General features: G+C 40.2%; 2 protein-coding genes across 11 annotated transcripts; one reads left to right on the top strand and one right to left on the bottom strand.

Annotated features, from left to right (window-relative positions):
* The first annotated feature begins 24,836 nt into the window (after positions 1–24,836).
* Positions 24,837–63,211, top strand: SETD9 (SET domain containing 9). Of its 5 annotated transcripts, XM_043975335.1 has the most exons (7): positions 24,837–24,964; positions 28,470–28,837; positions 31,107–31,230; positions 33,947–34,062; positions 46,987–47,092; positions 47,501–47,541; positions 50,713–50,842. In XM_043975335.1, the coding sequence occupies exons 1-6, from the start codon at positions 24,864–24,866 to the stop codon at positions 47,520–47,522; spliced, it is 837 nt and encodes a 278-aa protein (XP_043831270.1). In that variant the 5' UTR covers positions 24,837–24,863; the 3' UTR covers positions 47,523–47,541; positions 50,713–50,842. The 5 variants fall into 5 exon arrangements, with proteins under 5 accessions (XP_043831270.1, XP_043831267.1, XP_043831269.1 ...); XM_043975332.1 differs by lacking the exon at positions 47,501–47,541 and having other exon boundaries at positions 46,987–47,118; positions 50,713–51,326; XM_043975334.1 differs by lacking the exon at positions 47,501–47,541 and having other exon boundaries at positions 50,713–51,325.
* MIER3 (MIER family member 3) lies at positions 62,521–93,765 on the bottom strand. Of its 6 annotated transcripts, XM_043975331.1 has the most exons (14): positions 92,678–92,693; positions 91,535–91,559; positions 91,279–91,321; positions 88,335–88,480; positions 82,324–82,458; positions 80,447–80,567; positions 79,521–79,606; positions 79,270–79,342; positions 75,797–75,948; positions 74,563–74,644; positions 72,250–72,344; positions 66,949–67,076; positions 66,684–66,826; positions 62,521–66,580 (listed from the first exon to the last, which is right to left on the bottom strand). In XM_043975331.1, the coding sequence occupies exons 4-14, from the start codon at positions 88,431–88,433 to the stop codon at positions 66,123–66,125; spliced, it is 1,572 nt and encodes a 523-aa protein (XP_043831266.1). In that variant the 5' UTR covers positions 88,434–88,480; positions 91,279–91,321; positions 91,535–91,559; positions 92,678–92,693; the 3' UTR covers positions 62,521–66,122. The 6 variants fall into 6 exon arrangements, with proteins under 6 accessions (XP_043831266.1, XP_043831265.1, XP_043831262.1 ...); XM_043975330.1 differs by lacking the exons at positions 91,279–91,321; positions 92,678–92,693 and adding an exon at positions 93,671–93,765; XM_043975327.1 differs by lacking the exon at positions 92,678–92,693 and adding an exon at positions 93,671–93,757 and having other exon boundaries at positions 91,279–91,559.
* Positions 93,766–144,179: the final 50,414 nt, after the last annotated feature.

The following is a 144,179-nucleotide window of genomic DNA, read 5'->3' as shown; positions in this document are numbered from 1 at the left end:
AAGGAGCTCTTCATTGCATTTCAGGGCTGTTTCCAGACTATGCTAGTTAGGGCCACCTCCCAGTTCACTTTCAAGCTTCTCTTTTATTTTGGAATTAAACTAAAAATTAGACAATTGTCATGATTTTCTTTCCTTTCCTTTGTCCTTTTCAAAACAAAGTATTGATGCTTTCAAAAATAATGGGGGGGGCAGCTAGGTGGCGCAGTGGATAGAGTACCGGCCCTGGAGTGAGGAGGACCTGAGTTCAAATATGGCCTCAGCCACTTGACACTTACTAGCTGTGTGACCCTGGACAAGTCACTTGACCCTCATTGCCCCTCCCCGCAAAAAAATATTAGTAGAAGACAGGCTTTAAAAGGGCAGCTAGGTGGTGCAGTGGATAGAGCACTGGCCTTGGATTCAGGAGGACCTGAGTTCAAATCTGGCCTCAGACACTTAACACTTACTAGCTGTGTGACCCTGGGCAAGTCACTTAACCCCCATTGCCCTACAAGAAAGAAAGAAAGAAAGAAAGAAAGAAAGAAAGAAAGAAAGAAAGAAAGAAAGAAAGAAAGAAAGAAAGAAAGAAAGAAAGAAAGAAAGAAAGAAAGGAAGGAAGGAAGGAAGGAAGGAAGGAAGGAAGGAAGGAAGGAAGGAAGAAAGAAAGAAAGAAAGAAAGAAAGAAAGAAAGAAAGAAAGAAAGAAAGAAAGAAAGAAAGAAAGAAAGAAAGAAAGAAAGAAAGAAAGAAAGAAAGAAAGAAAGAAAGAAAGAGAAAGAAAGAAAGAAATATGCCATTGGGGATTAGAGGTGAACCAAGAATATATTGTCCCACTCACTAAATCACACTGGAGGGGGGGGGCAGCTAGGTGGAGCAGTGGATAAAGCACCAGCCCTGGATTCAGGAAGACCTGAGTTCAAATCTGACCTCAGACACTTGATACTCACTAGTTCTGTGACCCTGGGCAAGTCATATAACCCCCATTACCCCGCCCCCCCCCAAAAAATCACATCAAGCAAATGAGGCACACAGAAACATGAGCTATTTCTTCTACACAGTCACTGCAATGCCCCAGGCTCTCTGAATTCTAAGATACACAGCACACATCAACACAGATATCATTAGAGCATTTGTCAATCAGGAGATACACAGGCACAGTTTGGAGCTGTCTGCCCTGGCCCAGGCAACATGAGCAAAAAATGCTGGGTATAGACTTCTTAGAGAGTATTTTTGGTGGGGACCTATGAACTCATTGGCGCAGGGAACCCCAAATACAGGAACTCCCTTCCCTGATACAGATCATCCACTTTTTGGTAATTATAGTTTCCTTAAGCTGTTGAGGGCACTGGGAATTTAAATCATTTAGTGTCAGAAGCCAAACTTGAATCCAAGTCCTCCTGTCTTTGAAGTCTCTCTATCCCTTATTCCATTCTACCTCTTTGTCTCTGATGTGCTTTCCCTGAGCTATCTGACACATGGTCATAACCCAGCCCTGTGGCTATCAGAACCTCTCTTTGCCACTTTACAGTTCCCTAATCTCCATGAGGAGGCCAAACTTAGCTAGTCTTATCTACCACCACCAGGATCCCAACAGCTCTCTTTTCTGAGAAGCCACCAACTTATACCAACACTTAACATAGTGCCTGGCACTTAACAGGCACATCCCATCTGGGAAGGGCCAATATTTAGCAGGAAAAGCCCCAAATAAGGTCCCCCCCAAACCTTAACTCCTTTATAACCACTTTCCACCTGGTGCCTCTTCACCCCTTTTTACCTCAAAGGTCCCCTCTTGGCTTCGAGTATGCACTGAATAAACTCGATGACTTGCTTTAACTATACGTTGCCTCTGTGGTTCATTTTGTACCAGTGCCAGAGTCAGCTACTAAGACACCCACAGGAATCCCCCATACCCCTAGCCAATTCTCCTCTACATCAGGAAATGGCCTAGCCATGAACCATTGACAAGGACTCAACTTACACCTCTTCCAACCCCTTCTATTGCCAGCAAGGACTGAGGACAAGAGTCTCATGATTTGGCTGACTCATTTGGAAGGGGCCACACCTGGCCCACTCTAAAGTGCCAGATGCTACTGAGGTCAGAAGGAGAAACCTCTCTCCATTGGCAGTTTTTGAAGGACCTCCCCTTTTGGGGGAGGAAAATTAGATGCTCGCTCACTGAGGGGAGTCTGAGTCTCTTCTGGAATTCTCTCTCTTCCTCCCTCTTCTTCCCTTCCAGTGGCTCGAGCAGCAGCAGTCCAGTCATTCAAGCCTGGTTGTAAGCTGTGCTTTCCATTGAAGCTACAAGCTCCAGGTGGCGAGTTACTCTGCTCCTTTGAATAGACTTAGGTTAGAGCTAGGAGGATTATCCATATTTCTTTTTCCCTATTCCCTTATCTTAGATTTTTATTAATTTCACCTTTGCTTTTTATCTTATTCCTAATTAATAAAATCTGATCCGTTTGTGGAAAAGAGGCTGCAAGGCTCCTCTCTTATTGACCTGGGAGAAATATCTAAAAAGGCAGTTCAGAGGGGAGGGAACTTTGAACCTAGAAGTCCCTCATTATTTCTGGGACCCCAATATTTCAGCGAGCTACCCAATTAACTCTCCAGATATTAAATTTGGCCCTTACACCCCAAATGGAGAGAAACCCAACGCTCACAATCCATGATCCTCTCTCACCCTTGACAGAAAAACAAAGTTCCAAAGCCCTGCCAAACCAATGCTGACCCTCCAGCAGTTCCCCAGAATGTCCTGGGCCTATCAATATTGCTAGGACTGGGGCTAACCTCCCCACAGTTGTATCCATTTCCTATGATTCCTCTTAGGAATTACATAGAGCAAGGTTTGGGAGAATAACCCATGACCCAAGGAGACAAATTTTCTCTTTCTCTATCACCAGTACTTAGCAAAGTGCCTGGCACATAGCAGCCATTTAATAAATGCATTACTGATTGAATGATATTCAGACTGGCACTAGAGACTCCCTCTGAACTTCCTGTCCTTCAGTTCCCCTCCCCCCAATCTCATTAGCAGAGGTGAGAGGAGTAGAACCCTCTCATTTTTTATCAAGAGCCTCAGAAATCTATCAATCCATTTATAGAACCATGTAGCAGCCTAATATCACAAGGCTTAACTCATCATCAGAAGAGAAGAAAATGAGGGTGGAGCCAAGATGGTGGAGAGGAAGCAGCAAGCTGCCTGAGCTCTCCTTCTGTTCCCTCAAAAAGAACATTAAATCAAGCCTCTGGACATATTCTGAAACTATCGAACCTGCAAAGAGACAGAGAGACACAGTCTTCCAACCAGAGATAATTTAGAAGACTTCAGGAAAAGGTCAGTCTGACTTGGGCAAAAGGGAGGCCCAGCGCAGGGCAGCAAACCAGCGCCAAGGGGGTTGGGGCAAGTCAGCAGGAGCTGCAGGCCACAGCCAAATAACTGAGGCCCCTGGAACCTGGCGCAAAAATCTGGTGGCCAAGAAGGACAGTGGAAAAACCTACCTGCATCGGCCGAGAGGGCCACGAACGGGTCAGGCAGGATCGGGCGCCAGGATCAGACGCCTGGCCGAGCTCTCAGACAGGAAGTGCAGGGGGGCGAACTGCACAAACTATAAAGGCCTCAGAGTAAAAAGTCGGTCACACAGCACCTATATCCCTGCACAAGAAGCCCAAAACAGGGACCCTGGTGCCCCCAGAGCAGACCTCAACTTAAAAAATAAATAAATAAACTGCAATAATGAGTAAGAAGCAAAAAAGAGCCCTCTCCATTGAGAGCTTCTGTATCAATAGGGAAGAAGCCAACGCAAACTCAGATGAGGACAATACCCTCAAATTACCTACATCTGAAGCCTCATGAGGGAAGGTGAATTGGTCTCAAGAACAAAAAGCCTTCCTGGAAGAGCTCAAAAAGGATTTTAAAAATCAATTGAGAGAGGTAGAATAAAAAATGGGGAGAGAAATGAAAGCAAAACAAGAAAATTATGAAAAAAGAATCAGCAGCTTGGAAAAGGAAGCACAAAAATTGACTGGCCAAATGGAAAAAAAAAGAGCTTAATTTCACTGAAGAAAACAATGCCTTAAAAATTAAAATTGGTCATTTGGATGATAAGGAATCCATGAGACACCAGGAATCAGTCAAGCAGAATCAAAAGAATGAAAAAATAGAAGAAAATGGGAAATACCTCATTGGAAAGACAACTGATCTAGAAAACAGATCGAGGAGAGACAATTTGAGAATCATTGGTCTGCCTGAAAGCCATGACCAGAAAAAGAATCTAGACACCATATTCCAGGAAATTATTAAGGAGAACTGCCCTGATATCATAGAATCAGAGGATAAAAGCATCATTGAAAGAATCCACTGATCACCTCCTGAAAGAGACCCCAAAAGGAAAACTCCAAGGAATATTGTAGCCAAATTCCAGAATTATCAGGTGAAGGAGAAAATACTCCAAGCAGCCAGAAAGAAGCAATTTAAATATCATGGAGCCACAGTCAGGATTGCTCAGGACCTGGCAGCTTCAACATTAAAGGACTGCAAGGCTTGGAATATGATATTCCGGAAGGCAAAGGAGCTTGGATTGCAGCCAAGAATCTATTACCCGGCAAAAATGTGCATTTCTCTTTCAGGGGAAAAGATGAACATTTAATGACATTGGAGACTTTCAATCTTTCCTGACGAAAAGACCAGAACTGAATAGAAAATTCGATCTTAACATACAAGACTCAAGAGAAGTTTAAAAAGGTAAACAGAGGGGAAAAAAAAAAAAGCTTACTCAATTAGGTTAAACTGTTTATATCCCTACATGGGAAGATAATACTCCTAACTCTTAAGAACTGTAAATGTATTTGGGCAGAGAGAAGGACTTTACACAGAGGGTATAAATATAAATTGTCTTTGATGTGATGATACAAAAAAAATTAAGGGGTTAAAAAGGGAGTCTAAGGGGAGGAAAGGAAAGGGGAGGTGGAATGGGATGAATTATATCATATGAAGAGGTGAAAAAAAAACCTATTACAATAGAGGGAAAGAAAGGAGGGGTGAACATTGCTTCAACCCTATTCTCATTAGATTTGATTCAAAGAGGGAATAACATATATGTTCATTGGGATAAAGAAACTTAGCACATTCTTTAGGGAAGCAAAAGGGGAAGGGAAAGGGGGGACTGATAGAAGGGAAGACAAAAGCAAGGGAGAAAAGGGTAAAGAAAGGAGAGGAGGGTGATAAAAAGGGAGGGCAGATTGGGGGAGGCAGGGATAAGAAGTAAAACGTCGGTGAGGAGGAATAGGGTGAAAGAAGGGGGGGAAGGTACAAAGGGGGTAAATAAAATGGAGGGGAATAGACAGTAATAATAACTGTGAATGTGAATGGTATGAACTCTGCTATAAAACAGAAGCGAATTGTAGAGTAGATTAAAAACCAGAATCCTACAATATGCTGTTTACAAGAAACATATCTGAAGCAGAGAGATACACACAGAGTAAAGGTAAAAGGCTGGAGCAGAATATATTATGCTTCAGCTAAAGTAAAAAAAGCAGGAGTAGCAATCCTTATCTCAGACAAAGCACAGGCAAAAATAGATCTCATTAAAAGAGATAAGGAAGGAAATTACATCTTGCTAAAAGGTACTATAGATAATGAAATAATATCATGATTAAATATGTATGTGCCAAGTGGTATAGCATCCAAGTTCTTAGAGGAGAAGTTAAATGAGTTACAAGAGGAATTAGACAGTAATACTATACTAGTGGGGGATCTGAATCTCCCCCTCTCAGAATTAGATAAATCTAGCCAAAAAATAAATAAGAAAGAAGTGAAAGAGGTGAATAGATTACTAGAAAAGTTAGACATGATAGATAGATGTCTGGAGAAAATTGAATGGGGATAGAAAATAATATACCTTTTTCTCAGCAGTACATGGCACATTTTCAAAAATTGACCATGTATTAGGGCACAAAAACATCATAGCCAAATGTAGAAAGGCAGAAATAGTAAATGCATCCTTCTCAGATCATGATGCAATAAAAATTACATGTAAGAAAGAGCCAGGGAAAAGTAGAATGAAAATCAATTGGAAACTAAATAATATCATTCTAAAGAATGAATGGGCCAAACAACAAATTATAGAAACAATCAATAACTATATGCAAGAGGATGACAATAATGAGACAACATATCAAAATCTATGGGATGCAGCCAAAGCAGTGCTTAGGGGAAAATTTATAGCTCTAAATGCTTACATGAATAAAAAAGAGAAAGAGGAGATTAATGAATTGGGCGTGCAACTTAAAAAGCTAGAAAAAGAACAAATTAGAAATCCCCAATTAGATACTAAACTAGAGATCCTGAAAATTAAAGGAGAAATGAATAAGACTGAAAGCAAAAAACCTATAGAATTAATCAATAAAACCAAGAGCTGGTTTTATGAGAAAACCAATAAAATAGATAAAATATTGGTTAATTTGATTTTAAAAAAGAAAGAAGAAAACCAAATCACCAGTATCAAAACTGAAAAGGGTGATGTTACCACCAATGAAGTGGAAATTAAATCAATAATTAGGAATTATTTTGCCCAACTGTATGCCAATAAATTTGACAATCTAAATGAAATGGATGAATATCTACAAAAATACAAACTGCCCAGGTTAACTGAAGAGGAAATAAAATCCTTAAATAAACCCATATTAGAAAAAGAAATTGAACAAGCCATTAATGAACTCCCTAAGAAAAAATCCCCAGGGCCAGATGGGTTTACAGGTGAATTTTACCAAACATTCAGAGAACAATTAATTCCAATATTATACGAATTATTTGGAAAAAATAGGTGAAGGAGTTCTACCAAATTCGTTTTATGACACAAATATGGTGGTGATACCAAAACCAGGCAAAGCAAAAACAGAGAAAGAAAATTATGGACCAATTTCCCTAATGAATATTGATGCTAAAATCTTAAATAAGATATTAGCAAGATTACAGCAAGTGATCACCAGGATAATACACTATGACCAGGTGGGATTTATATTAGGAAAACTATTAACATAATCAACCACATCAATAAGAAAACCAACCAAAATCATATGATTATCTCAATAGATGAAGAGAAAGCTTTTGACAAAATACAGCACACATTCCTAATAAAAACACTAGAGAGTTTAGAAATAGGTGGAGCTTTCCTTAAAATAATAAACAGTATCTACCTAAAGCCATCAGCAAGTATTATATGCAATGGAGATAAATTAGAGGCCTTCCCAATAAGATCAGGACTGAAACAGGGATGTCCATTATCACCCCTATTATTTAATATTGTCCTAGAAATGTTAGCTTTAGCAATCAGAGAAGAGAAAGGAATTAAAGGAATTAGAATAGGCAAGGAGGAAACAAAACTATCACTCTTTGCATATGATATGATGGTATACTTAGAGAATCCTAGAGAATCAACTCAAAAATTACTTGAAACAATTAACAACTTTAGCAAAGTAGCAGGATATAAAATAAATCCACAGAAATCATCAGCATTTCTATACATGACCAACAAAGTCCAGCAGCAGAGATAGAAAGAGAAATTCCATTTAAAGTAACAGTAGATAATATAAAATACTTGGGAGTCTACTTGCTAAGACAAACCCAGGAACTCTATGAACACAACTACCAAACACTCTTCACACAAATCAAATCAGATCTAAATAATTGGAAAGATATCAATTGCTCATGGATAGGTAGAGCTAATATAATAAAAATGACAATACTGCCTAAATTAATTTACTTATTCAGTGCCATACCAATCAGACTACCTAAAAATTATTTTATAGAGCTAGAAAAAATAATAACAAAATTCATCTGGAAAAACAAAAAATCAAGAATATCCAGGGAAATAATGAAAAAAAAATTCAAAGAAAGGTGGGTTAGCGGTACCAAACCTGGAGCTTTACTATAAAGCGGCAGTCATCAAAACTATCTGGTACTGGCTAAAAAATAGAGTGGTAGATCAATGGAATAGGCTAAGCACAGGAAATGCAGTAGTAAATGACACTAGTAATGTAGTGTTTGATAAACCCAAAGACTCCAGCTTCTGGGATAGGAACTCGGTATTTGACAAAAACTGCTGGGAAAACTGGAAGATAGTATGGCAGAAATTAGGCATAGACCAACATCTTACACCTTATACTAAAATAAGGTCAAAATGGATACACGATTTAGACATAAGAGGTGATACCATAGGTAAATTAGGAGAGAAAGGAATAGTCTACCTATCAGATCTTTGGAAAGGAAAACAGTTTATGACCAAACAAGAGATAGAGTATATTATAAAATGCAAAATGGATGATTTTGATTACATTAAATTAAAAAATTTTTGTACAAACAGAAGCAATGCATCCAAAATTAGAAGGGAGGCAGAAAGCTGGGAAACAATTTTTGAGGCCAGTACTTCTGATAAAGGCCTCATCTCTAAAATATATAGGGAACTAAATCAAATTTATAAGAATCCCAGTCATTCCCAAATTGAGAAATGGTCAAAGGATATGAACAGGCAGTTTTCTGATGAAGAAACCAAAGCTATCTATTCCCATATGAAAAAATGCTCTAAATCACTATTGATTAGAGAGATGCAAATTAAAACAACTCTGAGGTACCACCTGACACCTATCAGATTGGCTAAAATGACAAAAAAGGAAAATAATAAATGTTGGAGAAGCTGTGGGAAAATTGGAACACTAATCCATTGTTGGTGGAGCTGTGAATTGATCCAACCATTCTGGAGAGCGATTTGGAATTATGCCCAAAGGGCGATAAAGCTGTGCATACCCTTTGACCCAGCAATACCACTTTTGGGTCTTTTTCCCAAAGAAATCATGGAAAGGGGAAAGGGACCAACATGTACAAAAATATTTATAGCTACTCTTTATGTGGTGGCAAGGAATTGGAAGTTGAGGGGATGCCCATCCATTGGAGAATGGCTGGACAAGTCGTGGTATATGAATACAATGGAATACTATTGTGCTGTAAGAAACGATGAACAGGAGGAGTTCAGAGAAACCTGGAGGGTCTTGCGTGGGCTGATGATGAGTGAGATGAGCAGAACCAGAAGAACATTGTACACAGTATCATCAACATTGAGTGTTGATCTACTGTGATGGACTATATTCTTCTCACCAATGCAATGGTACAGAAGAGTTCCAGGGAACTCATGATAGAAGAGGATCTCCAAATCCAAGAAAAAAAAAAACTGTGGAGTATAGATGCTGAATGAACCATACTATTTCTTTTGTTTTTAGTGCTGTTGTTTTTTCTATTTTGAGGTTTTTCATCATTGCTCTGATTTTTCTCTTATAACATGACTAATGCAGAAATAGGATTAATGTTATAAAACCTATATCAGATTACCTGCTGTCTAGGAGAGGGAGGGAGAAAAATCTGAAATTGGAAAGCTTGTATAAACAAAAGTTGAGAACTATTTTTACATGTAATGGGAAAAAATAAATAAATAAATAAATAAAAGAAGAGAAGAAAATGCCTTGGTGCTCAGGTTTCAGTCTAGGAAGAAACGGTAGGGCAAAACTTGGACACACATATTATTTCAAGTTGGGAAACAAACAAAAACAAATTTAATCTGGAAAATAATCTTTGAGCACTGGTCCTGGAGTCAGGAGGACCTGATTTCAAATCCTGCCTCAGATACTCACTTAGCTGTGTGATCCTGGGCAAGTCACTTAACCCAGATTGCCTCCAAAAACAAACAAACCAAAAAAAGAAAGTCTTTGGCAAAAAGATGGACAAATGGTCCAGCCTGGGTCCATGTCTCCCCTACAAATAGGAATGCTTGCTCCATTTTATCTTTTTCTACATTAGTTGTTATTTCACTTTCTTAGTTTATAGAAACTGCTCAATTTCTTCAATATCAAAAGTTGTAAGTTTTTCTTTTCCCTCCAGATGCCTTTAAGTTCAAAGTTTAAAATTAAATTAAAATTATTAAATTTTAAAATTTAACTACATGGTGAATTAAAATACTGGAAGAGATAATTTGGAACCAAATGATCTGAACTCAGATCCCAGATTTGTTATTACCTGTGTAACTTCTCCCTTGGTAAAATGAAGACCCTAGGATTCTAGATTTAGAGCTAGAAAGGACCTGAGACACCACTGATTCCAACTCCCTCCTCTTACCAATGAGGGAAACTAAGGCAGAATGAGGCTAATTGACATGCTTCAGGGTCACATAGCTAAGAAATATTTGAGGTGAGAAATAAAACACAGCTTTCCTGACTCCAAATCTGATGCTCTGAAATATATGGCTCCACTGGTCCCTAGTCTTAATTGAAATTAAATGATTTTCAATGAATAATCATGTATTTTCTTGATTCCTGCTCCCCCCCCCAAAAAAAAAAAAGTAAAAAGAAAAACAAACTCCTTGGAACAAATAAACATAGTCAGGCAAAGCAAACCACCATATTGGTCATATCCAAAAATGTGGGCTCCATATTGCATATGTAGTCCATCATCTCACTGTCAGGAAATAACATTCTTTATCATTGATACTTTCCTCATAAGATGTCGGTGTTTCAGAATTGTTCAGTTTTGTGTTTTTAAAGTATAAATTGTTATTGCCTGTCAATTCTCAATCTATGTTATTTAAGTCCTTCACATTTTTAAAATAAGCTATAATTTTATTTCACTAAAAAGGAACTTGGCCAAATGATATGGTATGGATATAATTGACTTTTATAAATATAAATATCCTGGTTTCAAAACTCAGATGGATATGTGACGTTCTCATTTTGGATACTCTTTCCACCAAGGCCATCATAAGTCATCCTTACCCTCCACAGAAGTCCTACTCCCAATGCCTCATGGTGGCCAGAGGTGATCTGGACTTTCAAAGACTCTGTTCTACTCAATAATGACAGTTCATATTTAAATAAGAAGGTTCTCAAGCTGTTTTGCATAAATCATCTCATTTGAGAAAGCTCAAGCTCTGGGAGGTCCTACCAATCTAGAGAAAATTCTCACCAGCTACAATTATCCCCAAAAGATTTGCTATGGAGCAACTAATGATTTTGACCTTGGAATGAATCCTTAGCCCCTTAATCTATTTCAAAGGACTGATCAGGAACAAATGACTTCCACTATCCCTTTGGAATTTTGTCTTCTATTTGAGTGGCATATTTAGAAATAAGTTGTTGGGTGGCTCTAGGGGGAAAGGTACTTAATGTGGGAATTTTTTGATAATTGAATTTCAATATAATTGTTTTATTTATGATTCTATACATTTTCTGCATGTAAAAACATTACTCTAAGAAATGATCCATAGATTTCACCAGACTGCCAAAGGGGTCCATGACACACCCACAAAAGGTTATGAGCCCCTAGTCTAGGGGATTCTATGAGGGTTAATATAGCCAATCTTCAGTTATCCACAGATCTCAGGAGCTATCACAGGGCTGACCACATTCAGGCAGGGTTTGCTGAAGTCAATTGAGACGTGGTGAGAAATGACTTGCCAGGTCATTCATTTGCCAAGATTGGAGCCCCCTGCTCTTCCACTGTACTTCACTGCCTATTGTAATTCCTGTTTTTACTGAGTTAATTAAAACTTTGCCATAAATCCAAAAATGTTTCCCACAAGATGTTAGTGAAGAAAATGGAGGGAGAAAGGGGTTTAAAATAAGGAGAAAAGGGGGGGAAGAGACATTTATTAGCATTTGTTAAGGCACTGTGCTAAGTGGTTTATAAATATTGTCTTGTTTGAGCTTCACAACAGCCTTGGGAGGTGAACGCTATTATGATACCCATTTTAAGGTTGGGAAAGCTGAGGCAGAAGTTAAATAACATGCCCAAAGTCACACAGCTAGTAAGTGTCTGAGGTTAGATTTGAACTCAAGTGATCCAGACTGCAAGCCCAGCACTTTATCCACTGTGCCATAACTCTGAAGAGATGTTCTTATCACTGGCATGATTGACAGTTCCATTATGTGATGCAACAGACAAGGAAGACAGCTCTATTGCCCCCTTCTCTTTCAGACAGAGCATTTGACTGTTTTACAAAAGAAAAAAAAAGTTAAGAGGTAAGGCTGAAAGCAAGTGGTTGTTTTTATTAGAAAGGTAGTGAGGAGTAGAGGAGTTAGATGTGTAGAAGAAACAACAGACACTGAAAACATGGTAATCTCTCAGCTCTCCGAAAAGTAGACTAGCCAGCAGGGAGCTAGCGCCCCCTGCTGCTGCTCTTGTTGTTATTCTTTTAAAAAGCAATTGACAAAGTAATAGACCAAAATATTTATAGAAGCACCTTTTTACTGTATGTATGTGAGCTAGGAACAGGGAACAAAGTAGATACCATCTATAAGAGAACAGTTGAACATGCTGTGCCTATATGTAATGAGACACTGAATATGATGGATACAGAGAAATGCGGGAAGACATGAACTGGTGCAGAATAAAATAAGAAACAGGAAAACAATATGCACAAGGAATGCAACAATGTAAATGGAAAAGAAACAATCAGAAAGCAGCTGAGTGCTATCTAATTATAATGATCAGGCTGGAGGGGCAGCTAGGTGGCGAAGTGGATTGAGCACCAGCTCTGGATTCAGGAGGACCTGAGTTCAAATATGACCTCAGACACTTAACACTTACTAGCTGTGTGACCCTGGGCAAGTCACTTAACCCCAATTGCCTCACCAATAATAATAATAATAATAATCCGGTTGGGTTCTGGATGAGAAATGAAAAGATTCACTTCCCTCCCTTCGTTAGGGTTAAGAGTATGGAGCACTACATATACTATTAGACTCAGTTTGTGTTAGTTTTGAAGAACTGAAATTTTTTTCTCTTTCTTTTTAATTCTTTATTACAAAGCATGGCCCTCTGAGTCGGGGAGGGTTATATTTGGACATGAAAGTGATATAAAAGCAAAAATATGAATAGAAATTAAAGAAGAAAAGAAATAATAAGAGCATTTACATTATATTAAGGAAAATAGCATGTGTGCATTCACACACATATATATGTGTATGTATGTGTGTGTGTGTGTGTATACACATATATATTCTTTACTAGATCTGTGACTTCAATGGCATCCAGACTCCCAATTCCCTCTATCAGTCAGGCACTTTAAAAGCATTTATTAAGCACTTACTGTGTACCAGCCATGGTGCTAAGTGACAGACATTCAACACCAAAAGTGAAACAGCCTCTCCCCACAAAGAACTTATGTTCTAATGGGGGAAGCTACATATGTTAAGTATATGCCTGATAGAATACAAAGTAGTTTTGGAAGGAAATATACTAATATCTAGGGGGATCAGGAAAGCTTTAGCTGGCTCTCAAGGGAAACCAGAGATTCTGAGAAGCATGAGTGAGGTAAGAGCACAGTCCAGGCAGGCAGGAGTGAAAGCCATCTCCTTTGGTATCATCCCTTCCTTCTGATACCTTGTGAATCAGTCTTTCAACACCCCGTGGTGACATCTGAGCAAAGATCTCCTTTATGTCTATTTGGTCGAAACTTTTCCTGTCTTTGTTCTTTTTCATCCCATTTCTGCCTCCTCCATATGCCCATCTGGGAACATGATGTTTTAGTCCAAGCTGGTGGCTCTACTGTCCTTGATGGCATCCACATAGGACTGAGGGCTGGTTTGGATTTCTCTTAGTTTCGTGAATGCCATGGCCAAAGAATCAATTACCAAGACCAGTCATAACTTTAGAATATTGAAAGAACACACCTCCCATTTCTTGGCAGAGGCTGGTGGACTGGAGGTATAGAATGAGACATATTCTCAGACATAGCAAACATATTGATTTGTTTTGCCAGACTATATTTATTTATTATAAGGGAGGACTCTATTTGGAAGAAGGGGAAGTTGTTGGGTAGTGATAGTGATTTTAAAAAAGGAGAAAAAAATTTTAATACAACATTTAACAATTCATAGAGGAGAGGAAGGTGGTCAGAAGGGGACATTGACAGGCATGGTAGTTTTGTTACTGCCAGGGTAACTTAATATGCATTCTTTATAAACCCAAACTGTATGTAACAGAAGTTCAGTTTCATATACAGAAATTCTTGTTCCTCTTTTTATATTGAAATGCTTGTGGGTTTTTCTTTTAGTTTATAATTTTAAAAATTTTAAATTAACAAAACAAAACACACATAAAAAAGGGCTGACCACAGAGTAGTCAGCCTACTGGTGACAACCCTCTCTATACTTAACTAAACTGTTGACAGGACCATACTTGAAGCCTTTTCAACCTGATAGAAGGGGAAGGGAAGGGAACGAACATTTATTACGTACCTACTATGGGCCACAAACTCTTTGCAAATATTATTATCTTATTTGATCCTCAAAACAACCTTACCTTCTTTATAGGTAATACCTAAGGTGGTTAGTAGTCTTCATAATTGTCCAGAATTCTGTTTTGTCCAATCAGAAGACTGCTACATTTTTTTTCTTTTTTAAAATTCTGGGGTTTTTTTCAGGGCAATGAGGGTTAAGTGACTTGCCCAGGGTCACACAGCTAGTAAGTGTCAAGTGTCTGAGGCCAAATTTGAACTCAGGTCCTCCTGAATCCAGGGCAGGTGCTCTATCCACTGCACCACCTAGCTGTCCCCATTCGTTTTTAAAAATCAACAAGAATATAACTTCTTTCTCTCCCATTCCAAACCCCTCCCCCAAAAGAAAAAAAACCTTGTTAAAAGCATGTATAGTCAAGCAATTGCCCCATCAACTATATCCAAAAATATATATATCCCATTTTTGCACTCTGAGTGAGGTCTTTACCTCATATAGTGTTTCATCACAAGTCTTGAACAGAGTTCCTAATTCTTTCAAAGTTGTGTGTCTTTACTATTTTGTTGTCACTGTATAAATGTTCTATTCACTTTGATAGGTTGTCTTTTCAAGAAAGAAATAAGAATTCTCCAGTGGGTAAGATTTAGCAAATATGCAATATTTCAGGTGGTTCCACCAGAGGGAAGTTACACAAGGAAGAGATGACAGCATCTGGTAGCTTTCTGTTTGGGACCTGTCCAGGCTGCTTCTTTCTGTCCCTCAGCCCTTCTCTCCTACAGTGCCACCTGCTAGTGATACTTGGCAAAGAACAACACTGGCTTGAAGAGGTGAAATAATTACAGTGGTTGGCAGTTCTTAATTTTTAAAAATTCTTACAGTCCTGGGGCAGCTAGGTGGCGCAGTGGCACTTAACCCCAATTGCCCCACCAAAAAACAAAAATTCTTACAGTCCTGTTTCTTTCCCCACCCACCCGCCCAAAGCAGATAGCGTTTACTAAAAACAAAATAGGAAAGTAAACAACATAAAATCAAATGTTCCTGTACCCATTCCCAAAATGATTTCTTCTTTCCTATATCTGTCTCTTTGGAGAGGAAGTGATAATTTCTGCTGCTGCACCCATATAACGGCACATCACTCCAAGAGGAGTGATGATCAAATGTTCGTTCATAGCAACAACATTATGGGGCGCACGGATAAAGAGTACTGGTTTAACCAACCTGCTTTCTGGTCCACTAGCCTCATGCCTCCTGGCCGAGGTCTTTCTGTCAGCTTGCCTTTATTATTCACAGTAGGTGCTGAGATCAGAGGCAGAGGCAGAGGCAGAGGCAGAGAGAGGAGACAGAGAATGGGGAGGGAGGGGGGGGGAGAGAGAGAGAGAGAGAGAGAGAGAGAGAGAGAGAGAGAGAGAGAGAGAGAGAGAGAGAGAGAGAGAGAGAGAGAGAGAGAGAGAGAGAGAGAGAGAGAGAGAGAGAGAGAACTTTCTGCTGGCCTCGTATACATCCCGTACTTTTTTGTGGCCTTTGTGTAATGAAAGGGAATGTCCAGGAGATGGCAGCCGAGTCAATTGTTTCCACGCTATAACTGTAGCTCTTAAAATATCAGAAAGTCCTAGGATCACAGATATAGGACTGGAAGAGGAAATGATTGTCTAGTCCAAAGCTTCTTAAACTGTGGGTCAAGTAACAATGGGGGGGGGGTCGCGAAAAATTTGGCAACAGTAAAAGGTAATATATACCTATATGCCCAGGGTCATATAAAAATTTCTTGTGAAAAGGGGTGGAGAGTGGGAAAAGTTTAAGAAGTCCTGCTCTAGTCCAACCTCCACCCCCACTTTTTTTTTTTTAGTGAGGCAATTGGGGTTAAGCGACTTGCCCAGGGTCACACAGCTAGTAAGTGTTAAGTGTCTGAGGCCGGATTTGAACTCAGGTACTACTGATTCCAGGGCCAGTGCTCTATCCACTGCTCCACCTAGCTGCCCCACCCCCACTTTTTTTAACAAAGAAATTGAGTCCCAGAGAGATTCATGGGCTTGTCTAGAATGACCAGTGTAGTTGGTGCCAGAGTCTGGATTCAAACCTGGGTCTCCTGACTCCAAATCAAATTAATTAATCAAGAAGGATTTGTAAAGCATCTGTTATGTGCCAGGTATTGTACTGGGGATCCAAAGACAAAACAAGAGGCGATCCCTGTTCTCAAGAAGTTTACATTCTATCAGAGGAGACAAGGCACATATGTAAGTAAAAATATAAGGTGGTTATGGAGAGTCAGAGGGCACCAGCTGTGGGAGGCTGGGGTGTAGGGTAGTGAGAAAATGGGTAGTTGTCTCCTCTCAATGACCATACTCCTCCTGACCTGTTTGTAGGCCAAAGGTCTCAGATCCCCTCCTCCCCCTCAAGCTAACAAAATCACATGGTTCAAGGAGCCCTGGTCTCAATAAGGTCCATTCTGGAATTGTGTCCATAAAAGGAAGTATAAGGTCCTCTCCTGAGTTATGCCCATACAAGGAAGAGAGGTGGGAATACTTCGTTCCAATTAGCTAGTGTTTGCGTGTAGATTGTAACCCTTGAGTAATTGGACCAATGATGAAAAAAGGGAGGGTGCATTTACATTAGGGACTAGGGTATAAAACAGGGCCTGTGAGCCCTCTTTCTTTGCACCCACTAGCTGTACACTAGGGTGCCTCCTTCTCATGAGAAGGAAATAAAAGAGTCTTTGTCACATCACTGTTGAGTTCCTGAGAATTATTGAGAAGATGATTAATTTTCCCTCACAAGGGTATAGATAAGAAAAGACTTTTTAAAGAAGGTGATGCCTGGGGTGCTTCTTGAAGGAAAAGAGGGATTCTACTGGGTGTGGGGAGAAGGTGTTCCAGGCATGATGGATAACCAGTACAAAAGCATGGGGTCAGAAGAGGGAGTGTCATGTGAGCCACAAAGAGAAGGCCAATTTGGCTGGAAAGAAGAGTCCAAGAAGGAGAAAAATGTATAAAAAGCTTGGAAAGATGGGTTGGGGCCAAGTCATGAAGGGCTTGCAAAGGCAAACAAAGGAGCTTGGTTTTGTTTTTTTCTCTTAGAAAAAATAGGAAGCCACCGGAATTGATTAGGGGAGTGCTATGATTATCAGACCAGAGTTTAAGGAAATAACTCTGGCAGATGTGTCAGAGGATACACTAGAATTCAGAGACCCTGGAGGTGACAGAGAAACAAATCCTAACCCATCTCCCTTTTGTTCCCCCACAAAACTACTCAGAGCTAAAAGGAATGTGACAGATCTTTAAGACCCTTTATTTTACAGATAAGGATACCGAGGCCTAAAGAAACAAAATAACATGCCCAAGTTTTTATAGATAGAACTAGGATTTGAAGTCAGGTCCTCCAATACCAAAGCCAGAATTTTTTTTTCTTTTTTTCTAGTTTTTCATCCTGATTCTTTTTTCCCTATTAAATGGTAAGTTCCTTAGAACATAGGATCATAGGTTTAGAAGGGACAGAGAGTGACTATAGAAGTCCGGTCCCCTCACTTTACAAATGATTCACTTGCTTTGGGTCACAGAGGTCCCAAGTAGCAGAGCCTGGATTATAAAACCATGGCTCGTGGATTTACATAGAGAAGGCATGTGATAAATGTTTGTAGAGTTAAATATCAGTCACATCTATGACACTATCAAGGTCCAGATGCCACACCTATTCAAAGAACCCTTAAGTTGTAGAACTTTGGGAGTGGCCTAGAGCTAAGGACCAGGGCCTACAATTTTGAATTGCCTTTCCTCTCTTCTGGCTTCCAGAATGAGAGGTGTTGAATGCAGACCTAAAAAGGGTCTATCTGACTTTGATCCCATCTGACCCCATTATTGGAGCAGAGCCAACCTGGTTTCCCCTTTGCTGCACTGGGAGCTGGAGCATGCTGTTCTGACCATGTCTCCCAGCCTCCTCTATGGACTTTTGGTTGTTATGCAAAACAACTTACATAACAGCTTCTTGAGCCTGTGCTTTCCACGAGACTCTGTCCCGGGTGAAACACGTCTAAGCCTGTTCCCCTCTGCCCCTCTTGGGCACTCCTGTACCCTGATGTTGAGTGGAGGCCCCAGATGGCAATTTCCTTGCCCAGAAGACACTGGTCTTCTTTATTGCAGGTTGACAGGGGGCTTGGGCAAATGAGCAAAACTGAAGTTTCCCCAAAGAAAGTCTTGTCTATAGGCACACAGCTCTCACAAGGTACAGTTTTGAAAGCCTGGATGCCAGCATTTCTCTACTTCTATAAACAGGTGATTTCCATCATCATAAGTTCTCATGGCAAATTGTAGCCTAGGAAGTATTCTGCTCTTGTTTGTCCTTTGCAATGGAAGAGGACCGTGGCATCGGGTGATGTCATGACTTGCAATGAATTGGATTTAAGTGAGGGAGGGTGTGCAAGGTCACCAACCTCACTCTTTCCCCCAGAGCCATCTGGGTCCAGTGGCAAGATGGAAATCAGGATGACTGGAGATGGCCCCAGATGTTTAAGGCAATTAGGGTTAAGTGACTTGCCCAGGGTCACACAGCTAGTAAGTGTCTGAGGGCAGATTTGAACTAAGGTCCTCTTGATTCCAGGGCCAGTGCTCTATCCAGCTCTATCCATTAAAAGGAAGTCTTTTAATTATCTCAGAATCTACTCATATGGACTTACCCCCATTGCAAATCACAGTCTCTCACCTTTGCCACTGACTAGCTTCTCCAGAGTGTTTCTTTGCATTTCTTTGGGCTTGAGTTTCCTCCTCTTTCATTGAATATATCTGAGATCCCTCTAAATCTGATTTTATGATTTTTTTTCTTGTCAAGATGAAAGAGCCAGGAAGCTCTCCCACACCATGTGTCCCCTTTACTTCCCTCCCTTCTATCTTGGCTCAGTAGTTAGCCATTTCAACAAGGGATTATCCACCACCAGTGAATCTTGCCCCTTTGACTTCTGATGTTCCCACTTTATAAATTCCCAATCTTTGATCATCCCTAGCTTCTGCTTTCTCTCTCCTTATTCTTGTACTACAAAGAACTTCTGGAAGTCCCAAAATGGCACTGACTAAATTAAATATGAATTTATTTTGTGAGAATTTGAGTGACGCCCCCTGCTGGAGAGATACTGTAGGAAAGCTTCACCATGAGGAGAAGGCGTCTGAGAGCAAGCTATGTGGCTTGGAAGGTCAATTCCTTGGTGTCAGGAAGTAACGCTTGCTAGTGGGTACTGTTGATCAAAGCTACCAGCCAATTAGCTTGGAGGTGTGTGTGTGTGTGTGTGTGTGTGTGTGTGTGTGTGTGTGTGTGTGTGTGTGTGTATGTATGTGTATATATGTGTATATGGACGGGCTGTTTCCGGTGAGATAGGAGGCTTCTGGGATGAAGAAGGGGCAAGGGCTCTCTCTCTTTTTCGCCAGGGACCTCAGGCGGAGTGGAGTTGGAAATGCTGGCTCCCTTAGATAGATGAAGGCAACCTTGGCCTCTTTCTCTCTCCTCACCAAATTCTTATGCTCCTTAATAAATGCTTAAAAGTCTAAACTTTTGCTAAAGCTTCTAATTTATTGGCGACCACTCAGATTTTTAGACAGTATAGCTAGAATTTTAGCCACTTTACAGACAGCAATTATTCAATTTCACTTAAACTCTACTCAGGGCAGGTTGATAGACTAGATAGGATAGAGGGCTGGGTCTAAAGTCAGGAAGACTCATCTCCCTGAGTTCAAACCTGGCCTCAGATACTTACTAGCTCTGTGATCCTGGGCAAGTCAATTCACCCTGTTTGCCTCAGTTTCTTTATAAAACGAGCTGGAGAAGGAAATGGCAAACCACTCCAGCATCTTTGCCAAAAAAAAGACCAAAACAAAAAAACCAAATAGGATGATAAAGAGTTGGACACAACTGAAAAATAACTCAACAGAAACAACAACAAAAACTCTACTGACCTCTCACTGAGGCAGGTTAATCCTTTCATTAATTTCCAATTCACTCTTACTAGCTAGCCATTGTTCTAGATCTTTCTTTTCATACTTCCTGTTTATACTCCTCTTCAGCAGGAGACTTCATCTTTCAGTTAGTAGGGATGATTCAGTCCATTTGCCCTAAGCGTTTGGCATACCCTTATGTCACCTCTGTACCCCCAAACCTCTGGGTACCCTCACTTAAGCTTGTCTCTTACACCATAGCAGGTGCTAATGCAATCCTTCATGAGGAAGAGGCAAGGAAGCCTACTGTAGGATACTCTGTAATAGAAGGGTCTTGTAGAGTTTGGGGGCATGTGCAGACCCTGTAATTGGCTCCAGTCTCTGTTAAGCAGGTTGCTCCTCAGGGCCAGAAACTCACCAGACCAGCTGATTCTTCTCCCAGCTTCAGTGGACTCTTTCAGAGCTCAAAGGGTCATAATTGTCTATTCTATCTAAAGAAAAAAACAAACAAAATAAACAGAAGGAGATAGGGCCCATTTTCCCTTACTTTATCCAGAGGCTCACGGCAATCCTTTTTACCAGGAAAAACACCCAACAACCCCAAAAGGGGCCTATCAATCCAAAAAGGAGTGGAACAACCTTTTTTTTTATATGTGAACTCAGTTCTGGTTCCATCATTAATCCTTCTAGCTGGAAAGCCAATTAGAAAACTCCTTGTCACCACACAGCACAAGTCCTTTAGTCACTCATGGCTATAATGGATTGGACTGAAACCGGACAGGGAATATTTTGTATGATCTAAGGAATAAGCTTAACTAGATCAGTTCTCCATTACACATACAAGACATATCCACGCCCAAGGAAAATAATCTCAGAGGAAATATCATTAACTCCTGGGGGATCTAGAAAGGTTTCCTACATAGACAGAATTTAAGGTGAGTCTTGAAGGAAGCCAGGGAAACTGAGGCAGAGCATTCCAGGCATGGGAAACATTCAGTGAAAGGCACAGAGACAGGTAATAATGTCTGAGGGGTAGCAAATGGACTACTACAGCTGGATCATAGAGTGTAAGGACCAGAAAGGTAGGAAGGGGTCAAATTGTGAAGAGCTTTACATGCCAATCTGATAGTGGTTACACTCTATCCAACCTTTATTGTGTCGAGAAGACTTGAATTCAAATCTGACCTCAAATACTTACTAGCTGTGTGACGCTGGCCAAGTCACTTAATCTCTGCCTGCTTCAGTTTCCTCTACTGTAAAAAGGGGAATGTCATAGGGTTGTTGTGAGCATCAAATGAGATATTTGTAAAGTGCTCAGCATAGTGCCTGATGCTTAATAAGCACTTAATAAATGCTTATTCCCTTTCCCACACAGTCTACTTTATGTTTGATGCTGTAATTAATAGGGAGATAATGAAGTTTATTAAGTAGGGGGATGATGTGGACAGGCCTTTGCTTTAGGAAAGTCAGTGTGAGGAATGACGAAGTGGGAAGAAATGAATTAGAATGGAGGTTCTCAACATAGGGTCTATGAATAAAAAATATATATTTTGCTGTTTTTCAGTACAATTGGTTTCTTTTGTCATCCTGTGTACTTTATGCATTTAAAAACATCATTCTGAAAAGGGGTCCATAGTTTTCGCCAGACTGCCAGAAAGGGCCCATGGCACAAAATAAAGGTTAAGGACCCTTTCTGTTGCTATTGCAATAGTCCAGGTGAGGGAGGCCTACAATAGGGTGGTAGCAATACAAGAGATGTTGTGAAGTTAGAAATGACAAGACATGACAAGAGACTGGATAAGTGGGGAGAGCAAGAGTGAGGAGTCAAGGATAAAACCAAGGTGGGCAGTCTGAGTGATTGGGAGAATGGCAGTGCCCTCCAAGGTACATAATAGGAAAACTTAAAGTAGGAGGGTTTGGAAAGCTTTAAACACCAGAGGACTTTGTATTTTAGAGACAGTCAACCAGTCAGCCAACAAACATTTATTCAGCACCTATTATATGCCAGGTGCTGTGCCAAGCTCTAGGGATACAGATGGTTCTTGCCTCAGTGAGCTCACAAAACATATTTGTCACGAGGGAAATGGGTGGTGGGGAGCCTTAGGTATTCCTCTTTAAAGAATTACACCCCCTAGCACGCAAATCCAATTAGAATAAAATAATCTTTTAGTTAGGCACCAGAGAAAGGAGACCAAGAGATGAGTCAAGGACTTCTCTCAAAGGGAGATGGTACAGAGACATTCTCTGAGATACCTATCTCCTGGAACAGGAGAAAGGCAAAAGCCTTTATAGATGGGAGATGGGGTGAACGGATGAAGTAACCCCCTGACAATGGAAAGTTCCCTTTGGGGGGCAGAGTGGTGGTCCTGACTTGTGGAGTTATCTCTGTCCCCTAGCACTAATCAAGCAGCAGCCACACCTAATGGACTTATCTCCCTTACTTCTCAAGGTTGTTCATCCTTCAGTTTAGCTGGCCAGTTTAAACTTTAATAGTCCCAAATGTAAGTTTCTTGAACTTGTTTTCATTTTTGTCTTGGTAACTCACAGTACCTAGGACAATTCCCTGCATATAATAGGTACTTACTTATTGGACTTATTTATTGTTAAAATGAAGGGCTTGATGGGGGCGGCTAGGTGGTGCAGTGGATAAAGCACCGGCCCTGGAGTCAGGAGTACCTGAGTTCAAATCCGGCCTCAGACACTTGACACTTACTAGCTGTGTGACCCTGGGCAAGTCACTTAACCCCCATTGCCCCGCAAAAAAAAAAAAATGAAGGGCTTGAAGTCTGACAGTCTAAGAAATGAAGCTCTTACATGAGCTTCTCTTCTGGTTGGGGTGAGGTAGGGTGGAGAGGCTCAGGTCTAGGAAGAGGAGACTGAGGAAAAGGATACTAAATTAAGGTGGAAATTAAAATCAGCTGAACAGAGAGCCCCAGGTTTTATCACAGAATTCTTACCTTTACCCTTATTTCACTCAATCCAAGGAGCATTCTTTTAAAAGGTCGTGACAGATAACTTCAATTCAGAAATTATGCACTTTTTTCCTCAATTAGATTTTTTTTTTTTTTAGTGAGGCAATTGGGGCCAAGTGACTTGCCCAGGGTCACACAGCTAGTAAGTGTTAAGTGTCTGAGGCCGGACCTGAACTCAGGTACTCCTGACTCCAGGGCCGGTGCTCTATCCACTGCACCACCCAGCTGCCCCCCTCAATTAGATTTTAACATTAAATGCTTTGCATTGTGCAAATAGGAAATCTTAGCAATGACTTGTAGTTAAATAACAGTAGTCTTAAGGCAAGTCAGAATTTTAGAGCTGGGAATCATTCTATCTGATCCTCTCATTTAATAGTTGAGGGAACTGAAGTCTAGAGAGGGTGATGGACTTTGCCAGAAATTAGCTGTTATATCTTGTGCGAGTCACTTAGCTTTCTGGGCTTCAGTTTCTTCATCCGTGAAAGGAGAGGATTGGACTAAATTGGTCTCTGAGGTGCCTTCCTATGTTAACTTCTATTATATATAATAGATGTGGGGTTGAATTGAGACGCTCCTTAAGGGCAGGAGACCAAATGTTATCTATTGAATTTGACTTTATCTTTCTATCTCCTCCCGCAAATGACAGAGAGCCTTGCTCGGCATAAAAAGCACGGGATTTGAATTTTAGAAGATCTGAATTCCAGTCCTAGCTAAGTCCTACTTGCTTACTTGCTACAGTGGTCCTTTGGGGCAGATCATTTCTTCTCTTTAAGTCTAAAAAATGGGAGAGGGGCGCGGTTGGATTAGATTCTTCCTAAAATCCCTTTCAGCTCTAAATCGAAATTCCTAAGCATACTAGGTCCTGAATAAATATTTGCTAGATAAAAGAATAAATGAACATATATCTATAGCTATAGCTATATTTATCTATACATAGATATAGATATATCTATCTATAGCTATAGAAGAGGAAAGGAAAAAAGTAGGGAATTCAATTCGACATTTATGTGCAAAAAAAGAAAAACAAAAACCCCACTCCTACTAATCTCGAGATACAAAGACTTGTTCACAAGTAAATATGAAAGACATACAATGTAATAGAAAGTGCTGATAAATGAAAGGAAAAGGAAAGGACTCATTTTATCTCCTGGGTGGAACCAGATTGATGCTTTGGAGGAAGCTAGGGATTTTAGGAGGCAGAGGGGAGAAAGGAGACTATTCTGGACTGCCAGAATAGGTCAGTACGTGTCACTTGTGCAGCGATTCAGAGGACGGAGGTGGAAGGTTGGGTTTTGAGGAGAGTGGGGGGGAGGGTTGGGGGGGGGTAACCACAGATAGCAAGCATTTTCACTGGGACGGAGAGAGAGGGAAGGGAAATAACATTAAGCAAGACTGCGGAAGGGATCTGACTTAGGGACCGAAGTAAGGAAAAGAAGACTGATGGGAAGTGTAGGGGAGAAAAGAAATTGCTGGACACACCGTAAAGGAGCTGAGGGCGGGGAGGGGGAGGAGGAGCTGAGGATGGTCCTGGGGGCGGGGCGGGGGAGTCCGGGATAGTCCCAGAAGGAGAAGGAGGAGCCAGGGATAAGGCTCCAGGAGGAGGAAGAGGAGTGAGGAGGAGAAGGGGAAGGAGTAGGAAGAAGAGCCAGGGATAGTCCTGGGGGAGGAGGGAGAGAAGGAGGAGGAGCCCGGGAGGCGGAGGGAGGAGGGGCTTCGATGGGTGCTCCATGTTGTTCCGCACGCTGCTCCGGGTCCTGCGGCAGCGGTGGCACCGCTACAAATACCGCTTCGTGCCCTGGATCGCACTCAACCTGAGCCAGAACCGGAGGTGAGGACCGCGCTCCTACCGGCGGGGCCCCCTCCCCTCGAGCCGGCCTCCAACAGAGCCCTGCTCCTGCCGCGCGCCGCTCCGCTCTAGCCCGGCTGGACGCCCGTGCGTGCTGAGAGCTCCTGCTAGAGCAAGTGATCTGGAGTCTAAGCGCCTGGGGCCCCGGGGAGGGGGCGGGGGAAAGACCAGGGAGGGGGAGGGGGAGGGGGAGGTGGGCGGGGCTGGCTGGCGCTGGGCCGGGGAGGGGGGGGGAGAGGGCGGGGCGGGCTCTCCTGGAGAGCTCCCGGAGCCCGCGATTATCGATCTGACTACATACGCTTTCTTTCCTGATCTTAGAATCTTAGATTTAGAATTGTTTTGTTTTGTTTTTTAATCATTTAGTATAAAGAAAGACTTTCAGGGAGGGATAAGGGGAAAATGTTGGGGATGTAAAAACATATCAATAAAAAAAATTGTTAAAAGATAAAATAAAAATGTATTTTAAAAGAAAACTTTATTTTAAAAATTATTTTGAAGGTTTTCAAAATAACACTTTTACTTTAAATTTTATTTTAGAGATTTTCAAGGTAATACTTTTATTTAAACTTTTTAAAAGAAAAATGTATTTTAAGAAAAGATTTGGAGCTGAAAGAAACCTCTAAATCCAACACCGTCATTTTACACATGAGGAAACTGAGGCCGAGTGACTTGCCGGGAGGTCTGGCAGCTAAAGTGGCAGAGTCGGGATTAGAACCTGTAATTAGTTCATGTTTTTTTCTACTGCTCCTATGATCTCTAGCTCTTATCATGAAAGGTTTTGACAACAGCAAACTTTCTACTAGAAGAGTGCAATTCAATCCATCCCTTTCTGCCTTGGTTTGGGAAGGTAATGATCGCATTAAACCGCTAAGTTTATACATCCCTTCCTCAAAACAAATTAGAGAATTGCTCTTCCTATTATACAAGGTTCGAGGAGTGGGGGTGGGGGGGAGAATGAGGCTTAGAAAGGTCAAGTTATTTATTTTAGTTTTTTTTCTCAATTCCAACAGTTAATAACTCACTAGTGGCTTAAGGTTTGTAAGTGCTTTCATCTCATTTGCACTCGCAAGAACCGGATGAAGCAGGTGGGTAGTGCGATTATAAGGGGAACCTGAGAGTGTAAGTGACTTGTCCATCACGTGGTAAATTTTGGAGTCAGACCCGGTCTCCCCTGGCGCTCTACTGAATCATTGTAGGGTGGAGGGAAGGTGTTAACTGTTATTGCTGTTACCTTTGGTTGGTATACCTTAGTTATTTATCTTCCTACCCTCCTTCATCCCCACCAGAACCTTTCCCCATCTTCAAAAGAACTTCAAGGCAGGGCAGGGAAAAATTGCATTTCAGTATAAAGAAAACCAAGTCTAAGGACTCTTGGACTCTGCCACTTCCCATTAAAATCAGAATCACAATTTTGGAATTTCTGGAATGCCCCAAAAGAAGACACTGCTCTCTTCTACAGGTAGTAAAATAACAGCTAGCACAAATAACAAACTGGGCATTCATACAGATTCAAGGCTGTATTTTAAAAATCTGATCTAAAAATAAAATAAAAAATAAAAATCCGATCTGATAAACATTAAGTACCTACTATGTGCTAAGCAACAAGAATTCAGTTAATAAAAAGAAAAGCCTCTGCTCTCCAGGAGCTTACAATCTAATGGGGAGAGACTACACAGAAGGAAGCAGGATATACACATGAGATAAGATCTGAGAAAAACCTATTTAAAATATGATCTTAAAACTTAGAGCTGGGAAGGACTTTAAAGTTTGTTAACTTATTCTAACCCCGTCTCCCCATTTTGCATATGACAAAGCTGAGGTCCAGAGAGATTAATGAATTTGCTCGGTCACAGGCCCACATCCCCACTAAAATCAGCGTTAGAACTGTATAATTCTTATACCAGAGACATAAAAGCAAATTCGACAAGCTATTTGGAGAAATAGAAACATTTCTAGTGATAAAGGATGGGGATTAGTGCTGTGGTAGATTTTACTGAATAATTTTAGTCATGTGGAAGAAATAAACAGTGAAAATGAAATCAAATCGGGTAGCTAGATGGCACAGTGGATAGAGTGCTGGGGCTGGAGTCAGGAAGATCTGAGTTCAACTCTAGCTTGAGATATTTACTAGTTGTGTGACCCTGGGCAAATCACTTAACCCTGTTTGTCTTGGTTCTCCCTCTGTAAAATGAGCTGAAGAAGGACATGGCAAACCACTCCAGTATCTTTGCCAAGACAACCCCAGATCAGGTCATAAAGAGTCTGACTCAGGGCAGCTAGGTTGCTCAGTGGATAAAGCACCGGCCCTGAATTCAGGAGGACCTGAATTCAAATCCACCTCAGATACTAGCTGTGTGACCCTGGGCAAGCCACTTAGCCCTCATTGCCCCCCCCCCCAAAAAAAAAAAGAGTCTGTCTCAACTGAACAATAACAACTTGCAGACAGTGTTTAACTTTTGACTTTTTGCAAACCCAGTGAAATTTTGCTTTGCCTCAGAAATCAAATGATACATTTAGTACATTTATACAGTTGAGCTTTTAGGCAGGAATTATTCACCTGCCTTCCAAAAAGAAAGGCAAAGACTAAAAAATTAATTTAACCTTCCAAAAGTCGAGCAGATAGAACTGGAAAAGAATAGAGTGAAATCACTTGGCTGACATACTTCAGTGCCTTGAAAAAAAATCTATGATTCCATTGGGCATTCACTTTACTAACACAAAATTCAAAAGGTTCAAGACCTCTTGGTTTGTGGTGGAAAAATTCATTGCTCTGGGACCAGCCTTCTGGTCATGAGCATTTCCATATTCAGTTGATTTGGTCTTCAGAAGACATTTGCTGTCCAGTCCATTGACAGACTTGTTTTGGCCAAACCCAGAGTTTTTCCAGTTCTTTGTAGGACCTCTCAGAACTTGTGCCCTGATTTTATATCATTCCAGAAGAGGAGGTAAAGGGTAGTGGAAAGAATACCTGTCAGAGAATCTGGGTTAGAATTCTGCCTCTGCTCCTTAGAGCCTGTGCAACCTTGGCAAATCATTTAGCATTTTTTGAGCATCAGTTTCCTTAGCTGTATAATGCTGGCCCCTGAGCTCTCTTCCAGCTCCAAATTCAGCAGGGTGAGGGTATTCTTCATGCTAAAAGGAGGCAGCATAGATCTCTGAGTTCCCTTCCCCTGTGCTGAGATGACAGCATGTTTATAGGAAGACCTGCTGGAAGGTGAGGATCCCGGCTGGAAAGCAGGGAGTCTCATTTATAGACAAGGGGGTACTGTTCAATCTAGCTGCAGAGTTAAGGTAACTGCAGACGATTCTAAATAGTTCTGGATGTTATGGCCTTCAAATATTTGAACATGATTATCCTAGTTCCCACTTGGGATTAGTAACCCTAAAACCATCAAAAACTCAGGCTTATTTTTCTTAGACAAAGGTAATATTTTTTCTCCTTGGTTCCTGGCAGAGAATAATGAACAGTAATTCTTCCCATTTTCAGGACCTTGAGATATGTTCCAGAGCACTCCAAAGACAAAATCATTCCAGACGAAGATGTCCTAGGAACGTTACTGAAAGTCTTTCAGGCTCTATTTATACGGGATTTTGGTAGACAAACAGACATACTTGCCTTGCTTCCAGAAGCTGTTAAATCAAAATATCAGGATTTATTGGTTACACATCATCAAAGGACGGAACAGCCCAGATGCAACGTTCAGCAACAAAAGATCTACAAGCCAGGAGAAGTTCTCTTTAATACACTGGGCTTCAGTATTTCCCGAGAAACTAGTTCATTGATTTCTGCTGGAAAAGGTGTCTTTGTTACCAGAGGATTTGTGCCAAAAGGAGCAGTTGTGTCTATGTATCCTGGTACTGACATGTTCAATTATTTACCAATTCATTCTTGATACATTGTAGGTGCTCAAGAAAAGCTTATTGAATGAATGAAATGAAAAATAGATTCAGTAAAAGTACCTAATGCTTGTCCCAAGGGCATTGCCTGGCCATCTGTTTTCTATACATTATCATCTGGGTTTAGAAATTTACTGTGTATTAAGAGAGGCAGTGGGGGAGGCAGTGGTGTCAAAGTCAAATAGAAATAAGTCCCTGCATGCTTCATATTGATTTTTTTTGTTGTTGTTCAGTCATTTCTCAATTGTGTCTGATTTTCTCTGACCCCATTTGGGTTTTTCTTGGCAAAGGTACTGGAGTAGTTTTCCATTTCCTTCTCCAGATCATTTTACAGATGAAAAAACTGAGGCTTGCCTAGGGTCATACAGCTAGTAAGTGTCAGAGGCCAGATTTGAACTCAGGAAGATGAGTCTTCCTGACTTCAGACTCAGCATTCTAACTTAACTGCCCCATATTGACTTAGAAAGCCACAAACTAATATTATCTGTGTTGTGTTATACTTTTATTTATCTCACTAAACATTTCCCAGGTATATTTTTGTCTGGTTAAGCTGCACTGGGCCTATAGGCCTAGATTTTGACACTTCTGGATAGTGAATAGATGCTGGGATTGTACCTTCTTAAACTGTAGGTTGCGACTGCATAACTGAATGTGTGTGTGTGTGGGGGGGGGGGGTTGCAAAAAATTTGGCAACAGTATATATACCTATTTTATATACGTATATACTGGGTGTCATGTAAAAATATCTTGGGTGAAAAGGGGTCTCCAGTGGTAAAAGTTTAAGAAGTCCTGGTATAAGAGACCTGGATTCAAATCCTGCCTTGGATATCTATTAACTGAATGATTTTGGACAACTTTCTGTGCCTCAGACAGCTCCCTAGGGCACGCATACTAAGTCACAGAAGGATTATGAACTGTTATGATAGAGGGAGTTCTAACACTGGAAGTTCCTCAGGCTAACAAAGTGACACATCTTTTCCATATTCATATACAACTCAAGTTTGGTGATGTATTGATGTATAACTAAAGTTACTCATAGACAATATTTTGGTGTGTTTCCTGTAATAAATGTTTTTATTCTGCCTAAATGTGCATAAACTCAGGAGAATGTTCTAATTTCTGCACTGGTACATTTGTGTGAGTGAGTATTTTTGGCAGACTTAGGAGAAAAAGCCTCATAAGCTTAGAAAACTATGAGTATAGATGACAGTGTGGAAATAGAATTAACACATCATGGCACTGGACCTGGAGTCAGAAGGACCTGAGTTCAAATCCAGCCTCAGATACTTACTAGCTGTGTGACCTTGGGCAGGTCATTTAAGCCTGTTTACCTCAGTTCCCTCATCTGTAAAATGAGCCAGAGAAGGAAATAACATTATCTTTGTCAAGAAAACTCCAAATGGGGTCATGAAGAGTCTGAAATGACTAAACAACACAGCAACTGCTTCCTTTCTTCCTTTAAATGAACTAAACTTATTTTTCAAAGGCCTCATAATAGAAACTAAATACTCACCTCTTAAAAATTAGATGTGTCAGGGCAGCTAGGTGGCACAGTGGATAGAGCACTGGACTTGGATTCAGGATGTCCTGAGTTCAAATCTGGCCTCAGACTCTTGACACTTACTAGCTGTGTCACCCTGGCAAGTCACTTAATCCCAATTGCCTCACCAAAAAAAAAAAAAATTAGATGTGTCGGGGCAGCTAAGTGGTGCAGTAGATAAAGCACTGACCCTGGATTCAGGAGTACCTGAGTTCAAATCCAGCCTCAGACACTTGACACTTACCAGCTGTGTGACCCTGGGCAAGTCACTTAACCCCCATTGCCCCACAAACAACAAAACAAACAAACAATAACAACAATAAAAACAAACAAAAAATTAGATGTGTAAAAATGTCCCCCAAATTTGAAGTTAAATTGTCAGTTGCTAAGACTGTATTGTTGGATTTGCAGGTTTCACAAAGGTTTGTTCAGAAGTCAGGATAAAATTTAATATTCTAACTGTTTCGTGGTGTGTTTTTTTAAGAGGTAGAGAAGTTAAAATTAAATCCTACCAAAAAAATTAGAAGCACATATCTCTAGGCATTATGAGCTCCTTCATATCTCTTACAAAAGTATAAAGTATACCATATTAGAAAAAAGCAATAGCCTTGAGTTTTCCTCAAAACAAAGCTGCCCAGATGTTCATGGGTCTAATATATACATGTTCATGTTTTCTTATGTTAATAGGTACAGTATATCAGAAGCATGAGCCAATTTTTTTCCAGTCCATTGGTAACCCATTCATTTTTAGATGCCTAGATGGGATGCTTATTGATGGAAATGATAAAGGAATATCAAAAGTTGTATACAGGTAAGTTGGAAATGGAAACAAGAAAATACCCATTTTTAGATTTCATGGCAGAAACCTAGGCATTTCTATCCTCAGGCACACATCACAGATACAGATAGACATTTCTCATAAAGATGACAATTAGTGGCATTTATATCAGAGGATTTCTCTTCTGCCACTGATACTCCACCTGTATTCATTCCTCTGTGGCTAGCACACTCCTACCCCCTCAGAGTCTCGTCATTCCTGTGATTCTGCACCACTGGCTGCCATTATGCAACCCTCCTTGCCCATCCTCCACCACCATCTTTTTCAGGCCATCAACCCTGAACTGTCCTTATTCTCCTTCCTTGCCTATCTCAACTGGTTGATGCACCAGTTCAACTTTACACCATTCTCTACAGTCCTTTGCCCTTCCCCCCTCTTGCCCATCATACCTTGCCAGGCCCCACTCTTTGATTACCTCTGCCATCCACTACCTTCACTCCCATTCACATGGTGCTGAACAAAGGTGGAGAAAATCACAAAACTGGGATGCCTGAGTCTGCTACAAATTTGTGATACATAATCTCAGCTAGACTCTCAATGCAGTGAGATGATCCTTTTAAACCTCCCTAATTGATTTACTTTCCCACTTACCACAATAGCAATTCCAGACCTTTTAATTTCTTCTTAAACCTCCCCGGGTTTCCCCTCCCCACAGCCTTTCATCTGAGGACCTCATCTCATCCTTTTTCTGAAAAACTTGAGATCATTTTATTAGAGCTCCCTTTTATCCCCTCCTCATCTCACGGCACTCAGAAATCTTTCACTCTTTTGCTCTTTTACTTGTCTTATATAAGGACGTGGTCCTTCTCCCTGCCAAGGCAAAGTCTTGATGCTATTCCATCTAATCTTCTCAGGCAGGTTGCTTCCGTACTCTCTCACTAATCTTTAGTCACTTCCTGTTTACTGACTGCTTCCTGCTGCCTACAAACATACCCCTGTCTCACCTAACCTTAAAAAACCTTCACTTTGGTGCAGCTAGGTGTCTCAGTGGATAAAGCACCAACCCTGGAATCAGGAGGACCTGAGTTCAAATGTGGCCTCAAACACTTGACACTTAACTAGCTGTGTGACCCTGGGCAAGTCACTTAACCCCAATTGCCTCACCAAAAATAAATAAATAAAAAACCTTCACTTGATTGAGACCATCCCCACTAGCTATTTTTTTATGTTTCTCCTCCTTTTTGTGGTTACTAAATTCCTTGAGAAAGTTATCTACCCTCTGGTACTTCTACTTTCTCTCTTAACTCTCTGCAGGATGGTTTCAATGTCATCATTCAACTGAAACTGTTCTCTAATTACCAATGATCTCTTCTTGTTGCTGTTGTTCAGTCTTTTCAGTCTCATCCAACTCTTCATGACCCCATTTGGGGGGTTTTCCTGGAAAAGATACTGAAGCAGTTTGCCATTTCCTTCTCCAGCTATTTTACAGATGAGGAAACTGAGGCAAACAGGGTTAAGTGACTCACCCTGGGTCCACACAGCTAGGAAGTGTCTGAAGTCAGATTTGAGCTTGGGAAGATGATTCCTCCTGACTCCAGGCCTGGTGCTCTCTCCACTGTGCCACCTAGCTAAATCTAAAGGCCTTTCTTGACCTCTCTTTGGTCTTTAATGCTGCTGATCACTATCTTCTCATGAATAGTTTCTCCTCTCTAGGTTTTTGTGACACTGCCCACCCCCAGTTCTCCTCCTATCTGAGACCATCTTTTTTGTCATTAAATTATAGTATTCCATCTCAATCATATTCCATAGCTTGTTCAGCCATTCCTCAATTAATAGGCACCCCCTCAATTTCCAATTTTTTGCCACCACAAGAAGAGCTGATATTTTTTTTACAAATAGGCCCTTATCCTTTTTCTTTGACATCTTTTAGATACAGATCCGGTAGTGGTATTGCTGGGTCAAAGGGCATGCACAGTTTTATAGCCCTTTGGGTGTAGTTCCAAATTGTTCTCCAGAGTGCTTGATTCTGTGCCATCTCACTGGCTATCTACCACACCTGGAAGGCTCCCTTTCATCAAACTGCTCCCTGGATTCCTTCATAACTCAACTCAAATCTTCCTTCCTCAAGAGTTCTTTTCCCAAATCCTCCAACTGCTAATTCTTCTCCCCATTTTCACTCTCCATATCTTCTATATACATAGGTGTTTGCTTGGGGTCTCTCTAATTAGAATGTGAGTTCCTTGACAGCATGGATATTTTTGCCTTTATATCCCTCAACACTGAGAACTGCACCTGCCACAAAATAATTGCTTACTATATCCTGACGTAGGATTTTGATCTGGAAAGGACCCTAAGAATCATTTAGTAAAACCTCTCCAATTTGTAGCTGGGGAAACTGAGGCCCAGAAAAGCTTAAATGACCCACCCAAGGTAGCCTAACCAGTAAGCACTAGAGCCAGGATTTTAACTTGCATCTGCTGACCCCAAATTCAATACTCTTTCTACTGGGCATTGTACTTGGATGAAAAATCCAGTTAAAGATCTCCTGTGTATCAACAGCCTTATGAAATAGATAAGTAATATTTGGTGAAGGACACTGGGGTACATTATCTGATTTTTCTGAGGTTTTTGAGTACTAGGAAGATGGAAAAAATATTTTAATTGGAATTCTAGTGTTAATAATGTTTTCAAATTCTGTCTTCAAGTTAGATGAGATCCATCTTTGAGTTCATATTTTTACCTGTTTTAGGTCATGCAATGGGAGGGACCAGTTTGGCCCTTTTAAAATGAGCGACTGTACATGGTTGACATCGGAGGTTCAAAATCCACTGGCTGTGGGACAATATGTAAACAATTGCTCCAATGGTAAGCCATCCTGAGCTTTTTGGGAGTATCCGGTTTGTGTTAGATTTCTAGAGAATAGCTGAATGTGTAAATGAATGCTTTTGTCACTATAGCTTATGTTTATCTAGCACCTTCTCAAGTGTTCTGCATACATTATCTTGAAGCATGATCAAATCTTAGATTTGGGAAGGATCTCAGGGCCATGCCATTTGGCCACATATGAAGAAGATCCCCTTCTACAACATTGCCAAAGTGCGGGTCAGCTAGGTGGCACAGTGGATAAAGCACCGGTCCTGGTTTCAGGAGGACCTGAGTTCAAATCCGGCCTCAGATACTTGACACTTACTAGCTGTGTGACCCTGGGCTAGTCACTTAACCCTCATTGCCTACCAACAAAAAAACCCAAAACATTGCCAAAGTGGTCCTAGTCTATCTAGCCTTTCTTTGAAGACCTCCAGTGAGGGGAGAGGGAGTGGGAAACTCACTGCCTCCCAAGGCAGACCATTTCATCTTGAGAGAGCTCTAATTATCCGAAAAGTTTTCCTTACAGCAAGCCTAAATTTGCTTCTGCAATGTCTGCCTCTTATTCCTGATTCTGTCTTGTGGAATAAAACAGGGAAGCTTTATCGACTTTCTACAAGGCAGCCCTTCTGCTACTTGAAGACAGCCATCATGGACAGTGTTGTCTTCTATAGGCTAAGCATCCCTGGCTCCTTCATCTGGTCCTCCCACAGCATGATCTTGAGGTCTCTGAGCATTCTGGTTGCCCCTGTGTAGAAGCCAGCATGGTATAGTGGTATCAGCACCAGCTCTGGAGTTAGAGGATCTGGGTTCAAATCCTTCTGTGTTGCTTACAACCTGTAAAACCTTGAGTAAGTCACTTAATTTCTTTTTTTTTCTTCTTTCTTTCTTTCTTTTCTTTTCTTTTCTTTTTTTTTTGCAGGGCAGTGAGGGTTAAGTGACTTGCCCAGGGTCACACAGCCAGTAAGTGTCAAGTGTCTGAAGCCAGATTTGAACTCAGGTCCTCCTGAATTCAGGGCTGGTGCTCTATCCACTGTGCCATTTAGCTGCCCCCAAAGACTATTTATCTAATAATTTAGTTAAAAATCTTGGCTGACTGGAACTTTTAATACCTTTTTTTTTTTTGAGAAAATTGTGGGTGACAAAGGCTTCTGGATGAATTGAAAGGGAAACTAGATTCATTTCCATGATTTTGATGACGGAACCTTGTGCTAACTAAGAATCTCCAAGGGTCAGGCAGGGCGTGCATGGTTGGCCAGTCACTAAGATCCCAGTCCTGCAAGTTTAGGAGTGAAGAAAACAGAAGTCGAGGTGACAAGAGGGACAGAAGGGAGGGGGAGAGTGTCAAAAGGCAGGTTTCCAGGATGCACAGAAGTGGGAAGCTGTGGTAAACATGGGCGTAACCCCAAGAAGCTTAGAGGGGCAGAGTGCTGAGAGAGGAACTAGGGGTGCTCATGGCAGGGAGGGGGTGCAGGCTGGAAAGAAGGGAGGGCACAGAAGCAAATTCAGCTCTGTACCTTTGGTACAGGAAGCACAGATTGGGGCCAGGCATTCTGTCCTAAAAACTAGGCTAACAGGGTAAATCCTACACTGTGGAGAAGCAGGAGCACAAAAAAGCTGTGATGAGGTAAAAGAAACAAAGCCAAATTTTTAGGTGAAGTGAATAACATGCTCGGGAAGACATGAGTTCAAATCCAGCCTCAGACACTTATTAGCTGTGTGATCCTGGGCAGGTCATATAACATCTGTTTGCCTGAGTTTCTTCATCTGTAGAGTGGGGACAATAATAGCCTCTCCCTCCCAGGGTTGTTTTGAGGATCAAATGAGATAATAATTGTAAGGCACTTAGAACAGACTCAGGCAAATAGTAAACACTGTATAAATGTTATCCATTAGTATCATTATTAGCCCTTATTAACACTTCAAGAAGGGACTCTCTGGCTAGTATATATTAAGACCAGTTTAGGAAGAGCTGGGGCTTGGGAATCCAAAGTCTTTGCCACTTACAAGCTGAATGACCTCAGGTAAACCACTGAATCTCTGGTTCTCTAGAAGGACCCTTAAGGATCCCTTGAATCCTAGCTAGTGCTAACCACCTGTGAGTCCTGCATTTTTTACATCTGAGGCACAGCAATGATTGATGCTCAGAATGATGCTCCTGATTAGTGCTGCAAGGTTCTGAACCATCAAAGAAAGATTAAATTATGTTTAACAGATTGTACTGATGAATGGGATTCAACATTCAATTGTACAAGTGCCCACTGTGTACAGAACACTGCTAGGAGCTTGATGAGATGCAATTAATTTTGATTAAGCAAACATTTATTTAGCTCTATGCAAGGCACTGTGCTAAGCCCTGGAGATACAGAAACAAAACCCAGGCCCTAACTTCAAGAAGTCTTCATTCTTGCATGTACAAAGGTTATATAAGACATGATTTCTATTCCCTTGTGTAACTTACAATGTAGTGGTTCAGTCACGTCCAACTCTCTGTGATCCCGTTTGGGGTTTTGTCAGCAAAGATACCAGAGTGTTTTCCGTTTCCTTCTCCAACTCATTTTGCAGATGAGGAAACTGAGGCAAACAGGGTTAAGTGATTTGCCCAGGGTCACACATCTAGGAAATGTCTGAGGCCAGATTTGAACTCAGGACTAGCAGAAGGGATATTCAATTCAATTCAGCAAGCATGTGTGAGAACCAGGGTGCCACCCCCTGATGAGAAAGACACTGTGAGATGACCCTGGCATCAGGAAGCTGCCTAGCATCCTGGAAGATGCCTCTACTCAAAGACCACCTTTGAGTCATGTCAACCAATGGACTTAAATGCTACCAGCCAATTAGCTTGGAGCTGTGTGTGGGGACTGCCCCTCTTCTGGTCCTGCAGGAAGCTTCCACTCAAATGGACTGAGAAATTGCCTCTTCCATTCAGGAACAAGCTCGTGGTGGCAGAGGAAGCAGGCCAGGGTAGACAGGTTTCTTATCTTTCTGAACTTCACGTGTTCTCTCTTGGATAGCTAGGTGAAGGCGGCTTTCCCTCTCTCTCTTTGCTAACCCCTAATATACTTTAATAAATGCTTAAAAGCCTAAACTGTTGCTGAATTTCCCCCTCCCCCCCAAAACTGAGGGGGCAGGTAAGGACACGCATTACATTTTACTCATAACACATGTATTAAATTCTTCCCATGTACTAGGTGCTAGATATACAGAGACCAAAACAAAATAATCCCTGCCTGCAAGGAATTTACATTCTGCTTAGGAGAAACAACATATATACAGATAATTAAATACAAAATATATATATAAAACAAATACAGTCATTTTGTATTTGGACAGCTAAGTAGTGCAGTGGATAGGGTGGTGGGCCTAGAGTCTGGAAAACTTGAGTTCAAATTTAGCCTCTGATACTTTGTAGCTATGTGACCCTAGGTGAGTCACTTCACCTCTGCCTGCCTCAGTTTCTTCTTTTTTTTTTTTTTTAGTGAGGCAATTGGGGTTAAGTGACTTGCCCAGGGTCGCACAGCTAGTAAATGTTAAGTGTCTGAGGTCGGATTTGAACTCAGGTACTCCTGACTCCAGGGCCGGTGCTCTATCCACTGCGCCACCTAGCTGCCCCTCCTCAGTTTCTTCTTAGCACAGTGCCTGGAACATAGCAAGTGCTATATAAATGTTAATTGATGTTGTGTATTAGAAATTGCAAACAGTCAGGTTTGGAATGTTGATTGCATCAGGAGGAGAAATGGGAAATCAGACTGGAAAGGTAGGTTAGAGATAGATTGTGAAGATTCTAAGTGACAAATAGAAGGTGTTTGTATTTTCCCCTGGAGGAGGCACAGAAGGTCATTTAGAAGGGGAGTAACCTGGTCAGACTCTACTTTAAAAATACCAGTCTGGCAGCTAGGTGGAGGCTGGGTATGTTGTCATCTGCACAAAGATTCAACTTGTGGAAGCTGATGAGATCTCCAAGGAAGAAAAGAGACTTGTGACTAGAGCCCAGGCACACCATCGCACCAAGTGGCCAGGACAGATGGGAAGAGAACCAGGAGAGGGCAGTGTTAGGGAAGTCTCTGGAGGAGAGAACATCTAAGAGAAGCTAGTCAGCAGTGTCCATGCTGCAGAGAGGTCAATAAAGATGAGCACTGAGGTAAGGCCTCTATTTTTTTCAACAACATGTAAGGTAAGATCTTTTTCCCGCAAGGCTGAATGTCAGTAGCTTGAGGAGAAAAGAGAAGATTTGGAACAGAAACTGTAGTTGGTGATAGAGGGTCTTTTAGTCAGTCAGTAAGCATCTGTTAAGTGCCTTCTATGTGATAGGCACTGAGCTAAGTGCTGGGGATAGAAAGAAAGGCAGTAACATCGTCCATGCCCTCCAGAAGCTCACCTTATAATGTAGGAAAATGCATGTGAATGGCTATGCAAATACAAGGATTATATTTATGAAGCCAGGAGTGCCTAGTTGAAATAAGATAACAGATCTGTGGGAGGATCCATCAGAATGGTTGTGGCCTTGAATAGCACCCTAGTCAGAGTGAAAGAGTCAGGAGTAACCAGGACTGGAGTTGGAAAGGAAATAAATGGTGTTGGGGGGCAAGAACTTCAAGATTTAACATTGAACTGGTTTGCCATTGAGTCAGAGTTGTGAAGGGAGAAAAGGGAGTCCTCTAATCAGCTGTCAAATTGATCTTCCTAAAACACAAGCCTTTTCCTATCATTCTTCTATTCAGTAAAGTTCATTGACCCCTGATTACCTCCAGGATCAGACGTAAAACCCCCTGCTTCATAGCCTGGCCCTACCTACCTTTCCAGTCTTACATATTACTCACCTCCACATACTCTGATCCATCAACATTAGCCATTTTGCTCTTCTTCAACCATGGAATTCGGTTCCCCCTCTCTGAGTGTTTCCTCTGGCTGATCCCTTGGTCTGGAACGGCTCCTCTTCTTCACCTCCACCTCCCAGCTTCCTTGGTTTCCTTTAAGCCTCAGCTAAAGCCCCACCTTCTGCAAGAAGCCGTTCCCAGTACTCCTTAATCTTGGTGCCACCCCCTGAGTCTATGCCCTGTTTATCCAGTCCGTATCTTCTTTGCACATGATTGTTTGCATGTTGTCTCTCCCGTCAGACTGTGATCTCCTAGAGAGCAGGGACTATATGTTACCTTTCTCTGTATCCCTAACCTTTAGCCCAGTGCCCGGCACAAGGTACACCCTTAATAAATGCTAGCTGACTGCCTAAATCCGGAGAAGGGGTTGATGGACTGGTAAAGCAACAAGGAATGTAGGGACTGGCGGTCCTGATGAAAACAAAGAATAGGTATAGGAGGAGTGAAGAGGAGAGATGTGGTTATGGTGTGAGAAAGAAGTTTCAGAGTTTGAGATCATAGAGGCTGAGCAGTTGTGGGCAGTCATGAGGCCAGGGAATGATCACCCCTAGATATGGTCTATGAGGGTAGAGGCTGAGGCTTTGATTATGGACTGAATCTTGGTGGCCAGGACATTAGGGCAAGATGTATACAGTCTGGGAATCATCTGTATTAGAAATGATCGTTGAACCAATGGGAGCTGATGAAACAACCAAATGAAATAGTACAGAGGGAGAAGAGAAGATGACCCAGGACAGAGCCTTGGGAGGCGCTCGCAGTTAGTGGACATGGCCTGGATGAAGATCCAGCAAAGAAGACTGAGAAAGAGAGGTCAGACAAGAGGAAAAAGGAGGCCAGTGTCATGAAAACCTAGGGAAGAGAGAGTATCCAAGAGAAAATGGTGATTGACAGTGTTAGAGGCTGAAGAGGGGTCAGGAATGAGAGGCTGAGGAATGAGAAAAGTTTTGCCATCAAGAAATCACTGGTAACTTTGGAGAGATAAATTTTAGTTAAAGAAATCACACTGTAGGGGCAGCTAGGTGGTACAGTGGATAGAGCACCGGCCCTGGAGTCAGGAGTACCTGGGTTCAAATTTGGCCTCAGACGCTTAACACTTACTAGCTGTGTGACCCTGGGCAAGTCACTTAACCCCAATTGTCTCACTTAAAAAAAAAAAGAAAGAAACCACACTGTAGAGAGTTTAGAAAAGAATTAGAGGATAGGGATGGTGACACTAAATGTAGAAAACCTCAAGGAGTTTTCCAAGAAGAGAGAAATAACGTGATAAGGATGATCAGGTGAAGTTGTTTCTTAAAGATGGGAGAGAGATGGGCATGTTTGTAGGAAATAGAGAAAACACTTCATCCTGGTTGGTAAACAGGGAGAAATTGTAGATTCTTCAGAGCTTGGGGATGAGTGTAAGGAAGTCTTCTGGAGCAAATGGGAGGAACCTGGATGAAGGGCTTATTATATTGAGAGGTTATGACTTGGTGAGGAAAAGGTCCACATTTTCATGCGATACAAAGGTAAAAGAGTTAATGGGGGGAGGTGTCTGAGTGATGTAAGAGAAGGAGGAAGGGAAGAGCTCTTGGTAAATCAACTCAGTGTTTTCAGTCAAGCATGAGGCAAGGTCATTAGCTGATACAGAAGGGGTTGGGGCTGCTGTCTGCCATTGGCTTCCAAAACATTTCTGTCTATGGATGCTCTTCCCTCCCTAGCCATTCCTTCTCCTTTGCTGTCCTCTTTCCCTCTTGCCTCAGGACTCTTCTTTCTCTGTCCTGTACTCTTTAGCATTCTTATCCAGTCCCATGGCTCCAGTTTTCATCCCTATGAAGATGATTCCCTAATCCGCAGCTCTGCTTCTGACCTCTCCACTCCCATATTTCCAATGGCCTCTTAGCTAGCTCTTCAGGAATGCCCTGTGGATCCCTCACTGAGCTCATTGCTTCCTGGCTCTCTCCTCTCTGCTCCACCCCCAAAGTCAGATTCCATCTCTTGGTCCGGCGGCACTCACAGGTAAGCTTTTCCCTTAGTGTGCTGGGAAACATCTACAAACCGCTTCCTAGACTTTGCCCCAACCTCTCTTCCCTCCCCGTGCTCTCCAGATTCACTTTATATTTTGTCTTCTCTCATTTAGGATGTAAATTCCTTGAATATAGGAATTATCTTGCTTCTTAGCGCAGTACCTGGTACGTCATTAAATATTTAATAAATACTTTAATGGAGCAGCTAAGTGGCACAGTGGATAGAGCACTGGCCTTGGAGTCAAGAAGACCTGAGTTCAAATTCAGCCTCAGACACTAGCTCTGGGACCGCTGGACAAGTTACTTAACCCCAATTGTCTCTCCCCTCCTCCAGTAAATATCTAATAATCATCTATTTCTAGCTCTTCTATCTCTATATCGGTATTGTCTATCTCTAGCTATTATCTACCAATCTATCTCTTTCTAATATTTTTCTCTTCTCTCTATTATCTATCTATATTTATCTCTTAGATATCATTTATCTGTCCATATCATCTAGCTATCTATCCATTTCCATCTCTATCTCTTTCTATCTCTATGATCTATCTATATCTTTCTAACTCTTTTTTGCATGTCATCTTCCTATCTTGTCGTTCAGTTGTTTTTCAGCCATATCCAGCTCTTTGTGATCCCATTTGGCATTTTGTTTTGCAGATAGTGAATGGTTTGCCATTTCCTTCTCCACCTCATTTTACAGATGAGGAAACTGAGGCAAACAGGGTTAAGTGATTTCCCCAGAGTAACACATTTAATAAGTGACTGAGGCCAGATTTGAACTTAGGAAGATGAGTCTTCCTGACTCTAGGCTACCTCCTGCACCACCCAGCTGCCCCAAAAGCATTGTTGTTGTCTGTCTCTAGCTATCATCTATCAAGCTTCTTTTTCTTTCTCTCTCCTTCCTCTCTCCATATCAGGAATCATACCCTTATCAGCAGGTACTCTACCCAAAGGAATAGAAGTTTTGATTGCTTAAACCTCACAAGATATCTTGGGGTTTAGGGCCTAGAGTTTTTTTAAGGACCACACCTTAATCCCAACCCACTCTGGCTTTCATAGATTGGCCAACAATAGGTAACTGCCCAAGCCTCACTGGCCATTGTTTGGCCTCTTGTTGTTTGTCCTCCATGTAACATCAGGGTGATGTCATGACTTGCACTAAATTGGATTTAAGTGAGGCAGAGCTGTGTAAGGTCACCAACCTAACTCTGTCCTCCAGAGCCATCTGGGTCCAATGGCAAGATATACATCAGGATGACTGGAGATGGCTCTGGATGTTTTAAGGCAATTGGTGTTAAGTGACTTGCCCAGGGTCACACAGCTAGTAAGTATCTAAGGTGAGATTTGAACTCAGGTCCTCCTGACTTCAGAGCCAGCACTCTATCCGCTGTGCCACCCAGGGGGTTTGGCCTGTTAATGGCTCAGAGTGAGCGTCAATAGCAATTGCTTCTGTTTTGGCCAGAAATGCTTAGGTTCTTCCCCTCCCAGACTTCCTTCCTTCCTTCCTTCCTTCCCTTCTCTCTCTCCTTCCTTCTCTTCTCTCCTTCTTTCCTTCCTTTCTTCCTCCCTCCTTCCTTCCCTTCTCTCTCTCCTTCCTTCCTTCCTTCCTTCCTTCCTTCCTTCCTTCCTTCCTTCCTTCCTTCCTCCCCCTCCCCCCCTTTTTTTCTCCATTCATTTAATTATTTGTTTTCACTTTCCTTACCCTAGCCTTAATTGCTGAATGGACATTGCCTCAGGCAAACAGAGACCAGGGAAAAGCCCTAGCTTAAAAAGGCCAAGGCCTCCCACTGCATCCAGGGCCATCTCCAGTCGTCCTGATTTATGTCTTGCCACTGGACCCATATGGCTCTAGTGGAAAGAGTGAGGTCGGTGACCTTGCCCAGCCCTCCCTCACTTAAATCCAATTCAGTGCAAGTCATGACATCACCCCGATGTTACGGTCCTCTTCCAGAATGAAAGACAAAACAATAACAGTCTTTTTCTTTCTACTAATATCTATCCCTTCCTCTCTATCTCTATCATCTGTCTATATCTATGTCTGTCTCTCTTATCTATCATCCACCTATCTCATCTATCTCCATCTCTCTCTCTTTTTATCTCTTCCTATTTTTATACTTTATATCTTTCTAACTCTCTATCTCTTTTTGTATCCTCTATCCCTCCCTAGCAATTATCTATCAATCATCTATCTCTTTCTATAAATATCTATCTCTTCTTCTGTCTTTTATCACCTATCTCTAGCTCTCTTTTATCTATTATCTATCTCTCTTTCTATTTTATCTCTACTCTCTATCCGTTTCTATCTCTATTATCCATCATCTTTCTATATATCCCTTCCTCCTCATCTGTTCTTCTCTCTAACATCAATCACAACCATAACTGATGCACTATAATCCTCTTGGTCCCAGGCTGGAAACCTCTGCATCTTTCTTGACCTTTCCCTCTCTAACTCATTATTCCCCACATTTGGTCAGTCTCCAGGTGCTGTTTATTCAGACTTTGCAATATTTCTCCCTCTTTTCCATTCCTACTGCGACCACCCTAGTTCAGGACTGTTACCTCTCAGCTGAACAATTTTTACAGCCTCCCAGCTGGTTTTTTTCTTACTCTATGTTCTCCCATCTATAATCTGTCGTTTATGCTTCCTGAGGAAGCTTTCACGTGCGCCCCTCTCATCATAGCACTCTTTATTCAGTGTCTGACTATGGCCTGCCAAGTAAGGCGTGAGATCCTTCTGCTGTCATTCGAGGCATTTCACACACATGCAGGTCTTCAGCCTAATATTGTTCCTCTTCATGTAATCCATGTTCCAGCTAAGCCAGGACCGTTGCCTGTTCTCATCATGCCCTCTCCCATTTCAGAGCGTTTGCTTAGATTATCTCTTCCCTTTATGAAGTCTCTACATCCCCTCAGGGCCACTTCAGCCACCAGGTCCTCCAGGAAGCCTTTGTTGATTTTTTTCCTTCTCAGAACTTTGAACCTCTGCTTCGTATTTCTTGGGAAGGTAGCATGGAAACTAGATGGTGCTGTACATAGAGAGTTCTAGATCTGGAATCAGAGAGACCTGAATTCAAATCTGGCCTCAGACACTTACCTGCTGTAAGAGTGACCCTGGGCAAATCACTTAATCACCTCTCTCTGCCTTGGTTTCCTCATTTATAAAATAGAGTTAAAAATAACACTTGCTTTTCAGGGTAGTTGTTTTTGTTGTGGAGATAAAATGAACTGCTATTTGTAGAGTGCTTTGGAAACCTTAAAGCACTATATCAATGCTGGTGATTATTTTGAGGCAGTGGATAGAGCACTAGACTTGGAATCAGAAAGACCTGAATTCAAATCCTGCCCCAGATAGTTACTAGCTGTGTGACCCTGGGCAGGGCACTTGACCTCTCTTGGCCCCAGCCTCATCATCTGTTATATGGGTATGATAGCTCCTAAGTGAGATGATTCTTGTAAAGCAGTTTTGCACACCTTAAAATGGAGGCTGAGAGTAAGGGGAACTGATAGAGCAGAGTGGTCATGAGTTCTTCTCCACAAACCTCCTAAGAGATCTAAAAAATGCACCAGGCTAAATTCTGATAAGGAAATCCAGAAAAAGTCACAGGGAGTCATTTTTCCAGTCCAGCTTAGCATTGGGAGACAGACAGAGAGGTCTGTGTATTGACAACAGGTGGGCCAGGAGCCTGCCCACTGAGGAGCCTGGCAGCACTCAGGGAGAGACTGTGCCAGGAGGTCCCATAGCACTGGGATGGGGACAGGTGCCACAGGCCAGCTTTGTTGCCCACCACTCTGTCCCAGGTTGCAGATCTAGGTCAGTGTGAGAAGGGCACCCCTGCATGGCAGGGGCATTCCCAGGTAGGAAAACCCAGGGCTAGGGACTGAGAAAGGAAGAAGTTTCGAGGCAAACAGCAGCAGTAGCTGCAACAGTTGTATGGTACAAGCCTCAGGTGCAAAGCACGATTTCACTTCCAACCTCCAGCCCAGCTGGCAGAAGAGGATAGGGTCTACAATCCTAGACCAAAGGGGAGCCCATGATATTTATCCTATCACTCTGAACCAACAGAGCTTTCCCCTGGCTAAGAGGGGCTGAGTCCAGCAGCATCTACTCTTGTTCAGACACACACTGGGTCACGAATTTGCAAAGCTCAGACCAGGGGGTAGCACTCAAACTTTGCCTTGACTCAGACCATTTGTGGGAGTACTGAAAGGCTGAAGGTCCCCAGCCTATCCTTGAGAACCTAGAATAACGCAGCACTCCAAACCCCAGCAAAGCAGCAACAGAACCAGCTGGGAACATCCCTCCAGAAATGTCACAGAGCCCAGCCCTGACGTCAAGTCCAAAGTCAGGAAGTGGGTTGGAAGAATGGACAAAGACGACTACCATACAGAGCTATTATAGTGGCAGGGATGCCCAGGACACAAATGAAGACAAGACGGATCCCCAAACATTTACAAGCAAAGCCTCAGTTTTTTATTTAGGATTTTTGCATCTGTAGTCATTAATGAAATTGGTCTGTAATTTTTTTTTCTCTGTTTTTGCTTTTCCTGGTTTAAGTATCGGTACCATTTTATTTCATTAAAAGAGTTTGGTAGGACTCCTTCTTTGCCTATTATTCCAGATAATTTATTTAATATTAGAATTAGTTGATTTTTAAATTTTTGGTAGAATTCATTTGTAAATCTATCTGGTCCTGATGTTTTTTCTTAAGAAGCTCATTTATAGCCAGTTTAGTTTCTTTTTTATAAAATAGGTTTATAGATATTCTATTTGATCTTCTGCCAAGCAAGGCAGTTTATATTTTTGTAAATATCCTTCCATTTTGCTGAAATTATAAATTAAGGGGATTTTTAAAAACAAGGCTGGAAATAGAAAGCTCTACTTTGCTTTCAACTTCCAAGTTGATAAATTGGCCCCTTTCCATAAGCTTTCTGATTAATAGACTAATTGCCACAAATTTTTGTTTCAAGAATTTGAAAATAGTTGTCCTTCAGAAGAGTCTAGTTTTTGGATCACATATATAAAACGGGCCAGTAGCTCTGGTGGGAAGTATGGTGATAATGCAGGAGGCAGATCATATGGGTAGAAAAGATGTGTGATGGTTTTTCCCCTAAGACAGGATTGTCTTGTGGTCACTGTAGTAAAGCCACTAACGATGATTCTGTTAAGAGTGGGGCATCTTGGGGTGTTTCTTTTTCAGCAGCTGTATTAAGGTCAGCTACACAAGACACCTATTTTTATCATTTTTGTTTTATTCTTGAGAAGTGAACGCCTCCCTTGTCTTTATTGCCCATGGTATTGCCACATTTCCCCTTGCTTCATAATCATCTGCTGGTTATTTTTTCCTGACTTTACATCATATATTGAACCCCTAGATCACACTGGAGTTATATCTCTGTTGCGTTGTCAAATCTGACTTCCACTTCTCGTGTGGTTGTTATTATGAGGCAGTTGTCGTTAAGTGACTTGTCCAGGGTCACACAGCTAGTAAGGGTCAAGTGTCTGAGGCCAGATTTGAACTCCAGTCCTCCTGACTCCAGGGCCAGTGCTCTACCCACTGCGTTATCTAGCTACCTCTTTCATATGGTTTGGATCTGGTCATTTACCTTCTCTCTGACCTACAGACCATGCGTAGAGAAGAGGATAAGCGTGGATGGCTGCTGGCTTCACGGGGTGCTTGTTACTGTACAAAATATTACAGCAATTACATGAAATGCTAGATATCTTGTTTTTAAAAAACATTTTCTCATTCAAGGTCAGTAGAAAACAAAGATAAGCAAGACAAGTTTGAAAATAACATGTTGAATTTCTTGTAAATTTGGAGGGAGAAGCAGACTGTACATAGTGCCCGTTTGTGGCTTTGTTGCAATCGTCTTTTTCCTTTGTGCTTCATATGTGGAAATGCTTGTCTTATTTGCTTAACTTTAGAAAAAAAAGTATTACTAACTTGTAAAATTCTCATTTCCTCCCCCCCCCCCTTCTCTCTCTGTCTCTTTCTGTCTCTCTCTCTCTGTCTCTCTGTATCTGTCCGTCTCTTTCTTTTCTCTAGACAAAGAAGCTAACGTATGTTATCAGGAATTTGATGTGCCTGAACTTTTCCCGTTAGAATTGAAGCAGTACCTTCCAAACATCATGTATAGTCGTGATACACAAAGGTCAGCATCTCTCAGAACAGTGATTTGTATGTATCTCTTGCCTCATATATATTTTTTGCTATTTTTCTGAGGGAAAAGCTGTGTAGGGCAGCATTCCCCAAATTAATTTGGTCCCAAATCATTATTGGGGTCTGAAACATATTGATGGAATCCATAAATGCTTATTTGGTGGAAAGGTGGGAGGGAAGAGATAAGTACAGGGTGGGGGGGCTGCCCAGGATTATATACTAGCCCCTCTTAAAAGGAATGGTTGGGGGTGTCTTTGAACAAACAGATGAAAGTAAACCTATTTTCATACTCCCCAAATTGTTACATAATACATGCATATATAACTTCCTAGTATTTTTATCAGGATATATAGTGCTAGTATTGACATTTTATCATGGAATTTTCTTTCATGTTTAACAGAACAAGAGGCAGCCTGATATAAGAGAGAGCTTACCTTGGAGGTAGGAAAACATGGATCCAAGGCCCTCCTCTGACCCATATTGGCTGTGTGACCCTGGGCCAGTTACTTAACCTCTGTTCTAGGCAGCTCTCTTAAGACCATAAATTTCATTTAATGTGCCAACCTGCATTGGTCAAAGGTGTTGGGGGTTTTTTTAACCTGGGATTTCTCTGTAGTAGTGAAATCACAAGTCCTATCCCTTTCACTATCCCTACTGAACAGAACACTAGGACTCTCTAGGATATATATTGGGAAAGACTTGGAGCATTTGATCCAAAGATAGAATAGTTTAGCCAGAGCAAGAGCAAGATTTTCATCCTCTGGAATGCTTTTGAATTAGATGTAAACCGAGACCAGAATATAGGTGATTAGTTAACCTTAATGACACTGAATGCCCTTATTTGTACAAGTACAGATTCCTGTGAAGATATATTATGGCTAAAGACAGTTACCCTCTTCCTTTCCTTCTTCCCTCCAGTGTTAGTATAAACACATCGATCTTTAAAATAAAAACTGCAGTCTGATAAAGGAAAACAGAAATAAATCTCTGTTGCCAGATTTCCTCTCTTGTCATTTCTATTTTTACCTCCCAAACATGTTTAAAGGTGGGTAGAGTGAAGCAGTACCACACTCAAGGTGAAATGAGGTGTTGGAGGCATTAGGAAAGGCTGAAGATCACATGGTTTGAAGCATGTGTAGATATCAATTTTGAAGATTTCAATCTCCAGAGACATTTTATTGGTGGTAGATAAAATGTATAAGTAGTGAGCAAAAAGAAGTGTATATCTTTGTAATTCAGATAGATTCATTGCTTTCAATTCAGTCAAATGTCATAGAGTTGGCCACCACTAACTAGAAAATTGTGATGATTCCTATATCAAAGATGGGCTTCTTTTTGAATAAAAGAATTTCTGAGGCATCATCCACTAAAGATGTGATTCTTTTTTAATAAAAGAATTTCTAAGATGTATAATTTAGGAGTCTTATGATGTATTATTATACAGTGTAGGCCTATTAGGAACTGACATTTTTAAAATTAATGTTATTTTTACCATTTTGGTTAATATTCAATGATAAAGTAGACAGTACTTTTTTTAAAAAAAGAAATATCTTTCAAAGTATTTGCTAATTCTCTCACCCTTCAATTTCTTCAAATAAGATTTTACTGTAATCAATTTAAAGTACCTTGTTCCCCATTTCCCTTGGGTTTATAAACCCACACATGGGAGCTCTGGATTGAGGAAAGGGACCGACTTAACACTAATTATGAATAGTTTCTTTTTGCCCATTTAAGTATCTGTTTAAAATATTGTGGAGATAGAAAGGAAGAAAACCAAAAGACATGCTATACTTTGAAATGGAAAAATAGTTTTCCATTTTTGCTTTGTTTTCAGAATTAACATTTTGAAGCTCACTTCATTAGAAGTAAACTTAATAACATTGGGAAGGAAGGGTTTGGAAATCATTTATATAGCGCCTACTATTTGGGGAGAGAGTCCCTTTCCACAGAGGGGGATCAGGAGAGACCTAATATAGGACTGTGTTAAATGATTTATAAATATTATCTCATTTAATCCTTGCAATAACCCTGGGAGGTAGGTAACCCCATTTTACAGTTGAAGAAACTGAGGCAGACAGGTTAAGTGACTTGCCCAGGATCACCCAACTAGTAATTGAGTGAGGCTGAACTTGAACTCAGGTCTCCAGACTCCAGAGTCTGATGATCCACCTACTCACTTCATTACCTAGTGTTCTCCATTGCTACACTAACAGTTTGTAAGTATTCTGTGTCTCGTGAAGGTCCCATCAGTCAGTTTTAGAAAATGAACTTTCTGTTCTTAGATGTAAAATGTGAATTGTTCTCATCAGTTAGAATCAGGGTATAGATCCATTTCTGTGACTGATTTGATTTAAACATATCCCTGTAAGTTCCAGTCCTATATTAGGTCTCTCCTGATCCCCCTCTGTGGAAAGGTACTCTCTCCCCACTAAAAAAAAAGTGACTTGGGATTTTCTTTGTAAATATGCACCTGTAGTTTCCTTGCGCATAGAATGAATACTCTGAGGGAGCAAGAAAGCTTTCAGCTTCTTACTTCCTATCCCCAGCCCCTAACACAGTGTCTGGCATGTAGCAGGCACTGGGTAAATACTTGTTGAACAAATGAAAAAATGAATGAACAGACAGATGAATAGATATTGATATTCTTCTTTACTGAGTCTAAGAATAGAAAGTGTTGGACATGTAAGACACTTTAAATCATGCAATATCACATGAATTGGGTCCAGAAATAGCTTCTATCTTTATCCCAAGTGGGGGGGGCCCTTGTGTAGGAAGAGCAACCCCTTCTCCTCATAGAGAACATATGAATAAGGTCATTTAAAATATAACATACAGAGTATAATTTATCATTGTCAGAGCTTATGATTCTTTTTTGGGGATTTTTTGTTTTTGTTTTTTGTTTTTTGCAATAAGGGCAATGAGGTTTAAGTGACTTGCCCAGGGTCACACAGCTAGTAAGTGTAGTGTCTAAGGCTGTATTTGAACTCAGGTCCTCCTGAATCCAGGGCCGGTGCTTTATCCACTGTGCCACCTAGCTGCCCCGCTTATGATTCTTTTTTTTTTTTAAGTCAGGCAATTGGGGTTAAGTGACTTGCCCAGGGTCACACAGTTAGTAAGTGTCTGAGGTCAGATTTGAACTCAGAAGTCTTCTCTTCCAACTGATGCTTGCCTTGTTTCTGCTTTACTGAGGCCCTGCTTTATTATGAAGAAAGCAAATGAAGTCAATGAAGAAAGCAAAAATCTTCTGCTGTCTTCTGGGTTAATTATAAAATTAAGTTTGAACATTAAGATGTTAAGAAGGAATCAGAAGAGAAGTAACATTCCATCTGTAATTTCTATCTCAGCTACATTTGTATTTAAAGATGTGAACCTATGTTATCTTTTTTCTTTTTCTTTTTTTTTTTTTTTGGTGAGGCAATTGGGGTTAAGTGACTTGCCCAGGGTCACACAGCTAGTAAGTGTCAAGTGTCTGAGGCTGGATTTGAACTCAGGTCCTCCAGGGCTGGTGCTCTATCCACTGCGCCACCCAGCTGCCCCCACGTTACTCTTAATGTACCAGGTTGATCAAAGTTAATCAATCGAATATCTGTTTCCCTTCTTTTTCCCTCACAGCCCGTTGCGATGCGTGGTCCTTGTGGCACTCAGGGACATCCAGCCAGGAGAAGAGCTTTTCTCCAACTACTACACAATTATCAACTGACTTGACAGTATCAGTTTATCTACTTAACTATTCATTTGGCTTAAGAGATCTTTTCTCGGTGAATTTCTCTGGGTTGCCTGTCGTGGAGATTTGTTTGCCCTTTGAGATCTAATTAGACTGGGGATTTTTATCTTCATGTAAATATTGCTTTTATATTTTGATGTGGTGATGGAAGCTGTTTGCTCCAGTGCCTTTTTAAATTTGTCAAGTTAAATTGTTTTTCACCTAAATACACGATAGCTTATTAAATTAAAATCAGCTTCCTGAACATATCTTTTCGTCGACTCTTGTTTACTTGCATATCCCCAAGATGGAGTTCTGATTTTTTAGCGTGACTGGGCAGGGACTTGACAGACCTCATTTGGTATTGGAATGACATTGTTCATTCTTTTTTGTGGCTTTGATGTGTTCCAGTCTTCTTAAGAACCTCATCCTCACTTTTTTGGGAGGATGGGATTGGGAATGGGATTGCTGTGGCTGCCATTAGGTTACATTAAGTACGAAACTGAAAGAATTTCTTCTCACTTGGCACATAGGAGCCTAGGAGAAAGGAATAAGCATTTTTTAAAACACCTGTTATGCTCCAGGCACCATGCTAAATGCTTGTCTCATTTGATCCTCACAATAGGCCTGGAAGAGGTAGATGCTATTATCCCTATTTAACAGCTGAGAAAAATGAGGTAAACAGAGGTTGAGTGACTTGCCCAGGATCACAGAGCTAGTAAGTATCTGAGGCTGGATTTGAACTCAGGAGGTATTTGGGGCTCCAGGCTCAGCACTCCATCCCCTGAGACTCCAGGCTGCCTCTGACTTGGCCCATAGAAGCCTAGGCTAAGAAGGGTTAATGTAAACTTGTTGATGGACTTTGCTTTAATGATAGCAGTAGATGATAGAACTCTCACTTGAACCTTTACAAAATGCTTTATATTTCAATGGGTAGGGGAAGGGGTAGAGGGAGAAAGAGAATTTGGAACTGAAAATAAACATTAAAACAGTGACAACAACAAAATGCTTTGCACATGTCATCTCTGACTTTTCACAGTAACCTTCCTTTGCCTTGGTCTCCCCGAGGGAGCCAGCTCTGTATGATACTGCCTTGTCTAATAGGAAAAGGGAGGAAGGAAGAACACTGGTCTGCTTCCTTCTTGCTCTGGCACATAATTGTAAAATAATTGGCCCTGAGTTCCAGCAGTGACGGTTCACCAGGTAATAGGCACCTGCGTGCTGTAGTGGACAGAGAGAGAGAGTGCTGGATCTGCAGATCCTGACCCAGACATTTATAAGCAGTGTGACCCTAGGCACATTCTGCCTGCCTAAGTTTCCTCGTCTGTGAAATTGGGTATCTAATAGTAATAGTATCTACCCCCCAGGATTTTGGTGCGGATAAAATGAGATAATGTTTGTGTAGTGCTTAGCAAAACTCAAAACACTATATAAATGCTAGTTGTTGTTGTTATTATTATTATTATTATTATTATTTAGTGAGGCAATTGGGGTTAAGTGACTTGCCCAGGGTCACACAGCTAGTAAGTGTTAAGTGTCTGAGGCTGGATTTGAACTCAGGTACTCCTGACTCCAGGGCCGGTGCTCTATCCACTGCGCCACCTAGCCACCCCTAGTTATTATTAATAATAATAATAAGTGGATAGGCAAAAACAATTTTACAAAGTTTACTAGTCTCCTAGATTGTTTTTTGTTGATTATTGCTATTGTTCCTTTCACAGTGATCTCGTTGGTAATTTTTTTCAAAAATGACCCCAAAGTCATTCCCCAATTGAGAAATGGTCAAAGGATATGAATAGGCAGGTTTCAGACAAAGAAATCAAAGCTATCTATAGTCACATGAAAAAATCCTCTAAATCACTATTGATCAGAGAAATGAAAATTAAAACAACACTGAGATACTGCTTCACAGCTATCAGAGTGGCAAATATAACAAAAAAGGAAAATGTTGACTGTTGGAGAAGATGTGGGAAAACTGGGGCACTAATCCACTGTTGGAGTTGTGAAAAGATCCAACCATTCTGGAGAGCAATTTGGAACTATACCCAAAGGACTATAGAACTGTGTATACCCTTTGATCCAGCAATACCACTGCTAGGTTTATATCCTAAAGACATTCCAAAGAAGAGAAAAACACCCATTTGTACAAAAATATTTATAGCTGCTCTTTTTGTGGTGGCTAAGAATTAGAAATCAAAAGAATGCCCATCAACTGGGGAATGGCTAAACAAGCTGTGGTATATGATGGTGATGGAATATTATTGTGCTGTAGGAAATGACAAGCAGGGTGATTTCAGAAAGGCCTGGAAAGACTTACATTATATAGTGAAATGGGGGCAGCTAGGTGGCACAGTGGATAGAGCACTGGCCTTGGATTCAGGAGGACCTGAGTTCAAATTCGGCCTCAGACATTTGACACTAGCTGTATGACTCTGGGCAAGTCACTTAACCCTCATTGCCTCACTGGGGGAAAGAAAAAAGAAACACAACCAATCATTATATAGCAAAATAAGCAGAACCAAGAAGAACGTTGTACACAATATTGTTTGATGAAGAATTGTAAATGACTTAGCAATACAATGATCCAAGACAATCCCAAAGGACTAATGATGAAGCATGCTATCCACCTCCAAAGAAAGAACTGATATTGATTGAACACAGACTGAAGAGTGCTATTTTTCACTTTCTTTCTTTCATCTTTTTCTTTTATTCAAATTTTCTTATACAAAAGGATAATATGCTAATGCTCCACATGATTGCGCATGTATAACCTATATCTGATTGCTTACTGCCTCAGGGAGGGGAAGGAGGAAAGGAGGGGTAGAATTTGGAACTCAAAACTAAATTAAAATGTTTATTATAAAAAAGACTCCAAATATTCATCTAATCCTAATCTTTTTTAGCATAAGCCCAGTATTACTAACTGTCTGTATTACAAATTTCTACCTGGTTGTTCCATAGGCATCTCAAACTCATCATGTACAATGGGGAGCTAATTATCTTTTATATCCTTAAAACTTCCTTATTATTTTTGAGAACATCATCATCCTTCTAGTCACCAAAGTTGGCCACTTTGGAGTCATCCTTGGTTCTTCCATCTCTGTCATTTCCTCTATCTCCAGAGGCAGCTGGTGGTATAGTAGATAGAGCGCTGGGCTTGGAGTCAGGAAGATGTGAGTTCAAATCCAGCTTCAGATACTTACTAGCTATGTGACTCTGGGCAAAGCGCTTAACCTTTGTTTACCTCGGTTTCCCAATTTTAAATGGGGATAACAACATCACCTACCTTGCAGGATTGTGAGGATCAGATGAGACAATATTTGTACAGTGCTTAGCAAAAAAGCCTGGCGCATAGTAGGTGCTGTGTAAATTCGTATTCCCTTCCCTTCTCTAATTCCTATCAATTCTCTTGCTATAGCATCTCTTAAATGTGTCCCCTTCTCTCCAGTCACCACCCTATGCTCCTCATGACCATTCACCGGGTTTACTGCATACCTTTCTAGTTGTTTTGTCTGCCTTCAACTTCCATTTATTCTAATTCATTCTCCACACATCTACCAAAATAATCTTTTTTTTTTTTTAAAGTAACTCCTCTGCTTATAAACCTCTGGTGGCTCCCTATTGCCTATTGGGTAAAATACAAAAAAATCAAATTAGCATTAAAGCCTTTTACAACCTGGCTGCAGCCTACTTTTTGTCAGTTTTATTTTTCATATGTCATATTTCTTCACTCTCAGGTTCCACCAGAATTGTCCCACTTGCTGTTCCCCAGACTGATACCTGTCTTTGGGCCTTTGAACAGGCTAACCCTGATGCGTGTAATGTGCTTCCTCAAGATTATCGCTTCAAGGCTAGATTCAAAGACCACTTCCAACGTATCATTTCTCTATTCTTCTAGTTTAAAGTTCTTTTTCTCCAAATTCTTATAATTTACTTTTTACAAGTTTTATTCCTCAAGTAGAATGTAACTCTTTAAAGTTAAGGATTGGTATTTTTTTTTGTCTTTGTATCCTCAGGACCTGAGACAGTACCTAATACATAATAGGCTAATAGGCATTTAATAAATATTTATTGAATTAAATTAGAAAAGGAAATTACCATGTCCCTGTTGAACCTTTAGTCAAACATGTTGAAGTGTAATCTAACCCGTGGAAAAAACACTAGACTGTGAATCAGGAGACCTGGGCTGTAGTCCCAACTGTACTGCTAATGAGCTTTAGAATCATAAGCAAGTCACCAACTCCTGGGGCCTCAGTTTATATATTTATAAAATGGTGGAATTAGACCAGATTATCTCCAAACTCCTTTACCATGAATAAATATTGGATCAAATAATGCCAAGTACAGTTTGTGCTAGATCCATTCAATAAAATAGATGCTGACGCACCAAAGAACCAAGTATACCTTGGAAATTGCATAGTGACAAAAGGGAAGATGTGAAGCTTTAGCCAGAATACACAACCTGTTGTCAGACATTCTCTCTGACAGGAGAAGGGTGGACAGCTGCTGTAGTTAACCCCCATTCATAAAAAGGATTCCAGGAGGGATGCTGGTATCTAACAACTATTGAATCTTACCTCCGCGTCAGGCAAACTGGTGTACTCAGTGGGAGGATGACTTGACATTTAAGCCACCAAGGAAACAATAGCATTGTTTCTAGGAGGGGAAAGCGTGCCTGACTCATTTGTTAGTTTTTCCCAGAGAGATATGTGTATTAAAGGAGAATCTAGGAAAGTAATCCATTTAGATAGCCCAAAAGTCATGAGCAAGCTTGTGGGATATTTTAAAAATTGAGTTACTGTGAGACTGGAAAGAGAAAACTTTTATCACAAATAGAGTCATAATGCGTAGGTCCTTCTCTGAACAGAAAAAAGATCTATGGTGGGGTTCTCTAGGGATCAGTGTTAGACAGAAGTCCTGAAAATCCAAGTTGGTGGGAAAAGCCTATAAGAAGAATTTATTAAAGTATATGAATGGGCAGAAAAATGACAGATGAGGTTTAATGTATAAAGTAATATATTTAGGGAAATACACAGCGTTGGGTTTGAATCCTATGTGATCTTGGGTAAGTCACAACTTTTCTGGGCATCATTTTCCTCATCAATAAAATGAGGGAATAGGGATAGATGATCTCTAAGTTCCTTTCAAGTTCTAGCTCTTTAAACTATGAATGCTGGGCTTTGGATTTTTAGTCAGCAATCCCTTACTGTCCCAGGCATTGTTTCAAGTCCTGGAAATACAAAGAAAAGCAATAATACAGTCCTTGCTCTCAAGGAGCTCCCATTCTAATGAGGAAGAGAGGCACTAACTGGCGATGATAAGAGACTAGGAAGGTTTCCTACAGAAGACAAGATTTGAGCCGAGTCTTGAAGGAGGCCATGGAAGGTAAAAGGCAGAGATGAAGAGGGAGAGCATGCCAGGCATGGGAGGTAGCCATTGAAAAGGCACAGAGTTGGGGCAGCTTGGTGGCACAGTGGATAGAGTGCCGGCCCTGGAGTCAGGAGGACCCAAGTTCAAATGTGGCCTCAGACACTTGACACTAGCTGTGTGACCTTGGGCAAGTCACTTAACACCAAATGCCTCACCAAAAAAGAAAAGAAAAGGCACAGAGTTGGTATAACCAAGATGGCAGGGTAGCAGGAAGAAGTGCAGTGAGCTCCTGTGGTATCCTAGGGTGACAGCTGGTCATGGGCTTTAGAATGTGTGACAAGCAAGGAGCAAATTCAGAAGCAAGTAGTGATTCTGTCCCAACACTAACAGATGAAACTGGGTCTCAGCCAGCAGAGGAATGGCCAGGACAGCAATATAGACAGAGATATAGAAGAAAGGCTTGGAAAGGGAATTAAGAGCTTGACAGAAAAGGTACAAAACTTTGCCCAAACAACAAACTCGATGAAAATTGAAATGGGCCAAATATGAACTGATGACACCATGATACAAGAAGAAATAAAAACACAAAGTTAAAAGACTAAAAAAAAAAGATGAAAATGTTAGTTATCTTGTAGCAAAAACAATTGGCCTGGAAAACAGATAAAGGAGAAAAAAAATCTAAGAATCATTGGACCACCTTAATACTATGACCAGAAAAAGAGCTTGAGCATCCTACTTCAAGAAATCATTCATTCAAGACTATTACAAAGGACTCCTGTTGGAAAATACTATCCACATCCAGAGAAAGAGCTGATATAGTTTGAATGCAGATGGAAGTGTGTGTGTTTCCTTTTGGTCTAACTCTTTTCATAACTTGACTAATATGGAAATATGTTTTACATGATTGCACATGTGTAACATATATCAAATTGCTTACTGTTTTAGGAAGAGGGGAAGGAAGGGAGGAGGGGGAAAATTTGTAACTCAAAATTATGTAAAAATGAATGTTAAGGGGCAGCTAGGTGGCACAGTGGATAGATCACTGACCCTGGATTCAGGAGGACCTGAGTTCAAATCCAGCCTCAGACACTTGACACTTACTAGCTGCGTGACCCTGGACAAGTCACTTGACCCCAATTGCCTCACCAAAAAAAAAAATGAATGTTAAAAATTGTCTTTACACATAATTGGAAAAATACTATTAAAATAAATAATTAAAGAAAACTGCATAGGTTTCTTAGTACCAGAAGGCAAAGTAGAAATAAGAATCTGCTGGTCACTTCCTGAAAGAAACCCCAAAATGAAAACTCCCAGGAACATCATAGTCAAAATCCAGGCTTCTAAGTCAAAGAAAAAATACTGCAACCAGAGAGAAAGAATTTAAGTACCAAGAATCTATAGTTAGTCACATACAATTTAACAGCCACCACTATCATAAAATGGAGAACTTGAAATATGATAACCAGAAGTCAAGGGCTTACGACCAAGAAACTTAGCCCCTAAAGTTGAGCATAATCCTACAGGGGAAAATGAACCTTTAATGAAATAGAGAACTTTTAAGCATTCCTGATGAAAAGACCAGAACATCACAGAAACTTTGAAGTTCAAACACAATATTGAAAAGAGACATAAAAAGGTAAACATGAATGAAAAAAATGAGAAAGGACTAAATAAGGATAAACTGCTCATAATCTGAAATCGGGAGATATGCTCTCTGAACCCTATCAGCAGCAGCAGCAGGAGTCATAGAGGGAAGCTAATTACATAGGACTGAGCATGGTTCTGTTATAGCTTGATAGTCTTAAAAGAAGAATGGGGACAGAGGAAAAGAGGAGTATATACTGGGGAAGGAGAGGAAGGTTAGGGAGAATTATCTCAAATAACTGGGGTACACAAGTAGAAGCCTTTCAAACAAGGAGGAAGAGGTAGAGTATGAGGCTGCCAAACCTCATTCTCATCTGAACTGATCACAGGAGGGAAGAATACACACAGTCACAGAGATATGTTTCACTCAACAGGGAAATAGGAGGGAAAGGAAAGAAGGAAGAAAAGGGAAGTAAAGGGAAGACAGATTAAAGGAGGGAATAAGCCCAAGTAAAACAAACTCGAATTAAGGATGTATGAAAAGCCCTATAGCTTTCTGGGGTAGCAGAGAATTGGAAACTAAAGGGGTACTCATGCCTGAACAAATTATGGTATATAAATGTGATGGAATGCTATTGTGCTGTAAGAAATGAAGGGGATGGTTCCAGAGAAACCTAGAAAGATATGTATAAAATGATGCACAGTGAAGAGAGCAAAACTAGAAGAATACTTTATACAGTGACAACAATATGGTAATGACCAACAACTTTGAAGGACTGAGGAACTCAAACCATATTGACCAACCACAAATCTACAGAACTCATAGTGAAATAGAGAGGTGAAACACTTAGAGTGACAGAATGAAACTTTTTTTGGACATAACCAATGTGGAAATTTGCTTTGCTTGACTATACATGTTAGTGGTAGGGATTTTGTTTTTCTTTCTTTCCCAGTGGGGATGGTGGTGATGGTGAATTGAAGGAGGGAGAGAAGGTGGATTTTTGCGATTGAGAGATATAAAATTTAATTCAAAAAGAAAACAAAAGGCAAGGAGTTTGGAGATTGAGTGGTATGTGCTAGGAACAGCAAGCAGGGGGCAGCTAGGTGGTGCAGTGGATAGAGCTCTGGCCCTGGATCCAGGAGGACCTGAGTTCAAATCCGACCTCAGACACTTAACACTTACTAGCTGTGTGACCCTAGGCAAGTCACTTAACCCCAATTGCCTCACCACAAAAAAAAAAAAAGGGGGGGGGAACAGCAAGCAGGTCAGTGTAACTGGATCCTGGTGTACATGGAAGGAAGTAAAATATAAGACTGGAACAGAAGGAAGGGACCAGATTGGGAAGGAAGGAAGGAAGGAAGGAAGGAAGGAAGGAAGGAAGGAAGGAAGGAAGGAAGGAAGGAAGGAAGGAAGGAAGGAAGGAAGGAAGGAAGGAAGGAAGGAAGGAAGGGAAAGAAAGAAAGAAAGAAAGAAAGGAAGGAAGGAAGGAAGGAAGGAAGGAAGGAAGGAAGGAAGGAAGGAAGGAAGAAAACAAACCACTTCCAGTTCTTTTAAACCTCTTAAGCTCAGGATCTTAACTTTGCTTGGTGTAATATGTACTCCTAAGGTGCAACTGTGCTGAATACCTATGTCCTACACTACCCATCTTTACTTATGATTAGAGAATAACTCATTTAGCAGGGAGGGAGGAAGGGAAAGAAAATTAGCATTTATTAAGTACTTACTATGTGCCAGGGGCTGTGCTAAGTGTTTTATAAATATTTTTTCATTTGATCTTCACCACAACCCTGGGAGGTAGGCACTATTGTGATCCCTACTTCTATAGGTCAGAAAACTGAGGCAGACAGAGGTTAAGTGACTTGGCCAAGGGCTCCCAGCTAGTAAGTGTGAGGTCACATTTGAATTTAGGTCTTCCTAAGTCTAGGCCCAGCACTCCATCCACTGTGCCATCAGCTGCCTCTGAAAGAGTTTAAATCTCATATAGAACATTTTGTATTTCATGTAGGAAGCCATATGGAGCCCCCTGGAGTTTATCGAATATGGGGGTGACATGGTGAGACCTGTGCTTTAGGAAGGGAGGTTGAAGTGAAGAGAGACTTGAGATGGGGAGAGCAACCAGAAGGCTATTGTGATATTCTAGGTACAAGGTGTTGAAGGCTTCTTTCTGGCTGGTGGCTGTGTGATTGAAAAGAAGGGCACAGGGGGCAGCTAGGTGGCGCAGTAGATAGAGCACTGGCCCAGGAGTCAGGAATACCTGAGTTCAAATCCCGCCTCAGACACTTAACACTTACTAACTCTGTGACCCTGGGCAAGTCACTTAATCCCAATTGCCTCACTAAAAAAAGAAAAGAAGAAAAGAAGGGGACATCTAGGAAGATGTTGCAAAGGTAGGAATGACAAGACCTGACAGTAACTCCAGTGTCTCCAGATACAATCAAATATAAAATCCTCTGCTGCTCAAAGCTCTTCATTACCTCCCACCTTCTCACATCTTACTCCCTCCATGTGAGATCCAGTGGCTCTGGCATCCTTGCTGTTCCTCACACAAGAGAACTACCTCTCCTTACCCCAGGCCTTCCCACTGGCTGTGAAATCCTCTCCCTTCTCATCTCAGTCTCCGGGGCTTCCTTCAAGTCCCAACTAAAATCCCAACTTCTACAAGAAGGCTCTTCTTACTTCCCTTTAATCCTTGTTTCTTCTGCAGGTTGATTTCCTGTATATATAGTTGGTACGTCTTTCTTTGTACATGGTTGTCTTCCCCATTACACTATGAGTTCTTTGAGAGGAGGGACTTTTTGCCGATCTTTGTACCCCTAGCACTTAGCTCTGTCCCTAGCACAGTTGCTTAATAAATGTTTGTTGACTTGACAACAGATTGGCTTTATGGCATATGTGAGTAGAGGATGGTGTAGATGTTGTTACTAGCCTGGATAAGAGGATCGTGGTACCCTTGAGAGTAATAGGAAAGTTGAATAGAGAGGAAGGTTTCAGGGAGAAGATGAGTTCTATTTTGGACAAGTTGAGTTTGGGACACCTATGGGACATCCAGTTCAAGATGGGCGATGGATGACCAGAAGACAGAAGGGTTCAGGGCTGAAATGTTCTGAGAACCCTGATAATTGAGCCCATGGGAGTTGATAAGATCCCCATGGAGCAGAAAAGAGGTCCTGGGGTAGATCCTTCAGGGACACTACAGTGTACAGTGGCCTGGATGAAGAAGCAGCAAAGGGGCATTCAGACTGGTAGGAAAATCTAGGCACAGGAGAGGAGCCATCGACATTGCCCAAGGCTTCAGCGAGGTAAAGAACAAAGACTGAGAAAAGGCCATTAGGTTTGGAAGTGAGATAATTGGTGACTTTGGAGGGAGCATTACAAGGTTGGCAGCCAGATTGCTGTTTTAGAAGACTGAGCAGAGGAAAGAAACAGGCAGGATATAGACTTTCTAGTTTAGCAGAGAAGAGAGAAGAGAGATAATGGGTGGTCAGGTCAAGTGAGGGGTTTTTGGTTGTTGTTTTTTAGGGTTGTTTTTTTCGGGGCAATGAGGATTAAGTGACTTGCCCAGAGTCACACAGCTGGTGTCATGTCTGAGGCAGAATTTGAACTCAGGTCCTCCCGAATCCAGGTCTGGTGCTTTATCCACTGTGGCAGCTAGCTACCCCCCAAGTGAGGGTTTTTTGTTTTTTTGTTTTTTTTTTTGTGAGGCAATTGGGGTTAAGTGTCTTGCCCAGGGTCACACAGCTAATAAGTGTTAAGTGTCTGAGGCTGGATTTGAACTCAGGCCCTCCTGACTCCAGGGCTAGTACTTTATCCACTGCACCACCTAGCTACCCCAACCAAGTGAGGGTTTATAAGGAAAAGTTTTTTGCAAGGGGCAAGAAGGAGCTAGTTGATGGGAAGAAATTGAAGATTAGAGAGAGAATAGGAATGACAGAGGGGGCAGTCTGCTGGAAAAGATGTGAGGCACTACAATATGTAGTGCATGGAATATAGTATTATATAGAGTTCTAGCTCCTGCAACTCAAATTAGAAGAAGTAGAGAAAAAGGATTTCATCAAGTAAAACCATAAATATTATTATGAAAGTAAACAGAGTTACTTTGTTCACTTTGAATACTCAATATATGTTTGTAATAAACTGTTATAACTTAAAATTTTTAGACTGAAACAATTGTTTAAGGCATCTTAAGGAGTTTTTAAATGTTTTAGATGTTGTTACTAGCCTGGATAAGAGGATCGTGGTACCCTTGAGAGTAATAGGAAAGTTGAATAGAGAGGAAGGTTTCAGGGAGAAGCTTTTAAGTAAAAGCTTAAGGTGTGGCAGCTTGGTATAGTGGCTTTGGAGTTAAGTCAGACCTGGATTCCAGTTCTGCCTCTGACAGAGATTGGCTGTGTGACTTTAGGCAACCTAGTGAACCTCTTGATCCCTCAGGTAATTCTCTAAGATGCTAAATTCCAGAAGAGCTGCCCATCTCCACAGATGGAAGGAAAGCCCATACTGGGAATTCCCCACACCAATGAAATCATAGCCCATCTCTCATCATGCCCTCCCACCGCCCAAACAAACCAAAACCAAACCTACCTCTTTAAACATTTTTAAGCCAAATTCATTACGCATACACCCTAAATCTCAGTTACTCTAAGAAAATGATTATTTCTGAGGCTGCAATAAAATTCCAAGAGCACTAACTTAATCTATTAGCATATTAAGGATTTCTGGCCCAATTAACTGAAATAACCCAAATACACAGACAGACCAAGGAAAAAAAGATTTCCAGACTTTTATTTCTGGAACTGTACACCAGGTATTAAAGTACAACAAATACAAAATAATGCTCAAAAAAATCAGTGTTTATGTACAAATATTAAAGTCAATGCAACAATAGCGACTTCCTCTTGAACATCTGATACTAAAACTTGTTCTGATTGTCACTAATTTATCTCATACTCACAGGGTACTTATTTCAAACTGGGACAATTGGAATCACTGGTCGTCTAAAAGGAATATTAATACCTACCATATTTTAACAATATAACTGCTAAGAGTTTCCTCCTTTTAGTGAAAAATTAGGAACTTTTTAAAAAACATAGTAACCATGTCAATATTTTTATAAATTATTTTCAATTCCCATTTGTAGACAATGTGCTTGTAACTCTGGGCAAACAATCTCCTTGTTGGTCAGGCTTATTCATTAGTTTACATTCAAAGTTGAGATATTTACTAGAGACTTTGGTTAAATTAAATAGTATCACTATGCTCTACTAGATCTGAAGTTCTCACACATTTATGACCCTCAATTTTAAAAATTAAAAAAAAAAAGGAAACAATTGCACAATTCTTTGACCTAATTGTACACACTTCTGTATTCTTCAGCAAACAGTATTGTACATCCTTCAAGTAAATTCAGCAGTTGACCATGACAAGAGGAAAACTAAACATTTAAAAAGCTAGCATGGAAAAGATGAAATATGACTAACAAAAGAAAAGTATTGCTATCATCACAGCACCAGTTACACTTCTAAATGAATCAGCTGTCCTCGTCAGATTCCCTGTACACAAAGATATCTACCAACACTGCAATTGCTCATCATGGATTTTTGGTTTGTTCATATGAAAAAAAATGCGGCAAAGGAAAAAAGAATTCATCACAGTTTGTTATAAGAATTGTGCTTTGACAAGTAAGAATAAAGGCAATAGAGTTTCTTCATATGATTGCAGCTCAGTTTTCTTCATGCTAACTCTTAAACGCAATTCTTTTAATAAACAGTAACAAATTCTCCATTAAGATGCTTAAAAACTGAGAGAAAAATAGATAAGTCCAGCTTTGAAAAAGAAAATTCAATAAATAGCTATTTTACATGGATAAAGTCATAGTGGTACAATTTATGAATGTCACATCAAGCATGCACAAAAATGGTACTATACATGGCAGAAGTAGTCAGAAAATATTGAATTAGATATCTAAAAAGATATGCAGAATTTACATGTATATACAAAATCTTGCAAATTATTGCCTCATTTTAACAAGGAATTAAAAGTAAACGTTACCAGCTAGCTAGCACTCCCCAAGAGGCTAAAATCAGATTGGCATTTAAAAATCTATTAGACTAGCTGGAATTCATTTTTCTCTCATACCATTTTCTGGATTTTGGTCAAAAATCTTTATTAAATAACTAAAGTGTCCATTCAACTTGCTGACAATCCAAACCTTAGATAAGAAACTAGACCGTCTCCATCTACATCAAGATCCCAGCAATGCATAGATAAACTGAATATATTACTGCATCAGCTACTGAGAATGGGCATGTTCATTTAAGTGCAACTGGTATTAGCATTCAGTCATCTTTGTGTAAATGATTTTATACAGACCAGCCACTGTAAACCCAGAGTTAAACTCAAATGCATAACAATGGAAGATTATGGCTAGTATTTTACTAAATCACATAAAATGTGTTGATTTTTAACAAAAGAAACAAGGTACAAAGTTTAGCACAAAAACACAGCAACAAGAAGCTGACAACTTGGCTAAAAATGTCACAGAGTACAACACAGGGCCCAGGCTACCCGTTATTACTGTGTACTTACGAGAATTATTCTATATTTCAGATGTATGTTAGTGAACCGATTTTAAAGAAGTTATCATTTTAACTACTTTTGTCCACTGTGCTAAACTAATGCTGCTTATGGTAGATGTGCTACTATGTAAGCACTTCAAAAAGCAATCTTCATTTCAAATGCTGTAAAGAAAAACAGGACTGTGCTTCATCCAAAATTAAGGATGTCAATGCAGTTCACAGTTTGTATAATAAATACCCTCCCTTTGCAACACTACTGTATAAGGTCACTAAATCCTACTCACTCAGCACAACCTTGAAGTGCCCTATACTTACAAATATCACTAATGCAGCCAAACTTTTAAAGTTTTTATATGCAACACAACTAGTGGCAATAAAAATGTTGTTACTAAGACAGTGCAAAGAAAAAAAGTGAAGGAATTCTACTGCATTTCAACTAAAGAAATTTTTGTCTAATGTGTGAGTCGTGATGTTTATTATGTACTACTATTGTACTACACATTGTCTGAATCTGCCCCGTAATTTAATGGGTATGCATGTATAAAAAGCAAAATCACCAAACACAAAGTTTCTGAAGATGACTTTTCATTTACAATGCATTTGGAATTAAGTAAAGGTAAAACTGACTCTAAGATGCATTTGGACATCTATCATTTTCCAATAATTAAAGTGGCAAAGTACCAGATTTGAGATAGTAAATCTTATTTCATTTTTCAGGTGTAATTTAAGCCCCTTGAAAAGCTTAAATATACTTCAAGGTTCTACTGCATTATGTGTAAAAATCTAGACGGTCCCTCCTAAACATAACACTTTGAACTGCAGTACTCCAAACAACTTGAGGTGTCCCCAAATGTAAACCATGTCCGAGTAACATCCTAGGCTCTGCAGACTGTGCCTTTGTATGTCAAACTGCCTTAGGATGGTTTAAGTTACACAATAACCTGTGTAATCTGTTATATTACAATTTTGGAAATTTTGGACAAAACACCATCAAACACAATTATCATGAAGCTTCAAATTTTAGCCTGTAAGTTAAGTACACAGAACCTCCTGGCAGTAAAATGACTTGTGTATAAGGTAGCCAGGGCCTAGAACTTCACAGTCTCATCCAAGCAGGGGTCTTCATATGTCTCACACGCAGCCCCTTGTGCTGGCTTCCATAAAGATGGACTTGCTGTTTTGTAAACCGAAGTGCTCTAGTTTAGTATCACATGAGAGAAGTTTCCATTTAAAAAACATCCTTGCATGTTTGTGCAGTTTAAATTAAAGAAACCTGCCCCTGCTTTTATTTAATTAAAAAATAAAACAAAAAAACAAAAAAATGCTACATTGTGCAGGGATCAGGATTGGTACCTGTAAACATTGTTATTCCACTGCATCTGTTACGGCAAAGGGAATTGACTCTAAAAGAAGCCACCCCATTCAGCTCAGAACTTCGGTGCTGGTTTTGAGATGGTGGCCCCTGTCTACAGGTTTTTAAAAGAAAACACAAAACAAAACAAAACATGAAAGAAAAAAAAAAGGAGAGAGAAAAGCAGAGCTTAAAGCTGCGCCACAGAGTTCATTCTTAAGTCCCAAACTCTGCTGAACATCATAGTTCATTTCCACATTTATGGATTGAAAAATGAAATTACTCTTGATAAATCAAGATATAGTTCTATACATACAAAGACATCACTGATGTCATAGTGAAAAAGGTTCAAACTTCCAGTGAAAGACTAAGCAAACCTGATGGCTCCCATCAAGTTTACTGGTACTGCAGACCCACTGTTTTTGGAGTTTGCCATTGGGATCACTCTGAGGGAAGGGCAGTGTGTTGATGTAGAGTGTGGGAGCTGATGAAACCATTCGTCTCATTTGCAGACAGACTGCTGAAGTCAGCCACGGAGACAGCCATTTTGGCACTGGTGATATGGTGCGTGTGATTTTCAAAGTCCACACCCAGGTTATTTACAGAAACATCATTTATAAAAGATTCAGGGACGGCGATGCCCATTTTTAATCTCTTTGCTGGTCTTTCTGACTCTTCACCGCAGATGTTCATAGGGTTTAGCTCTGAGTGATAAAATCCAGTCTCAAATAAATTAAAACAATCACTTTCACCATTGCTAGGCAGGCTAAGTAACTCTTCTGTTACAACAGGCACATGATTGACTTGTCCCCGGGGCAAGCTGCCCAGTGGAGGAAAGCTGTCATCGAGGCAATTCACGTCTGCGGAGTTGCAGACTGTAGCGACACTATTGGTCAATGCTGAAAGAGAGATGGAGAGAAATGATTCTATTTCATCTTTCTCATAAAAGAACAATCACAAAATCCGGTCTATCTAAAACACAAATTCAGACGCTGACTTTACCTGTCAAGTCGCTGGCAGTGAAGGAGCTCAGAATGCTTAACTGCTGGTCAGGAAGAGGCTCGGTCCGGTTGGACGTTAAGGCTGAAGAATTTACTGCTCCCCCAAGAGCTTCTGTTTCATCTACCAAACGATCCATGTAGTCCCTAGAAAGGCACATTAATATTTCATTAACTAATTCTATGTTGCAATCACATAAATTCACACAGAGAAGGTACAGCCCTATCATGGGAAGGGTGAATAAGAACCACACATCTCAAATACTTACGTGACTCCAGGATGATGGTTATATCGTTTTTTCCCAAATCTTGTTTGTTGAGCAAAGTAATCATAACGTTCTGATTTCTTCCACATGTAGTAGAATGCTACACATTCAGCAACAGTTCTAGTTCTCACCTAAGAAAAGTGCATTTGAAAATATAAGTCTTTGGGAACCTTTCTACCTTAACTGAAAATTCCCTCAAATGTCAGCATTGGAAATTTTGCAGTCCAACCCTCTACCTGCTAAAAGGAATGAATCTCTTCTAGACCATCCCCAACAAATACATGCTCAGCCTCTGCTTGAATCCCTTACGGTGACATGGAATCACTCTCTCAACAGATCTAACCAGACATTCTTCCTTACGCAAAACTGAAAACTGCCTCCCCGTAATTGCCATGCACTGGTCTGAGCTCTCTCTTTGGGGCTACCCAGAGCAAACCTAATCCATTTCCCCCAAAAGAGTTCCTGGAATATTGGAAGTCAGCTATCATGTGCCCTTTAAGACTTTAGTAATCCCCTCCCTCCTTTCCCAGACTAACAATCCTGTCACTGTTCTGGTTGTCTCCTTCTAGATACACTCCTGGAGTCAAGCAAAACACATTCCCTACTAGCATCCTTGATTTTCTGAACCTACATGGAGGATTTTATATTTATCCCCATCACAGTTCACCTTGCTGAATTTGGCCTATTCTTCCAGCCTATTGACAACTTTAATTTAGTCATCCATCATGTTGCTTGGCCCTCCCAGCTCTATGTTATCAAAAGACTTAATAAGCATGCCATCTGTATCTTCAACCAAATCATAAATTGAGATGTTAAAACAGAATTTCAGGTAGACGTCTTGTTTCTCATATTGTTAATGCACACGTTTCTGTACTAATGGCTATTTACTATTTGCACGCTAACCCGCTTTGGTCAAGGGAATTTCCTCACCTATGTGTTCCCTATAAAAATAACATCACTCTCCAGTCCCAACTCAACAGCTGTATCTTTAAATGTTTAAACTTCAAACTGCTAAGAACTTGTTTTTCTTATTAGCAGTTTGGAGCATTTAGAAAAACAGCTGTTGGACAGAGACCTGTGATTTCAATCATATTGGGAACTCCCAGATGAGGAACCTTTTCACCAATGCAGATTAGTACCCTTTGTGTAACCTACAGACTTAGAAAGTTACCTAGAGCAGCTAGAGATAAGTAATATGCCCAGGGTCACAAAGTAGGTGGGTGTCAAACACAGGGAGAGCTTGAATCCATTTTTTCCTAGCTTCAAGGCCAGCTCTATCGACTGCCGCAGGAGGATTCTGTATGGCTGCTGATCACTTGTATTACTTTTTTAAGAAAATGGCTGTCTCCATTGCCTTATATATTTGTGTCAATTCCCAATATATTTTGTATATCAGATGTATAATGATTTCTCCATTCTAGCTGTACTGATTCTATTCACAGAAAAAAGTTTGGTTTTTGTTTGTTTTTAAACATGGTCAACATTATCTATTTTGGTTTTTTGCAATCACCTCCTTCACTTGTTTGGTTATGAATTCTCTCCCAACCTCACCACTGTGATAGGCAGCTTCTTCCATTCTCCTCTAGTTTCCTTTTTTAATTTAAGATCTAATATTATATTTATCTCACACCCACTTTGAGCTCACTGGTACAGGGTAAACAGCAACATGTAAACCTACTGTTTCTGACAAACTGCTTTCTAGTTTCCCCAGCAGTTCTTGTCCCTGGAGTCCCATCTTGCCCTCCAAATAGTTTGTGCTCTTGGATTTATGGTCTGTTAGGCTGCTGTACTCTGCTTCTGGGTCTTTCTTATCTAGTCTATTCCAGTGATCTTTTTATACTAGTAGCATGTGGTTTTTGTTTTTGGGGTTTTTTTGCGCAGGGCAATGGGGGTTAAGTGACTTGCCCAGGGTCACACAGCCAGTAAGTGTCAAGTTGTCCGAGGCCAGATTTGAACTTAGATACTCCCGAATCCAGGGCCAGCGCTCCATCCACTGTGCCACCTAGCCGCCCCCCAGCATGTGGTTTTGATAATTCCTTCTTTATAATATGATATCTGGTAATGCCAACACTTTGTCCTCTTCCCTCCCCATATCCCACACACATTATTTACCTTGAATTTATTGACTTTTCATTTATTAACCTCACTATTGTTCTAATTTGGTCAGCTTCTAGAAATCATCAACTCAGAATAAAATAACATCTGTGGATTAGCTTAGATATTAGATATCATTTTTTATTAGGTTGATAGAACCTAGCCATGAATATTGAATATGATTTCCAATTATTTAGGTATTCCTTTATTTCTAAATCATTTTGTAGTTGCCCTGGGTATTTGAACAGGCTAACTTCCAGATGTTTGATGCACTTTGGATGCATTTTTTTTTTTTTGGCAGGGCAATGAGTGACTTGCTCAAGGTCACACAGCTAGTAAGTGTCAAGTGTTAGAGATCGAATTTGAACCCAAGTCCTCCTGAATCCTGGGCCAGTGTTTTATCCACTGTGCCACCTAACTGCCCCCTGTATGCATTTTTAATGAAATTTTTCTACCAATTCCTTCTTGTTTTGTTAGTATTATATGAAAATAGTGATTTGTGGACTTACTTTTTATCCTACTTTACTGGAGCTGTTAATCATTTTTGTTAGTTCTTTTGTGGATTTCTTTACTGTTTTATAAGATCATACTATCTGCAAATGGAGTTAATTTTTATTCTTCTTTGCTGATGTTTATTTATTCCTTTAATTTCTTTATCTTGTTAAAGCTAGCATTTCTAATACTATGTCAAATGATAGTGGAGAATAAGACATTTTTGCTTTTGCCATAAACCTGCTGGGAAAGCTTCCAGTGTTTCTTCGTTGGAAATAATGCTAGCTCTTGGCTCTCAGTTTATGTTTTTTATAGGACCCTTTCATGTCTATGCTTTTTAGGGTTTTAACATAAATGAGTCCTGGATTTTGTTGAAGGCTTTTTCTAAATCCATTGGCATACTTATGTGGGTTTTGTTTATTTGATCCATTAAGCTAATTTGGATCATAGGATCACAGATTTAGAGTTATAAGAGACCTTAGAAATCATTTGGCCCAGAAATTTCATTTGATAGATTAGGAAAACAGAGATCCATAAAGTTTCAATCATTTGTCCCAAGTCACACAGTTAGTATGTGGCAGAGTTGAGATTGAAACCCAAATACTGACAGTCCAAATCCAGCAATCATTCCACTGAATGATGCCGGCCTCTTAAGTATCTTCCTGTTTTCAGTGCTTCAAGTCATTTTGTGGTGTGATTTCCTAATGTTCAATGTAGACTGCAAACCATTCATGCATACACATCCTGTGGGATTCCTGTCCAAGTTCTTCCATAAGTCTGATACAAGGTATGCATCCAGTGAGTTATAACCCCTTTCTCTTGAATTACGTGGCTACCAGTGGGTCATTCAGGATATCTATTATTTATTCCTCAATCTCATTATGTGACCAACTCATCTTTCTTTCTGTTTATCCATTTCTCTGATAATTTCTTTTATGTGTCTCTTCTGTGCAATTCTTTATCTGTAATGGATTACAGCCAGTTCACTACCACCATATACCTCACCACTGACCTTTGGATCAGTCCTGACCTTCAATTCTTTAAAAGTCATGGTATTCCACAATTAGCCATTAAACATCACTGGGACAATATTAATGTTAAAAGATTTGCCTCTGTTTCAGAGCTTGAGGTAATTAAAAGAATGATACAATTTCCCAAAGGCAGTCTGTCCCATTCTGAACTTAGCTTATAATCAGTTTGCAGTGTTCAAGATTTTGTGTGTGTGTGTGTGTGTGTGTGTTTGTATTTATGTATTTATCTATCTGTTTGTCCATCTATCTATATAAATATGGAGAAATACAGATACACACACATACTCATAGATGACCTGCTCTTCCTATTTTTTTTTCAATCTCTCTACAGGTTTTCAGTGATACCTTTCCTAGCTGAGTTCTTCCCCATTCCCTCTTTTGTTGTTTGTTATTTCTTTACTCTTTCTAGTACATGACGTAGGGAAGCTGGCTTGGGCACACTTTTCCCTGTAGCCATCTTGTTGGAAATGCAATACTAGATTCTTTAAGCCAACAATCAAGTTCAAAACAATGTGAGTACAAAACTATGCCCTTCAAAATATTTTAAAAGCCTGCTCTTCTTAAAGAAAGCACAAAGTAACAAAGTTAAACTAAATTCTTTACAGTCTGGTTAGCAAATCTTTCTGTAATTCTGTTAACTAAGAGGGGAAGAATTAAATACAAATTAGTTTTTACTTTATGTGGTATTTCCTTTAAAAATTACTAGGTTAATAAATACAAAAATATTTATGGTAGAATTTTATGGTGGCAATGAATTGGAAAGTGAAGGGATGCCCATCAACTGGAGAATATTGTGATGGAACATTATTGTGTTATAGGAAATGATGAAAGGGATGGTTTCAGACAGACCTGGGAAGACTTGCATGAACTGTTGCAAAGTGAAGCGAGCAGAACCAGAAGAACAAACTATACCATAATAGCAACAATGTAAAGACAATCAACTGTCAAAGACTAAGGAACTCTGATCAATACAATGATCCACCACAACTCTAAAGGACTCATGATATAAAATGCTATCCCTCTCCAGACAGAGGATAGATGAACTAGGCATGCAAACTGAAACATATTTTTCCCCTTTATTTTTCTGCTTTTTTTCCCTTAGAATATGGGTAATGCAGAAATGTTTTACATGACTTAATCTGTATAAAAGGTATCATTTCCTGTCTTCTCAATGAGTTGGGGAGGTGACAGAGTAAGGGAGAGAATTTGGAATAGAAAATAAAAATTAAAAAAATAAACCCCAAATTACTAGGATATGGCTCAGAAAAGTTTAATTATCAGTCTTTTGGGAAATAAGGAGCTTACTGTTGAAGATCACCTGAGACTTGTACTTGGCCTAAAGTCCTTGGTTGATAAGGATAAGAAATTAGGACTAAAAATCTGGTATCCTTTCTGGAAATACAGAACAAGTTCTGAATATTAAAGTTTATGTTGCTATAAATGTATATGTGGAAAGATATACGAAGATAATATCTATGCTTTTGATGATTTTATGGGGGAACAGGCTGTGACACCTACAAGTGAGTTCTTCTACAGATGTTTAAAGAAAAATCAGAATGTAAACAATAAGGAAACAATAATCAGTTGTTGCTTTTTTCTGTTCTTGACACTGTCTTGATAAATGAGTTACTTGCATAGATTTTATATTACTAAGCTCCCTCACTGGTCCAATTTGCATAATATTTACCTTATTCTTCTGTATAAGATGAAAATCTTTCCCATAAATCAGAAGGGCATGTTCAAAATTTCTGCATTCTTCTTCTGTCCATGCTGTCATCTCTTCTGGAAAATGATCAAAACACAAAAAAATTATTTATAACAAACTACTTTGTGTGAATTACTGATTCTCATAATGTATTTCCTATAAAAAGTTGAAAATTCAAGTTCCCAAAAGACAAATTTTATCTTTTTAACATATTTTAATTTGGGACCTTTATAGTTGACAAAGTCATGAAATATGTTAATATTAAATTCTGAACCTACATTCTTGCCATTATTTCCTGATGTAAAGCTAAATCAAAGTAATAGAGAATTATTATATCTCCGTATACAAAATTATTTTGCTTTCTTTTATTTCTATAACTCTAACTTATGGACTTAAGCCAATGAACAAACATTACAACAATTTGAATGGGGGTGGGGGTGGGATAGGAAGAATGGCCTGTCCTATTGGTCTGATACACATGGTAAAATTCTGATTAGGGATTCTGTGTCATCTTGATCTATACTGAATAAAATATAACCACCAACATCAAATTTAGTGGACGCCTACCATAAGCGAGGCACCAAGATAAGATTGAAGTTTAAAAATCCTAAGTTGGTTCTTGATCCCAAAGGATTTGAAACACAACTAGTTAACAAGAAGTCATAATACCATTCAAACAATGTGGCCACCAATTTTACAATATTAGATAATTAAAAGGCTTAAAAACAAAGTAAGAGAGGCATAATACCATTCAAACAATGTGACCACCAATTTTATAATATTAGATAATTAAAAGGCTTAAAAACAAAGTAAGAGAGGTAGTTACAGAATCTAGAATCACCTAAACTCCACATTTATGTCCTCACACAGATTTGTAATCTTATCAATCAATTAAACTTTTGTTAAGTGTCTTCTAAATGCCAGACACTGTGCTAAGAACTAAAAAATAAAAGCAGAAAAAAAAATGAGGCCTGAGGAATTGCACCCATGAACCTCATAATCATATAAAAATACAAAGCATATAGCACAGATACATACATACATATGTACAGACATATATACAAACAAGAGAGACTTGACAGGTTTGGAAGACAGAAAAAATAACTGTAGAAATACTGACTAAATCCAGTTCTACTTTCCAATGGCTATTTATGATGTGATGGCAGATTAAAAAATCTAAGTGAGGGCACAAGGATAGTGTTTCAGACTCTAAGTTTCTTCAGAGCAGGGCCTGTTTTTGGTTTCTCTTTGTGGAAACAGAATATAAAATAATACCTTGTATAGAGAAGGCTCTTAATATATGCTTGTTGAACTAAATTCTCTGTTCTGTCTGGGAGACAGAATATACTCATTTTCCTATCTACTTCCTAACATTTTCCCTTTGAATTTTAGTTAGTACTGTCACAGGGACAACATGATTTGAGTCACACTCACATTTATTAGGTGCTTACTTAAGTGCACTGTTCTGTGGAAGACAGAAAGTTTAAATAAGACATAGTTCCTGTCTAAGATGAAAAAATTAAATTGTGGAGGCACAGCACTATTTCCCTCGAGCATTACTTCTACCCGTGGGACTAGCCACCGGCACATGCTGCTCCACCTAGGTTTAGAAGATAAGCCATAATAAACCTAGCCATTCATGGCTGATTCTTTGAGTCAAAAATTACCTGAAGCTCTTTCAAAGATAGCTTGTTACCAGTTGAAACAATTCAGTGGACTATCTCTAATAACTAGTTCTAGAATACTATTTTTGATTTATACATTTTCCCCAAACATGGTATGTTGCTTAGCATTACTGTGGTGCTGCATATCTCCAATGACACCTAAAGCACAAGCGGTCCATTTATAAAATGGAAGCAAATTCTGAAACAATTTTAAAAATGCAATGTAAAGCCACTTTCCAAGTATATACAAAACAAAATTAAGCAACAGTGGTCATTTTATCACAGTGCCATGATTTAACTTTTTTGGGTTCACAATCTGGCAAGAAAATTTTAATGACTCTTTTAAATACTTTTGAAAAATTGTCATTTCTGATATCTTCTTTATTCTATAACTGATTCTTCAAGAAAGTTGTAGTGATAGGGACAAAAAATTATGTTGAAAACTTCTGCTATAATAAAAATGGAGAACAGATGAAAATTAAAGGGGAAAAAGTAATCCTATCGGGATCAACTGTTAAAAGTCTTTGGTGGATATAAGCTACACTGTTTAGCTAGACCAAAAATAAACAAATATTTCTTAGGGAGGGCCTCAGCTCCTCCCATCACCTTCTTTTCCGTGGTTTCTTCTTACCTTGAGATGCTTTTCCATTGCTGCAGTATCTTTCAATTGCTTCCTTTACATTGTGATTACATTTGAGAAGTTCATATAGTGCCTAAGGCATAGGGAGAAAATACTGAAAGTCAGTCATCTGAAGTTTATACTTAGTTTTGCAATTAAGAAAAGGAACACGTTTAAAAACCAACTTTTAGAAAATGAGGCTTAAGAAAATGAGGTTGAACTTTGTATCTCTTTACTGTAGTTGTTCTGTCATACTTTGCCCTGGCCTTTCATCTCTAGCTCTGTTTCGCAGCTTGAGAAGACAAGTGGAGCAGCGGGACTCTTCCTCATTTCCTCATCCAAGTGCAGGGAACCAGGCTCAGTCTAAAGCTCCTAAGTTACTCCTGCTCCACTCTGTTGTGGCTCCAGGGAGGGCATCCCCGATGCTCCTCTAGGTGGTGCTGCCACTGCCAAAGGGCTCCTTCAGAGCTACCTCTTCTGAGGGATAAACGCTAGGTCAAAGTGGGAGCTGTGACGGTGCCAGTCTTTCTGCAGGGAGGAAAGGGGATAACTGTAGCTCTGGCTACCACCTCCCCATTTGCACTTATACCCCAACTCCAGGAGGAAATAATAAGCAGGACTGAACTGCAGATCAGCTCCCAAAGACCTCACTGGCTGAGGTCTCAGGTGACACCAGCTATTAATTTAAAATGTGAGGGCTAGCTAGGTGGCACAGTGCATAGAGCACCGGCCCTGGATTCAGGAGGACCTGAGTTCAAATCTGGCCTCAGACACTTAACACTTACTAGCTGTGTGACCCTGGGAAAGTCACTTAACCCCAATTGCCTCACTTAAAAAAAAATTTTTAAATGTGCAATGTACCAGCTGTGATGTCCACCTGTCTAAAGGTCTATTTCTACTACCTTTAGCTGGTGACACAGAAGTAAAAATAAGGGGTGGTTTAAAAGGAAGCGTCTTCAGCACTGGATGGTGCTCAGTATGCGGAGGGAGCTCAACAGTTCTTCAAAGCTACTTGACGTTGAGCTCACAGGAAGCATTTTCTCTCAACACACCAGCTCGATATAAAACAAGGCTCAAAAAGCCTAATTAAGAACAAATATCTTCTATCCTATAATTTATTATAAAGACAAATACTTTATTGCTAACCCTAAGAAAACCGAGAACATAATCACTCCTAAAAATAAACTTCTTACAGAAGTTTATGTAGAGATGATTTTGTTGCAGCAGAAAATGTTCAAACACCTACCTGTTCATTGTCCCTTGTATGTGCTCCCTCGGAAGTCCTAGCCAGCGTTTTCTCATTTCCAGTTCTTAAAGAGGTCTCAACAAGGTACTCTTTAACTTTGCTCTCCAGAACCACATCAGGACTCCACAGTAACTGGTCTTCATTTTCATAAACTGGTAAAGGAAGTTCCACTGAGTTATAAAAACAATGAATCCACGTAAGAAACTTTCTGATACTAGTAAGTTGGTCTGCTCATTGCAGAGCCTCTCTCTCGTTGGAAAGGTTTTCTCGTCATGAGGCTAAGAGTGCCAATGGCTAATCAGGATAGGGTTGGTTTTGGTTTTTGTTTTGGGGTTTGGGGAGTTTTTGAGAGATACCAGAAAGAAGAGCTTTCTTATCCTATCACAAAAAGGAGGGGAATACCTGACAGACTATGAAAATCTCAATAGTAGGACCTTTAAAATGACAATAATGTAATCAAAATAAGCTGTGAAAATTTTGCCCCATTGGAACTCTATGCTGAATTACGTAGAAATTTTTGTCTTGTGAAATCACTGAGAAAATAAGAATCAACATGACCACAGAGATGCTAGTAAATCTATCATTGTTGAAATACCCAAGGAAAGTACATTTTTCTTTCAATGAGTTTTCCCCCAAAGACCTAAAAATGCCTTTGAAATGAAGATATGATTGAGTATTAATCTTCTTAGACCTTCCTAAAAAAAGTCAGTGCAATGAACTAATAAAATTGTCAGATTACAGAGTTAAAGAGATACTAATCATTGCTCTTACAAGGAAGTATTTTAAGAAAAAGGAAACATCAGCATATAAATCTTCAGGTACAGGTCATGAATCTAAGAACTATCAATGTCCACTGGCTCATATGCAGTTGACCCTGCTCTGGAAAGTTTTCAATTGGGTGTTCTGCATTGTACAGTAACTACACTACTTGTAAGAAGACTATCCAGCCTCCCTTAATGCATCAATGATAAGACTTTTAAAAAGTGCAGGGTACATTCAAAATGTAGCTATAGGGGCAGCTAGGTGGTACAGTGGATAAAATACTGGCTCTGGATTCAGGAGGACCTGAGTTCAAATCCAGCCTCAGTCACTTGACACTTACTAGCTGTGTGACCTGAGCAAGTCACTTAACACTCACTAACCCACACACAAAAAAATGTATCTATAATAAAAGTCTTGGGATATTAAAGTTAAAAAAGTGACCAGGGAGTAAAGGAAGGTGACTAATTTTCACATGTCATTTGCAGAATGTCTCATATGTTTCATGTACAGTGTGGGCCAAAAGTCATGACGTTTCAATAAGGAAGTTTTTCCTTCCTCCCAACTTCTGTGCTCAGTGGTATATGTTATTTTGGTTTTCCTAAGTTCAAAGGGGAAAATCAAGTTTATGAAATAAGTACTAAATAAGATATGAAAATATATCTTTTACTTCCCACAATCTCACCTCCAAATTAAGTTACTTATCCCTCCCATGCATCGTCTTGCCATTTTTAAAACAAGCTTGCGATGTGTATCTATTCTGATCTGAACAGATACAGAAAGTAGAATAATTTCAAATTAAGTGGGGAAATATGAGAAACCCCCCCCCCCAATATTGAAATGCAGTGACAGACTGAATTAAATTAAACTAAATTAAATAAGCACTTATAAAGTACTGTACTAGATGTTGGGCTTCCAAAGATGAAAGCAGCCTCTGCCATCAAAAGGCTTCCACTCTACTGGGGACAGGAATGAGAGATGAGTCTAGTGGAGAGACAACCTCCCTTTCCTTAAGGAGTCCAGAAGTTAAGGAGGTAGATGTGGTAGCTCACATCTGTCATTCCTACACCTGGGGGATTCCTGAGGCTGGCAGATTGTTTGAGTTGGAAAGCTCTGAGCTGCATGAGGACTAATTGTGTCTTCACAATTGTGGTAAGCCTCTCTGATGGGAGATCTAAGGAGGGATCCCCATCCAGGCCAGAAAAATGAAGGTTAAAGCTTTCATCCTAAATAGCACTGACATGCGGTCTGGGAATGGCTGCTGTAAGAAACAACTATAGCATCTGTGCTTGAGACAGCATGGCTGTGCACAAACAGAGCTCATCTTGAGAGCCACTAAGTCTGAATGGCAGACCTGACTGCCCCAATCAGAATCAGAGCATCTCGGAATGATAAGCAACAAAGGTAATCAAAATCCAACCCATACCTAAGCAGGCATCTCTCCTGAGCCTTCTCAGCGGAGAAGGACATGGCTGGCCCTACATCTCATGGCAGGCCCTTCCACTCTTGAACAATTCTACCAGTTAGGAAGATTTTTCTTACTCTTCGATCAAAATCTGCCTTTCAGAAATGTCCACACATTTAGTGTTCTTAGTTCTGTCTCTTGGGGCTAAGGAAAGGATGTCTAATTCTTCTACATGGCGATTCTTCAACTATTTGAAAGCAGTGATTCAATTTCTTGCTGTCCCACTCACCAACCTCCCCATCTTCTCTTCTCCAGGTGAAACCTTCTTAATTCTTTCAAGTGATCTTTGTATGGCCTGGTTTAGAAGCCCTTACCATTCTGGATGTGCTCATCCAGACACATTCTAGCATGTCAATATTATTCCTAAAGAACCATTAAACTCTGAACCCCAAGCACTTGCCTGCTTAGTTTCTTCCCTGCTCTGCTATGGGGCAGCAAGTAGATTTCCCCTGTTCTTTCTTCTGCAAGTGTTTTTTCCTAAGTAAATACTCAGAATTCTCTGAAAAGGTCACATATATGACATTCTCATGACCTTAAAGATGATTCAAATCTACCATTTTCTATTAAGAGTGCTACTGTGGAGAAGCTTCTGCTGCATTGATTTGCTATTTACGAGACTGTCTGGGTGCAACAGTGGAGCTGCAGAGAGGGAGCACTCAGATAATCAGGTTTTAAAATTTTTTTAAAAAAAGTTCAATTCGGACACTTTCCATAACATCAGGACAAATCTAGGCTTGGTACAAAGAAAAACTTCCTAATAATTAGAGGTTTAGGGGGCAGCTAGGTGGCGCAATGGATAAGGCCTTGGATTCAGGAGGACCTGAGTTCAAACCCAGCCTCAGACACTTACTAGCTGTGTGACCCTGGGCAAGTCACTTAAACCCCATTGCCCTGCAAAAAACAAAACAAAACAAAACAAAACAAACAAAAAAACCACAATAACTAGAGGTTTAGGACTGCCTCAAGAGGTAATGAGCTCCCCATCTCTGGAAATCATCAGGAAAAGGCTATTTGTGGAAATGATGTAGAGGGAATTCTTGGCAACTAAGAATCCGACTTGATGGCCTCTGAAGTCTCTTCCTACTCTGCAATCCCATGGTCCTCTGACTACCTTGACACAGGCTCATACCACTGACCTGGTTACCCAGAACCTGTTTTAATAATTTTGTGACAGCTGGGCCATTTTTATTTATCTACCTTTACAGGGGTTAATTAATCAAGCAAGAGCCTTCAAAATCCAGAATCTTACCCTTTTCATTACCGCTGTACTTTCCAAGATAGGGTGGAATTTCAGCTTGATATTGTAAACCCACCATTATTTCCTAAAAGAAAGTTCAGGAGGAAAAAAAGAACTTAGTGTTATGCAAAAACAAATATTCATTATCAAGTAAGAAATACAATTTCACACAGTTTAAAAAAGAGAATTTCTCTGTTTTAGAACTAGTTAAAAAAAAGACGCTCCGGATCAAATGGTCTGAGATTATTAGTCATTCCATTTACCTTCCTTAAATCTTCAGATGAATTACCAGCATCTACTTCTACATCTTCACCCTCTGATTCCTTATCTCCATCATAAGTAGTGTTAGCTTTACACATACCCCAAAAAAGAGGGAAAGAAAAGTTAATTTACTTATTTAGGAGCTTATAGACAATAACATAAAAGCACAAAATGTTCTGACTAAAAGTATGTCTTTATACACTAATCAAAACAGGATATGTATTATGTTCTTAAAATAATGTAAGTTTAAATGGTATGCAACTATGTAAATTTCCATTTGTAAAATTAAAACCTAGCTAGTCTGCATAATGGCATTTATTTAAAAGTTAAAGTACTGTAAAGTTCTGGTTGCTGTAACACAAAAACTGACACAAATATTAGAGCCATCCTTATGTCCATCAGAATAGTGTTATCTATAACTCTTTACAAAAAGTTGGATAACTCAAATTATTTTTTTATACTTTGAAATAAGGCAAGCCAGATAGTTTTATATTGCATATGAGGAAAGATGTGAGGAATATTGGTGCTCTTTTTATGAATTGCTTATTCGATGATTTTGAGCTTTGACATACTCCAACTGGTATACTCTCAGGACTGAAGGAGAAAAGAGAGTAAAATAAAATGCCAACAATAATAAAAATCTTTTTGAATACTGATGGATTTTCAAAACCAAGGGTAGCAAGAGGGCTTTTCTGAATCAACAAAAACTTCTGTGAAATTTCATGGCTGAACTAAGATTAGTTACCATAGCAATAGATGAGTCTCACGACAGAAAACAGAGTTAATTCAGCAAGACTAGGTTAATTTATTTATTTTTAAAGCCATCACATTTTTCCTATGCCATGACAAAAGGTAACAGATTTGAATTATACTAGCATTTGGAAGAAATTTGGGTAGTCATTTAACCAATAATTATTAGTTTTCCTACATCTTAAAGGTCGAGGGAAGAAATCTGTAGCTTCATGTGAAGTCACTGATGGTGTTAAATCATCAGCAGAAGACTGTGTTTCTTCATCATCACCTGACAAGAGGTCTTTTGCTATTTCCTCCTATAGGAGAAAGAAGGCAAACTATAGTTAGAGGTGGGCAAATTTCACTCGAATTTTAAAAATCATCCTTTATACCTTCCTATTCTGAACAAATTAAGGATTGCTTGAAGCCACCTAGGCTTTGAAAGAAGTGGATTACAAATTCTCCTTGGTCCAAGAACTATAAATATGATCTCAACTGGAGCTTGGCTATATTTCACCAAGTACTATATTAATCTCTAATTCTTGAAAACACTGAACAATAAATAATACTCTCACTCTGCTTAATCTGTGAAAATGCAAAAGGTATGCCTGAAGCAGTAAAACAATTTTTAAGATGGACTTTCATAAGAAACAATATCTAACACAAAAACAAACCCTGCCAAAAACCACCAAAAGATGATAAACTACTGAAAAAAGTGCTGTGCTACATATTTAAAAAAATATGAAATACAGTAGTTATAATTATTCTTCAAGCTCACATGGCATGACTGATGCCTTACACTGTGGTTTATCAGATTACAGAAAAGTACCCAGCAAATCCCATCTATCTGAGGCCCAATCTCAATCCTCTTTGGATATTAAAAACCTGATGAATTCCTATCAGTTACATTTTTTTTTGATTGTGTGTAAGACAATTGGGGTTAAGTGACTTGCCCAGGGTCATATCAATTACATTTAATTAAACATTTCAAAGTCACCATTTGAAATTTCACTTCTTTCTAAGCATAATATAGGTAATCTGTACCTTTAAAAAGCGCAGGACTATGAAGTAATAAATAACCATATTAATAGATTGGATATATTAAAATGAAAACAAATTATTGTTAGAAGCTTCATTAATAAGGCAGATATAATCCAACAGACTTGGTATGTGAATTCTCTTCACTATTCTTTCTCTTTCCCTGGACAGACTGCAATTCTTGTATTCTGGTAAAACTGAGTGAGTGACTTGAGTGTGTGCATCTTCTGCCTCTCTTTAGAATGTTCCTTATAGGCTAGGGCAGTCTAGGTAGCATATCACCTACTCCCAGGTAACCAGATGAAGAAAATTTCAGGCAAGTGGTTACTATGTCAGCTGGGCCTGCTGACAACACCTAAGAAGGCCCTGAATTTGTGAGAACACCAACACCTCCCACTTCTGGTTCTAAAATGCCACTGATCGAAAGTTGAATATGTTGGATTGTAAACTGCCCAAGCCTCTCCAACTTGGTCAAAAGGAGTTCTGGTCCTAGAGGACATGTCAATTTAGGTATTACTATACTTATGTTTCTTCAGGATCATAAATTACGGGTGTATCTAAGTTTAGATACATTGTATCCATCACAATAAAGCCCAAATCCGTGGGTAAATTCACAAGCTCATGTAGAAATAGAAATAATTACTGACTATAAATTATTTGTGACCAAACAAACACATCAAAAACTCCATATTCACTGATCAACAAGTACCGACTATGCCGTAGGCACTGTGCCAGAAGATAAGGGATAAAAAGACAAATATGAAACAGTCCCTACCCCCAAGGGGCTTATATTGTTATTTAAAATGAAGCCAAGGGCAAGAGAAAAACATAAGAGGCAGCACTGGAATGTAAGCTCCTTGAAGGTAAGGGAAGTTTCACTTTTGTTTTATAGCCTCATCATTTAACTTAGTACCTAGTCAAACTGAACTGAACAACAGATCATATCCATATAAAAATAAAAAGTAGCCAAGAACCAAAGATGACATATTTTTTAAAAAGTTTAAATGATGATCAACATAATTAGTGGCAACTTACCTTGTCCAGTGTCATATCTGGTAATTCATCTGCAAGTTCACTTGGGGAGCTATTTGCACTGGAACCTGCTATTCCCGGAATTGTCGATTCATAGCCATAGAATGCCAGCAAATCTTCCAAAGGCATATTTCCTTCCTTTTCAAACAAAAATATATATAAACAACAAATATGTACTCTGCAAAGATGGCCCATTATTGAATTACAAGTAAACAAAATATCTTTACTATTTAGCATATTCTAAAAAGCATATAAAGAAACTAAGCTATGTAGAGTGCATCGAGAACAAAGGAATTAACTACAGTTGAGGTGGAAACAGCACAACTTCAAAAAAATTATATTTTTAGTTGATGAGTTGAATATACTACTTACAAAGAAGATCACAATAAATTCCAAGTCCCTAAATAGTTGGTTTTTTGTGTAGATGCTTTTAATTTTATATCTCAGTTCAAAGGTGACTCTTATTAAAGCTTCCACTGAACCAGTTGCTTTAGGTGCCACTAGCTCAGGTTGCTTTTAAATTTCTCCTCATTTCTCACAAGAGAGAATTTATTGGCACTATATTAACTGATATGTTCCTATACCCCCAGAAAGAACGACACTTTTATTCATTCATCAGTTTATGCTTCACTCTAATTAGAAAACCTGCAGCTGGAAATTGCTGCTGAAAGTTTACTAACGTATCTGGCCCTGGCTATTATATAACGATAACATTTTCATGTTACTGAAATGAAGCTACAGTTGTCTGATACTGAATTCTTCTTGATCATCTACAGCAGCTGACACTTTTCTCTTCCTAATTCTCCCCCTACCTCTCTGACTGTTCCTTCTTGGTCTTCCTTGAATGTTTCTCTTTTGGCACATTGGCATGAGAGTCCTTCAATGCTCTGTCCTCCATTCTCTTCCATTCTCCCTCCTTTAGCTATTTCTGCTGCCTTCATGGCTTAAATTATGATCGCCATGTAGAAGATTCTTCAATATCTACACATTCAGTCCTAATGTCTTCTCCTCAGAATTCTATTCCCTCATTTCCAGGTGCTTGCTGGACTCTCCACTTGTATGTACCACCACACCTTAAACTCAACATGTTCAAAACTTAACTCATTATCTTCCTCCAAAATCTTCCCTCTCCTAACTTTCATATTTCTGTTCAGAGCACCACCATCCTCCCAGTCACTGAGGTTCAAAACCTTGGAATCAACTAGAAAGAATGAATTGGCTATAAGGAGTTGCTGCAGACAGTGGAACTATTTGAGGAAAGACTTGATTGTAGAGAGATAGAGAAAGATGGAGAGAGGTCTGTGACAGAGAAAAATGCCTTCCAAAACATCTTCTCATGTCTGGACTATGGAAACAAGACAGGAGACCACCTGGTTGACCAGACTTGAAGGATGAAGAAGCTCATGGGAAGTCTGATGAGAAATGGAACACTGGTCAGTACTGCTCACTTGGAAAGACAAAAGGACTGTGGGACCAACAATCAAGTCAGCCAGATGCTGACAGAGAGCAAAGACTGTGAAGCAGTTGTATTGTTATAAATATAGTAGAGATGGAAATACACATGTTAGGTGCATGTAAGAAGTGACTCTCACCCACGGGCCCCCAAATAGCTACATATTCTCCATCGTTGGAGATTCCAATGTATAAGACAATGAGCAAATAGGGCTCTTCAAAAACATTAATAGGTGTGGTATAAAGTCTATAGTGTTATGTATAACATGAGACTTGAGTTCTGATCTAAATGTCATCATATGTGTTTGATTACATGGCAAGTATTATTTGTTAAAAACATTCCTGGTTACTGCATGCCATTTGTGACTAGAATTTACTGAGCTTCTCTATGTTAATTTCTGAACCCTATGATGAGAAATTAAAATGTAATTAAAAGTGTATATAATAGTCCAGACTTTAAAAACTCAAGCCTCATACAATATTTAACACTTCACATATACTTACTTTGTTTCTGCAAACTTGCCTCTCCTTATGTCATTGTGTTGCTCTCAGCTGGACCTGTTTCCTGCCAGTCACTTTTGACCTGGCCTCCCTAACCATGCCACCTTCTATCCTCCTACCCCCCCCATCTAATCAGTTTTTAATTCCTGTTAATTCTATATCTGTGAATATTTCTATGTCTGTCTCCTCCATTCTACCCACTGTACCAACATCCCACTTCAGGCTCTCATTACTTCTGCCTCAACAATCGTAACAAAATTCCACAAGATTTTCCTGCCTTCAGAAGATCCTCCCCTCCCGTGAATCCTTTACCCGACTTCCAAAGTAAACTTACTAATACAGTGGTCTGATCACATCACTACTTTCCTCAAAAACTGTAAAGTACTTCCTCACTATCTCTAGGTTAAAATATAAACTTCTTGTCCTGCCATTCAAAGGCCCCCATCATCGGGTGACAAAATATTTCCTAGCCTTATGTTATGCTACTCTCCTTCCCTGGCCCACAATGTAAACAACTGGCCTACTCACTGTTCCTCCACCTCATTCTGTACTCTCTGCCTCTTGTGCATTTGACAGTCTGTCTCTCATGCTTGGAAAACTTTTCCCTGACTTTTCTATCCCAAGGTCTAACTTTAAGTGCCACCTCTCCTTTGTGAAGCCTTCCCAGATAATTCCCCCAAAGCAATGATCACCCTTTCCCTCCCCATACCTCTTCTCAATCTTTATGCATTCATTTTACCCTAACTAGTATCATTTCTTTGTATCTTTAATGTTGAGCCCTACCCCAAGAGATGCTTTAGCCAACACTTGAACTGAAATGAAGTTACTATGATTATTTAAAGATGATAGCACTTTGGTGAAAAAAAAAAGGAAGTCACTTGTCTGAGGTCAGAATCAGCTTTGATTCTGACACTCAATCTCAGTTATTGCTATTCTTTAGGGACTAAGTATAAATTATTTTGAAATTGTCATATCTTACTGTAGATAGAAATATTTTTGAAACTATCATCTTATTGTAGATTGTTTTCTTTATTAAAGTTTAAACACATATGAAAGTAAACTTATATTTGCTATATTCCCTAACTATTTCAATTCAAACATATAGAGAGAGAGGGTTCATGGGTTAGGAAAGGTATAGTGGAAAAAATTCTCATTTTGGAGTCAGAAGACCTAGCTCTAAATCTTGTTGCTGTTTTTTTATGCCTATGACCTTGAACAAGTCACTTGCTCGCTGACCCTTAGTTCTCTCACCTGCAAATTGAAGAGGACGGACTAGATTACCTCTAAGGTCCCTTACAATTCTAAATTGATGATGCTCTGTTAACTAATTTATCTGTAATTGTTGAGAACTCATATTACTAAATTCCAAACAAATGTCACTCACCTGAGTTAATCGTTTACATGTTTTTGTGTATCAAAATCTATTATGTGATTGTGAAAAGCTGATTTATTGACTTCTGTACATTTGTATTTAGAGATCTAAAGAATACAGTCCACTCTGAGAATGAATCATGATGCAATTTGAAAGGAGAAATGATTTCTAACTAGCAAACATATCAAAAGCATCTAGAGTGAGGCCCTGCTAAAAATATAAACACAATTCTGTCTTCTTAAAAACATGTTAAGCACTATAGAAGTCACAGGTAGAAAAACTGCTTTAATCTACTGGTCAGAATTAGAGTACTCCATATGTAAATTTTACAAAACAGTCTACAGCTGAAGCAATTAGGTACATAAAAACTGAATGAGTTTATCTATAGTGAATTAGTAGTAGAACCAAAGATTTGTAATACAGTGTCCTATTCCAGGGATTCAAGTGGCTTTTTAAAGGCATTTTATTAACTCCAATTTAATTTTAAGCATCCCATTTCCTAATTATATAATTTACTGACTTGGCTGATCTTAAAAGGCTTGAAGAATTTTTCTTCAATAGATCTTTCTGCTGGAATTCAACAGTGATAAGTACAGATTTAAAAAAATGAAAACCTCCCCTAAAGGCTTTAATGGTAGAAATTAACACCATTTTAAATTCATGCTTTAAAATGAAAGAGTTATCAAAAGAAAGGGACAACACTGAAGCAATGCATATTAGTTAGTTCAAACTTCTCTCTCACCAAACCTTTACAAGAGCCAGTAAGAGGTTTAACTGTTAGCATATTGATAACTCCTTTCTGGCTTCTTGTTATCTACTGAGACACTAAAAATTATGCTTCTTTGTTTTTTATTTTTTGCAGAGAAATGAAGCTTAAGTGACTTGCCCAGGGTCACACAGAGAAAGCATGCTGTTTTCTAACTCTTGAATAACATCTGCAAGTTAAACTGCCACCCTGGTGGCCTGATTTTTCAATTCTATGTCATAGCTCTGCTATTATGGGTCAGAGCTACCTAATAAATGTGGCTCACAAACTCTTCCGCACTTAAAGGGAAGAAAGGACCTAGTATTGGACCTATGTCCAATACTAGAATACTAGAAGCTGGTCTGGGCAAGGTCCAAGGCTAAATTGCAGTAAAGAGGTACAACAGGTAGTGGAGCATTTGCTCTCATCAACTTTTGTGGTCACTCTATCTATCCTCCAGGAGGGGGTAAATAGGGGATAATTGTCTTCTTCTCATGTCAGAGAATTTCCTAATAGTTCTATCCCTAAATTTCCAATTGGCTTTGCTTTCATGAGGAAGAAGCAAAGAGTACATGTCGTTGAACATCTGTTCAAACTTCAGATTATCAATAAAATATAGAATTAAATACAGCTAGCTGTATCTGTGCAGGACAGATAGAGGAATAATACTCATGAGCAGTAGACAGACTGAGGTTCTGGTCTCTGTCCCAAAGATGACCGTAAACAGATTAAGACGTCTTTGTATTTTTCTATCTATGATAACTAAGGTAATAAATAATACTGCCTTCTCAGGCCACAGGGATGTGTTGAGGATATAAGTCCTTTGAATTCTCCAGGGGAAAGGTGTTATATAAATCCCGAGTATTATCATTATTATGAGTAAGGGAATAACTATGAGAATAACCTTCATTCTGGTCTGGGAAGAAACATACAAATACAGAGGCTAGTTTTAGATAGATGGAGCTTTATGTGACTAAGATACAAAAAGTTGATAAGAGCCATGCCAACCAGATGCTTACAATCAGAAGGAAAAACTAAATTATAGTTCTACCTTCTCTCCTCATCTACATACATACTACATACTACTTATATACATATACACCTCCCCCAATATACTAAGATACACTAAAAAATGAAGTAAAGTAAAATGGAATTTTCAAAAAGAAAATACCCTTTGCATATAGATCCTCTTAAACCAAGGTGAAGTTACACATTCTAGAAGATAAGTGTATTCCCTTCCCATTCACACATTTTTCTCTTATTAATTTAGACTTAAGTGTAGTAGGTACATAATGTGTAATTCAATTCTTTATTGGACACCACTCCTTTGTAATACTTGGTAAAATTTTTTCAGTAATGTGGCTAGGCCCTAGAAGGTAGCACCCTAAAGATACCTCTCCTATCTAGTTCTGTTTCATATTGCATGTTTAAAAGTTTTATGGCAAATGCCATATTTTGAAAGATATGAAAAATTGGACATCTGACTATATTTGCTTTTTAAAAGATGATTTTAGGAAGTGTTTTTCACCAATCAACATTTAAAAGTAAAATACAATGTATCTTCTTTAAATATTTTAGAAGTATTTCCTATTTGGCATAAATTCAGGACCAAACCGGCAAGGCAGTGTGGTCTTCTAAAAAGAATGCTAGGCTGAGATTCGAGAGACCTCCATTTTAATTTGATCTACAAATACAGTCACTCTATGACTGTACCTTGGCTATAATAGTAGTTACCATACTTACCTCACAGAAGGAGTATGAGGATAAAATGAATTAACAGAGTATAAATTATTAACAGTGTCCTAAAAATGTAAAGTACAGCAACAGAACATGAGGCTAGTCCAAAACCATGGGGCAAAAATCCTTCATCTCTCTCCATGTTAAGCTTTGTTAACATTTTAAACCTCATTATATGAAATAGAGCCATACAATAATCTTTCCTACCTTTTCTAAATCTTCTATTTCAGAACTGAAGTTTTTGCCCTCATCCATCATTTCTTCTTCTTCAAGAGTTCTTTCGTCATCATAGTCATGTACCAACATTTCAGCAGTGGGGTCAAAATCATGATCCTCAGAAGACAAAGACCCAACTATAATAAAAATAATCCAAGTCACTTGACATATCCGCAAAATACTTACAAAGTAAAGTTGTGTTCTCTAAACTATAGGTCTATGTATTTCATGAAATCCATTTATTTGTAGCCTACACAATAAAGCATACTACCACAAGACCACAGTAATACCCCTTTAAACCTTACTGCCCGGAGAAAAGGCATACTGAAGCATGGCAGTACATGGGTCTGAAACAAAACTTGACTCTATGACTTGGTGGACCTAGGCTCAAATCCTGGCTCTGACACAGATTTTTACCATCTGTGTGGCCTTAGGCAAGTCATTTAAACTGTCTGGAACTTGACTTCCTCTTCTGTGTCATGAAGAGTTTGGCCTACTTGGCTTCTAAGAGCCCCTTACAGCTAGCTCTAGAGCTAGGATCCCGGTAGCCCGAAGAGGAGATTTTCTTGTTGACCAGAAAAAGTCAAACTTACTAGAAAGTCTTAACAAATAAAGCAAAATCAGAATGCAGCCCATAGGCAAAAAGAGATTTAGTCTCTACAGCAGAGATTCTAAATTTCAAGAGGGCAGGAGTTGAGTTCTAATTATCTCTGTATCTGCCCACAGTTCTTTGTATTTAAAGTAGGTGTTTAACAGAGGAACCAAGATACACCATTAAAATCCATTACCTTTTAAAGGTGGTTTTAGTTCATTTAGGAGGAAAACATTTCCCAATTAGGAAAGAAACCAATTTCTTAAAAACCGGTTATGGGATACGCTATCTGTGTATGTTTCCTTTTAAACAGCTATTGCCAAAACAATTCATTCTTTGAAAGAGTGGTCACTTTTTTCATTTCCATAAAGTCCCATTGTTATACTCAAGTAAAACTTTATAAATCTTATTTTGTATTATATCTTAAAGTTAATGATAAAAAATTAAAAAGTTCTTAAGGGTTATTTGGAGGAAAAGCCTGTTATTAAAACATTTTCACAGAATTTTCAAATATAATACTGTATTCCTTAGCTCTCATCAGTTTGTTCATAACTCTTTATGGCAAAATTAAATTCAGAGGCAATAGTATTCTTCAACAAGAAAGCAAAACAGAAGAAAAAATGGAAAACTGATGACAAAATCCCAAGAGCCCCATGTTACTAAATTTAAGAAAAAAATGGCTTTCCTCCATTTGTTTCACACTGCTCTTTATTCAACCAGACCCATTAATTTTTCACTATTTTAAAAATCCCAGAACCATTTTGGTGCTTCTTCTGACTTCACAAAACCTCAACCAACATTCCTAAAAGTTAATACAACTGCTATAGAATGTATTTCTTTTAAGTATACTTCTGTAATTATAAACTAAAAAAGATTGCCTGGTGAGATGGCTTATACCTACTAGAACATTAAAGCTTTTTGGAATAATAAAGTGATGTTTTTTCCAGAGAAAAGTATGAATTTGAAAGACTCTAAACCAAAATATATGCCACTAAATTTTGGTTTTTTTGAGTAACTCCTGGGAAGTTCTCCCATATTCCTGAGCTCTGAGGTTTAATTACATTGTGTCCTACTAACCAGATTCCATGGCACTTTAATGGTATAATTGCAAAATTAGATGATACTATGATCCTAAAGTTCTCTGGTAGCCCCACACCCCGGCACAATGTGCTTGTAATATATATTAGTTCATTAATTTAAAACAAGATGTATTCTATATGGCTACCAAGACAGTGACTGATCATCAATTTCACTTAGGTATATCTGTACAATAGCAGAAAGCTGAGTAAAATAACCCAAAAAAACCAACTTCCTCATCACCTAAGGTGGCTGGAATCATCAAAGCAGCCTTAGTTTGATTTTCTCTTCCTGAACACAAATTATCACAAAGAAATGTATAAAGCAGAGACTGAAATAGTAATGTTTTAATTTACACTTAGAAATGTTTTTTTAAAACCACTTGTAAGAAAAATTTGTCAACTTGGAGTGTTTTGCTCTTTGATAAATAACTTTTCTAGGTTCATAAAATGATATCCTAAATTATGTCTTTTAAAAAATTTTTAGACTTAATCTATAATTCCATGTCTCACTTCCATATGAATGTGAATGTACTGAGTGCTGTTGCTTTGTTTTTATCAATTAATGCTAAAAAATTTAGTATTCATTGCTGCATTAAGTTTTAAAAACATTTCCCAGAATGTATTCTAGTTGACAATTATCTTTAAATCCCTTTATATCAAACTAAAACCGACTTGCTTAAGAGTAATGATGTCTATTCTACTAACCTCAAATATTAAGTAATTTGGAGATCAATTACTTAATGCTATTTAAAGAAATCCGCTTAAAGGAAGATACTCAGTTAAATGGCGTTTATGATTCTACTGAGAGCATCTTAAAGAGTCACCTTCCCTGTTTCCTCTTATTTTCTCCTTTATTATTAGACTTTTCCTTTATGATCAGACTCATAAACAGAACATAACAGACTCAAACGGGAAGGGACTTTAAAGATCTTCTAATCTAATCTTCTCATTTTACAGATGATAATTAGGACAACAGCCAACTTGGGTTTCCAACACAAAACTTGCCAAAAATTTTAATCTATGTAAGAGTCAAAATAAGTTGGGGGTGGGGGGCAGTGTTATGTGGTCCAAAGTCCAAGTAACTGTCAAAATTTACATGAGGAGTCAATCTCTTTCAAAATTTCAAAGCAAACCCTGAAGTTAGTAGACTTAACAGTATTCCAAGAAAACTTTTTTAAAGCAATGTTTTCCAGGTCTGTCCCAAATTTGATGGCTAAGAGTCAAGACACATACTATTTAAAAAGCAAACATTCATTTTTGTTACCTATACGCTTAACTTCTGTGGAACTAAAGGTGAATTTTCCCAACTGGTCCCGTTAAAAAAAAAAGTCATGAAAAAGATTACAACTGTTTTGTTCCTCGAACCATTAAATCATAGATACAAAATAAAACGCAGGGAGCGATGAGAGCATCTAGAGAGTTTGCAGTTGGGGGGAATGCCTCGGGCCAGAGCTTCTCCAAGCCCCGTTACCACTCGCCGCCCGCTGGGACCACGGAAGGGGGAAGGAAACGGGACAAACCTGGGCTCGAACTTCCAAAGGAAGCCTGGAGAGGAGAGAGAAGAAGAAGAGAAGCGGGGTTAGGGCAGCCCAGCCGGGGGGCGCACGGCGCCGAGCCCCGAGAAGAGCGGCGCGCGGCGGGCTCCGGGACGGGCGGGAGGCGGGGCCGGAGGCAGCCCCGCGGCGGCTGCGGCCGCTGCCCGCACCAGAGCCGCAGCCCGGCCCCGCGGTCCCGGCCCGCTCCCCCCCGCCCCCGCCCCCACGCCTCCCGGCTGCCTCCTCTTCCTCCCCAAGTGCCGGGCGCCCCAGACTTGCCGCGGGCCGGGGGGTGGGGGTGGGGGGAGGGAGGGGAGCGGTGGGGGGGTGAGGGGGGGGGGGTGGGGAAGGAGCCCGGCGCGAACCGGCAACTTCCAGCCGCCCTTTTCGCTCAGGAAGTTGCCAAGCTTCGGAGAAGCGAAACCGGCGCAATGGGCTAGTAGCGCCGCCGCTCCCCCGCCATCCCCTCCCGGGCGTCCCCGCCTCCCTCGGCCCCGCAGCCGCCGCGGGAGCGAGCCAGCCTCCCGACCCCCCATTGTAACGACGCCACACCTCTCCCCTGCCCTCCCAGCCAGGCCCCGCCGCTCTGCCTCCAGCCAGCCCCGGGGCGGGCGCGGGAGGCCGGGCCCGGGGCGCAGCCTCCTCGTCCCATTCCGGGCCCCCCCCCCAAGCGCGGCCGCCTGCGTCCCCGTCCCGGCTCCCTAGATGCAGCTGCTCCCGCTCTCTGCCCCGGTTCGGGTCTCTGGGATGCTGCTGCTCGCTGTCCCCAGGTTGCCCGAAGGGGAACACGGCTCCCACCCCGAGCCCATCCCGGCCTGCGAGCCCGCCGCCGCCCCTCCCTCCCTCCCTCCGTCCGTCCGTCCCGCTCCGCTCCCCAGCTCCATCGCCGCACAAGTCCGCTCCTCTCCCCCGGCCTGCGGGAGAGCTCCGGACCGGGGTGGGGGGGCGGCCCTCTCCATCGCCAACTCCGCGCAAGGACAGCTCCGTCCCATCGCCTCCGGCCATCCTCCCGGGGGAGCCCGGGCAGCGCCGCCCCCCCCCCCCAGCCCCGCGTCCAGACGCTTCAAAGTGGGCCAGGGAGCGGGAGGTGCAGCTCGGTGTGCGGGACAAAGTGGGGGAGGGTCCTACCCTGCTCCCCTGGGGCGCCCTCCGACCCCAGGCTCCCCCAGCTCCGCCGGCACGTCTCCCGCAGACCAAGGGGCGCATCCCGCAGCTAAGAGGAAAGTGCAGTCCCAAGCCCCGGGGCTACTCAGCCCCGGCTCTGGGCCGGAGGTCCCCTCCGCGCCCGCTCACTCTGCGGGGTGAGGGGGCAGCCTCCCTCCCTTCGCTTCCCCCGCCCCGAAGCGGTGGCGCAGCCCGCTGCCCGCTTTGCAATCCGGCCCCGGGAGGTTGGGGGGGGGGGTGTCGAAGGAGGTTCAGCCGGTTTCCACCCACCTACCTCCAGCCCAGAGGAGGGAGCGGGTACCGCCGGTTCCCCGCGTCACCCCCGGCGGGCGGGATCCCCGGGGCCGGGCTCTGCGACCATCCTCGGGCCAAGCCTGGCCCCGGCCGGACGCCTCGGTCCCCTCTCCATCCCCCGGCCGGGCTGGAGTCGGCGCCGAGCCGGAGCGGCCGCTGCCGCCGCCGTCGTCGCGGCCTAGTCCCGGAGGAGCCCGAGCCCGCTCCCGCCCCCCCAGCCAGCCCCGCCACCGGCCCGGTCCTCTCCCGGAGGGCCCCGGCGCCGACCGTCCGGCCCAAGGGGAGGCCGCGGAGGGCGGCTGGGGTCCCCTGGGCCGGTCGGGCAGCTGCCCGAGCCCGGCGGGCGCCCGGTCCAGCCCCGCCGCTCCTGCCCGGTTTCCCTGCTCACCTCCGCCATATTGGTACCTTTAGGGCGAACGAGCAGCGCTGCGCCCAGTCCCCGGATGGGGCCGCTGAGCCAATCGCAGCCGCCGCCGCCGCGGTCGGCCCGGCGCACCCGCCCGGCGGCGGAGGCGGCTCGGCCCCCATAGGGCAGGGAGCGGGGCAGGGCGACACCCCCAGCCCGGCCGAGCACACCCACCCCACCCCAGCCGCCCCTTCTTGCCCCACGGAGCCCCCCGCCCCCCGCCGCCTTGCTCCGACCCGGCCGGGCCCCCCACTCACCCGCCCGGGCTTCGGGCTTTGGGCTTCGACAAAGTTCCCGCAGCCTGGTTGGGGAGACGAGAGTGCCCAGACGGACGGTCCCGGGAGTTCCCTGGGGTGCAGGAGCCGAGGGTCGAGGCGCGGGACGAAAGCAAGCACGCCCAGGCCGCCGCAGCCCCCGCAGTGCTGGAGGGGCCGCGCCGGGGACGGCTTTAGGACAGCAGGGGCTGCCCAACCCGATCCCTCCAGGCGGTGGCCGGGTCTGTGGGCTCAGAGCAGGCGGGACAGTTCCTATTCCGGGGGAGGAGACTTGGGACTGCGCGGCCCCGGGGGGTGGGGGGTGGGGGGAGGAGAACTCCGCGGAGGAATAGACCCCTGGAGGCTGGGAGGTGGGGCAAACTGACGGACCCCCAAAGCCCCGGAGCCGGGGATGGGCAGAGACTTCCGAGGGTGCAAGGATGACCGACGAGCGGACAGACCTGGGCTAGATAAGAATGCCTTTAGCTGGGACGGGCAGGGGGCTGAGGATTCCTAGAGAAGTTGGCAAAGGCAGGCAGGACAGGGTGGCCACTGAATGTTGCAGGGCAGGGTGGACACGGGCTGATGCCAGACTGGTGAGGAAGGAGGGGGCGGACCACCACTGGGCAGTGCCAAGGAGGGGAATGAACAGACCAGCAAGAAGGGATGTCCATACAACATGCAGGTTTGGGGAGAACGATACTGGCATAATTTAAGGGAAACAGAGAAAGGTTAGCTATAAGAAAGAATGCAACTAGGAGGTGGGTGTGAGAGAGCTAGCCAGGCACCGGTGCTGTAGGGGGTGAGACAAAGTTAGGAGAATTGTTGAGAAGGTCAGGAGGGCATACCTATGGATCCAGACGGAGGAGGCACAGTGCTAGAAGTGGAGCATTTTCCTGATAGTTTAAAAGCTTAACTTGTACATTTTATACAGGGGGAGGGAGAGGTGGGAGAAAGAAGAGAAAAGCAGCAATGACCTGTTGATCCAGAAAGCTGCCTAGTCCTCCTTATACCGTGGAAATCTCCCTGCGCTTTGTGGAGGTAGCCTAGCCCTAGCAGCCATAGAGGATGAATCAAGCAGCTTGGAAAGTCACATATACCAAGGAACTTAAACTGTCACATATGCTAAGACATTCCTGTGCTTCTCTACCATGCACCCCTCTCCTCCCCCCAGGAATAGTAGTTCTGGCAAGCCAAAGATCCTACTCTCCAAATCACCTTGATATCAAAGAACTTAGAACTGCAGGAGACCTCAGAGGCCCTCTAGTACAACTTCATTTTACTGTCGGGGAAACTGAGACTTAGGATGGTTAAGGGACTTGCTCATAGTTGCACTTTGGCAGCTTCGAGAGACAGAAGGTCATCTTGAAAAGGGAATTGGGAAAACAAAATAACTATTTTCAAACAGGGGTACAAGAAAGAAGGCATATCAGAATGACATCAGGAAATGGCGAAACAATCAGATAGCTCTGGGGAGGCATATGGACATATGCCTGGGAAGGCAAAGAAGCAAATTGGGGGGGGGGGTGCTAAGAAAGGGCTCATACATTAAATCCTTCTGGAAAATGATCAAGCATCTAGGTGTTAGAGCTGAGATTATCATAATCTCACCAAATAAATCTCTAGAAATGAAACCTGATTTTTAGTTCAAAGGTGGAATTTATAGGCTTAACTATCGTTTACAAGCAGCCTCACAAAGGGGATCCTTTCACCCCAGGATATGTTGAAGATGTCTTTGACAATGACAAAGTTTTACTTGAGGACTTGGAGTTTATAACCTACATTTATATGGCATTTTTAGATTTACAAAATGTTTTTCATCCAACTACCTCATGAGATATGTTGCACTCCTTTAGGATAAGGAAACTGACTAGTGACTTGCCCACAGTCATATAGCTAGTAAGTGTCAAGAGCTTGGACTCACATGCAGACCTCCTGACTCCTAGTATTCTCTCTGCTACACTGTGCTGCCTAGTCTTTACAACTCATGCCTGCCACGAGTAAAAGTTATTTATTTATGGAAATTTTAAGGAAAATTACTTCAGCCATTTCAAAACACTATAAACATGTGGAAAAATACACTTTCCCTGCTGTGAAAGATATCTTGCGACCTTTTGTCCAGTCAAATAACTCAAAAACAGCTGAACTTTGAAACTCCAGTCTTGGCACATAGAACATGTGCAATCCTCAATGAGGCTCTCAGACTTTTCAGAGTAAAAAAAAAATGGTTTTGAAATTAAGTGCTTTAGAAAATGTGGCTGTGGGCATGCACTGGGACAGTGCCATTAAAAGTGCACACAGGGAAGCGTGACCACACAGAGGGAACCCTGAGGCTCAAAGTAGGATCATACTTTCATAGCTCTGGAGCAGAAAGGGAGGGAAGGAAATGTCCTCAACAATCTGACTCATAATTTTCACTTGGGGAAAAATGTTTCCTTCATACCAAAACTTCGTTAACTCAGAATCTGAAAATACTTTAGGATTCGCTTCAGCCACCTTAGCCATGTTTGAAAAAAAAGCATAAAATCTTGCCTAGATGAAGAATAGCTGGTCTTGATTGAGCATTGTCAGGTTTGAAAAAGGATTTATTTACGTACAAGATCTCACTGGCTCCTCACACAACACTGTGAAGCAGATGCTAACCCCATTTTACAAATGAACCTGTGAAGCTCAGGCCAAATGACTTCTCCAGAGTTACACAGCTAGAAGTACTTGGTATATCTCTGCTAATTCTTTTTACTAGGTTGTAAAAGGATTAGTACTCCCATTTATGATTTTGACTGCTTATCTTGCTGTCCATTATTATGCATATCTTAATGATATATATTTGCTGGGTGTTGCATAAAAGTTCACGGAAAGCTAGATGTAGTGAAATTAGTTCGTATAAAGGGGCTGGGGAGATACCTTTTGATTTCTTGTCCACTGGAGCTATCACAGGGTCATAAATGAGAGGGATAAGAATTGTTAGAGGTCACCTTGTCCATTCTTCTCATTTTATAGATGAAAAAACTGAGGGACTAAGAGGTTAAGTGATTTATCCAGAATAATGTGGCAATAAGTAGTTCAGATGGGATCACTGAAGACAGGAACATTTTACTATGTGGTCCTACCGACAGATTCCTTTTGTGATTAAAGTGCATAAAGTCTGGGAGGGAAAAAGAACAGCTTTACAACTCTTCTTAAGGGCAAGATTTTTAGGAGTTAAGTGGAGATAGAAATACTAACAGTCCTAAGTGGCTTCAACAGAAATATTGCTGCTGATAAGTTACTAACTTCTCAATGGAAAAAAATCACTATAGAAAATTAGGTGAATAAAGTTAACAGTTCAATTTAGTTCAGGAGTATTTATTAAGGAAAAAATATGGAACTTAGAAATATTGGATTCAAATTCTGACTCTATTGACTAATCTTCTGACCTTGGATTAGTCACTTAATCTCAAGACCTCAGTTTCCTCATATGAAGAATACATGCATTGCTGATGTGAAAAATCCTTTTCCTCTTCTACTTCCCTATATACTCTCATCCCTATCCAATCCAGCCTTAGCCCTCATTCTTCCAAAGGCCTCCCATTCATTCCATTGTGCCCTTTGGAATTTCTGCTCTATTGTAAGCAAACTGACTAGAGCTCTTTACCTCACATTCCTTCTATCTTTTGGTGCTGATGAAAACCCGAATCCTTCTGGGAAAAATCATCCCTGGTTACACTTTCTAATAGTACTGGGTGCTCCTTCTTCCATGAAACTTGACACATTGGGCCAGCAGAAGTAATCACTCTTGTTCCTTGATGCCACATCCAAATGATCTCTAGCAATCTCTTCTCTTTTAAGGTTCACACCAATTATCTTTATCACCAAGTCCACATCCTTGTAATATACTGGCCTTCAGGCCAATTTTCCTCCATTATTAAGGAGATAAATACCTCTTTAAAAGTGGGGAGTGGGGCAGCTAGGTGGCGAAGTGGATAGAGTACTGGCCCTGGATTCAGGAGGACCTGAGTTCAAATCCAGCCTCAGACATTTGACACTTACTACCTGTGTGACCCTGGGCAAGTCACTTAACCCCAATTGCCTCACCAAAAAAAAAAGGTCTCCCTAACCCTCATACTTGAGGACTTCGATATAAATTTCAAATTTTAATTTTTAATTCCACATTCTCTTCCCCCCTCCACCTGTCCCTCCACTCCCCTCACCCATTGAGAAGGCAAGAAATCTGATACATTATACACATATATTCATGAAAAACTTATTTCCACGTCAATATTCATGTGGATGTTCCCTGGATAAACTGGCTTTCAGTTCATCAACTCAACTCCTATGCCTTATATCTTTGTTCCATCAGTCACCCATGGGAGTGATCATGCCTTAAATTTTACCATCTGACCACAATTGTGCCTTCCCTATGATCATAAACTCTGAAATTCTCCTTTCTGAATATAATTTTTTATCCAATCAAATCTAATTTTACCTTATTTCTTTTGACCCTAGTTTTCTTCTTGACAGTGATTTCTGGATTCCTTTCTAATTCCTGCTCGGGCTTCACTTTGCATTCCTCAGACAACCCCATGCTAGACCAGTTTCACCATATGCTGTCTTCCACTCTTGAGTCACTATGTTCTAATACCATTCACATTTTGACAATCTTCAACCAAGACACCCCCAACACTTGTCTTATCTGTTTTACTCGAATGCTGCTGAACTCCTCTGAAGAAAGTTGTGTGACTAGGCCCATTATAATTCAATGTTATCTGATCTTAACTAGGCCTTCCTATGGGGTAATTTAAAGAAAAATTTCTCTAAGACCACTTCTCTATCCCCCTCCCCTCATCAGTTATTTGAAACAATCACTTATATCTTTTATCCTCCAATCCCTCTAAGTCCTATCCATACCAGTAGATAATCTGACTTCTTTACTGAGAAAATTGGGTACATCTGTCATGAGAGCACTCCTCTCTTTTACTCTATCTCCATCAAAGCACCATTCCAGTCTCTGAAGAAGAGATGATTCTTTTTCTTGTGAAGGCTAACCTTATTGTGCCCTTAATCCCATTTCCTCTTGTCTCCTCTGGGACCTTGACTCAACAATCATTGTTTTCCCCTCACTTTCAATCTTCTGCTTTTCAACTGGTTTCTTCTCTACTGTCTGTGTACATGTTCAGATCTCCACCATCCTTAAAAAAAGTGTTCACTTGACTTTTCCATCTACTCTTGTCCATCATATCCTCTCCCTTTCATTGCTGAGTTCATGGAAACATATTCTACTCACTGTCTCCTCTTTCTCATCTCCCACACCACTTTTCAGAAATTACTCTCAAAAGTTACCAAAACTCTCTTAACTAGTGAAACTAATGGCCCTTCCTTAGTCCTTTTCCTCTTTTGCTTCTCTACAACTTTTGACCCTGTTGAAACTCCTCCTTTGGCTTCTGTGTCATTGTTCTCTCTTGACGTCATTCTTTTCCAGTCTCCTTCCAGGCTTGATTATCCATATTTCAGCATAAATATCCCTCAAGGCTCTGACCTAGATCTCCTTTTCTTCTCACTTTGTACTCTCTCCTTTGGTGATCTCATTGTTCTTGTAGGTTCAATAATCATTTCTACAAGATGACTCTAACACTGTTTTACACCTAACTGCTGTCTATTTCTTATTTATTAACAAGTTGTTCACCTGTCCACAAGTCTGATAAGCAATATAGTCCAACACCCATACATGCAACCTTCACCTTTCTCCTGATTGCCATTCCCATATCACCAATTTCTGAGTGGACATCTCCACTTGGATGTCCTGACAGCATCTCAAGCACAATATGTAAACAAATAAGCAAACCCCCCCAATTAGGTTTTCTTATTAATCCTCCAAACGTCTCTATTTTTATTAAGTGCTCTACCACCCTCCAACTTACCCATGTGAAAAACCTTTGAGTCATCCTTGACTTTTCATTCTCCTACAATCAGCACATTCATTCAGTTCCCAAGTCTTGTTGATTTTTACCTCTGTAACATCTCTCACATCTGCCATCTCTTCATTGAAACTTAATAACTCCCAGGGGGCAGCTAGGTGGCGAAGTGGATAAAGTACTGGCCCTGCATTCAGGAGGACCTGAGTTCAAATCCAGCTTCAGACACTTGACAATTACTAGCTGTGTGACCAAGGGAAAGTCACTTAACCCTCATTGCCCCACAAAAAAAAAAGAAAAAAGAAACTTACCAACACCCTAGTTCATGTTCCCTTGCCTAAACTATTGAAATAGTCTCCTAATTGGTCTTTAAGCTTCCAGTTTCTTCTCTCTCCAATTGATCTTCCATCCTATTGCCAAAATAATTTTCTTATGGTACAGGTCAGAAGCTCAACTGATTCTTGGACAAAATACAAAGTCTTGAGACTAATGTTTAAGACCCTTCATTACCTGGCTCTGATTTATCTAATCTTACACTATTCCCCTTTGGGAACATGCTTTTCAGTAAAACTGGACTGCCACTTCTTCCGTGAACATGATATTCTATCTCTTACTTCCAAGTATTTGTATAATCTGTCTCCCATTTCTGGACTGTACTTTTTCCTCATCGCCACCTCTCAGAATCCTTGTCTTCCCTTGAGATTTAGCTCAGATGTTACCTCCGCAGCTAAGGCTTCCCAATCGTCATCAATCATTTTTAATTTAAATTTAATTTTTCAGTAAACAAAAATCTATTTTCTCTTTCTTCCCCCCTCCCAAGGGAGGGGAATAAAGAAATAAAAACAAAACTCTTGTAATGGATATGCACAATCAAACAAAACAAATTCCCAAAGTGACCATGTACAAAAAATATTTCTCATTCTATACCCTGCATCCATCACTTCTGTCAGGATTATCAGTAGCGTGCTTTATCACTGATCTCTGGTATTGTGATGGGTCTTTGCACTGATCAGAGTTCTCAAACCTTTAAAAGTTTGTCTTTGTATTGTTATTGTTACTGTTTAAGCTGTTCTGGTTCTGTTCACTCTGTATCAATGTGTCTGACCAGGTTTCTCTAAAACCATACCTTTTATCATTTAAGAAATGGCACAATAGTATTCCAGTTCATTCATATACCGCAGTTTGCTTGGCCCCTCAATTGTTAATGCTTTTTATTTCCTTATATTCCCTTGTTATTATCTGTATGCAGGCTGTATCCTCGTAGTAGAATATAAACAATTTGAGGGCGGGGGTTTCTGTTTTCTGTATCTCTAAAGTCTAGCTTAGTTTCTTGCACATAGCAGGCATTTAATAAATATTGAGTTGAATTACACTGAATTCTGTAATGAAAATAATATGTAAAACCCACCAACCTCTAGAATGTAGGAGAATAGTCAGGCGAGATATTTCAGTGGCCTAAGAGAGAGGTAATGAGACTGCAGTGGGAATGGAAAGGAGGGACAGATTCAAGAGATAATGAAGAGGTAGAACAGGCTGGAACTGGAAACTAATGGGATGTGGGAGGGTGAGGGAAAGGAAGGAGGCAGAGATGAGTCTGAGGTTTCAATCAGAGTGACGGAATAAATAGCGATATTAAAAGAAATAAGGAGAGCAGGTTTTAAGGAAAAGAAAATAACATGATGGTGAATCATGTTCCTTGCAACTCAGAGATTCGATGATTTTGTAACAAGAGAGAAAACTGGCCTGGGACCAGTCACAATCCACAGTTCTTTCAACGAACATTTATTCAACACTTAATGTGTGCAAAACACTGTGTAATTGGCTGGGGGGAATAAAGACAGCAAAACCCCCTGCCTCTGCCCTTGAGGGAACACCAACAGATAACTTCAGTGATTCTGTAGCACTGAATTTGTTCTCTCTCTTCTACTCCCCCTCTGCCACGTACTTACTACCCGTGTGACTTTAGGCAGTTTGTTTAGTATTTCTGAAACTCTTTATGAAATGAAAGAATCCCTTGAAGTTGGAGATATATGATTTATAATCCTATGTTCCTTTGTTGGGAAATCATGTAGAGGACTTATACTTGTCTAGGCTTATTACACCTTACTCGACCCTACATGATGCAGTGACGTTGGCTTCCTTGCGCTTCTTTCGATAAAACACTCCATCTCCCTGCTTGGGGCATTTCCACTAGCTGCCTCCCCCTTGCCCAGAACTCTCTCCTCATCTCTGCTTGCTGGCTTTTCTTGCTCCCTTCAAGTCCCAGCTAAAATCCTTCTATAAGAAGTCTTTGTTGATGCCACTTAATGCTAATGCCTTCCCTCCATCAATTATCTCCAATTTGTCCTCTACATATATCTTGTTTGTACAGAGTTGTTTTCCTGTCATTTCTCTCATTAGACTTATTGAGAGTAGGGGCCGTCTTTTGCCTTTCTCTGTATCCCAGCACTTAGCACAGAGCCTGCCACTTAGGAGATGCTTAATAAATGCTTGTTTGCCTAACAAAAATAGCTGATTAGCTGTGGAGGCCTGGTGCTAGGGATGGGAATCATCTGCATACAAGTGACCACTGAAGCCACGGGAGGGGAGGGAGGGAGAAGATAGAGAGAAAAATAAAGAGGGCCAAGGACAGAACCAGCGGTGTGTTAATGGATTATGGATGTAGGACTTAGAGGCCATCATCTTCCAATTCCCTCATTTGTTGGATAAGGAAACAGTCCCAGGAAAGTTAAGAGACATGGTGGAATCAGAATGCAGACTCAGCTCCCCTGATTCTAAAGCCAGCATGTTTTCAAGAAGTTTGGTCAAAAGAAAAGATAAATAAAGACAGAGACACTTTGATGTATAGAAATGAGGGAGAGACTGACGACTAGGCTCCACTGCATCTAAGAGTCAGAGTTGGAAGGGACCTGATGGGTCACCTAGTCTAATCCCCTAGTGTTATAGATGAGGCATACAAGGCATCTATATCACAAGGTGAGGTGAAGCCCTCCAGTCACACAGGTAGTAAGCAGCTGAACAGGGAGATGAATCCCAGTTGGTTTGTTTTTTTTTTTACTTTTGACTCAAAATCTAGCGGTCTTTCCACTGTCCCACATTGCCTTCTGGCTCAATTGTTTCAGTAAAGTAAGAAACAGCCCTGTTACTACTTGGGACTTGTATGTTTTGGGGAAAGACTCTTCTCCTGTCTCTGGGCCTCAGTTTACCTGTCTGTAAAATGAGGGATTTGGACAAGATGTGCTCAAAGTGATCTTAGAGTGAGTGGAGGCTCACTGTGAGCCCCAGAACCCTACAATCAGGGTCATCTGCTGAGTGTGTCGTCCTCTGTGGGTTGGGGGTTTTGAGGAGAGAGAATATTTGAAATAGTAGCTGTGAGAAATGTGATAGTAAATCAGGACAAGGTGAAAAAATGTTTAAATACAAGGACTGCTCTGTAGTAGTAAGGGGAAAATGAAGAAATGTTCAAAGAACATTAAATGGCTCATTTTGAAGGGAGTACAGAGGAGGGTAATGGGGGGCGGGGATAAGGCCAGAAACAAAGTTCTAGGCTATTCTCTCAGTCATGAAGAGCTTTGAATGCTGGAATAAAGAGTCTTATTTATTATATATTGGGAGATCCAATAAAAAATTTTTCAGCAGGAGAATAATAGGATCTAAATTTTGCTTTAGGAAAATTTATCTGGTAAACAAGAAGGATCAGATAAGCAAGAGATAGGAGCCAGAAACACCAATTTGTAGGCTATAGCAATTGTCCAGACCAGAGATGATAGAGGGCAGTTGTGTGGCACAGTGGATAGAGTTCTGGGGCTTGGAATTAGGAAGATCTGAATTCAAATCCAGCCTCAGATTCTAGCTGTGTGACCCTGGGCAAGTCACTGAACCCTGTTTGCTTCTGTTTCCTCATCTGTAAAATGTGCTGGAGAAGGAAATGGCAAACCACTCCAGTATCTTTGCCAAGAAAATCCAAGATGGGGTCATGAAGAATCAGACATGTCTGAGCAACAAAAATAAAAGGTGCCTGAACAAGAGTAGAAGCAACGGTAATGAAAAGAAAAGGATTGATATAACAAAATATATACATACAAAATAAACCCATATAAATCATCAGCATTTCTATATATTACCAACAAGTCCAGCAGCAACAGATAGAAAGAGAAATCCCATTTAAAATAACTGTTGACAATATAAAATACTTGGGAGTCTCCCTGCCAAGACAAACCCAGGAGCTATGTGAACACAACTATAAAACACTCCTCACACAAATAAAGTCAGATCTAAACAACTGAAAAAACATTAATTGCTCATGGTCCAGCCAAGCCAATATAATAAAAATGACAACCCTACCCAAATAAATATGTTTATTTAGTGCCATACCAAGCAAATCATCAAAAATATTTTCTAGATCTAGAAGAAAAAATAATAACAACAATTCATCTGGATACCACCTAGTGTGCCAGTCCCCCACTGCCTAGTACATGATCACACCATTTTTCATGGCAGTTCTTCAAATACTTAAAGACCTCCCCCCTTCTCCCCTCTCATTGTCTTCTTTTCACCAGTCTAACAGCTCCAGGTTCTTCAGCCAGTTCAATAATTTCAGTAAAAATTTGTTTAAAGTACCTACTATGTGCAAGACACTGTGCTGTGCACAGAATACACAGACAAACAATGAAAACAGTTAAAGAACTCACATTCTACTGGGCAGAGAACACATATACACAGACAAGTAAATGCAAGGTACATATGAAATAATTCAAAGAGAGGGGAAGGGGAAAATTCAAACAAATGGAGAAAATCAGGAAGGGCCTCCTGGAGGAGGTGGTGTCTGGATTGTGCTTTGAAGAACTTGATCTTCTTATGCCATGGTCCTCCACCATCCTGGTTGTCCTCTAGATATTCTCTATCTCTCCTAAAATGTGTCATCCCAAAATGAGCACAGGATTGCCCCTGAATCCTGGAAACACTTTACTGAATCACAAAATCTGTCAGAAGGAACATCAATAGTCTAATCTATGCACCAAACAGAATGTCCAGGTGATCATTTAGCCCTTTTTTGAATGTCTCCCAGGAGGAGAAACCCATGATCTCCTTAGGCCATTGAGCTTCTGGAGAGCTCTATCGTTAGAAAGTTTTCCCTCCTATCAGACCCAGAATCACCTCATATGCTTCTGTCTGTTGTTCTGTCCATGAACAACCAGAACGAGTCTAATCTCTTGTTTACATGGCACCTTTTCAAGCACTTGGAGACAGTTCTTAGGTCACCCTTGTGGCTTTTCTTCTCCAGGTATTCCTTAATTCCTTCAACTGATCCTCATGGGGCATGGACTCAAAGTCTTGCTGGACACTCTCCAGTTTATCAATGCCTTTTCTCAAATGTGATGCTCATTGTGAATATAATGTGCTATTAGATCTCTCTCAGTGCAGCCTAAGCTGGCATTCTCCTCCTGCCCCCATACCTCTAGTTGCTATGTCACACTGCTGACACACTGAGCTTGAAGACCACTAGAAGCTCCAGTTAGTTTCAGAATTGCTCACTAAACTAACTCCCACTATAATGTACCTGACTTACCTAACCTCTACTTGAGGATCTCCAAAGATGGATAGTCCATCATCTCTTGAGGCAACAATTCTGGAAATGTAGATTTTTTTCCCTCTAATTTTTAGGAAAATCTTCCTGACACATAATTCAAATTTTCCCCCTTTAAACTTCCACCCATTCCATGTGGTACTGGAGCTCAGAAGAAACAAATGACTCCTATTCTTATAAATTTTGCAAAGTTTGCTATGTATTTGAGATATAAGGCCTTTATCTGAGGAACTGACGATAAATTTCCCTCCACCCAATTTTTTCCTTTCCTTCTAATCTTGGCTACACTGGGTTTTTTGGGAGAGTACAAAACCTTTTTAATTTAATGAAATCAAAATTATCTATTTTATATCTCACACTGTTCTCTATCTCTTGTTTATTTGTAAATTCTTCTCCTGTCCATAAATCTTATAGGTAATATGTTCTATGTTCTAATTTACTTACACCTCCCTTTATGCCTTAGTCATGCATCCATTTTGACTTTATCTCATTAAATGGTGTAAGATATTGGTCCATACCTAGTTTCTGCCACATTTCTTTCCAGTTTTCCTGACAACTTTTACCCAATAGTGCATTCTTATCCCCAAAGCTTAAATCTTTACATTAATCAAACACGAGATTACTATAATCATTTGCTACTGTGTATTGTATATCTACCCTATTCCACTTATCCACCATTCTATTTCTTAGGCAGTATCACACAATTTTGATAATCACTGCTTTATGATACAGTTTAAGATCTGGTACTGCTAAACCTTCCTTTGCATTTTTTCATTAAGTTCTTTGATACTTGACCTTTTGTTCCTCCAAATGAATTTTGTTATTTTTTTCTAGCTCAACAAAATTTTTTTTTTGGCAATTTAATTGGGATGGTACTGAATAAGTAGATTAGTTTCAGTAGAATTGTCATTTTTATCATATTAGCTCAGCCCACCCATGAACAATGAATATTTCCCCAATTATTTAAATGTGACTTTATTTATATAAAAGTTGTTTTATAATTATGTTCATATAGTTCCTGGGTTTATCTTAGCAGCTATGCTCCCATGTATTTTATATTGTCTACAGTTATTTTAAATAAAATATTTTCTTGCAGGTTTTGTTGATATATAGAAATGATGATGATTTATGTGGGTTTATTTTATTTTAAAAACATTTTTATTTAAAAATTTGCATTCCAAATTCTATCCCTCCCTCTATCTCTTCCCTCCCCTCTGCTGGAGGTGGTAAGCAATCAGATATAGGTTATACATGTGCAATTATGTAAAACATTTATTTCCATAATAGTCATTTTGTAGAAGACTCAAATACAAGAAAATAATGAAAGAAAGTAAAAATAGCATGCTTCAGTTTATATTCAATCAACATCAGTTCTTTCTCTGGAGGTAGATAGCATGCTTCTTCTTCATTAGTTCTTTAGGATTGTCTTGGATCATTGTATTGCTGAGAATATCTAAGACATTCAGAGTTCTTCATCGAACAATATTGCTATTTCTATGTACAACATTCTCCTGGTTCTGTTCACTTCACTATAGATTAGTTCATGTAAGTCTTTCCAGGTTTTTCTGGGTTTATTTTATATCCTGCTACTTTCCTAAAATTGTTTCAATTAACTTTTTAAGTTAAATCTCTAGGATTTTCCAAATATAGCACCATATTATCTGCAGAAAAGAAATGGTTTTATTACCTCACTGCCCATTCTATATCCTCTCATTTCTTTTTCTTTTATTGCTATTGCTAGTATTTCTACTACAATGTTGAATGATATTGGTGATAATGAGCATCCTTGTTTTGCTGCTGATCTTATTAGAAAGACTTCTACTTTATCCCCATCATAGATAATGCTTGCTGATGGTTTTAGGTATCATTTTAAAGGAAAAATCTTTTTATACCCTTGCTTTCAAGTGTTTTTTAATAGGAATAAGTGTTGTATTTAATTAAAAAGCTCTGTCTGCATCTGTTGATATAATCATGCAATTTTGTTACTTTTGTTATTGATATAATCAATTATGTTAATTGTTTTCCTTATGTCAAATCATCCCTGCATTTTCCTGGTATAAATCCCACTTGGTTACAATGTGTAATCTTTGTAATATATTGTAGTCTCCTTGCTAGTATTTTAATTAGGATTTTTGCATCTATAGTCATTAATGAAATTGGTCTATAATTTTCTTTCTTTGTTTTTACTCTTCCTGGTTTAGGTATCAATACCATATTTGTTTCCTAAAAGGAGTTTGATAGAACTCCTTTTTTGCCTATTATTTAAAATGCTTTATTTGATATTGGAATTAGTTGATCTTTAAATATTTAGTAGAATTGACTTGTAAATCCATCTGGTCCTGATGCTTTTTTCTTAGGAAACTCATTTATGGTCTGTTCAATTCTTTTTCTAAAATAGGTTTATTTAGATGTTGTTTTCTCTTCTGTTAATCTAAGAAGTTTATATTTTTTGTAAATATTCTTCCATTTCACTTAAATTGTTAAATTGATCGGCATATAACTGGGCAAAAAGAACTCCTAGTGATTGTTTTGATTCTATCTTTTATGGTGTATTCACCCTTTTCATTTTTGATATTAGTGATTTGTTCTTTTCTCTTTTAGAAAAAATATACATTAACCAATGCTTTATCATTTTACTTTTTCCTAGTTTTAGTTATGAATTCAATGGGTTTTTACAATCTATTTTTATTGATCTCACCTTTAATTTTTATGATTTCTAATTTGGTATTTAATTGGGGATTTTTAGTTTGTTCTTTTTCTAGTTTTTTAAAATTGGACACCCAATTCATTGATCTGCTCTTTCTCTATTTTATTGACATAAACATTTAGAAATAACATTTTTCCTCTGATTACTGCTTTTGCTGCATCTTATGAGTTTTGGCATGCTATCTCATTATCATTCTCTTTAATGAAATTATTTATTGTTCTTATGATTTGTTCTTTAACCCCTCATTCTTTAAGATTAGGTTATTTTGTCTCCAATTAATTTTTAATCTGTGTTTCTGTGGTCCTTTATTAAATATAATCTTATTGCTTTATAATCTAAAATATATTTAATATTTCTGTTTTTCTATATTTAATTATAAATTTTATTTCCTAATATATGGTTAATTTTTACAAAGCTTCCATGTACCACTGAGATAAAAGTATATTACTTTCTATTTCCATTCAATTTTCTCCAGATGTCTATCATATATAGTGTATCTAAGATTCTATTCATCTCCTTGATTTCTTTCTTATTTTTTTGTTAGATTTATCTAGTTCTGAGAAGGAAAAGTAGAAGTCTCCCACTATTATAGTTTTGCTATCCATTTCCATCTGTAATTCATTTACCTTTTTCTTTAAAAAATTTGCATGATATAGCACGTGGTGCATATATGTGTGAGAAAATAATGGGATTTGGCATATACTCAAAGGCCCACCTGGAGATTAATCTAAACTGATTGAATTAAGTGAGAGTGATTGACTGCTGATTAGCCTACTTCAAGTTAATTAGATTGTAACCACACCTGGCTGGCTCTTAAGAAAGTATTGTTCTCAGAAGCTAAGGACTTTGAACTCAACTCAAGACCACCTTCAAGTCCAGTGAACCAATGGATTTGGATGACACCTACCAATCAGCTTGAAGCAGTGTGTAAGGACTGCCTCTGCTCCAGACCTATGAAAAGCTTCTACACTCAGTTTGAGAAGAGTCTATGGTTGAAACAGGCTCCTGGTGGAGGACTTGAGGAAGAACCAGACCAGGCTGGAACTCTAGACTAGATAGGCCTTTTCTTAACTTTCTGAACTCCATGTGAATACTTTTTATGCTTTAATAAATGCTTAATGCCCAAAGATTGGTGCTAAAGCTTCTAATTTAAGGTGACCACACATTTAGATTTTAAACAACACATATGTTTAGTGTTGATATTACTTCATTATCTGTAGTACCTTTTAAAATAATGTAGTTTCCTTGTTTATCTGTTACTTAAGCCTATTTTAGCTTTAACCTTGTCTGAGATCTTCATTACCACCCCTGCTTTTTTTTACATTAATTGAAGCATAATAAATTCTTTTTTTTTTTTTTTTTTGGTGAGGCAATGAGGGTTAAGTGACTTGCCTAGGGTCACACAGCTAGTAAGTGTCAAGTGTCTGAGGCCGGATTTGAACTCAGGTCCCCCTGAATCCAAGGCCAGTGCTCTATCCACTGTGCCATCTAGTTGCCCCCGAAGCATAATAAATTCTAATCCAGCTCTTTGTTTTTACTTTATGTATGTCTCTCATTTTTAAATGTGTTTTTTTGTAAACAACATATTGCTGGATTTGGGGTTTTGATCAATTCTGCTATCCTTTTCTATTTTATGAGTGAATTCATCCCATTCACATTCAAAATTATAATTACTAGTTGTGTATTTTCCTCCATCCTATTTTTTCCTCATTATTTATCCTTCTCTCTCTTTTTCCTCTATTCTTCCTCAGAAGTCTAATTTACTTCTTTCCACTGTCTCCATAATCTGCATACCCTGCTAATAGTCCCTTCCTTATTCTATCCTCTTGCCCTTATATTTTCCTGTAAATTACAAAGACCTTTATACCTTACTAGATGTATATATTATTCCCTCTTTAACCCAGTTCTAATGAGAATAAGGTTCTTACACAATACACCCTCCATCTCCTTGGCCCTTCTACTGTAATGGTTTTTCCATTCACACCTTTTTGTATGAGACAATTTGCTCCATTTTACTTCTCTCTACCCAATTTTATTTTTCCACTTTTTGGGGGGTGGGGGTGGGGCAATGAGGGTTAAGTGACTTGCCCAGGGTCACACAGCTAGTAAGTGTCAAATGTCTGAGGCCAGATTTGAATTCAGGTCTTCCTGAATCCAAGGCCGGTGCTTCATCCACTGCACCACCTAGCTGTCCCCTACCCAATTTTATTTTTTAGGATCATCCCATCATAATCAACTCAACCCCAAGCTTTCTATCTATGTATATTCTTTCAAATTACCCTAGTAACATTCTTCAGTTGCAAATATTATTTTTATATAAGAAGTAAATAGTTTAACCTTATTAAATGCCTCATACTTAGTCTTTCATGTTTATCTTCTTATGTTTCTCCTAATACTTTTAAGTCAAAATTTCTGTTCAGTTCTGCTCTTTTCCTCAAGAATACCTGAAAGTCCTTTAATTCATTAAATATCCACTTTTTCCTAGCAGGATTACACTCAGCTTTGCTGGTAGATTATTTGTGGTTGCAAATACAGCTCCTTTACTCTTCAGAATATCATATATTACATACCCTTTGATTTTTTAATGTAGAAACTTCTAAATCTTGTATTATCCTGACTGTTGCTCCACAATATTTAAAGTGTTTCTAGTTTCTTGTAATATTTTCTCCTTCTCCTGGTAGCTTTGAAACTTAGCTGTAACATTCTTGTGAGTTTTCATTTTGGGATCTCTTTCAGGCAGTGTTTGGTAGATTTTTTCAATCTCTATTTTACCCTCTAGATCTAAAACTTCAGAGCAATCTTCCTTAATAATTTCTTGAAGCATAGTATCTAGACTCTTTTAAAATCATAACTTTCAGGTAGTCCTACAATTCTTATATTATTTTTCCTTAATCTTTTTTCTAAGTTAATTATTTTTCTAATGAGATATTTCATATTTTTCTTTTTTTATTCATTTGATTTTGTCTTATTATTTCTTGATATCTTATGAAGTCATTAGCTTCTTGCTCAGTTCTAATTTTTAATTTTCTTCCATAAGTTTTTGGATCTTTTTCCAATTGGTTGACTTTCTTTTCATATTTTTCCCTTGCATTATTCATTTCTTTCCCCAATTTTTCCTCAATCTCTCTTATTTGATTTTTAAGTCCTTTTAAAGTTCTTCCAAAAACTCTTTTTGGTCTTGGAAGAAAGAATTTTACACACACACACACACACACACACACACACACGCACACACATATCTTAACAAGTAGCTGTTTCAACTTCATCGTTTTCTTCTGAATTTGAACCCCTGATCTTCTCTATCATTATAGTAGCTGTCTATGGTCAGGTTCCTTCTCTTTTGCTTACTTTAAAAAAAATGTCCTATTTCTTGGCTGTTAACTTTATGTTAGGGTTGGACTCTGCTCCCAAGATGTGGGGGATAATGTCTCAGGTTTCAGGTATTTCATGCTGTTATTTTCTGAGCTCTATCTGGGGGTCTTTAACTTTTTGATTCTTCCAATGTTCTATGATTCAAGGCCATGTCTGGTCACTGTTCCTCTGATTCATGCTTTGTTCTATCAGTCATCTCAGGTACACCTCTCTGCCCCTAAGCTATGACCATAACCCCCAGCATTGCTGCCACTGTAAAAAGTCTTGCTCCCTGTGGTACTTTGAGGGGCTACTAAAAACATTAGCTCTCCTCTTTGCCTTGGAACCAAAACCAGGGACTATATTCTACTGTAAGTGGCCACAACCAGTAGGTACCCCACCTCTTGATGTGTGCTTGTTCCTCCTCACCACTGGACCTGGGACCTCATTTGGTCAATATGCCCAGGCCTGGTTTAGCACCAGCAGAGGTTCCCCACCACCACCAGTCCACCAGTCTTACCGTGATCTGCCACCCAACCCCCATAACCACTGTGGGGGACACACCATCTGTGGGGTGGAAGTCCCCAAAGCTGTTGCCAACACAGCTGCCCCAAGAGCTTGCTGTTTGTTGACTCAGTGGTATCTACCCCATGATATCTGCACTTCCCTCAGGCCAGACCACCACCCTGGGAGGTTAGATCTTTCCTAATATCCTCCCAAATTTTCTTTGGCTGGACAACTGCTTTACCACTACTTTTAATTATTTCTTCCCCTCTAAAATACACTTCAAAGCCTTATTTTAAGTTATGGGGTTGGGGAATTTGGGAGAGCCAGATAATTTCCTGCCTTATTCCACCATCTTCCCACAATTCCTTTGGTAAGCTAGTATTCTGAGAGTGAGAGGAATGTAACTTGAGGAGTATAGAACTGATTCAGAACTAGTATTATGGGGAAAGATAGCTAGCCACTAAAAGATGAATTAAATAGATTGTATGACAGCAGTGAAGACCCAATTAAGATTATCTAGCATAGGGGTGGTTAGGTGGCACAGTGGATAAAGCACTGGCCCTGGAGTCAGGAGGACCTGGGTTCAAATCCAGTCTCAGACACTTGAAACTTACTAGCTGTGTGACCCTGGGCAAGTCACTTAACCCCAATTGCCTCACCAAAAAAAAAAAAAAAAAGATTGTCTAGCATTAATTTGTACTGGATCCAATCATCATTTTTAATGACTTTATTTCTAAATTTTTATTGATGCCTTTTGTTTTTAATATCACCTTCATTTCTGAATAGACCTGTCCCACCTCTACTACCCAGAGAGCCTTCCCTTGTAAAAAAGATTCACAAAGAACAAGAAAAAAAAAAAAGAAATTTGGTCAAACCAACTGACACATGACCCTGGATATGCCTGACAGTATCTAACATACATACACCTCTAGTTCCCCACCTGTGCATGGAAAGGAGGGATGTAATTTTCTCAGTTCTTCTCCAATTTCAAGCTAAGACATTATGATTCCAGAGTCTTCACTTTCATTTTCGTTGCTGTTGGTGTTCTTTCTATTCACATTGTAGAAGTCACAGTGTGTGTAATTTTCCTGGTTCTACTTACTTTACTCAGTTCAGATACATTTCCCCTTGATTCTCTGAATTCTTCATATTAATCACCTCTTATTATTATTATTACATTTATGTACTACAATTTGTTTAGCTAGTTCTTAATAGATGTATATTTATTTTTTCCAGTTCTTTGAGAACTGTTATTACTGTTATTATTTTAGTACATGTGGCACCTTTTTTTTTTTTTTAATCTCACTGAAGTATATCTTGCAGTGGGATCAAAGGGTAATTTTAGACACATCTTTTGGTATTATTTATCACCTACTTCCCATGGTTGTTATGAGGATAAAATGAGATTTTGATAAAGTACTTTGCAAGCCTTAAGAAGTTATATAAATGCTAGCTATTATTGTTGTTGTTATTAATAATTCCTTTCCAGAGGAAATAAATTGCTTGCCAGAAGTGGAGCAATTTACAATTATACCAAAAGTGTATTGGTGTGACTCTCTTTCTACAGCCTCTCCAGCACTGCTGATTATTTCCATCTTTTGTCATTGTAGCCACTTTTCTAGAAGTGAGGTGAAACCTCAGTGTTGTTTGGATTTGGATTTTTTTAGTGAGTGATTTAGAGCAGTCTTTCATATGCCTGTGAATAGTCTGCAGATATTTGGTTTAACAGCTTTGTCTGGCACAACTCAGATCCTCACAAGTAGAACTAGACAGTGGGATGACACAGAGTTAGGGACTGGCATGGCTAGCATGGCAGACAGGTGAGGAGGAGACATCCTAGGGTAAGAGTAGTGACATCGTTGAAGTAACTGACCATGGACACTAGACAGGATAAAATACTTGGATGGCCCAGAAAAGGCTTAAAAATGGTACCCTTTGTGTTCTACCTTTACTATCACACAAGTGCCTGAATCTATCACAAAATAAATATGTACCTGCAAAGAGAGACAATGTGAAATAGAGGATGGGGACTGACTTTGTTTTGTTTTTTGTTTTTTGTTGTTTTGGTGGGGCAATGAGGGTTAAGTGACTTGCCCAGGGTCACACAGCTAGTAAGTGTTAAGTGTCTGAGGTCAGATTTGAACTCAGGTCCTCCTGAATCCAGGGCCAGTGCTTTATCCACTGCGTGGGGATTGACTTTGGAGACAGTTAACACCTAGGTTCAACCTTTTTCTTGCCACAGTTGAGCTATGTGAATATTGGCAAGTCAATTAATCTCTAAGCACCCACAAACAACTCTTTAAGACTAAGTTACACAGGAGTAACTGATATGCATCAGTAGAGGGTATTTCCCTCTATGCACTGGGAAATCCCTACACTAATGAACTGCATATCCAGATTAAAAAACAAACCCACCAAACCTACTTGCCATAGAGAGAATTTTTTGGCATTAAAATTGTTCATTTATAAAAAGTAATGTTAAAAAGTATTCCTGTCTATGTGGTGTGCCTATGGTAACTGCCTACCTTGCTTATTCCTTGCCACAGTTCTAAATCTAACTTAGGGAGGAAGGCAAATACATCCAGAAAAGATCTGGTGGTCTAGGAGAACAGAAAGTTTTCAAGAACAGGGGGTTATAGTGAAGCCAAAAGAGGTTCAGGGTAAATGGGAGAAGTAGGTAGTAAGAAGGTTGTGGTCAGAGTTTAGCATCCTATGGTGGATATGGAGATCTGTGTAGTGATGACATCCACTTGGGGTCATGCCAGTGGGTAGCTAAAGAGTGTAGACAAAGGGGCAGCTAGGTGGCACAGTGGATAAAGCACTAGTCTTGGATTCAGGAGGACCTGAGTTCAAATCCAGTCTCAGACACTTGCCACTTACTAGCTGTGTGACCCTGGGCAAGTCACTTAACCTTCACTGCCCCACAAAAAATAAAAAAGAGTGTAGACAAGAGTCATTAGAGTTAGGGAGATCAAGGAACTGTATGGCCAGATTGTCATATAGTTCATTAAAGTGGGATGTGAGAGTCACTGAAGAATAAATCATATCTTTTAAGACCAAGTTTAGGTTGAAGACTGTAAACCAGATAAAAACATGTCATGGAGGTCAGGAGATCACATGACCAAGATGAGAAATTGTATTAGCAAGTACTATGGACGTAAAAAAGATGTCGAGTGATGGTGTCAGCAGAACAATAACCTTGTGGTGATTTGGGTTACAAGAATTAGGCTGGAAGGAGAGCCTGTGGCTACATGGGATTTGTTCACAATAAAACAGGGGTTCAAGGGGGCACAGCAGATAGGCACAGAAGGGGCTAGTGGATGGGTATTCAAGAAGGTAGTGGGCACTGGAGAAGTAACTAAAACTAGATAGAAATGGAATAGAAAACATGATTGTATCCTAGGGTTAAACTGTGGTGCGCTGGCACTTGGAATACTGTGTGGTGGTTCTTGTATCTTAAGAAAGACCAAGGAGAGTCCTTTAGTCCTGGGACTTTTAAAACTTTCACTGTGGGGGCAGCTAGGTGGCACAGTGGATAAAGCATCGGCCCTGGATTCAGAAGGACCTGAGTTCAAATCCTGCCTCAGACACTTAACACTTACCAGCTATGTAACCTTGGACAAATCACTTAACCCTCATTGCCCTGCCCAAACCAAAACCCAAACCCAAACCAAACAAAACCAAAACTATCATTGTATTCCCCTGAACAGGTCTATGGCTACAACAATCAAATAAGAAAGAAACAACAGAAACAGTAGAAAAGAATGAATTCCCCATTCTACTTAAACTTGTGCCCATGTTCTTTTTCAGGCTATGGCTTCCTATTGTCACTAAGATAAAATACTTGCTCCTCGGTCTGTCAAATAAAATCTTCCACCAACTAGTTTTCACCTTACTTTCCAGGGTTATTTCACATTTCTCTCTTTCATATACTCTGTATTCCAGAAAATCTAGAGTGCTTGTTATCCAAAATCAACATCCCATTTCCAATCTCCATGACTTCATGTGGGCTGTCCCTGTGCCAGGAATATACTCCCTTCTCACCTGGGTGTCTAGTTTCATCATCAGTACCACCTGCTGTGAAGCCTTCTCTGACACCCTAGTTGACATTGCTCTCAAATTCCTCAAATTACCTTGCATACCTGTGTGTCCACCTTTCAGAATGTAAGGCCCTTGAGGGCAGAGACTCTTTTGGTTTTGTTTTCCCAGTGCTTAATAAATATTTGTTGAACTCAATAGACTAATACACCTGGAGCACTTGTATGGGTGTGTTCATGACTGTGTGAGAGGCAATGTATCTGTCTGCTTGAAAAAGGGCGTGACTCCTGCCCTAGCAAAATGGTTTGCCTGACATCTATGTTAGATATGTATTTCTGTTTGTTTGTTTGTTTGTTTTTGCAGGGCAATGAGGGTTAAGTGACTTGCCCAGGGTCACGCAGCTAGTAAGTGTGAAGTGTCTGAGGTCGGATTTGAACTCAGGTCCTCCTGAATCCAGGGCCAGTGCTTTATCCATTGCACTACCTAGCTGCCCCCAGATGTGTATTTCTAATAGCCAAAGCTGGCTTACGATGAAACAGGGCATGGATGCTAGGGAAGGAGATTTTTTTCTTTACAAGTCAGATTCTACATTCCGGTGTGCCACTCTGCCCTACCCTTACTCCTTATCTGTGGCTTTTATTGCCTTAACCCTCCTCTTTCTACCTTACCCACTTCTTTATAAAGCACACTTTCAGATCTTTCCTATTTTATTCTCTTTGTAGCTTTACTATTCCTCCCCCTTTTAACTCATCCTTCAGCCTTTATTTCTCGTGGTTTCTCTCTGTAGCCACCTTGTAATCTTCCCTACCACATCCTGTTTGCCTTTAGCTTTCCACAAGGATCATTTTGTTGTTATAACTTTCACTCCTAGGCATGGTGCCCCTCCACAAATACTCCAGATGAAGGGTTCCTCCTCCAGTAGGTAAGCCTGTCCTTTACCCTTACAAGAACCCCAATCAGGGATCTACCAAACACCCCTATATTTTAAAGGCAATTCCCTTGATTTTTTCTGTCTGCCCCTACTCTCCACCCCACCTCCCCAGAATGCAAGTTCTGGACAATATGGACTGGTTGGTTTATTTTTTGTCTTTGGGTCCTCAGCATTTTGTGCAGCATCTGGCATATAACAGGTGCTTGTAAATATTTGTTGATTGAGATTGCAGTGGACTGCGAGCCAGAAATGAATCATCAGTGCAGGGCTTTCGTGCAAGGAATGTCAACTTTCAATTCCCCATATTTGTGACGCATTAGTCATATCAGCATACATCTTATCAGTATACAGGGCACAATCCTGGGATCCATATTAAAAAAATAGTTATGGAAACTTTGAATATAAAGCAGATAAAAAGAATCTTTTCTAAACAAGATGGAAAATAGCATTTTTGAAGAAATAATCAAGGCATCAAAGTTACTGAGCCTAAAGAAGAGGCAAAGGGATGAGTTGGCAGTCTTCCAAAACATGGAAGTGTATATAATAATCTTTCATTTAACTAGAATCCAAAACAAGGAAGTTTGAATCACTAGATTCCCACCCCACCTCCCTTATTCTAGATGTTTAGTCTGGATTGGGACGGGAGCTGTAATGTTATTGACATAGGGAATTCCCCAAGGAGCAAACTCTTTACCAACAGAAGTCAACACCTATACTAGGACTTGAAGAACTGCATAAAGCACTGGGGGCAAAAGAGACAGTTCCTGTTGGAGGTGAGGCTTGAACTTGAATTGTTCCAGAATTTATAAATTGCCCATTATGTGCCAGGGACTGTGCCAGGTGTTTTACAAATATTGTCTCATTTGATCCTTACAACAATCCTGAGAGCTAGGTGCTGTTATTATCTCCATTAGTTGAAGAAATCAAGGCAAACAGAGCTTAAGTGATTTACCCAGGGTCACTTAAGTAGTAAGTGTCTGAGGGAGGATCTGAATTCAAGTCTTCCTGACTCCAGGCCCAGTACTCTATCCACTGTGCCTTCTAGCTATCTAGATTCAAAATCACTTTATCCACTGGAATGCTGTTGACTTTTATTCGAAATAAGAATGATAAACAAACTGATAACATGACCACTTGCAGAATTTGTTATGGTTAGCATAGGTTTGTCCTAATCTCCCATACTTTCTAAGTCTACAATTCTATACCAAAATAATTAGATTTAATAAGCATTTATTAAGTGCCTCTTCTATGCCTGGAACAGTGCTAGGTGTTTGGGAATAAAAAGTCAAAATAGACCATTCCTGCCTTCAAGGAATTCATATTCCATTGATAAGAAATGTGTGTGTGTGTGGGGGGGGGTAGGTGGTACAGTGGATAAAGCATAGGCCCTGGATTCAGGCAGGAGTACCTGAGTTCAAATCTGGCCTCAGACACTTGACACTTACTAGCTATGTGACCCCGGGCAAGTCACTTAACCCCCATTGCCCCGCAAAAACAAAAACAAAAAAAAAGAAAAGAAATGTGAGGAAAACATTTATCATCAAGGGAAAATTAATTTGTATGGTGTCTGTATTACTATATTAAGTTTGCTGGAAATCCTGCTGACAGGTCCCCATTCTGCCATACTAAATAAGCAGAATTTACTGTCATATTGAGGATAGTGAGCATCTATTTCCTGTTGATAGTGTAGGCAGAACTAGGTTTTTAAAGCACGAGGAGAAATTTTGGAAAAATTAAAAGAAAAACGTGACAATTACTAATTCTGGAGCAGGTTACTAAGAGCAGTTAGTGCCCTGCACAGATGGTTTAAATAATAATATGACTCAGTTTTACAGGAAATCCTGAAATTAAGTAAAGTAAGATTATTATCCAGGAATTCAGAAATGTTTTAACTTAACAAACAGGTGTGAAGAATAATCTCTTTTAGTTGTCTATAATCATTCCAATAACATATTGGAGGAGTTGGGAAAGCAATGAACTTGGGGGTATAGTTAGCATAGAGAGAGAAGAAATTACTTCAAAGAGGTCTAGACTATGACACTGTCATACTCATACTTTAACTCTCTAACCACCATCCAAAATCATTTCATAAGTACTATACAAATGTAGTTTACTATAAAAAAAGATGAGCAGAATGCTATCAGAAAAACCTGGAAAGTCCTACAGGAGCTGATGCAAAGTGAAATGTACCATATTCAAAATAACAGCAATATTGTAAGATGATCTGCTATGAATGACTTAGTTATTTTCAGCAATACAATGATGCAAGACAACTAACTCTAAAGGACTTATGAAAAATGCAATCCTACAGAGAAAGAACTGACTAATGTGGAAATGTTTTGCATGACTACACATAATAAATTAAATCGCTTGAGTTCTTAAGAAGGTATGGGGAGGGAGGGAGGAAGAGAATTTGGAACACAAAGTTTTAAAAATCAATATTAAAATTTGTTTTTACATGTAATATGGGAAAAATAAAATTGTAAATAAAAAATAAATAACCAAAATCACTTCATCTCTGACACCTTAACACTCTGAAATTCCAGTTGCCAACCACAATCTCCTGTCCTTCCATCTCTCATGGTTTCTCTCCCTGAAGATGTCTTTGTATTTTTCTTAGCAAAGATACTGGAGTGGTTTGCCATTTCCTTCTTCAGCTCATTTTATAGGTGAGGAAACTGAGACAACAGGGTTAAGTGACTTGCCCAGGGTCACACAGTGTCTGAGGCCAGGTTTGAACTCAGGGAAGATGAGTCTTCCTGACACCAGGCCTAGCACTACTGTGCTACCTAGCTGTCCAAACCTTAGAATACTATGTAAATGTGAGATGTTAATGTAAATGAATTCCACACCTCAAAACCTCTTTGGGTCATCAGTCATCTTTGTGGTTTCACACTATGAGGGGTCATTTCTCCTTGTCAAAAATAAATCCTATATGTATACCTTTGATTCCTCCCCTCTGAAATCCTCTACCACTTTTATGCATCTTCAATATTTCCCCCACTTGGCTCCTTCTCTACTACAAACATACTCTCTTATTCTAAAAGAAAAACAAAACTGACCCTTGGTCCTGATACCTACTTGAGCTATCATAGGGCTATAAATTTAGAGCTAGAAAGAGACTTGAAGGTTATCTAGTCCTACCTCCTACCCCATCTTTTACACATGAGGAAACTGAGGCCCAAGAGCATGTCCCACAGGTAGTCTTGGGAAAGGAACTTAGGTTCAATGACTTCATACCAGAAATGGCTTCTGTCCCCTGTCCTCCATCTATACCTGTGGAAATAGTTCTAGCTCAGGTGTCACTTCCTCCATAACACTTTTGCTGATTCTTATTTCTAGAAGTGATCACTCCCTCTTCATATCTCTTAAAGTACTTTGTACCTTTCGTATGCATTTCTGATATTTTAATTGGTATCAAACGTATGTGTGTACATGTCTTATCTTTCAGAAACATAGAATCTGAATTGGACAAGATCCCAAAGGGCATCTGCTCCACCTTCTGTCTGACCACTCCTGCATGGGCATGACTATAGTCAGATGAGATAATCTTTACAAACTTTAAGCTACACATAAATAGGGACAGGAACTAGCCCTGTAATGTCATTCAAGTCAAGTCAACAAGATTTGATTAAGCCCTTACTATGTGCTAGGTACTGTGCTAAACCGGGGTTACAAAGAAGGGCAAAAAACAATAAAATAAACAAACCTTCTCTGTTCTTAAGGAGCTCACACTCTTCTGAGGCAGAAAACATACAAACGACTATGTATAATCAATGTATATACAGGATAAATTGAGAATAATCAACAGAGGGAAGGAACTGGCATTAAGCAAGAACAGGAAAGGTTTCTTGCAGAAGGTGGAGTTTGGGCTGAGTCTTGATGGAGGTCAGGTAAGCCAGGGTGGAGAACTGACAAGGGAGAGCATTTCAGCCATGGGGGATAGCTGGTGAAAATGCAAAAGAAGCGTTTTGTGTAAGGAACAGCAAGGAACACAGATGCACAGAATCACAGAGTATGGAAAGGAGGTAGGAAAGGGCCAGCTTATGGAGGACATTAACAGTCAACACTGGATTCAGGAGGACCTGAGTTCAAATCCAGCCTTGGACCCTTGACACTTACTAGCTGTGTGACCCTGGGCAAGTCACTTAACCCCAATTGCCTCACCAAAAAAAAAAAAGAAAAGAAAAGAAAAAGAGTCAAACAAAGGATTTTACATTTAATCCTAGACGTAAATAGGAAACCACTGGAATTTATTGAAATAAAGGAGCATCTAGTTAGACCTGCTCTTTTTTTAAATAAATATTTTTATTTTAAGTTTTGAGTTCCAAATTCTATCCCTCCTTCCCCTCCCCCTTCCCTAGGTGAGTAAACAATCAGATATGGGTGATACATGTAAAGCATTTCCATATCAGTCATTTTGTACAAGAAGACTCAAATAAAAGGGAAAAAAAGAAAGAAAGAAAGAAAGTGGAAAATAGCATGCTTCAGTCTATGTTCCATCCATATCACTTCTTTCTTTGGTGGTGGATAGCATGCTTCATCATTAGTCCTTTGGGATTGTCCTGGATTATTGTATTGTTGAGAAAAGTTGTCATTCACTGTTCTTCATTGAATAATACTGCTGTCACTGTGCACAAGGTTCTCCTGGTTTTGCTCACTTTACTATACATCAGTTAATTCAAGTCTTTCCAGGACTTTCTGAAGTCATCCTGCCATTTCTTATGGCACAATAATATTCCATTACAGTTATATACTACAGCTTCTTTAGCCATTCCCCAATGGATGGACATTCCTTTGATTTCCAATTCTTGGCTACCACAAAGAGAGCTGCTATAAATAATTTTATACAAATAGGTTCTTTTCCCTTTTATGTATGTCTTTGGGTTATAGACGAAGCAGTGGTATTGCTGGATCAGTATGCACAGTTTGATAGCCCTCTGGGCATAGTTCCAAATTGCTCTCCAGAATGGTTGAATCAGTTCACAATTCCACCAACAATGGATTAGCATCCCAGTTTTCCCATATCCCCTCCATACCTGCTCTTTAGGAATATCATTTTGAGAGCTGAGTGGAAGATGGGTTGGAGTGGGGAGTGTCAAGAAGACCCACCATCAGGATATCGTGATAGTCTAGACCTAAGGTAACAAGAGCCTGCATCAGGGTGGTGGCAGTATCAGAAGAGAAAAGGGGGGATATACCAGAGAAAGCAGAATTGGCAACTGATTGGATATTGAGGGTGAGAATGAGAAGGCAAAGGTAACACCTGAGTTGGGAGCCTGGACACCTGGGAGGATAGTGGTACCTTTGAAAATAATAAGGAAGTTGGAAAAGGGGAAAACTTGGTGAGAAAAGATGAGTTCAGTTTTGGACATGTTGAGTTTAAGATACAAACCTGATATCCAGTTCAAGATGTCCAATAGGCAGTTGGAGATCCAAGACTGGAGATCAGGAAGGAATAGACAGATCTGAGAATATATATATATACACACATATAATTTTTATATATATGGGTGTATATATATATATATAATCTATATAATACTTAAATCCATGGGAGTTGATAAGATCACCAAATGAGATTGTACACAGAAGGAAGAGGACTCAAGAGAATCTCAGAAGAAACTCACAAATAGCAAGAGTGACCTGGAAGAAAATCTAGCAAAGGCAACTTGAGAACTGGCAGTCAGACAGGTGGGAGAAGAAGCAAGAGACAAAGTTGTTACCGAAAAGCATGTCCAGTTATGACAGAGACCCAGAGACAAGCGAGTCTCAAGAAGAAAAGGATGGTCAACAGGGGCAAAGACTGCAGAGAGGTCAAGAAGGATGACAGTTGAGAAAAAGCCATTAGATCTAGAAGTTAAGGGATTATTGATAACTCTGGAGAAAGCAGCTCCTGTTGAATGATGAGGTCAGAAGGCAGATTGCAGAGAGTTAAGAAGAGAGTGAGAGCAAAAGAAGTGGACACTGAATATAGATGGCTTTCTTAAGGAGAGGAGAGATATAGGATGATAACTGGCAGGGATGGACAGTTCCAGTGAGGATGGGGGTGGGACACAGGTGTGTTGGTAGTCAGTAGAAAAGCAGCCAGTAGCTAGGGAGATTGAAAATTAATGAGAGCATGGGGATGACAGAGGGAACAATCTCCTGGATGCAATGGAATGGGGTCACTCATGTAGGTAAAGGGGTGTGTCTGGGCAAGGAGAATGAACACTTCTTATGTGAGACAAGTGAAGGAGGAAATAGTGGCCAAAGGCATCTGAGTGATGCAAAATGAGGAAGGGATATGACCGAACTCAATGAATGGCCCCCATTTCTTCAATGAAATATGAAGGAAGGTTCTCAGCTGGGAGGGAAGTGGGAAGCCAGGAAAATTTTATGGATGTATGAAAAACCTCTATGATGAGGGGATAATGAATTAATTAGGGAAGTGCTTCATTGAAGACCCAGTTGAGATTATGTTATAGAAATTTCTAGTGGACCCAGTCAACATGGTTTTGTGATTTCCCCCTGGGTGGGGAAACTCCCTTTTACTGATGTAGGTCAGCACCTTCTCTGAAACTCACAGTCTTAGAGCAGTACCTACAACCCTGTTTTAGTGACTTGTCTAGTATCACACAACCAGTGAGGCCGGGCTTGAACCTAGATCTTCTTGGTTTTGAGGTCAGCTCTCTATTCATTACACCACACTGTCTCTTTATGTATTAGTCAGTCAGCTGTTATGACCTGTGTAATGTTGGACAAATCAAATCACCTCTCTAAGCCTCAGATTCGTCATATGTAAAATAAAGGAATTAGACAAGATGACTTTGAAACTGTCTTGCAGCTCTAAATCTATGACACTTTGAATGAGAATACCCCCTATAATATGCTTTGAGTGATAGCCAAATTTGCTTGAAGACCTCTAGTTAAAGGGAGACCTCCCAGACCATTCTGCTATAATGGTTAGGAAATTTTTATTTACCTTCCTCCCCGTGCACCCCTTCCGCATTCCATTCAATCAATTGCTGAGTCCTATCACTTCTATCTACAGAATACCTGTCATCAGCTTATACCTGGACTACTGACACAGCCTTTTGGTTAATTCCCCTCCTAAGTGTTTCCCCACTTCAGTCTCTCCTCCACTGAGCTGTCAAAATGATCTTCCTATAGCGGACTAGTTTGACTATGCCACCTCCCTATTTCAACAACCTCAAGTGGCTCCCTACTACATCCAGGATCAAATATAAAATCCTTTGTTTGGCTCTTAAAGCTCTTCACAACTTGACCCCTTCATACTTTTCTGCAGCCTTCCTACACCTTACTCCCTTTCACATACTCCGGGATTCTGTGACATTGGACTCCTTGCTGTTCCTTGCACAAAACACATCTTTGGACGTGTCCTTCCTTATTTTCATCTCCTGGTTTCCTTTAAGTCCCAGTTCAAATTCCACCTTCTTCAAGAACCATTTCCTTGTCCTGCTTAATGCTAGTGCCTCCCCACTAAGATTGTCTCTAATTTATCCTGTATATAACTTGTTTTCTACATATTGTTTTTATGTTGTCTCTCCCTTGGTGAGCTCCCTGAGAGCAGTTACTGGTTTTTTGTCTTTCTTTGTATCCCCAGCTTAGCACAGTGCCTGGCACACAGTAGGCACTTAATAAATGCTTGTTGGCTTGAATTGCCTTGACTTAAAACAAGCATAAATTTGCTTCTTTGCCATTTCCACCAATAGTTCTACATCTGACCACCAGGGTCAGTCAGAACAAGACTAATCGTTTTTGCATGTGACAATCATTCAAATGCTTGAAAAAGATATTTATCATGTTCTCCTTACTCCTCTCTTCTCCAGGCTGAATAGTCCCAGTTCCTTCAATCAATTCTAATATGGATTATTCTAGCTGTCTTTCTTCAGACAATAAAATGTGATTCCAGAAATGAACACGGTACTACAGGTGTAGGCTGACAAAGGTAGAGGAAGGAGGAACTATTTATGACCTTCCTGGTCCTTTCTGCAGGATTATCATCCTTGCCCATCCCCCTACACATGGATATACCCCAGGGCTCTCACCTGGGATCTCCTCTTTCTCATTTTTTCATTTTCTTGGTGATCTCTTCAGTTGCCTTAGATTCAACTATCATCTTTCCACAGTTGGCTCTCAGATTTCTACATCCAGCCCTAGCCTCTCTCCTGAACTCCTAAGTGCCTACTAGACATCTTCCAAATTCAGTGGATCCAAAATATAGCTGCTTATCTTTCTCCCCAAACTGGTTCCTCTTTCTAACTTCTCTTTCCATTATGGACAGCAGTATCCTTTCAATTATCCATGTTTGCAGCCTTAGCACCATACCTCCAGTGCTTCCTTTTTCTTAACCCTTACATCTAATCAAATGCCAATTCTTAGAGAGTCTACCTCCAGAATATATCATAAATCTGTTCCTCTCACATCACTCACATGGCCACCAACCTAGTTCATACCCTCATCACCTTTTGCCTGAACTATTGCAATAGCTTCTTAACTGGTCTTCCTACCTCATCTTTCCCTTCTCCAATCCATCCCAGACAGAGCTGCCAAATTGGTTTGATTCCCAAAGTGCATATCCAGTCATGCCATTTTCCTGTTTAGTAGAGTCACTGGATTTCTCTTGTCTCTAGGATAAACTACAAACTTCTTTGACTTAAAAGCCTTCCCAGTCTGCCTCCAAACCAATTGCTGTTTCCAGGCTTATTGATCATTTCTCTTTTACCCATTATACACTCTAGCCAAATTATTGTGCTCATTGTTCCCTATCCATGACATCCTAGCTCTTATCCCCCTATCTCTGCATAGGCTGTGCCCTCTTCCCAGAATGCACTCCCTCTTTATCTCTGCCTCATAGAATCCATAGCTTCCTTCAAATTTTACTGACATCCTGTTCCCTCTTTGCTAGTACCCCATTCCCTTTGCTAGCACCCTTTCCTTAGAGGTTACTTGGCATATAGTTTGTATTTAATTTTCTATGTACATGTTGTTTCCCACCCCACTGTCACCTCTAACTCCCATAGATTGTAAGCTCACTGAGGACAGAGACTTTTTCATCTTTGTCTTTCTATCCCCAGCACTAAGTCTAGCACCTGTCAAGTGGTCCAACATTGTATGTGCTCTTTTGTTTGCTACTTCGTGCACCTGATTCACATGGCGCTTAACGCCCATTAAAATGCCCTGCTCTTTTCAGACAACCTACTGGATAGCCATGCCTCCCCTATTTAGTACCCAATTTTTAAAAACCCAAGTGTAAAACACCTATTGCATTTCATCTTACTAGATTCAGTCCCATATATCTAGCCAGATCTGATCTTTTTGGACCCTGGCTCTGTCAATCAACCCGTTTAATGATCCCTCCCAGAAGGAAGTATCAGGCAGACTCTTTTCTGTTCTGGTCTCTGGAGAACACATGAAAGTGTTTGGAGCTCAAGCTCCCACTTCCCCTGTCCACCCAAAGTCCCTAGGGACCATGCGGTGCTGGTTACAGCAGGGATGAGCTTCTGGGTTTCTTTTTTACCATGTCAACCCTGTTGCCAGGGCAGCACGTGGTGTCAAGATGTGTGAAGAAGTCACAGATTCTTTTCATTGTCTATTCCTCCATACCAACATAGCAGAGAGAGGATCATTGAACAAAGTTATCTGTAGTTACATCTTTCAAGGACTCTTGTATGGTTTTGATATAGACAGAGGAGACACAGTTTTCAGAAAGAACTGTGCTTTGCTCTACTAAATCAAATGCTTCTCTATAGCCAGAAAACAGTATGAATAGTGGATTCTTATATTTTCTATGCCTTTTAGCCAATTGTGTTATTGTAAAGATTAAGTATTCTGTTGAATACAGGGTATTTCAAAAGTCTTTGTACAGTTTTAAGCTTAGAGCTTAAAGCTTATAACTGAAAACTGCATGAAGACTTTCAGAACACCCTGTATAATTTATAAAAACCTGTTCTATCATTTCATCAAGAATGGGCCCATTGCAGATCATTCACTTTTTAAAATTTCATTTTAGAAATTAATAAATATTTATTTTTCTCTCCCTCCCTCTGCTTCCTTAATTGAAGAAGAAAGAAAAACCCCCAAACTCTGGTAATAAATATAAAAAGTCAAGGGGGCAGCTAGGTGGTGCAGTGGATAGAGCACTGGCCCTGGAATCAGGAGTACCTGAGTTCAAATCCAGCCTCAGACATGTAACACTTACTAGCTGTGTGACCCTGGGCAAGTCACTTAACCCCAATTGCCTCACTTAAAAAAAAAAAGAGTCAAGCAAAACAAATTCCCACATGAGCCATGTCCAAAAATATATTTCTCATTCTGCATCTTAAATCCACCACCTTTCTGTCACGAAGTGGGTAGTTTCCATCATTATCACTTCCTTGGAATCATGGCTAGTTACTACAAAACACGTAGATCATTCCCATAAACATTTTTTAGAGATGGAAAAGGGAGCATACGTGTCCATTGTAATCAACAGTTTCTCAATTTCATTTTTGGGAGTAATAAGGCCCTTCATTTTTTTTCAAGCATTTGCAAGAATATCTTTGAGAGATTTTGAGAATCATCCCCTTAATAGTCAGTCAGGGAAATAAATATTAAGCACCTACCACGTGCCAGGCTAAACACTGGAGATACAAAGAAAAGCAAGACAGTTCCTGCTCTAAAGGAGATCACAGCCTAATGGGAAAGACCCTTCAAATTGTGTTACCTCTTGAAAGGATTTCTTATACTTAGCTGAATTCAGTTACTTTTCTGATCTTTGTTTTCTTCAGTGCCATTTCAATTTCTTCATGCAGCACTTTGCAGGCTGTTTAGATGATGGCTCATTAGTGTAGAAAAAATTATTATAGAAATTATTACAGATCTTTTCCATTTTTTGTCTGCTCATTTTTCTCTTTCTAGAGAAGCAGAGTAGATACAATGTCGGACTTAGTCAGGAAGACTTGGGTTCATGGGTCATTTTCCCTCTCTCAGTAGATTTCTTATCTATAAAATGTAAAATCTGTTATATAATGTTTGCACCTATCTCCAAAGGTCAAATGAGGCAATGTATGTAAAGCATTTTGCAAACCTTAAAGAGCAATGTAAATGTAAGCTATTATTATCCCTAAATGCTCTCAGGATGATCTGGCTTAGTTGGGTCTTAGTTCTTTAATATTATTTTTAACCTTCCTTTACTTATCACTGTTTTTATAAGCCTAATAATATTCCCCTAGCTCACTTTGTTAGATATTAAAAATCAACTTGTATTCTAAATCATTATTGTACTTGGCTACCATATCTTTCTACTTGGCAAGGATCTTAAGTGTTTGTTGGCTTATGAGATTTTTAGGTTCTTTGCATCTTATCATCATGACAATTGATTTTTATTGCTTAAATATTGTTAGTGTAGTCTGTGGGTTTCCCAGAAAAAATCTACTACTGAAAGCCCCATAAATCTGGAATACACTTTCACATAGACATGAATTATCATAATGTAGACTGGATAGACTGAATATACCCAGGGAATATGCATAGAGAGAAACATATGTGGCCATGTATGGAGGGGCAACTCAGCTTTCATACTAAAAAGACATCTTTGAATGAGACCATTGTGCTACTCCTAATGTGCCTTCTTCCTACTGGGCTTTGTTCTGTGAAGCTCACTCCCTGCTGCCACTATATCCTACTGTATTTGTTGTTCCTTCTTTCTGACAGTCCTTCTCTTTCTGTCTTCTCATAAGTGAGGGAGGTATATCAGCTTGTAAGGGCTTAGCCTCCAGAACCATGCCCTTTTTAACCACAGAACAGTGAGCCAGCTAATGAGATTCCCCCATACATTTAATGTTTCTTTGAATTCCTTGCTAGTAGGGACTACGTCTCTAACTTAGGCCTCTATCTAACCTAGAGTTAGAAAGTTCCCTATAATTACTGTCAGTTCCTGCACCTCACAAATCATTTCAGGGACTGTTTCCCAATAAACTATAAAGGGCTATCTATATCTGAGGAACCAAAGGTTTTCTATTTTCCTACATAGTCAAGGCAAGTCAAAAATCACTAAGTACTTACTATGAGCCAGACTCTGTGTTAAGTGAGGGGGATACAAAGAAAGACAAAAACAGTCCTTCCCCTCTGGGAGTTTAGGTTGTGCCATGAAAAGGAATCTGAGTAAGCACAAAAGTTAACCTAGGAGGACAAAGTCATTGTGTTCCTCCTGGACCACATTCCGGACTTTATTTGTATATGTGACAGACAACAAACCTCCTAGTTTTTGAGAAGCTTTAAAAGTGATATTTGCTCAGTATCTTTTGTTTTTTTCCATTTCATAGCATCAACAATTTAAAAAACAAATATGGTTGTAGTTGCTTCAATTGTTTACCATAGCTTCTCATTTTTATTCTTTCTTCTAATTTGGTATGTATTTTAATGTTTGCTCTAACAAGTCAGTATTCTATATGTAAATAGAGAGATGATTGGAAAATAACTTCCACATTAGTAAACAGTTTTTATCTATTGTTTGTTAAAATATAAACAATTGCATTTTTTTGTGATATTATTTGGTGCTCACTGTGTTTACCACTTGTCATCTCTCTTCTTGAAGAAATGTTCATCAAGGATTCTAGAGTCCGTAAGCCTATAGTCTCCTTTGTTTCTAACTTCTGAACCATATTTTCCACCATGTTTTTCTCTGTTCTCTTCTAAGCCCATTTTTGCATTTAAGTGATTGAGCATTGTTAATCAATTACTAATGCCTCAGTTGACTTATGCAAGGCTTTAATGACTTCACAAAATTTCTCTATGTGCCCATAGTCTTCTCCTTATTCCCTGAAACAGACATTGAAGCATCAGTTGCAGTTATTTTCTTGGTGGTCTTCTTGCAAATACTTGTGATGATCATTTCAATACAAGATGTCCAAATGGATCATGTGTTGATGTTTCTTGTTACCTTTGGATGCATGACCAAACCAACTCTGTCCACACCTTTATTTGACTCTCCAAGGAAAATCCTCCCATGTATGACCACAACTCCCCATCTGTCTTTGGCTTCATTTATAATGTGAGGATGTCATGATTGATATGATTGGGTTCTTCCAGTCTCTACTTGTATGTCCCATTGATACTTCTAAGCCATTTTATTCAAAACCAAGCTTATTATCTTCCTCCTAAAATCTGCTTTACTCTCTTGACTTGTTTAGCTTTATCATTTAGGTTATTGTCACTACCATTCACCCAGTCTTCTATGTTCAAAAGCTTGTTGATATCTTGGACTCTTCTGCCTCCCTCACCTCTCATATCTGATCTATTACTAAGCCTTGTTAATTCTCTCTCTATTATGATACTTGAATGCAATTGATTGTTACCATGTTGTGTGAAATGTCAGGGCATGTTTAACAACCAGGTCTCAAAAAAAGGGGGAAGTATAAGCTAAGAAAGATCAAAATGTTCATGAAACTCTGTTTATAAGGACTCGGGAAAGGAAAAAAACAACACATTCATCACACACTTCTTTTGTTTTTGTTTTTGTTTTTTGTGGGGCAATGGGGGTTAAGTGATTTGCCCAGGGTCACACAGCTAGTAAATGTCAAGTGTCTGAGGCCAGATTTGAACTCAGGTACCTCTGAATCCAGGGCTGGTGCTTTATCGACTGTGCCACCTGGCTGCCCCCATCACACACTTCTTTTACAATTAGTCTGGACCAAGGAGACAAGATGGCAAAGTAGCATGAAGCAGAACAGTGAGGAGCCCCCCCACCAAAATCCTCCAAAACTTGAGGGGCTGCCCATTAATTGGGGAATGTCTGAACAAGTTGTGGTATATGAATGTAATAGAATTCTATTGTAATGTAAGAAACGATGAGAAGGCAGATTTCTGAGAAACCTGGAAGGACTTCTATGAACTGATGATGAGTGAGATGAGCAGAACCAGAAAAACATTGTACACAGTATCATCAACATTATATGTTGATCAACTGTGATAGACTTGATTCTTCTCAGCAATACAACGGTACAAGATAGTTCCAAAGGACTCATGATTGAAAAGGCTCTCCAAATCCAGAAAAGAAAAAAAAAGAACTGTGGAAAATGGATGCAGATTGAACCATACTATTTCTTTTGTTTTTGGTGCTGTTGTTTTTCTTTTTCGAGGTTTTTCCTTTTTTCTCTGATTCTTCTCTTATAACATGACTAATGCAGAAATATGTTTAATGTTATTGTACATATATAATCTATATCAGATTACTTGCTGTCTTGGGGAGGGAAAAATTTGAAACTAGTAATCTTATAAAAACAAATGTTGAAAACTATCTCTACATGTAACTGGAAAATAATAAAATACTTTTCTAATTTAAAAAAAGAAAAATCAATGTTTCTCAAACAATTGTGCATACCTCAAGATTTTCCAAATAAAACAGTAAGTGCGTTAATGTTAAAAAAAAATCCTCCAAAAAAGAAAACTCATTAGACCAAATCTTGAAATCCAAGAAAAAGTCAAAGTGAGTCATTTCTCCAGCTCATATCAGTACAGAGAGACACATCTGTAGACAGTGGAGAAGGGGGCCAGTGTGGAACACATGGTGCCTAGAGAAAGGATGTGAACCAGAGCAAGAAGGAGTCCCATATCCATAACCTCCAGACCTTTATATAATGAGGTGACAGGTATGAATTGGCAGCTTCATTACCCACTACCTAGTTCCGGGTCACAGATCCAGGACAGATAGCTGAGAGGACCTCTGTCTGTTACCTTTTCTCCCTCCCCTTCCCACCCTCCAGCAATCTCAGCCTTTACACAGTATACCAAGAGAAGAGCAAGTTCAGAAGTAAGTCTCAGCTTGCTCAGACCCCAGGAACAGATTGTAGTATCAGTTCCAGTTTCCATCCCCGTCTGAAGCCTGCAGAGAAATACCCAGAGCAGGATTTCCAGACCACAAGGGAGCCTGCAATTCTATGACTCTGAACCAGAAGAACTTCCCAGGGGGCTTCAGTGGCAGAGTCCAGCAACAGTCTACTGTATCTCAGACATAAACCCAGATCAGGACTTTGCAGAACTCAGACCAGAGGGGCAACAATCAGACTTTGATCTGGAATAGATCACTCTGGGAGTCCTGACAACTTGCAGATCCTGACCCTGAGTTATCCTTGAGATCCTGGAACAACACAACACTCAATACTCCAAGAAAGCAGCGACAGTACCAGGCCATATCTCCCCTCCAGATGTGCACAAAGCTTGGCCCTGACATCAAGTCTGACGTCAGGAAGTAGGCTAGAAGAATGAGCAAACAAAAAATATCCCTACATAAAAGCTGTTATGATGACAGGGACACTCAAGACATTCACCCAGGAGAAGACAATGGCTTCAAGACATCTTCAGGCAAAGCCTCAGAGAAAACATAACTTGGGCACAAAAGTTTAATCTGCACCAGCATGATCTCTATCAGTTTTCTTAGATCTAGACAATCAGCAAAACAATAAAACAAAGACATGATTTGTAGCTTTCTCCAGTTTCCAAGGTATAAATGTTCACACTGAAAAATTAACTCTCTTCTCTCTCAGTCTGTCCTGGCTCCAGCATACTCCTGGAAATGTGAAAAATTCAGAAATGCATGGGAAAACTTATATGAACAGATGGAGAATGATGTAAGCAGAACCAGGAAAATAATATGTACCATAGCTACAATAATATAAACGGACAGAGAAGAAAAAAGGAAAGAATACTGTGTAATTCTAATGACCAAGTATGACTGGCAGAAAGATGAGAAAAAGTACCTCCCCCCATTCTTTGCAGATGGGGAATGATAGGTGTGGAACATTGTATACTGTTGGGCTAAGTTGATGTGTAGGTAGATTTTGCTGAACTTTTTAAGTTCTTTGTTACAAGGGATGCTCACTGGTTATGGAAGAGAGAAGAAATACATTAAGCAATGTAAAAAAAGATATCAATAGAATTTTTCAAAGAAAACAATTCAAAGCAAAAAACAAACTTAGCTTTCAGATTCTTCAAAATATCTAGCAATACCCAATAAATAACAAAATTTGTCAAGTAACCTGCCTCACACGAAAAGTCTTCCAAATATGCAGTAGTGAAAGCCTGTTATTTAGCACTTCTAAAATACCCAGTACCCTCATATATGGAACACAAAAAAATGTAAAGTCTCCATGCAGCCCCAGGGATGGCAACTGATCTATCAGGTACGCGTGTAGGTCTTAATTACCAGAAGAGAAATCTGCTCATAAAGCAGCAGGAAGCTAATGCTTTCTTTGGGTTTGAAGACATCAAAACCCCAGAAGCGGCTGTATTATCTATCCGCTGTGATCAGTGAATGACTTTATAGCTGCCTTCAATTTAGTACAATGTCTGACAACCTTGTGGAGGTGGGGTGGGTGAGAGAGAAGTCAGAGATGGAAGCTATTCCTTGCTAGGGTTCGAAGGCAGAAGCTTAGAAAGATCAGGATGCTGATGAAATCCTGTTGGTAAGGGCTGAGAAGAGGGGAAAAAAAAAATACAGGTGACCTTGTGTCAGTTTAGAATCTGAGGTTTTGAATATTTCCAGTGCCCCAGGCTGAGCGATCATGGATAGTGTAATCTCACTTCTGCCCTTTATCCTGGCCTGTGACCCTAGCTTTGGGAGTCCTGTCCCCACACCCTTGGTTAGAGACAATAACAATTACAAGGTGCTAGAACCAGAGCCATACAAGTTTTCTTTCACTGTTCTAAGCCTCTGTAGTGTGGGTTCAATGTTGGAACAAAACAAGACACTTGTAAGTCATTCAACAGTTTTAAAAGAAAATTGACTTAGCTTGATTTTGCTCCTACCCATACAATTTAATAATTGAAATCTTAAAAAAAAGGAAAATCTTCCTAGATAAAGCCAGGGAACTGTTGAAAGCATTTTGCATTACTAGCAAAATTTTGTGATAGACACAGAATCTTCATTGCCAAAGATCTCTAGAACTTATTTCCAGAAGATCAAGAAGACGTCCTCTGCATCCCCAAAAAGAAAAAAAAAGACCTATTTGTACAAAAATATTCATAGCAGCTCTTTTGTGGTGGCTAAGAACTGAAAATAAAAGGGATGCCCATCAATTGGGGAATGGCTAAACAACCTGTGGTATACGATGGTGATGGAATATTATTGTGCTATAAGAAGTGACAAGCAGGATGACTTCAGAAAGGCCTGGAAAGGGGCAGCTAGGTGGTACAGTGGATAAAGCACTGGCCCTGGATTCAGGAGGACCTGAGTTCAAATTCAGCCTCAGACATTTGACACTTAGTAGCTGTCTGACTCTGGGCAAGTCACTTAACCCTCATTGCCCTGCAAAAAAAAAAAAAAAAAGGAAAGAAAGAAAAGCCTGGAAAGACATGTATGAAATGATGTATTGTGAAGTAAACAGAACCAAGAGAATGTTGTGCACAGAGACAGCAATACTGTTTGATGAAGAACTGTGAATGACTTAACTATTCTCAGCAATACAATGATCCAAGACAATCCCAAAGGACTATTGATGAAACATACTATCTACCTCCAAAGAAAGAACTGATATTGATGGAACACAGTCTGAAGAATGCTATTTTTCACTTTCTTTTTTTCCTTTTATTCAAGTTTTCTTGTACAAAATGACTAATATGATGATTTTTTACACAATCACACATAAATAACCCATATCTGATAGCTTGCTGCTTCAGGGAGGGGGGAGGGGGAGAAGGAAGTAGGGATCAAAATTGGAACCTGAAACTATAAATAAACATGTTTATTACACAATTAAAAAAACCCCAAAACATATACAAAATAAAAATGAAGAGTTGGGAAAAAAAACCCCGACGTCCTATGGTCTAAAAAGGGAAGGGAACTTTTAAGACTTGCCCAGAGTCACTGAAAGGAGTTTGTGGGTCAAAAACCTTAGTATATGCTTAGTTTATCAAGAAAAAGATAACAACAGGAGGACATTTAGTGTAGTGGAAGAGCATTTAACTGATAGTTAGGGGACATAAGGTTCTATCCCAAGTTATATCTCTCTATAATTTAAGATAAATTGCCTCACTTTTCCAGGCCTTGGTTTTCTCATATGTGTCATGTAATGGGTGTCTCAGTGGATTAGAGGATCTCTAAGGTACTTTTCAACCCACTAGCTGTGTGGAGTAAAGGGTCACTTAACCTCTGCTTACCTCAGTTTCTTTGTCTGTAATAATAATAATAACACCTACCTTCCAGGGTTGTTGTGAAGCTCAAATGAGATAATTGTAAAATGCCTTCCCTCTGAGACTACCCCTGATTTATGCTGTATTTTATAGCTGATTGTACACAGTTTTTTACCTCTTGTTCCTTCCATCAGACTGTGAATTCCTTGAGAGTAGGGATTGTTTTTTTACATTTCTTTGTATACCCAGAGCTTAGCACAGTGCTTGGCATGTTGTTGTTGTTATTCAGTTGTTTCAGTCATGTCGCGCTCTTCATGACCCCATTTGGGATTTTCTTGGCAAAAATCGGTTTGACATTTCCTTCTCCTGCTCATTTTACAGATGAGCAAACTGAGGCAAACAGGGCTAAAGGACTTGCCCAGGGTCACACAGCTAGTAAGTGTCTGAGGCTAGCTTTGAACTCAGGAAGATGAGTCTTCCTGATTTCAGGACTGGCGCTCTCTACACTTCAATACCTAGCTGCCCAATCTGGCATCTAGTAGGAGCTTAATAAATATTTATCAACTGAATGACTGCCTACAGGGACAGAGAGATGCCATAACTTCAGGTTCCCTCTGACCATCCCCAGTCCTGTCCTGTCTGCACGGATAAGTGAGAAACACTAATCCATCACATCTACCACTGGTTCTCTAGACTGAGCTGCCTAACCTCCTGAGAGGACACCATCTTGAAGGCAAAACCCCAATAGTCTTTTTTTTTTTTTTTTTTTTGGTGAGGCAATGGGGGTTAAGTGACTTGCCTAGGGTCACACAGCTAGTAATTGTTGAGTGTCTGAGGCCGGATTTGAACTCAGCCACTTCTGAATCCAGGGCCAGTGCTCTATTCACTGCGCCACCTAGCTGCCCACCCCCCCATAGTCCTAATAACCCTCCTAAACTAATTTGGCAGTGATAACAGTTAACCTCCCACCCTGCCTGGCCCAGCTGTCATTTTACACATCCCATTCTCTCTCTCTCTCTCTCTCTCTCTCTCTCTCTCTCTCTCTCTCTCTCTCTCTCGATGTCCATTCTCTGACCCCACAACCCTTGACACAACCCACCCCTCTCATCCCCCCAGGTCTCCCTGAAAAGTGCTAAAGCTACCCATCTCTGTCACTGATCTCTCTGAAATATTCTGGACCACGGAAAACATATTTGCTTTCATCTTCAGTCTGTTTCTTTCCCATTTCTTTCATCTTTCAGCTTCATTGAGCCCTCACTCCCTCCTGATGATGCAGTCTCCCTGGCCACTCTTCCCATCACTGGCTTACGTTCATAGGTAGAGGTGGAGGAGTTGGGATACTTGCTCTCTACTATCACTGCCAGCTCCTCCCTCTCCCTCCATCACTTGGTAACCTCTCCTCCTCTAAAGTTCATTCAATACGTATTTATCACCCAATCAAAATTCTGGTATCTGTTGTCTACCAACCACCTGCATACTCCCCTGCTTTCTGTAATGCCTCCCTCACTGTCTTCTCCTTCTCCCCAACTCCTGCCCCACTATGAGGGGACTTTGACATACATATTAATAGTCCCTAAAATACCCCAAACTCCTAGTTCTTCAATTGGCCTTGACCTACTCTTCCATTCCATCTCAATTACCTCTCATCATTCAAAAGAAACTCCTCTGTCTCCAAAGTTACTAAGGATCTCTTCTTAATTGCCAAATCTAATGACCTTTTCTCATTCCTCATCCTTCTTGATCCCTTGGCCTCCTTTGACACAAATGATCACCCTTTCCCAAGGGATATTCTCTTCTCTCTAGGTTTTTATAACATAATCATTCCTATTTCTCCTCCTATATGGCCTACGTTTATGACCACTCCTGTTTCCTTTGCTGGATCTTCATCCAGGTCATGCCTTCTAATCATGGGCATCTTGTGTTGCTCTGCCCTAGACCCTCTTTTCTTTTTCCTCTATATAATTTCACTTGGTGATCCAGTTTCCATGGATTCAATTAGCATCTCTACGCTGCTGATTCTCAAATCTACTTATCCAGCCCTATCCTCTCCACTTATATGCTTCAGTCTCTCTTATGTCATATATCTCTCAGACTGGTCTCAGTTTTGTATCTCTAACTGTCTATTGGGCATCTTGAACTGGATGTCCTAAACTCAACCTGCCCCAAACCGAACTCATTATCTTTTCTCCCCAAGTTTTGTCTCTACCCTTCCTCATTTCCCTATCACTGTTCAGAGTGCCATCATCCTCCTAGTCACTCAGGCTCATTACCTAAGTGTTATCCTTTATTCTTCACCATCTATGACCCCCCCCTCTCCCCCACACACATTACCAATCTGTTGCCAAGGCCTGTCAATTTTACAATTTTACCTTCATACCTCCCACTTCTCTCCTCTGACACTGACACCACCTTGGTGCAGACCCTCATTCCCTCACACCTGGACTATTGCATTGAGCTGCTGGTTGGACTCTATCACTCTTACCCATCCTTCAATCAGCTGTCAAAGCGATCTTTCCAAAGTGCATGTCTGACCATGTTACTCTCACTCCTTTAGAGAGAGCACTGGGCCTGAAGTCAAGAAGACCTGAAATTGGGGCAGCTAGGTGGTGCAGTGGATAAAACACCGGCCCTGGATTCAGGAGGACCCAAGTTCAAATCCAGTCTCAGACTCTTGACACTTATTAGCTGTGTGACCCTGGGCAAGTCACTTAACCCTCATTGCCAGAAGAAGAAGAAGAAGAAGAAGAAGAAGAAGAAGAAGAAGAAGAAGAAGAAGAAGAAGAAGAAGAAGAAGAAGAAGAAATAATCAAATATGGCCTCAGACAGCTACCCTGGACAAGTAACTTAATCTTTGTCTGCCTCACTTTACCCAACTATAAAAAGGGGATAATAACAGCATCTGCCTGACAGAGTTGTTATGAGAATCAAATGAGCTATTATTTGTAAAGTGCCTAACACAGTGACTGACACACACTAAACAATATACAAACGCCTATTCCCCTCTTTCCCTAACCCCTGCTCAATAAATTCCAGGGACTCCCTGTCATCTCTAGGATCAAATCCTCTCTTTGGCGTTCAGAGCCCTGCATAAGCTGGCCCCACTCCGTCTTCCCATGCTTCTTATACCCTCTAACTCTCCACATACTCTGTGATCCAGTGACGCTGGCCTCCAGGTTGTTCCCTGAACAAGACACTCCATCTCCCAACTCCACACATTTCCCCTGGATGTTGTTCATGCTGAGAATGCTCTTCCTTCTCGTTTCTTTTTTTTTCCTTCTCATTTCTACCTCCTGGCTTCCTTGGAATCCTTCAAGTGCCAGGTACAATACCGCCTTTTACAGGAGGCCGTCCCCAGTCCCTCTTGATTCTAGTGCCTGATTTGATGATTATTTCTAATTTATCCTGGACATATCTTGTTAAGTGTCAGGTACATAGAAGGCATTTAATGAATGGTAATTGCCTGGCTAGCTGGGTAGGAATTTAATAGCTTTTTCCCCTCTTCTCCTACCTCTCTAACATGTCTTCCTCTGGGTCCTCTCCTTTTTTAAAAACCTCCTTATTGTTCTCCAAGGTTCTGTACTCATCCTCTCTCAACCCCCTTCTTTAGCAAGCTCACTCATTCCATGGCTATGGTCATCATGTCTCTTCATGTTGGGGTAATGTCATGACTTGCAGTGAATTGGATTTAAGAGAAGGGCTTTGGAAAAAAAACTTTAAAAATAAATTAATTAATTAAAAAAGGGGCAGCTAGGTGGCTCAGTGAATAAAGCACCGGCCCTGGAGTCAGGAGTACCCGAGTTCAAATCCGGCCTCAGACACTTAACACTTACTAGCTGTGTGACCCTGGGCAAGTCACTTAACCCCAATTGCCTCACTAAAAAAAGAGAGAGAGAGAGAGAGAGAGAGAGAGAGAGAGAGAGAGAGAGAGAGAGAGAGAGAGAAGGGCTGTGCAGTCACCAGAGGCTTCCTCCAGAACCATCTGGACCAGTGGCAAGATATATATTGGATGACTGGAGATGGTCCTGGATGTTTAAGGCAATTGAGGTTAAGTGATTTGCCCAGGGTCATACAGCTAGTAAGTGTGTGAGGTGAGATTTGAACTCAGGTCCTCCCAACTTCAGGGGCAGTGCTCTATCCACAGTACCACCTAGATGCCCCAATGTCTCTTCAGATGATGCCAAAATGTATATTTTAGACTCAGACCTTTCTTCCCCCCGCCCACCCCTTGCCCCCTTCCAGACCTGTACCTTAAACTGCCTACAGGACATCACCCCTTGGGTGCTTTATAACTACCTCAACCTCAGTAAGCCTCACAAAGAAAGGGAGGGGAATGTATCCAGAAGGAGTGGTTATCAAAAACAAAGGAGAGATTAAGGAGAATGAGGACTGAGAAAATGTTTTTGGATTTGGTGATAAGGTGCATATTAGTAACCCTTGAGAGGGCAATTGCAATAGGCTGGTAGGGTCAGAACCCAGACTGCAAGAGTTTAAAGAGACCAAGGATGTTGAGGTAGGAGAATCATGGACTATAAACTATTTTCTCTCTTTAAAACACCAAACTTTCTTATTCTGAACTTAAAAATACACTCAGATGAGCATTTCCATATCAAGTAGGAGAGAAAAGGGAGCTTACATATGAAACTGAAAATCTTCATTACATATACTTTGTTTTTCTTTTTTTAAAAAAGAATATAATAACTTTAACTTTTACTTTCAAAGCTGGCCTGCTAGTCTGGGTTTCATTCTGAACTTCCCTCTGTTGTCTTCTGTGCACTTTTAAAAATGCTTCAATCACCTTTTTTCTTCCTTTTCTTCTTTTTCCAATACTATCGATAGCTTCTCTTTTCCTCCTAAATCCTCCCCGCCCCCATAATAAAATAAAAATACCCAGCAGGTTGATTCGTCCAATCAGCAAGCATTGGTTTTGGGTACCTCCTACATGACAGACACTGACCTAGGTATTTGAGATACAAAGACATTGGGCAGATAAGTGGCTTGGTGGAGAGAGCTCTTCAATGCTCTTTATTGCTCTTTGTGAGTTCAAATCTAGCTTCAGACACTTACTAGCTGTGTGACCCTGGACAAGTCACTTAACCCTTTTTGCCTCAGTTTCCTTATCTGAGCCAATGAGCTGGCAAACCACTCCAGTATTTTTGCCAAGAAAACCCCAAATGAGACCACAAATAGACAGGACTAAAAATGACTGAACAACAACAACTACATGGCAGGCATTGTCCTAGGTATTTGAGATATGAAGATAACCCCTGTAACAAAAAATAAATATTGTCAAGCAAAAGAAAGCCACACATTTGCCATATTCACAAATCTATTTCTTTCCTTTTTTTGGTGGGGTGGTGAGGGTCAAGTGACTGGCACAGGGTCACACAGCTAGTAAGTGTCAAGTGTCTGAGGTCAGATTTGATCTCAGGTCCTCCCAAATCCAGGGCTAGTGCTTTATCCACGGTGCCACCTAGATGCCCCACACAAACCTATTTCTTATTCTCCATACAGGTACATACCCTGACAGGAAGGGAGTAGCATAATTTATCTTCTGTCTTATGGAGGAATGATTGGTCAGTGCTTTGATTAGAGTTCTTAAAGTCTTTTTAAGTGGATTACTTTTTTTCAAGAAGTTTATCAATTCAGAGCAGACAAAGCAGTCTAGCTGAAGCAGAAAGGCACCCTGAGGACAAGGTAGGAGGTAGCACCTTGTTGGAAGATAGCCCAGGACCCTGAGCCCAATGACCTTAGGAATAGCAGGTCCTCCCAGACCAGCAGATCTGCTTCCAGCCTCCACAGCTATCACTGAGGGAGGAAATAATTGTGGAGGTGGCCCCACCTTCTTCATAACCACCAGCACCAACTGCTGCCCAAGTGCCATTAACAAGAAGATAGGAACACCAGCCCTAAAAGTGGCAGCACTCACCAGATTATTGGCTCTACTTACGGACCAGTTCTCACAGTCATCATTGAGGGAAGCAACTCCTATAGAGCAGGGGCCAGCCAGCCCCATCAACTGCCACCCACAGGGATGGCAAGCCAGCCTAGCTACAGCAGCAAGGCACCCAGAGAGAGGTAGTAGGTACCAGTCGAGTCAAACTATCATCATCTTAAGTACCATTTCCCCTCATACCCTGAACCCAAGAGCCTAGGGAATAGTGATACTTCCAGCCCAGTGCCCTTAGCCATCATCCTGGGAAGCAACAGATACAGCCTGGCTTGCTACTCTTGCAGGTGCTATAATCACTGCTGCTGAAGACCCAGAAAAGAAAGATCTTGTCACCAGGGTCCTTGGTGCCACTATCAAATGAAACTGATAGAATTTTATCGGTGGAAATGATATTAAAGAAGGGATTGCCATCGTCTTTGCTGTTGCATCCCAAGGACCATGGGACCTTTCCATCTGACTCAGCGCTAAATCTTTCCATATGTGTTTGACTCCCTCATTAGAATATGGACTCCTTGAGAGCAAGGACTGTCTTTTTTTATATGTATCCCTAGGACTTAGCACAGAGCTTAGCACATAGCAAACAATTGTTAAAAGCTTTTTTTTAAATTCATTTTTCATTCAATGAAAGGGAAGTACACAGGGCAGTAGTTGGATAGGGTAGGGATTAGTGGGTGCTGAACATATTTTTAAGTCAATGGGAAGAGCTAGAAGAAAGGGAGGAATTATTGATGCAAAAAGAGAGGAGGGAACAATGTAGTCAGGTGCTGGGGGGAGGAGGCGGGAGAGATCATAGAATGTTAAAGAAACATTAGCCCATATAATCCAACAGTCTTATTTTAGAGAGAAGAAAATCAAGACCAAGAGATCATGTGATTTACCCACCAGCACATACCCAGTGAGTGAAGCAGCCAAAATTTGAACACAGGTCTTATGCTACTTGCTAAGGGTTCCGTATGAGGGCCCTAAACATGTGGTCACAGTTGTAAGCTCATCAGCTCACAAATTAAAGCTGGAATGACTTCAGGGTCACCATGTCCAATCTCTTCATTTTGCAGATGAGAAAACAAGTGTAAGAAACATGGTAGAGTTGGAAAAGTACTAAGCAACATGATATAATCAAAAAAGTACTGGATTTGGAGTCAGACAACCTGGTTTTAAATCATAGCTGTTGTTAGTTTGTGAATTTGGGCAAGCCATTGAATATTTCCTCAGTTTTTTTCATTTATAAAATAAAGTTGAATTGGATGATCTCTAAGGTACCTCAAAGCTTTCAATCTTCAATTCTCTTTCCACTAATACTACTGTTTCTCTAGGGTATGTAGGTAGAGGGATAATCTCCTGATCAAGAAGGTCCCACTACACCCAAAATGTCCCTTCTATATGCCTAAGGCTGTCCAAACTCCATAGGGGCTATTTGAGGTAACTATACTTCCGGGGTGTAAGAATGGAAGGAGGGGGACTTCTGGGGCAGAGCTGGGAGGACATTGTGCATAGTGACAGCAGTATTGTTCAATGAGCAATTGTGAATGACTTAACTACTCTCAGCAGTGCAATGATCCAAGACAATCCCAAGGGACTGATGATAAGCATACTATCCACTCCAATAGAAAGAACTGATACAAAGAGCACTTGTGGATTGTACATGTATAACCTGTTTGCTGTCTTGTGGAGGGGGGAAGGAAAGGGAGGGAGGGAGGGAGAAAAGTTTGGAACTCTAAATCTTATGAAAATGAATGTTGAAAACTACCCTTACATGTAACTGGAGAAAAATAAAACAATTATTTGTTGCTAACATTAAAAAAAAAAAAGAATGGAAGGAGGGTGCAGCTTGCCATCACCAGTAGCTCCACTTGATGCAGTGAGTGTGTTTGTTTATTTGTGCTACTTATTGGGAGGATTTTTCAGGTTCGTGAATACAAAGAAGGCTTATGTGCTACCATATTCCATGGGTCCCCCATGTCCTGTGAAGAGGCAGTAGACAAAGAACAGCTGCCTATGAACATTCACAAGCAGAGTTATCAAAGTGATTTACTAAGGGAAGAGTCAGAGCTATTCCATCCCTGGAAGGGCAGCTGATGAGCTATCACACCTGACATCTCCCTGAATCCAACCTTCTCTTCTCCAGGGCTTCTGAGAATTTCAAAGCAAAGAAGCATCCAGGTAAAAAGGTAGATCTATCTAGTCACCCCCAGTGAGTGTCCCATGCTCCCTAAGCCTCTTGCAATTCCTGAACTTTGCTAATCTACCCTGGCACTCACATAGAAAGAAACAAACAGAAAGCTTCAACAAAGCACTGTTGTAGAAAACCAATGGTAACTGAAATTAAATTTTGTGCTTTAATAAAGCAAGAAGTCAAGTCAACTAGCATTTATTAAGTGCCTATTATGGGCCAGGCACTATGCTAAGTGCTAAATAAAAGCTTTGAATAAAAGGAGCATTTCATTCACATGCTAGATGGAAATTCTGGCTCAGCGGTTGGATCTGGCCCAGCCTAATTTCACTTGGCCATGGGGTAGTGTGCTCTGGCCAACCTAGAAGAAAAAAATTCTGCTGGTGAGCTTCTGTGACTATTCTACTCCGAACAGAGCCTCTAAAGGTTTAAGGGTAAATAAAGAGTAGCTGAAAAGCTGTTCAAAAATGATTAACCAGTTAATTAGCATCTTAAGGGACTGTAACAAAAGATAACTTACTCCAAGCCTAAAGAACAACACTAGAAGAGTAATGAGTTTGACTCCAGTAACTCCTAAGCACACAGCTTGGACTTTGGATTGTCCACTGGGGGCAAGCTTCTGATGGTTTCATGCTTAAAGCTCCCAGGTGTTAGTCCTCTTTGCAACCGGACATGAATATGAGGCGCAGTCTGCCTGTGACGAGCTTGAGAATTCAGCTCCTGGAGACCTGCTTACATTGAATTTGAGGTCATGACAAAATGAAATGTCTAGCAGATTGATCAATCAGTTAAGCATTTCTTTTAAGTGCTTACTATGTGCTAGGGGCTTGAGATGCACAGACAGAAATGACACAGGCAAAGCTGGGAGGGATAGTCAGTATTCAAAAAGATCTTGACAGGTTAGAGCATGAAATTCAATAGGGACAAATGTAAAGTCTTACACTAAGTGGGTACCAAAAAAAAATCCACTCCACCAATATAAAAGATGGGGAAGGCATCGTATAGACCCACAGCTGTTCTGAAAAGGATCACACTGCAAGCTCAGTATGTCAGTAGAACATGTAGCAACCAAAAAATTTAATGCAATCTTAGGCTGAATGAGGAAAGGCATAGTTTCCAGGAATAGAGAGTGTATGCTTTTATAGCATAATAGGATTTAGGACTAGAAAGAACTCCAAAGATCATCCAGTTCAAACCCCACGACCCCACATGCTTTAAACAAATGCAAGGCATTCTTATTAAATATTGAAGTGGGTTTATAGATAAATC

Source organism: Dromiciops gliroides, chromosome 1 (genome assembly GCF_019393635.1).
Source record: "Dromiciops gliroides isolate mDroGli1 chromosome 1, mDroGli1.pri, whole genome shotgun sequence".
Classification (NCBI taxonomy): Eukaryota; Metazoa; Chordata; class Mammalia; order Microbiotheria; family Microbiotheriidae; genus Dromiciops; species Dromiciops gliroides.
The sequence above is the reverse complement of the archived record's forward strand: the minus strand, read 5'-3'. Positions and strand labels throughout refer to the sequence as shown.

Coding starts and splice junctions, on each gene's coding strand:
- SETD9 (XM_043975332.1), top strand. CDS start 24,864: ATGTTGTTCCGCACGCTGCTCCGGGTCCTGCGGCAGCGGTGGCACCGC. Junction 28,838..31,106: donor AGTTGTGTCTATGTATCCTG/GTACTGACATGT, acceptor TTATGTTAATAG/GTACAGTATATCAGAAGCAT. Junction 34,063..46,986: donor TGTAAACAATTGCTCCAATG/GTAAGCCATCCT, acceptor TCTTTTCTCTAG/ACAAAGAAGCTAACGTATGT.
- MIER3 (XM_043975325.1), bottom strand. Junction 88,481..91,534: donor CTTTGGAAGTTCGAGCCCAG/GTTTGTCCCGTT, acceptor TTTTTATTATAG/TTGGGTCTTTGTCTTCTGAG. Junction 75,949..79,269: donor GTACAGCGGTAATGAAAAGG/GTAAGATTCTGG, acceptor TTCCTTTACCAG/TTTATGAAAATGAAGACCAG.